The sequence below is a fragment of the Styela clava genome, chromosome 10, assembly GCF_964204865.1.
Source record: "Styela clava chromosome 10, kaStyClav1.hap1.2, whole genome shotgun sequence".
NCBI classification, from domain to species: Eukaryota; Metazoa; Chordata; class Ascidiacea; order Stolidobranchia; family Styelidae; genus Styela; species Styela clava.
Window position 1 is genome coordinate 11658860 of NC_135259.1, and position 121896 is coordinate 11780755.

The following is a 121896-nucleotide window of genomic DNA, read 5'->3' on the forward strand; positions in this document are numbered from 1 at the left end:
ACAAGCTCGAAAGAAAACTACAAAACAAATTATTATATTTTCAGGTTACATATACTGCAATACAATATTTGATTGTCCGGATGGATATCGGTTCTGCATTCACGGAAAATGCTTGACTCATTAATAGGTAATTTTCATTATGTACTTTAATTGTTTATCCACAACTTTGTTTGAATTTGTTTATTTTTCTAAATGCAAGTAAACCTGCCTCACAATGTCCTAATAAATGTATAAATGATAACTGCTTGCTGGGAGCAGTGTATTCTCCACAGTAAAAATGTCTTAAATAATGACTTGAAACAATTCTGCAAGTTTTTATGCTCAAATTTCAATGTCGTGTTAAATATTTTAACTATTTTTGCAGGACAGAATTGACAAAATCGAGCAATGGTGGCAAAAAGAGAATTCTGAATAATGTTTAAAATTTTGGATAAATAATTTGAGAATAAATTTTCATCGAAAACTCTTTGTGATAAAAAATTTATTATTTTAGTAGAGTCGACAGTAGAGGTTTAGTGACTGAGACATTGATAACCTATAAATAAAGTTTTAATATAAAGTAAAAAGAAACAGATATGGTTTAAATCCATCGGAGCATCCCCCCTGTATGAAAGACAAAGAAACTCTCCGATTTCGGGTTTGAGTAAGATAGAGATATGTAAAACTCGAGTTAAAAGGTTTAACAGTGCAAAAATATGGAGAGTTTATTTGAACTGTTAATCCGAGAAAACAATATAGAAAGTTATATATATAAAAATAATGAAAAAGCAAATGCTTAATGTAATTTACCAAGGTGGTAACGTTACGACCGTATAGGTCAGGTCGTATGATCGTACAGCTTCAGTAAATTATTAACATCTCAAGCACGCTCCATCAATAACTCTAATATTCGTGTGCTGTATATACATATTCTCCCTATTTTCAGGGTTGGTCACGTGGTATACATATACAACCCAAAATATACATATATATTCAAGTAATGTACATGTTCAACCAATAGATTATATATATATATACTGTGTAGCCTATATCATGATGATAACGCATATCTTCCAAAAAGGGTTTGTCAAGTATTGTTATCTGCCAGCCAATGGGAACAAATCTAATACAAGTACGTGGCCTTCTACGCAATTACAAAATGCGCGCCACCCGCTCGACGGTTTTACGAACACGTGGAACATCTCTGAGCTATTCACACCTACAAAGAGAACGTGTTTTGGCGTGTCGTACCCATGGTGCGTTGTCAAACCTGTTTATCAGAGAGAGTATAGTCATCATATCGCGTTACCATGTACGAGCTCACAAATTGGATAGTTATGCAAAACAAAGCCCTATTTATACGGATTATTTATGAAACCGTTTTGGACTCGTAATAAACGATTTTCATAATAAACAGACATCGTCTTTCAAATTCCAAGTCAAACGACCTCTCTAGAGTTCTACCGTTACCTAATACTCAAAGTGCGTAAGATGGTGATCAATATTTATTACTTATCGATCTTGATCGGTAAGTATGTTGATAGGTATTTGTCTGTTTGTTTGTCTGTTAGATACACGCGATATTTCACGAAAGCATGGTTCAGTCTGCAATCATGCAGGATCGATTTTCGCCACCTCGCTACATCATTGACTATTGCCACGCATGATCGCACAGAGGTCAAGCAACTAATATAATGGCGACAGTAATACAGTCAGCGCCAAAGTCGAGACGGGTTACCCTATTTGTGACATAATTTATTGGAAACGTGTATTCAAAAATTGAGAATTCATGCGACACAATAAATCTACAGAATAATTTCATTGTTCTGTCTGATTCCTGAACCACAATGAGGACTATTTCCAAGTGAGCAACAGATTCGATTTCGTACACACGTGAATTTCATTTAAATGATGTTTATTTCACAAAGTATCGCTATTGTTATTATTTTGTTAATGTTATTGTGTTAAAACTGAACCCTCGCCTATAGGCTCGCTGTCATGTATAGTCTTGCGTGAGTCAACTGTATTGTTATGTTATTGTTTGCTTGTGAATCTCACCTCATATAGTATGTTTGTTGATCAAATTTCAATACTACATCCCATTCTTCTTACTGATTGAATATCATAATTTATACCTCACGCGAAGAGATAGGCTACAAAGCTGTGCGGAATTTTTCCGAGAACGTCGAACACATTTGGGTTTCAATAGTATTCAAAATACCCCATGAAAATACAAATGAAGTCTAAGAAACAACGTAATATCATTTTAATCAATAATTTATCTGAACTATATAGCTCCCATAATGACTTTGGATAAATGCGTTCAATGAGTTAGTGGCGCTAACTCGAATATCATCTGTTTTAGTAGGTTTGTGTGGTAGTGTTATTTTACATAAATATGATGTCATGAGACAGGTAGCGAAACCCAATTATCTAATTTACATACACGTTTCTGAACTCTTTGCCCAATTGAGGAACAGTTGTTTTCAAACATTTCAACATAAAGAAGTTAATACATAAGTACGTATCATTTGTGAACATCGAGAGCTAGAAATGGTTGCTTTATTTCGAACGTAATGATTGCGGGTTATTTCAAAATATTTTAAAAACTCAACTGAGAAATATTGGGTTATTGGATCCTGAAGCATAAAGTTATAAATCAAGTCAGTATTTTACCAACAAATTGAATGTTGTTACGAGTCGGATTTTTATGAAGATATACCTGCTACACTAGAAGAAACAAATGGAAAAATACAAAATATTATATTAGCAAAAATAGTAACGAGATTAGTCATACAACTTTTTCGGGTTCACCCATTCTCTTCATTACATTCATGAGAATTACATTGGTTCGATGAACCGTGTTGCCGATTGCGCAAGTAAACTATACCTCAGTAAAAGAAATAGGGACAGCCCCCAGGAATCACTGCGAATATTCTAAAGGTGGATCTTAAGCCTAACAATTCAAAAAAATTCCCGACTTCATTTAGTCTAATTTGGCGGAAACCGTATATTTCTACAGACGTATATTGTAGACATGACTATATCAACTAAAAATGTTAAACAAAAGGCCTGATAAATGTGCCGTTGTGTTTTATACACGTATACAATCGTCACGCTAATAACCGAATTGCGTAAGTCATTTCTAGCAGTTTTGAGAAAAACGTAAAAAACTTCCTAATGATTTTGTTATGCAATTGAGAGTCAATAATTTGTCATGGTTCAATTTTTTGATCGTAGCCGGATTTAAGTTAATTTGTATGACGCAGTTAAGTGACGTCATAATGGCGCACTGTGACTTAGGCAGAAATGTGTCTATGACTTGGTGACATACGCAATTTTGCAACTTCACTATATGCACCAGTCCTGAAAACTAAACATTCCAAACACGAATGTAATTATCAGTATCTACAATGTCTAATCCCCAAAATAGCTAATCAATTTCAATTACATCATTTTTTATGTTTAAAAATATATATTTCATCAATATAACACGTTCTGCACACCCACTGAAATAGGATTAAGATTAAATATAAAGAATAAAACAGCAATGCACCCAATATAAAAGCCAACCAAGGTAAATTGGACTCGGACAGTGAATATCACAAGTGCACGTCTTCCTATACTGTAGTAAAAATTCAAATTAATACGCGTAAAGCTAGAATCCGAGATGCAAAAACTCGAAAATACTTGGCCGAGGTTATTTTGCCTTTGTGACGTCACAATAGTACTGCGGTAACAGTAATTCATTATGACGAAACAATTGCACAAATGTGCATGTCATACTAAATCTCCATTTTTATGGGTTTCGGAATTCCTAAAATAAAATCTGATTTAACAGACAGGTGCGCAGCATTACATAAATACCTATTTTATTAAAAACTCAAAATCGCCAAAAATGACATACGCAATTCGGTTATTAGCGTGACGCAATGTTGATTCGTTAAATTAAAGTGAATTAGGTTTGACGAGACACATATGAAAATACAGAAATTTCAGAATTCGACATTTACAAAAATTCCCATCTAAATACAATACGGTACGTCGATATGGAAAATTAACAACAAAATTTACTTCGTAATATAATGTTTTTTTTTTAATTTGTATTCAGATTATCTGTAACTAATAACTTTATACCGTATTTTTCATTATCTACATTCTACAACATGATCAGTTCAATTCAGCAATTTGTTCTCATGTTGGTTATGATGTTGATCATCGTTACAACCTTTATGACTGAAGTCGAAGGTAACAGCAGTTTTAAACATTAGTTAAACCTCTTTTGTTCAACAAGCTCGAAGGAAAACTACAAACAAATCTCATATTTTCAGGTTACATATACTGCAATACAATATTTGATTGCCCGGATGGATATCGGTTCTGCATTCACGAAAAATGCTTGACTCATTAATAGGTAATTTTCATTATGTACTTTAATTGTTTATCCACAATTATGAATTTGTTTATTTTTCTAAACGCAAGTAAACCTGCCTCACAATGTCCTAACAAATGTATAAATGATAACTGCTTGCTGGGAGCAGTGTATTCTCCACAGTAAAAATGTTTTAAATAATGACTTGAAACAATTCTGCAAGTTTTTATGCTCAAATTTCAATGTTGTGTTAAATATTTTAACTATTTTTGCAGGACAGAATTGACAAAATCGAGCAATGGTAGCAAAAAGAGAATTCTGAATAATGTTCAAAATTTTGGATAAATAATTTGAGAATAAATTTTCATCGAAAACTCTTTGTGATAAAGAATTTATTATTTTAGTAGAGTCGACAGTAGAGGTTTAGTGACTGAGACATTGATAACCTGTAAATAAAGTTTTAATATAAAGTAAAAAGAAAAAGATATAGTTTGAATCCATCGGAGCATCTCCCCTGTATGAAAGACAAAGAAACTCTCCGATTTCGGGTTTGAGTAAGATAGAGATATGTAAAACTCGAGTTGAAAGGTTTAACAGCGCAAAAATATGGAGAGTTTATTTGAATTGTCAATCCGAGAAAACATTATAGAAAGTTATATATATAAAAATAATGAAAAAGCAAATGCTTAATGTAAGTTACCAAGGTGGTAACGTTACGACCGTATAGGTCAGGTCGTATGATCGTACAGCTTCAGTAAATTATTAACATCTCAAGCACGCTCCATCAATAACTCTAATGTTCGTGTGCTGTATATACATATTCTTCATATTTTCACGGCTGGTCACGTAATACACATATACAACCTAAAATATACATATACATTCAAGTAATGTACATGTTCAACCAATAGATTTTATATATATACTGTGTAGCCTATATCATGATGATAACGCATATCTTCCAAAAGGGGTTTGTCAAATATTGTTATCTGCCAGCCAATGGGAACAAATCCAATACAAGTACGTGGCTTTCTACGCAACTACAAAATGCGCGCCACCCGCTCGACGGTTTTGCGAACACGTGGAACATCGCTGAGCTATTCACACCTACAAAGAGAACGTGTTTTGGCGTGTCGTACCCATGGTGCGTTGTCAAACGTATTTACCAGAGAGAGTATAGTCATCATATCTCGTTACCATGTACGAGCTCACAAATTGGTTAGTTATGCAAAACAAAGCCCTAATTTATACGGATTATTTATGAAACCGTTTTGGACTCGTAATATACGATTTTCAGAATAAACAGACATCGTCTTCCAAATTTCAAGTCAAACGACCTCTCTAGAGCTCTACCGTTACCTAATACTCAAAGTGCGTAAGATGGTGATCAATATTTATTTATTTGTTATTTGAGATATTCAAAAACATGATACAGCTGGTGTTAATCAGAATTGTATATTTGTATCGATCTCAATAAAAGCTGTGTTGATTTGAATATAAACATGAAACACGTAGCTCACGTGAATATGAGTGGGGATCCGATTTCATAAAAATATATTGTGGTTCATTTATGCTTCATCATTAGAAGAAATATTTTTAAAGAATCTTTGAATGATAACAATTGTACGTGTCAACAACTATACCATCAGAAAATCATAAGTTAGTGTTTTACGTGTGTATTTGATGATACACATATGTTACAAATTAAAAGCGTTTTGTTTCAACAACAACAACAGAAGAATTTACAAAACAATCATCAGGCCCACTCCGTGTGCATTAGCTGATCTGTATATATTTTTGTGTAAGATCCATTATTGTACTAACAAAATCAAATAATACTTTTCTCATACTCCATCATATTAATTGCAATTAAGTTCAGGTAATATTCGTGAATGCCCACGTCCAGGTCACGGTTATGTTAGCAAATTCCAATTTTAAATATTTAAAATTCCTTTGTCTTCGGCTCATGATTGTTTTAGGGTGCACGCACGTGGAAGCGAAAAAGTAGAGTGCAAATGTTTTTAGGCTTTGTTGTGTATATCTCGATTCCCATAAAAGTCAAGACTTAGATGGAATTTGCTTTGGCGCATAAGTTATGGTTTCCTAAAAGCAGACATCTCATTTGCATACTTATATTTCGAGTGAGACAAGGTAAATACAATGATAGGCCGTCAAGTGATGTGGTAAACCCTGATGTGGTGTAAACTTTGTATATATATATATGCTTTGGCTGTATATGTATATCACCTTACCAACCCTGTCGCAACCCTCTAGCATCTGTAAGTAGAGAATACTATACACACGCCGAAATCACCGTTGTCCTGAACCATGGCATAATTTTGTTGCAAATTATATGTTTTATTTAATTTTTACAAATACATACATTTAAAATTAAAAATTGCATCAAATCAACTCATTGTTTATATGCATTGTATGATCGTCAGCAGAGATCATTTCGAAAGTTCTTACATTGAAGACGGCACATACACCAGCACCGCAAGAACATGTACATGTATATTAATTAGTATGTCCTCGTTTGTTTCTTGATGTTATACAAATATAAGAAAACAGGAGTGATATAAACATTTTTTGTGATCGAACAAAAGTCCCATTCGTGACAGGGAAAAATATGATGCTCAAATATGATGCTTTTGGGTTCTGTTGCTCACATTTTGATTGCAACAACAGTTATAACGTCGAAACTGCACGGGTATTTGCATTGCCACTTATCGGTAAATTTAAATTCGCCTAATTTTGATGGCGAGGATCGCTCATGGTTTCCTGGAAAATCCAGACATCTAATTTACATACTATGTTTTTGTTTAAGTAGTTACGATTCACGCTTATGCACAAAAATTTATCAAATATTTTAAATTAGACAAGGCCAGCACTAATGTTTTGTATCGCTCTATGAAGCATGAATTGACGCGATCTATCTTTCAGCACACTTGATTGTATATGCTTAGGGTGACCGTATTTGCCATGGTTCAATTTTTTTATCGTAGCCGTAGTCATTACAAGAAACGACATTTTACTTCAATAAACTATTTTTTTGGTATCATTTAAAATGCATTCAAATAATAATTAAGAACACTATGAAAATAAAATACATTTCATTCCAAATATATATTTCGTTCACAAATATTACCTCAAAACACTATTGTTTTATATCCCAGAAGCTTAGTTTGCTCATTCAATTGATTCATAAACTCCTTCAATTGTTTTTGTTCTTTTCGTATTTTATCCGCCAACGCTTTGAACTTAATAACAAGTTGGTCCTCCGACGCAGTTTCAGGATTGAGTTCCGGTGTAATGACAGAATATGATGTTTTGGCGTCTTAATAAATTAAAATCTACAGTAAAAATCTTTAAACAAAATATTTTTCGATTCATGTCAAATAAAGCAATTCAGGATGAAAAATATATTAAAAACACTTATAAAAATTCATATCGGCTTACCTTCGGAATTAGCTACGGTACATAAGGCTGCACAAATTAGTACAATAAGTATCGAAATTTGAATTCTTCTCCTCATGTTGATATCGAACAAACCTTTTGGTTATCAAAAATTGATTTTCCTTTCACACAAATCCTATTATATTACATACCTCAGTGTTTTTGTGTTAGTTAATAATAATAACAGACGCATTTCCGTAACGTTGGTAATAATCACGTAATGTTGATATGTAAGATATGCGTGACTCGTGATTCCACGTTATTCAGTCAAAATATCCTAAAAACAACAATATATAAATAAATAATTGAGGATAAGACTCATGTAGAGGCGTGCGTTAAGCTCTACAATGCAAAATTTTATCAGCCGAGCTTTTGGTCACACGTTAGCTCAATTTTATTTTTCTATCTGAGAGTGCTAAATCAGGCTACTCATAAATATACATATATATTCTCTATGACCCTTGACCCGACGTCACTTTAACACTTTCGACGTTGTTGGCAAACGTCATATCTTGGGTTGAAAGCCATGCCCATCACCAAGGGTTATAAGTTGAATATGCAATGCCGAACCACCAGAAATAATCAGGTTTTTCAAACGTTATTTATCAGCGGCTATCTGTTTATGACCTTATTTGGGGAGAAATGCGCGAATGAGAGTCGTATAAGAGATAGTAGGAGGAATCTAATTCAAAGGTTTAACGCGTGTGGCGAAATTGACGTAGTGTACTTCTTACCTCTCAATCGGTTGTGATATGAATTTATTTCTAATTAAAGTATTGAAATAATGTATGTTTTTTACTTATGTGTTGTTCTTTATGGTGAAAAAATATGTCCTAATATTGTTAGTATTTGCAACATAGGGCTATGTCTTAATTTCTCGATAACGTTCGTTGTGTCACATAAAATTTCTCCCGTTAAACATGCAAAAATAGTCTTAAAACTGTACAGACGAAAAAATTCAATCGCACTGAAAGCCATTTGTGAAACTAAATCCCTTCCCAAGTGACTGATTTGGGTTGACACAAATTGCGACTCCGCCCTTAGCTTGAAAGACTTCTAATTCGAACAAAAACATTACGTAGTTACTGACTTGAAGTTTCCGCATTCGAATTATTCATCTGTGACGTCTGTGGTTTAATCTTAGGAAAACACCCCGAGGTGGGAGAGCCTACGACTGGCGTCAACCTTCTTTGTATCTTGTGAAGTTCTTTTGTGAAAGATTTCTCTATTGTGATGATTGTATATAAAAAGGGAAGTACAATAGAGTAGCCTTAGTCATTTCTTGGTTTACCTGCTTTGGATTCCTTTGTCGCACATATAAACGACTTCAGAAACAAAATGTATTCGCTCTATCAATTATGTTTGATGATGATCATGTTGATGGTTCTAATTGCAACCGTTATGAGTGGTGCAGAAGGTAATACATTAACGACATTTATGGAATTTATAAATAAATTGTTAAATCCTCTTACTAAAATGGAATTGCTCACATTACGATTGAATTCAAATTCTGAAAAATAAGAACAAACCAAGCAGCAAATACCTTGGTAGTAAAGTCTTCATATAATTTTATTTTTTTATGAAGCTTGTAATTGATGGTAATAAAAACGAGAATAATTAAAAAAAAATATTAACTACAATAATCAGAATAATTCATAGTTTAAAAAATGAATTTCAGAATCTGTAATTTCCAACCTCGGAGGAATTTAGAATTGAAAAATAAATGTGATATAAAGAAAATGTTTGAATGCATTTGAAAAGCGCTTTATAAATATTTAATATTCCAGGTTGCAGATTCAGCTCTGATTGCCCACCTGGGTATTCATGTATTCGTGGTCAGTGCTCAATGTACGCATAAAAGGTGAGACTCAAGTTTTAACAAGTAAACTAACTACTCTTGAGTTATGTGGATATAATATCACTACACAAATTTCCTTTCTTCATCACTCACAATCATACAATTTAAATAATCATAAATGTATCTTGATATACTTTTACACTCCGACCCCACCAACAGAATTAGTGCTTCACGTAGTAGCCTTATAAGTACCATTCATTGGCTTTCATGTATCGTGATGTTAAAGATGCTGACATTATTTACGTTTTAATAATTGTTATCATTTACCCGTTGCAATATATTTTTTATTGCAGGACTATGAGATGTTGATCTACCTTCCAGCTCATTTCAGAAATTAGTTTTCATCATTACAATATAAAAAATATTTCACATTTAATATTGATTCAAGTTATGTTAAACGTTTTAAGTGGACAAGTTCTGTTGACCATTTATTACAATTTTCTGAAGGGCGTCTCTGAAATTTTTATTATTTTTGATACTGCATTGGTCATTTAATTTGAATCATTACCTATTATTTTATTTTTATTGACTGACTTTCATTTTTATGTTTCAATAAAACCTGATATGAGCTGTTGAAGATATAATTCTATGGTTTTATCGTTTTGTTTTGTTGGGAATCGGTAACAGCGTTGAGGGGAGGCATCGATTGTTATTATGGAGTCATATGAGGTTTATTCAGATGCGAGCAGTAGAACGTGGCATCAGAATATAAATGTGACATCTTGATACAAATATGTATTGGCTTTTATATCCACTGATGGAGTGAAGATGACGTCTACTCTTGTCCTATTTGACCTCTGAGACACGCGGGACAAGGGAGACCATTGGGAAGTGTGATACACGTTGGAGAATTCAGACAGGTGGGACACGACACTTTTGAGGCATCGAATAGTTGTTATTTTGTTATACATTCAGCAATATTTTAATTGATTCCCGTCCCCTCCATACATGAATATCAACTAGTTGTTAGATAGTCATTATCAAAACAGTAATAAATCAAATGCAAGACAATAGTTATTTTAACATAAGGGTTGTATTCCTTCCTATTTATTGCATATGATTAGCATCGGAATATAACAGGGCCATTTGTAATTCATGTTTTTTTTTTACAATGTAGTATTACTCAATCCATGGCAAATGGCTCAGATAGTGATATCAAACTTAATTTTTGGGCGCTCCCAAACCTTACTGAATTACTTTTGAGCATTGAGCATTAAATATATACAGTGGTGGGATTCAAATTTTTTGCTGCGCATAGGGTAGAGAAATGACACTCGTCGTCAATACGTTGTGGTACATCTGCTTGCAATTTAGTAGTTCATGTAAACGTTCTAAAACACTCCGTACTTTCCATTGCCTTTTTAGCGAAAGGGCTGCTCGTAATAAACTCGATTTAAAAGAGGTATTGATGAGATTCTACATTGGGTGTATCCAGAGCATGTTTCATTTTTACGCGAATCAAAAATATTGCAATAACAAATATTTTATTGTGTACCATATGTATACCAAAAAGGATAGATAGTTTGAAGGCGACTGGCGCAATATCATTGTTATAAGCGATCAATAGTCTTTAACTTGCGTTATATTATCAGGATATTTGTCGTCGTTTTATTAGGAGTGTTTATAATGCACACGATGGATATTGTTACAGATCTAACCTTGAATTTTAACTAGTTCAGGTATGTAGTGGGATTTATAGAGGCAAAAGTACAAAGATAGCCGTTAATTAGTAAAAACAGAATTGATTATGGACTCGGTAAAAATGATGTGGACTCGAAATCGTATCCGAGTCCAAAAAATGCCTGGATTCGACTCGAATCCGAGTCCGGATCCGAATCCCGGCCCATCCCTACTCGTTGATAATCAAATTTATCCTAGAGTGCTATTTTGAATGTTAACGATCCTAATCAAACGAAAAGAGTTTAGGGCGTGGTGACTGATCCTTTCTCCTTAGGTTCTACTGACTACAACTGTTAACCGGCGACCATTTTGTTTTGTTTTTATCAAATACTTGATACTTAACACTTCCTCCAGCAATGCTGCCCTTGGCGTTCATCACTAGCATATAACCCATATACAATGACACAGTTATTGATCAGATTAAATGCGACCGTTATTGCATTATAAAGAACATAAAGTTTACATATAATATGATATTTTTTGATCATTTCTGTTGTTTCATTCTAAACTTTCTTGATTATATAAAATGACGTCACTACATTGATTTTCCGCTTGATTTAATTTGGCGGTCACGTGATTAAGGAAAGGTTAGAAAGGTTGGTACCGAAATACCGGGAAAACAGCCTGCAGCTTTTTGAATAAAACAGGGCTTTTACGTTTTGTTCTTTGATTGATTCTACAAGATTGGTCATTTATATTATTTGTGTTTTGTGTGGAAATGTTTGCAAGGCCTAAAAAAGGGTCTCGTGTAGTTTCGTACCTAACATACTTCTAGTGGGCGTAGCATCACAATTTTTTGACATATTAATTCTAACCCCCGTCTGACTATGCCATCCAAAATTTACGTCACTACGACATCACAATCACATCACAGAGCTTGCCAAATATACGTACGATCACCCGAAATGGCATCGGCGCCGACGATAAAGAACTTACTAACGTCAGCGATCTCTCTCATATTGGGATCGTCGCGACAAAAAAACGAGAGAAATGGCCGTTAGATTTCGGGTGCGCAGACGAGCGCGTCTTGGATGACAGTTCGTATAGTTTGAAGGACTCTATTACGTCTTGTGACGTCGCAGAGACGTAATTTTTAGAGGACATAGTCAGGTGAAAAATAATACATCAAAGCCCTGTTAGGGCTGTAGCCTACTGGGGTATGGTGCCATAAGTGCTTCTAGTGGGCGTAGCTGTAGCGTAACCCTTTTTGCAAATGCACCGAACCGGCGATAACGAACTCACTATCCTCAGTGATCTCATTTCGGGATCGTTACGGTGAGAAAACGAGAGAGAGTACAACTTTGTATACGACGTAGCTTGTTCGATTTCGGGTGATCGTCTGCGCCTTTTGGACAACGGTCCATGACGTAATTATGGATGGCGTAGTCCAGGGTCGTCCAACCTTTTTGACCGAAGGGCCACATTTAGTTTACTATTAAGTGCGCGGTCCACTCAACATGATAGTAATGTTTTAGTTTTGCTACACTGACTACAAGTTAATGAAAAACAAACAATACCCTCACGCCAAACTTTCACAATTATAAGAACAATAAAACTGTGGTTTCCCAACCACTGATGGGCCGCCATCAGTGGTTATTCCCGACAGTTTTGCCAAAGACGAACCAAGACGCTCAATCATTTTTATCACAGCTCCCAATAAATCAACGCCTGGAGTCGTGCCCTTAATTGGAACAATGGCTGAGAGCTCTCTGGTAATTTCAAAATCATCATTAACTGCCCGCATGATTAGCAGTAGACTTGATGTCAGTGCTTTCGTCAAGCGCCAGGGAATATCATGAAAACTCTCCCGCTTTTGCTCTTCAACACGGCGAGAACCGTCTGTCTTGACATGCCTATTTTTGCAAACGTCTCTTTTATTTACGGACATAAAATATTGGTAACCCGAACAAAACATATATCAACGAATTCTCAATCAGGGCATGGCTTCGATTGTTTTGCAATTATTTCTGCCACGAAGTAGATCGCTTTGTGATATTAATGTAGCGACTATGGAACCTTTATGTATCGATATCTCCTCCCAGTTGTTTTCGATTCAAAATGGCATTTATTGCTCGTTTGAAATGGCTGGCAAATCGTATTTGAGGAAAATAAACAAATCGTTTGTATTTTTGCATACTACATCACTCGAATATTAGTTATACTCATTTTTTTTTATTAAATTCCGAAAAATACAGCGCGGGCCACTCGAAATGCTTCCGCGGGCCACATTTGGCCCGCGGACCACGGGTTGGACGACTCGGGCGTAATTCGATGGAGGTTGAGTATGACAAAAAATTGTTGAGTCACGCCCACTAAAAGTACTTGTGGTACCAAACTATACTTGACCCGTCTACTGCTGGTCTAAAAATACTGAAATAGTAGCCTACCATGGTGCCGGTCAAAGGATATCAAGTGTTCGCATTGGAAGTTGGAACCGGTATGAAAAATTCTATCATTCAGATTAATATTGGTGTACAGGTATGGGTCGGCCGGGATGTACAGAAACCTCGGCACATGGAAACCTCGAGCTTACGGCTATCACTGTTTTTGTGTTCAGTACTCTTGACCTAATTAGAAAGGTTGATGTATATTGCCAGGCGTCAAATATGTGGTAGGACATGCATATCAGTTGATTGGCTATATACTGATCGGGTTGGCTGTGCACGCGCAGGTATGTATAGTCTGTATATGCATATCTTCAACTTTATATTTCTATCATATTTTCATTGCTTCTTGGCCAACTAGAGTCTCCCTATTCTACAGTCTGTTGGTTTTTTTGTCGAATTCAAAGTTATACAAAATCTCTTTTAATTTGTCAAAATAACGCAGAATGTACATATTAAATACAATTTTATTTACATCGCAATATTTAAAATATCCCGAAGCATGATGATACTTCGATAACTTTGCACAAAAATAGTTCAATATTGTTTTGTTATACTTTGAGTTATCTTAAGAATAGCAAAATTCAAAATGTGTACAGTGATTGATATATGATAATCTAATAACCACATTTAGAACATATCATGTCGGTTTGTTTTGTGATGAGACCTTAACTGATCTTGTGCTTTTGCATATTATTGTATTCCAGAAATTTCCTTTTTTCTTAGTCATGCGAGTATCTTTTGATAAGTCGTTTTCCGTCAGCGTGATTTTTCTTTCAAGAGGTTTCTTGATTTCGGTATTATTTTTCACTTTCTTTGTTCGTCTAAGTGTGTTACGAACATTACTAGTTGCAATTGCGTTTAGTATTTTATTTTGTTTTTCAATTCGTGAAAAGTCTAAATTATTGGTGACTTCAAGCGTTATGTCTTCGTTTGTTAACTCTCGAATGTTTCTTCTCACTGCTATGGACATTTTGGATTTTCCGATTTTCATAGTCTCACCCGCCAAAACATCACGAGCTTCGCGTGGAAGAAGAAACCATCGTAATTCATGAGCCTCGATTACGTTAGTATTTTGTGCTGATTCGTTTTTAATTTCATTGACCTGAAAAAATAAATTATTTTATATGTATTACCCTGTACCTTTACTTTTATTTTGAAGCGTGGTAACAATTGTGTGCATGAAGCGCTGCTGGAGATTATATCAAAGTATAATAAACAAATTAAAGAGCAAGCTGCCGAATTACAGCCGTGATCTAGGCTGTGGACAGAAATCCACTTGCATGAAAAATGCCTAAATGCCCCTGATGAACCAGAATCGTGCGTGTTCGTATCGCATCACAGTTCGAACTTCGAATGCTGCATATATCATTTTTATATACAGTGCAAATAGTTTTATAGATATATGAGTTTGAATCCGAGGTCTTTAAACGTAGAATACAAAACAGTAGTTGTATGTTTCACACTTACCAAATGCCTTGAAGTTAAATTTTTAATCATGCTCATTATGACTTGTAACAAAAATGCCAATGAATTATTATATTGTGCAATTCAAGAGTTCTGCTGCACACCAATTCAAATGTATTTTTGTAAACCGCTTGTCTGAGGAAGTCTAATTTTGGTCAGACGAAACGTTACAAAATTATATTTGTGACAGTGTGCAACATGACTCTTGATTTGTATAGTATGATCATTTTATTTCTGCTACATCATCCTTGCATTTTACGCATACAGATGGATCGACTAGCACAACGGCGTTGAGGAACGGCTGGGAGTTGGTCTCGCGGTACCTCTACTGACAGTAGAATTATTATGAAAAAATAATTTAGCGATGAAGATTATACCGCTGCTGTCCCTACTTGTAATGCATGCAAATGGAATGAATATCTCATACCCTGAATTCAAAATACCAATGTCTTAGATTGATTTAAACGTTTACCACGAGCGGCCTTAAATTACCTCTTCAGCTTTGAGCATTATTGTTTCTGCTTCAGCAAGACATTCTGCACGTGAGGAAGGCAAGTCATTAATATCAATATTGAAACCTCTCAATTTTTCTTCTGCAAGACGTGTCTCGTCCTCCTCCAAATCGACGTCAGCGATATATTTCAATTCATTTTCCTGAATAAATTAATTTTCGTTTTGAAGTAAATCGGGACAACGCACTATTTAATTCAGATTACCTGAAGCTGCATGGCAAAATAAATCAAATAGCAAGAATTCTATAACAACAATAATTTTGACGCGATGGCATCACACTCAAATTGCAATATTGAAAAAACTTTTTTCAAGTAAAATATCAAAAAGTTTTCTACAACTGATACCAATTTTTTATTTGCAGCGACTGAGGAAAGCCCTTATTACGATACATTTTCCCACGCGATAAAAAGTGCAGCTGTTGAGTTTTACATAGGCAAAGGACCTTAATTTTTTTATTTTTCAATATTTGAAGGTCACCTTTTTGTGTCCGATGTGATGCCATTCCCCCGTGTAAGCATCATATTTGTAACTTGGGAGCAGCAGCCATCCATGTTTTGCAATCATTGTCACTGCTTTGATGACATAATCTACGTCTTCGTCAGACATAAAATAAGCAAAATTCAATCTGGTAAAGCCAGGGCGTAATATTTCAAGTTCCGTTCTATCCGACGTTACACCTTTTTCCCCATGTTTTGAGTTTTTCCTGCAAATATATATTTGATGTTAATATTTCATCAATGGATGTGTGGATTTTCAGGGATGTTTATAGTTATGAGATTCCCAGGTAAAACGTCTTATTGAATGGGACAGGCATAAATTGCTCTGGATGGGGAAAATATGTCCCATTGGCAAGTCTAGTGATTTTACATCCAACATTCACACAAAACTGTCACAATTAAAAAAAAATGTTCATTTCAGAGACAGTTATGAAGTTAAACCAAAAAATGAGGTTACTTTTGTGAGCTATATTGTTCCGTTTTTATTGTTCAAATCAAAATTTGCTTTGTGTGCGGATCAAGAATTATTCATCTTTAATCACTTTTATAAATTTTGAATTTTCAAATTGAATTTCGAATTTGAAATACCTAATTATATATTTTAATTACTTTAGTTTATTTATTTATGTTAGAGTATATTTCATCTATTTTAGTTGTTCACTAATGACTTAAGCTTTTACGACTGGTTATTTTAGGTTGGCAAAAAAATTAAAAAAAAAGTTTAATAAAAATATTTTCAAGCAGAATTCATACTCACAAATCTGGGACAAGAATCTTCTCAAATTTGTCGCTGATAGTTTTATTTATTCCAAGAAGGTTGAGCGCATATACTCCTGCACAACCGCATCCTCCTCGAGACTGTAAGAAATACAATATATTATATATAACTCTGTTGTTAAAGAAACCAAGGATCAGCAGCACTATATTTGAAAGATATCTCTAAGTGCGTCATTGTTAACTTGAGACACTTCCATCAATCATTCTTCTACTTTTATTTAGGGATTCCAAATTTAGGAAGGATTTCTTGAAGAAGTAAAAAAACGTAATGCTGAAATTTTTTTGGTACTCTGTAAGATATACATATGTCGGCATAAAAATGCAGTACCTGTATTCCAAATAGGTCATTGAGTAGCGCAGTCACAAAGTTGTAATGTAAGTATAATCTAGAATCCACTTGTCGAATAAGGAAAGAAAAAACAGCAAGTTTGTGCTCCTGCGGCTCAGCAGTTGAATCAAGCATTCCCAATATTTCTATTTCAGGAATATCGTTCCATTCATTTATCGCTTTTTCATATAATTCGTTCTCTCGTGACATTATTGATTCGCTTCCCACGGTCTAAAAACAAGCAACGAGTTTGAGAAATTCCACAGTAAATAATCCGTAACAGAAGCCCATATATATTATGTTGTAACAATATGCATGTCTTCAAAAACGCACAAAAATATTCGAAATTTATGAACAGCCATCTATACCTCTTTCAATTTGAATGCGATTCCAGCTCTTATAGATCCCACTATAGCGGGCGTTCCACCTTCTTCTCGGACTTCAATATCATGTAAATAATGCTGGTGATCTTGAGTAACGAATGATACTGTTCCACCTCCACATCCTGACGGCGCTTTATTTTGATTATTGAAAAGTCGTTTAGATGCGATGAGCAGTCCTGCATGAATATATTTTGATGAATATTTTTCTGAATTAATCGCAGGAACAAAATTGTGATGCTGCGTCGTATAATAGCTTTGTTTACCAATGATGGGATTCAAGCAATTCAGGAACGTTCTTGAAATGACGTGAAAACTAGCGAACCTGTCCTTGTGCTAACAACTGGTGGTATTTTTGGAGAATTCTATGCTTTAGGTATTTATGTAAAAAAGCGTGCCATGTAAATGTATCTTGCTTAGGGGTATACAATAATGAATATGCTTGGAATGGCTTTCTAAAATGATAGAATCTGTTGTCAGTGAGCACGATACAACATAGGGCTTGTTCTTAAAATTTTGTATCCCAACGCTATAGATAAACCTTAACGTTACACAGTGTGTTTTAAATTCGATATAGGAACAAATTCATAGTTCAGTATAATACTTGTCTTTTGAAAGATAAAGATTCGAAAACAAAAGTTGCTTTCACAATAACCTTTAAAATATCTTCATATCCGAATACTCAAAGCAAAATGTATGCGACACACAAAATCAGCGATGCTGTATCGTCGCGATTGTGAAATATTTACCAAACTAGGCAGTACCGTGATAAAAATATCGTTAAACAATAGGCCTTGTTTTGTCCATTATTCGCACATGAATTTTATGTTTCAATTGCATAATTTACCTGGAGCATCCGGGCTGCCAACAAACTTATGCATCGATATAAACACTGCGTCTTTTGAAGCATTGTTTCCATCTAATGACCTTGGATGCATGTTTATATCCATGTATGGACCAGCTGTTGCGTAGTCCCACAGTGACAGGGCGTTGTATTTGTGTAGCAATGCAGAAACTTTTTGTGTGTCGGTTGTTATACCTAAAAGTGATTTGACGTTTCATGATTTTGAATGTGATTTCAATCATCAGCTTTCACCCTTTTTGTGGTTTTGTAGCGGTAAAAACTTTTTTGTCTTGCGTAGAACAGCGTTTTAGTAACCAATTTAGTAACCAATTCAATTTATGTTATGCTATGTTGGAAATTATTCCATTTTAATTCGTGGTTATTTGCCATGACTGTCGCCATTTAAGTAAACGACTATTGAAATACAGAAAATAAAAACAAGACATACAAAATAAATTATGCTTTGAATGGCGAGTAATCCGTGAAATGCAATTGGCTTAACTCTTTCAAGGCGTGACCTAAAATTACGCCCCTGATACATGCTTTCCGATTAGGCATCGGAAAAGGCAACATCATGCACGCTTGCACTGAATAAAATATCGTCCGGAAATTATACGGATTCGAATTACGTACTGGTATGGATGATAATAATATAAATATAATATATATAATTCACAGTATATATATCGATATAGTACCATAATTAGCGATTTTAATGGTCGTCAATCTATCCTATAATTTGTTATTGACATATATACTAATATTGTTATCGTTATTACTAACCACAGCATGATCGTTTGCAAAATTAAAACTAGCCTTCAGACAGAATTCAATGAAAGAATATTCATTCCTTGAAAACTAGAGCAAACATATTGATTCAAGCCTTAAGAAATAAACTTGGTATACCGGATAATTGTGACGTGACACACTTTTTTGCCGACGTCCAAAACAAAATCGTGATAATCCAGAGTGCAACAAAACAAATACTCGGTAAAGCTGTGACGTACTGATACAGCGACGCGTCAGTATAAATTTAACCACCATTTCCTTCATTAACCAAAATGTTATCAGATGCAAAGGGAATAATCAGATAATAAATACGACAATGACGTCATAAACCGTTCTCGTTAAGTCACAGAACGTGAGCAAATTTACCGACTAGGTAAACTTGAATACTTTTTCAATTGAACTAGGCTACTTGACAAATTGAGAATCAAGGCCAGTGATCAAGGCTTTCTCCGTGTATTTTTCAAAACATTATACAAGACTATCAAATTTTAAGGATTATCATTACCTGTAATATTTGAAGCTGCAGAAAATGTTCCTATCATCGGTCTACCTGTGTCTTTCCACAATTTAAGAGCAATTTCTAAATGCTTCAAGTTAACTTTTCCTTCTGCAGTTTCACTGATATTGACGACCTAGCAATATTAATTATGTTTTAGTAACGACCCAGCATGCGCAACCAGCAACTCGCGCTATTTTTAAAACTATTCCATTTCTGATTTCAGCTCCTGACTCCGAGAAGAACAGATTTTGACCACGAAAACGTTGACATATACAGTCTTTTTTTTTTAATTGTCAAGAATGGTCCGACAACCTGATTCTTATTTTGTTTTTTTATCGGCTCGAACTCCTTACCCCGGGAGGTTGTAGAATGCAACTCCACAATCGACTCTAATAAAGCATCCAAAACTCCAGCTCCTAATTCAAAGTGCTGGTAGCTACTAACAATATCTGATAGTAGTTATTATAAAAAAAAATATCATATCAGTTTGCTTACTGTAACATTGTCCCCCATTTCTCTCCATGGTAAGAGATTGGAATGGTGTTCGAAAGGTCCACAGAATATCACAGGAGGTTTGGTTAAATTCAAAACTGAAATCAACTTGTGTACAGCACCAGTTACTCCACTTCCAGTAAATATGACAACATCATCATCCGATGCGCCAACGGCTTGTCGGATAATTTCTCTGAAAATTTTTATTAGATGTGAATAGATCATAAGTTGTGAAGTAAAGTTTGATTGGAAAATTTAGATACTGTATATACATAAATTGATAGTAGTATGAAGTGCACTTTTATATTGGGCATTACTATTGAGATATTTGTAAGCGGGACCAGAATATTTTAACACGAATATGACTTCCGAATTCAGCACTTCGGAACGACGCATCCAGTTGAGCTGGATTAGCCTCCACAATTCATTAGTTTCAGATGATCCCGACATTATAATTATTGCTCGTAACTTTGCCCGGAGATAAATTTCCTTTACTTCAATCATATAGTGATTGTGCGTTAAGTAAATCTATTCTATTAAAAAACTCTCAAAAATCACCCATCTTGCAATTCTAATATGACTGTATATATATCTGTTAGTGTTAAATGGTCCACAAGCCAAAATAGTTGTTTTACTTACTTTGCTTCTCTTCTGAATGACGTAGTTTGTGATGACGTAACTGTGGTCGTTGTGTGGGTATTACCATACATTGGCAAAACTACGGTCTGTATGTAATTTTCAATTGATTTCAGAGCTTTTCCTGAAGCTACGTAGTCACAATACAGTATTTGCCGTGGACCAAAGGGTCCGTGAAACGTTACGTCACGACCGATGATGTCACTATTGATGAAATCCAGTAATTTATTCTTGTTCATTTTTTTTTGAGTCAAGTTCTTGTTGTGATCAGTTTTCATATTGATAATCGTTCCTTCAGTCAGTCAGTTACCACATGGGAAATAATGGCGTCTGAGTGAAAACTTTTTTTGCCTTTTGCTGATTTATTTATTTCCCTTTTTAATTGATGTTTTTAAAAAAATTCTAATGCTGAAAAATTAAATTTTAACACGCTTCAATGCTTTATTGTTTACAATAAGCCTTATTTATCTCAAACAGGTAAAATATGTGTCCACACATGCATTTCCGTATGTGATTAACAAACAAATCTACTATAAATTGAAATGTACATATCAATCAAAAATTTTGCAACTTGTCACTTAACCAAGCGTTATCAAAAGCTGCAAGTTTTTAAACCATTTTATACAATTTTACGCAATACAATATTATACATACTAACAAAGAAAAACTACGTGACAAGATAAATCTTAAGATGAGAGTCTTGTACATTGTCAAAATACTCTATTATGATATGTGAATTCCTCCTAGACATGAACATACATCTCGAAATCACTTACATCTCAAAAGGAAGCAATACACCGTTCGAAAGTCTAATAATTCAGCAATAAAGAATTCAAATCTAAATAATTTTCCTTCTGCATGCTAACTAAACGAATCAATCATTGGAAATGTTGTAACTGCAAATATTTCACCAACCCAAACGTATAAAATTTACGTGAGTACACGAAATACAAATCAGGTCCGAAACTCGCAAAACTTGAGTGAAAAGACGTTCAATTTGTGCGAAACATGTACTATTTTAAATTTAGTCGTTTTATATCATGACGTTATGGCAATAATATAAAGAAGAATTAAAGGTAAACGACGACTCCAAGAATTAACCTTCTATTATCATAGATATATATAGATATTAGCTGCGTGTCTCTTCTATATTTGATTAAGTTTTCTCCGTACGAAAATAAATTTTGTCAAATGTCTTTAATTTTAAAAGAACCTTTCATGGAAAATTGTTGTTATTTAAATACATCATGATTTATATGCTACCCGGAAGAATATTTGGTTATAGATAAACCATTTTATAAGGTCGTTTTGTCTTACATTCATGACATTCTTACGCCGGTGCGTGACCTCGATTAATCTACGTATATACTCTATAGTCTATATATAGAACGTTGAATACACATATTACACAACACGTCATCATCGAACTTTGATTTTAGACATACGATCTATGATTATCAAATATTGGGCCGTTATTGGAGCTACCTTCCCACCCGTTTTGGGATATATAGTCGGTAACAAACGGCTCAATCACAACCTCTCACTGAAGTACTGGAAAACCTGCTGTCTGTGTCCATATAGTCCTTTTACAATTTGCTCGTTCTCCGTGAAAATCACGCGGCATCAAAAGTTCAACTGTCACTCCAATTCAACTGTCACAATATCCACTTTGTTTTATAACCCATGCTATAATACCGAATTAGTTTCAAACAATCCTGGATTCCGGGGAATATATGTATTCATTTTCGTCACAAATACTTATTATAAACATTCCAGTTGAGTACTGATTAAGAGTAAGAATCTCAAGAATACAATTCCGCCAAGCTTCCGCCATAGGTAGAAATGAATCGATGGCATTATTTATCACCATTCAAGCGTGGCCACAAACCAGATGTGATTGCTTATTTCTCTCTATATATACGCATTTAAAACATGTATATTTAAATCAATAACTTTTGCTATTACGTTTTCTTTCTTTTATTGACAAATTTGCATTCAATTCATATATTAACTGGTAGACTTACAGCACCTAATCGAATATTCATTATATATATATATTTGTGAAGGCACGAAAACCAATTTCTGACAACAACAAATTGGCAAGGTATTTATATTTTTAACAGAAGTAAATATAGGAACATTTCATTGGCTGTTAAACATAGTAACGCCACTATCCACCCATATTATTTTTTTTTTCATTTATACATACAAAACTATAGTGACGATTAGTTTAAATATGAATAGTGAATTTGAAGCATGCCTAATGTTAGATTTCCATATCCGAAGTGCGTGACTTATTAGCGTTTATTTTTAGCGCAAGGTTTTTTGAAGATGTCATATACCTCGTTAACTTTAATTTTGACAATACATTGTAAATTTTAAAATATCATTATTCTATTTATTTGTGTTGTTAACGTAGGAATTGGCTTCGGTCTCTCGGCAATTCTTGGTACATGTATGTGATTGAGGTCGAAAGTTTTCAGAGTTCGCGATATCAACACATTGTGCTTGAGCATGGTTACAACGTTAACCCTTCACCACTGGCATGGTTTATGATATAAAATACTACAACATTCAGCCCACGAAATCTCACTGATGAATTCCCTATTCGGAAAGTTGTACCTATGGTAAATTCCCTCTGTAGAATGTTCCACCAAGACAAAATCCAACCATAAATGTTAGCAGGCTCGACTACGCCATACAAAAGTAAAATTGCGATGATTCTCGAATTAAGCAAAACGGAACTCGGGTAATTGGTAGTTTGCATTCAACTTTAATTTAATTAGACTGTCGTGAGTTTGCTACAAATGGCAAAAACAATATATTTCAAGAAAGTGGACCATGTCATTGTTGTTACTAACATATACTTATATATGAGTGGTCAACTGTTGTTTAGTATTATGACATCATAAGTTGACTATTGGTACACGTGTTCGCGGATCACACACGACTAAAACATTAGGTTTGTTACCCACTGAGGGGTGCTTTCATCATAGTGATTTATAGGATCTACTTTACACTTGTGATTATTTACTTTAGTATAAACTATAAGGAATATCCGTTTCGAAAATTGATTGTAAAAGAAATTATGGACCTTCCATCGACCTTTGACCCCGAAAAATTCTTCCTATACTTTACCGTTTAAAATTTTCGAGGCTATTTTAAGAGTGCTTTTGCGAATTGACGCCTGTAAAATGGGGTATCGCATACAATAATCTGCTTTTTAAAAATACCGGTAAAGAATTTTAGCCTAGTCTATCACAGCTATTTCTACACTAATTTTTTATTACTGCAATTAAATTAAAGCTCCTAGGATGACAGAGTGATCATTGAATTATCTGATTTATATTTAAGTTTTCGAAACACAACAGAAAACTAACGAATAGAGTTCAAAAACACGGAAACGAGGTAATGTTTACGACCACGCTTGAAAATCTGTCTGAGTGAGAAAAGTGTCTGAGCGGAGCGGTTACGGCACTTTTGGCATCTTGCTGATTGGCCAATATTCTCCGGCGATACTCAAAGGCCTAACCATGAATCGTATTTCAATGTGTTTTGTGTTAAAAAATGTTCAGAACATCAAGAGAAAGAGTTCTAAATCAAAATCATGCATCGGATATGTAAAAAAACTATCATTCACGTTTTTTTTTCATTTAACCTTTACAATATGCAATCTTTTTGACCATGATCCGAATATGACGGCTTAGTAAGAATTAAAACTGTTGCACAGCTATTGATTGATTGTTTTGGTCATGTCGAGCAGAGGCTCAGCATTGCATAATAACGTTCTTTATAAAGCCGTAATGGTAATGCAAAAAGCTTACTATCGTTTTCTAGCATTTTTAGTAATAATTCAAGTCATTCCCTTCAGTAGATGACGGTTGTAATAATTTGACCTTTTTTTGTAGTAATGTTTTTCATGTTGTATAAATAAAGACAGTAGTTAAATCAGAAGTCACCGAGCAAAAGCCATGGCGAGTGTTTACCAATTATATAGAAAGATTCGTTTCAAGTAGAAAAATTGGGTTTTAGGTCAAAAAGTTAGAGGGATAAATATATATTAAAATAGAATAAAAATAGACTGGCATTTAATGTCTTAGACGATTTTACAATGTTTTAGAATGCCGTACTTCTAATCTTGTGATTTGTGATAAATATACAGACCAGGTAGATACTACTGAGCATATTTTGGATGCATGCGTTTATACCTATCCGCCACACGATAATAGCAGATATGGATTCACTCGATTGTAAAATTGTTATAAAGGACGGTAGACCCATTAAAGAATGTCTGGGTGAAAGCATCGAAAACAGTTTTGAAATCAATTCGCTTCCATTCTTTGGGATACTATTGGTAGCCGTAATATTCAGTTTCTTCATATCCTGTAAGTTGTACTTTTCCTGTCAAAAATCAAAATACAATGGACTTGAAGAGTCGTTCGAGGATAAGACAAAGGTAATTATGAAAGAAGCCTATTCACGATGATATATAATTTGGCAAATATATGCGATATTTAGTATTTATTAGATCTGAATCTATCCAATTTAAATTTGATCGAAGTAGGTGTCGAATTTAGAGTACCGACAAAAGCGATGACCATGTTCATTTTCCATTGAAGTATGTGAATAGGAAGATCATACTCCCTTCAATTAAAATACCTGTGCTAAGATGTACAAATTTAAAACTGGCTGGAACAGGACTTATACTCAAGTATGATTCATAGTATACTTTACTCAAAATTAGTTCCACCAAAAAATATGGCTAAATTTTCATTTTATAAGCCTTCAATATTTGGTTCAAACCTTATTTGAGATTTGTGAAAACCTTTTAAAATCGATTCAGGATTCATTTTGTATCATTACATTGATTAACAAGCTATAACATACCACGATATAACGTAGCTTTGACTTAATTGATTTAAAACGTGCGATCTCGTGTCGTGCAAAGTGTAGCCACTTTGGTGTCGTGCAGCTCATCGAAGCAACAGTCTAACAGTCTAAAAGGCAGATCGATAATCGATGAAAAAATCTTTAATTAATGGTAACATATATACACACACATATATATTAAATTTTGTTAAATTCCGTTTATTGTATATACATATCCTGTAGAACTTTAAATTGTGTCTCCATAATATTTCATATTTTGCATTTACACAACGACATCGCATTGTGACATTTTACTAGGCAGACAAGACCAGGGAAGTTACGAAAAATCCGGATCAATGAATTGAAGAACCCGTGAAGCCGAAAAGCTGTTAACTCTAGGCCTACATACATATATATATATATTTATATATATATAAATATATATATATATATATGGTGTGTGTCAATTTAATATACCATTTTCTATAGTGTGATAAACTGATCGCAGACATTTCGAATCTTTTTTGTTTATACATTCAGTTAAAAATTATACTATTATACTTTTTAAAATCAATATTATTAGTGGATTACTTTGCTAAAGAGTGGGATTTAAATGTTTTCTAATAGTGGTAACTGGTAACTTTTATGCATTTGCTTACGGCTGCTTTCATTGCTTCTATTTTCATTTACTTATTCTTTTCATTACTTCGATTGTTAAATATAAAACCTCCAACACGCTGCTTTCTCGATTAATGAATTTTGAAAGTTTTGTGAAGTTGAAAACGATATCGTTCATGATAACCTGACACCTTTGTGTGGAGCTGCATGTAGAATGGCAGGTTTACTTACGGCTTACACTTAGATATGTCCTAACATCAGAGAGATGGCAAGATGACTTACACACTTGGGATCTGCACTACGCTGTATATGAGTCCTTGTTTGTGGTTTTATGAAAATATATTTCAAGCAATCAGAATATCTATTTGCGAATAATGTAGTGTTGATAACAACACGATAATGTGTTTCCGTGTCCAGCACTTTCTGCTTTCCGGAAAAATAAAATAGCATAAATAATGTTTATTGGGGTTCAATACTTTCGGTAGAAATCTTAGTTTAGCGTCAAATAAGAGTCAAATAAGCACACGATGATGTGGGATTAATTGTCAACCAGTATATTGTAATATATTGATCGAATTGGACTGTTTCAAATACAGATATAGATACTGAAATATACACTTAAATTTTAACACAAATAAATATACAGAATATTCTAGGTATAATTGAAACGTATATAAATGCTGAAAATTATTTGATAGGTAACATTAAATGCTCGGCGAGGGAAAACAGAGTAAGCCATTAGGTGTAAATGAGCCATTATAGGGAGCATGTAATTACAAAGCAATGTGAGTCTAAGAAATGTTAATTCAAAATAACTTGGTCTTGGTAATCAATCCTGGAACTCCTAAAGTGTTATTTCATTAAAAATTTCATATTTGCAGGTGTCTCAATAATGCCGTGCCCCACTTGTCTCACACTTGTTCCAATTGTATGAATCAAAATTTCTATGAGTATCATAACCTACTTCTCAGTCCAGAACTTGGCATGAACGCCATTGCATATGCTTACCTATTACCCATTTGTTCCAGAATTCATATCTACCATAACGTAGAACTATGGGTCGGTCAAGTGCGTGGCAAGTGGGCGCGACGTGACATACTTGATACACAATATCACTTCACGCTCAAAATCCAAAAGAAAAATAATATTAAATTCTGTTGAGAGTATAAATAAGCCAATAAACACTAATCAAGCTTGATCGTCGTTCTGACAGGATAAATTGAGGGACTCTTTCAGTTCAAGTTCTTCGTTGATAAAAATCTCTCTTCTGCTATAAAACTCTTTCGGTACAATAGCCGAACGAAATTTCTGTTAGTACAAATAAAAGGTTGGTTAAGCAGTAGGTTATAAACGAAGAAATTTCCAAATACTTCCAGATACTGGGTATCAAAAAGCATAGATTGAGGTGAAAATCTATTAAACGTACTGACAACGAAGGAGGTGGGTATGCAGAAAAGTTTCAGGCATTCAAAAATTTGACTTGCGGAAAATTTTTTGTGTCAACCCTTAAAATTTCAACAATAAACTCTTAAGTCTGATATCACAAAACTTTTGACCTCACAATTTTCTCTGATCTCAAAGCGTAAATTCAAATCCGGGACATTCGACAATACGACTCCATCTCGTGGTGCAATGCAAATAAAAAACGCCAGGTTCACACTTCATTACAACGTTTAGTGAAATGAATTAGGTTTGCACTTTCTCATCAAATGAAAGTTATTACGACCCCCGGGTGTCCAAATAATAAACGACAAGCTTACCTCCAGAAATGTATTTCCTTTTGCTTTCCACAGCACGAAAATTGCCAAGATTGGAACGCACAATATGGAATTGAGTGCAGTCATCCATCCCAATGCGTTCGCCCAAACGGGATACACGTAGTTTTGGTCGTATTTAAGAGGTTCGTATAATGCTAATGAATTGATCATCAATACCTGAAGAGAAATTACTTAGCCTAATTTAACTGAACATTGATTAACATAGATCCGTCTGTGCAACTGTATCGGATAAATCATAGGAAGTCCATGGAAAGTTCAACCATGTTTTTCCGTGCCTTTACTTTGAAACTTTACCATTCAAGATTTCTGTTGCTTATTTTAATGGAGTTTTCGCATTTTCACTATCTGACAAGCGATTTTAAAATCCCAATGTACTCAATAATATAATTAACAAGCTGTCACTAAAAAAATGTGAATTATTTACTCGATTTCTTATTTTAACCACCTCAAACCTAAATATGGATTTAATATTGGTAGAATTGGCCAGGATACTTGGTGTATATATTATTATATTTATATATAAAATTGGAAAACACAAGAACTCAAATAAATAAGAAAGTTAATAAGAGCTATAAGAAGACATCCATCGTGCGATATGCAATTGCATTTTTTCTTTCTTATCAGTTGGATATATCTTACCAAGCTTGCAAATGGTCCAATGTACTTCCATGTAATTTTCATCCACAATCGGGGTACATTAAATCCGATCATACGTTTTATATTATCAAGCATTTTGTCTCCTCCATATAGCCAACCAATAGAGATCATCTCAATGAATGCCATGAAATACAAGCACCATCCACTGACCGAGTATGAGTTGAAAATGTTCAATACGTATTTTCCACCCTGAATGCATAAAAATATTATTTCACGAATGAATATGACTATAGAATACCACAAAATAATAATTGTCAATTTAATTGAACAATATTTGTTCAAAGTTTGTTCTATAATATAATCACAAAATATCAGAAATATTTTAAATAGCTTGATAAACGCAATTTTCTATAACATTTGATATGAAATTAGACCATCACCCGTGTAGTCATGGGAAGTCCGACAAGGTACATTATTACGGCTACGATTGCGATCATCATCTCATTTGAATATTTCTTTCGGAACAATTGTGGAAAAATGTCTCTCACACATGACATGAATGTTTCTTGAAAGACGAACTATAAAGTAATAAAAACGTTTTAAAGTGAAACAGGAGACCAATGTCGGGCGTCATAAAAATGTATTCCATATTAATAAAAAAAAATGTTTGGTGAAAAATCGTTAGGAAACACAAATCAAACTAACAGCCTTACAGGAAGTTGAAAATTGAAATTCAATTTATTCATCACTGACGGAGAAAAAAGATTTTCCCACAGTAATTTATCAAAACAATTTAATTCGTTTCCCATTATCGATAGGTATTCAATCTTAGCGATAAGCGTGTGAATTCGACGCATCTAATCAGCAAACATTATTAAATAAAACAGAATTGTTCAGGGTTTGATGAAATAGTCCTTTGTAAAATTTCCTTGTATCAAACTTTTTCCCCGACAGTGCTTACTTGAATTGCCAAAGTCAAATTTTAAATAGCATGTAGCCAACTGAGAAATTCGAATCGACAATGTAATTAGAATTGACTCTTGAGACGCCAGTGTTTGCCCGCAAACTCTTCTTTATACTTGTTAATCACTAGCGAGATCTTCAAAGATCGTCCGTAACTTTATTCAGTACTTTACTTATAAGAGAGTAGGAATTCCTAAAAAAGCATTAGAAATTTAATCCTTTCTAGATGAGAAATACGATATATTGTATCAAAACAATACTATACATCCTAAAGCAGTAAATTACGAATAGACACTAACCAAACTATCGTATCCCAAGAATATCAATGTGAGAAAAAATAATACAATCCAAAACTGAGGCAGTGGAAGCAAGGAGAGCGCTGTGGGATATGCAACAAATACTAGTCCTGGTCCAGATTCAGCAACTTCAGCGACGGTCGTGTTCTGCTCAAAAATACCAAAAAATAGTCTAGCTTCGAAGGATATATTTCATATTATTCATCAAGTACCTTTAGGTGTGATGATAAGATGAAGATGCTTGCTGCATTAATATTGAATGACCCAATGGAGAAAATTTGATTCGTGGAAACAATCAAAGCATAATCCAGGTAAATATGCAACAAACCACATTCAATGAAGAGGCAAAGAATATTATATAGTCAATCTCACTTTGTCTGGAACTGATTCTCTTTTGAATCAAACTCGTTAACATTAGGTTTCCTGTCAAACCTATATTGCTCCATAACAATATAAGAACGGGAAATAGTATTACATATGACAAAATCAACACAACGGTCATATTTACTAATATATGTCACTACCCAAGTTACAATATCATGACACGATTCAAAAAAGTTTATTACTAATATCAAAAAGCAGTACTGACCTTCGTGTGAGCCAAAAATCCTAGTACTGAAAAAATGGCAAATCCTGATATAAAACTTGCCCCCGCATTTGCTACTGTCAATATTATGGAGTCTCTGTAAAAATGAATTTTCCTTGTGAATTAGTAAATGAATGTAACCAAATTATCTTAATATAATCAACAATGACATTTTAATTTTTAAAAGTTATAACAACATTTCACCATAATTCTAAAATTAGCATTCAGTCCATAAACGCCATTGTATTACGAATTCAAACCTGAAAAAGTTATGATTATATTTATTGTAAGCGCTGAGAGTTGTAAGTCCTCCAGTACACGTTCCGAGAGAATATAGAACTTGAGAAGCTGCATCCATCCAGAGCTGAAACAAATTTTGATAAGTAAATAAAATGAATAATATTTTTTAATATTCAATTCCTCACTCTTTAGTAGAAAAGATCAATCAGTTTTAAAAAAAAAAAACCAACCACCTACAGGCATGTAATAGTAATCTTTTAATAAGTGATGCAATACTACAACTAGACATAAGCAAAATTCATGCCGACAGTATTCCCAAGGAGCCCATATCTTGTATGATATACTTTTAAATGTATTTAAATGGAGATCGCAAAGCTGCAAAAATTGTCGTACACTGATGTCAATTCCACAAAAAAAATTTCTTCATTATTTGCATTGTCAAAAGTTCTCAAATGAGCGTTCTACCTCCATCTTTGTCAGGCTGGTGATGTCTGGCTTGAGATAAACTTTTATTCCGTCCAGCGCTCCTTCCAAAGTTACACCACGAATACACACTATGATAATCATAGCCAGCGGTAGGGTGGCTGTGACATAGACAATCTGAAAATGGAAATATGAAATATTTAAAAGTGTTGATAAATATATTATATTGGCGGGAAAACTGAAGCTTTGTACAAATATAGTCAGAATTCTAACGTAATTCCACGTATAACATTATTTATGTAAAGCGATCGCGACATAAAACTCGAATAAAAAAACAACTAGGTTGCCTCTATCGAAGTATATGTACATATGAGAAAGAATCACACTCTGTCCCGCTCTCAGTTTGTAATTAGAAATCCAAAATAGCAAGCTTGAGAATGTGGAATGCCAGCATATCAATTAAATGAAGATAAACCTTCCGATCAATGGCGCTTCTCTACTCCATCTTCGTTGCAAATTCTTCTTGATTGTCATATACTGAAAATCACTCATCTATGTTTTAGAGGAGAGTGAGTAGGTGGTGAAATACTTAGTTTAAACCCCACCAACTCTCAATGTACTGAAGCTATTTGAATGATGTTTTATACAACTAGGATGAAACGCAATTTTTTACTTTTTTCAATCATGGGTTCCGAATATTAAACGAAGCCTATATGTATGTTTACTGCATTGTAAATTTAATTTGAATATGCGATTGCAAAAATCTGAGTTAAGGATATTCATACAACCATTCATAATGTATTTTGTGGTGTGCTGATTACAAGCTCGAAACCGGAATCGATTTATAATACTCAACTCTAAATAGACTATGAAAAACTACCTTGCTCGTCCATCCTATCCCTTTCCAAATTGCAAAATATGTTATAATCCAAATGACAGTGAAGCAAATAAGTAATTCAGGTTTAATTCCTCCGAGTTCATTGATGTCAGACGTTGTTTCAAGAATATGGTTTCTGAGTAAATTCAAAACAAAATTTAAGTTGTACTTGTAAAATTTTTCAAGTAATAAAATTCCATAATCACTTGCTATAAGAATATTGCTAGTAAATCAACCATTTGATTATCCGAATAATATCAGAGTAACTGGCAATATTTATTCAAATAGTAATTTAAAAACTACTTACTTCCAAAATTCTTCAACTGACGAAACGTATGTGAAGTTACGGTACAAAATTTGAGAGCTTGTGTTGGATGAAAGATGATCAGTCGAATTCTTTTTAAGTGTAAAAATAAAGATTAATATAAAATAGTTTTGTCTCTGTTCTCACAATGTAACGTCAGGAATCTGTTCTAACTCTTCCGGAATGACGCGGACTTGAGTTTTAATCAGTAAAGACAAATTTGCTCAAAAATAATGTTCCTACATCATCCTTGTTGTGAATCAGATGGCACCGTTTCTACGTTTGTACGTAAGTTTGCTTTACGAATGAACAAAATTAATCCCCAACGAAAAGATGTGTGAAAGAGTCGCATGCTATCGCCAACTCGCTAAGACCTATGTTGAGATTTACTGATGCTACGTAAGTCCCATATATTTGATTAGGTTTCCATACCCTGCACTAATAATTTTCAGCTTCGCGGATTTCTGCCGAATAAGGGTTCCAATTAGTGACTCAGGTAACTATGATCCCAAACTGACTCGCTTGATTTGTCATGTTGAGATTGTGAAAATGTTTAGAACGGTTACGTGAACGACAAATATAAAAGTACAAAGTAGTTCAGTTAGATTTGACTCACCTTGGAAAAGTCGGCTGCAATTTGTGACAAGGGCAGACATTTGACAGAGTTCCATTGGTTATTACATGTTGTCCATGGCATAGAAGCAGAAAAACTAGCGACGAGCCATCTTAGTGACCATGCCAAAAGCATTGGATAATATACATTGCAGTAGAATATAAGAAACACCACAGCATATCCAATTCCTAGAAAAAAATTTTAAAATATATTCAGCTTTCATAACAGGAAATGTGAGGTCTGCATGATGGAATCCATTTCAAACTTCATCGCCACAACAAACCGAGACCAAGATTAATTCAACAAATAATAATAATAATTCCACGTATAAATACCATGTCCGCGTTAAAAATTGCTCCACAAAACGAAATTTTCATCGAACACGAAGTAGCTCAACAGATCGTTTTCATAAATTTTTATTGTGTTTGCTGTTGAGGAAAAACTGAAGAACCAAATTCCCAGTAGTTAAAATTGTGACTCCTGGCGTTTACAGCTCACATGAAGTGGTAATCGTTTGCAAATTTTTAAAAGTCAACCATGCAGAAATCTACTGTTAATTAGTGTGGTCCGTTGATAAACGCACTTATAGCGTTCTGTCTTTTTTTTTTTTTTTTGAACAATATGCTAATTTTATTGGGCGTTGCATTTGACAAACGCCGCAGTGGGTTTAAATACACATCAATATTTTAAAATAATATCGTTGCATTATTAAGATTGACAGTAAACTTAGCAAACCGAGGTTGAATTGCTTGATCTCCGTGTTGACCTATTGTCTGTCGTAACATATTTTCAAGTGGAGTAACGCATACTAGGGTTTTTTTTCCTCAAATCACATAGACTTTATGAGAGTTTTTTTGTTACTTTATTTTTATAGTCTTTTTGTTACATTGTCGGTATATAGATTATCAGCTTATGGATATTTTGTACAAAACCTTCGCGACTAGGGAAAAAAATGTGAGATGTAAGAGAAAAAATTTCACGTTTCATAGGAGTTGAGTTTGGGTCAGAAATTTGAAAATTAGAATTTCCAGCGCAATCTGCGTTCCTAGTTCTCATCCTAACTGATAATTACATTTTTTTTTATTTCAAGCTGCGGCGGTTTTTATTTTTTGTTAGGGGCTTAGTACAAAAGATCCCAGAATATTATATATATGTGCTGTGATAATCATATTCCATTGCCTATTCAAAGTGCAGATCAGCGGTTCCCAAAGTGGGCGAAAACGCCCCCTTGGGGGCGCTGACGGCGATTTGAGCAATTGGGGGGCGCTTTCCGTCAAACTGGGCGATTGGAGGGCGCTGACATCAATACGGGATGCTCGCAAGAAGTTTGATAATTTATGTCATTCACTGCTATGTTTCGGTTCAAACTAGTTTGCTTGTGATTTCGGTGTTGGAAATTTCTTGCTTAAGCAGCATATTTAACTGATTTATATTAAAAACAGTATTACACAGCGTGATCCCATAGAAAATCGGAACCATCAATTTCTCGATTACTTCTACGAAATGGAGTGGAATAGTTAATTTTGTCTACACTTGAACTTCTGTTTGCGTATGTTTGTACCCAAAAGTGTCGGAGAATCTAGGACAAAAATCTAGGTTTTGCACACAATTTCTGTTGATGTTCCAAATGCTCTTCTCGACATTGAAAAAAAATTGCATTATTTTTGCAACATTGTCAATCACTCTTCTTCGGTTTATTCTCTATTTTATTTCTGCAATTGCAGCCTTGAGTTCACCAATCGTTTAAGGATTGCCCTTCGAACACCCTACATATCAGAATCTGAGAGGTTCCATTCCGTTAATTAAGGTGCCCACTGGATGCCATTGCTGACTTTTCTTTCAGGGAAGCAAGCGTCTTATTTGATGTATGAGGGGTCATGCTGGAACCACTGCTGGTCACCTCTATCAATCCCTCAAATCATGTCCAGATTTTTCTCGGCACAACCACGTAATGTTCTGTATTCACCGTTTGAATTCTTTAATTTCCATGTCCTAACAGCGAAAGGTGCGCTTTGGCCGAAAACTAAGTGCGTGGTTGAAAATTTTGCGAAACTTCCAAGTATAATCATACGCAAACAAAAGTTCAAGCGCAAATAATATTAAGTAATTTTTTTGGAGATGGTTATAAATTTTTGGTTTCCGTTTTCTAGAAAAACCCTGAATTTCCAGACGCGAAAATGCACCACTACCACTGAGTTTATACTTTCAAACCCATGTTCATAGGGATTTGTTCAAAGAGAATTGTTTTAAAACAATTGTTTTAAATCAATTTTTTTTTTGCCCGTTTTGTTCAAAATGGCTGTACTATTTGATTTTTTTGTATTAAATAGGTTGAAGAAAAATGGATGTAAAAACTTGCCTAGCGCTTCTTATTTGCAATAAATCTTTCAAAATGCCACAAATATCGATAAAGGCTCATGCACACCTTCTCAAGCTGTAGTTCGGTGGTTGGCGCAGTAAGACGCAACCGATAAGCCATTACGTGAACGACCCTGCTGCGATGAAACCACGTTGCGAAAATTGAAATGCGATCGAGTAAATGAGTTTGTATAACCTTGAAAAACTCACTTTAACCTTAAAAAACAAAGTATGTTGAGCATAAATTTACCGTAACAATGACTTCATTTTATGAGAAAAACGTCAATACATGACCTCGAAATCCATATTATGGCGTCATAACAGATTAGTTGTGGCGTCTTTGCATCAGAGGACTCTTACAATTACCATAGGCTAGGTTAGGGTGTCTCATCTTTCATATCAGTAGATAACCGCCGATATAAGCATATTCTTCATTATCACAACCCACTCGTTTTTCACTTGATCGAATTGCTTTTGTAGTAGGCTCGTGAGCTAATTTTCATGATTTTTCTTACTCAAAACAAATGTACGCAGTAGTGGTAAACTAAAAATAAAAAATTTCACTTACATTTTTGAAATTATAATTCCGGCTGCGTGTGCAGCTGCCAGAATGCAACGTTTTGGCGTAGTTTCGCGGCGATGCAAGGGGTATCTCAATAAAAAATACAGAAAATTTTTGATTTAAACAAGCCCATGTTTTGTAATACGATGTTTTTTTTAGAATTGATAAAAAACAAAACCCTAATGTTCAGTCTTTTAGTGTTCCATCTTTTTGGCAACAGAATCAATTTGAAATATCCTCACGTGTGAGACCCGTCAAAAGTTTTTTAATTGCTCTTGCCAGCTCATTCATGGTAGAGCGTGTATTTAGTGTAGTGACCGCACTTTTACGTATCAAGAGAGATTCTGTCGACAGTGTCAGACGAGACTCAAGACTGTTTTTAACTGAAATGAAGCCAGATATTATCAAGCTGGTTGTATTTCACTAGGCTCAACCTTCACAGTATACTAATGATAAATGGAGAATACAGTTGCTTCGACTTTTTTGTTAGGCGGGCGTTTGTTAGTTAAAAAGTCGTCCAAGGTGGCGCTGGCAGAAAAAAGTTTGGGAAGCACTGGTGTAGATGGTGACTACTGCAGAATTCGCAGTGATGATCTGTATGATGGTCTTATATGAATCCCCTAAGCATGGAACAAGAAAAAACTCTGGATCAAATTTGTACAACTAAACCGTTCTGATTTCCCCCATGGAACCTAAATAAGGCCGCTAATTAGAAGCGATCCTTTCTGCCTAAAATTCATGTTGAATTCCATGCAAATTCCAGTTCTATTGCCCGAAACAACAACACCAGACGCAGTTTATCAAATCTATTATTTAGTTATTTCTATTATATACTGGTCTATGGCATACCATGCGATTGCAAGTTTTATATCATAATATAATTCATCATATCAATAAATATTTGATTGTTTGATTGATATTCATCGTTTGATGTCTCGTGTTATTTGCATTGCGTTGACTTTGAAAGGCAGTTTTGTCATTCCCGATTGATGAAAATTACTTCAGAACGACGCGACTTGATATTCGACTGCTTCTAAGGTGGGACTTGATTTGCAACTGAGGTTTGGATGTTTTGAATATTTAGATAACGGATTATGTGTAAGCCGCCTTTGCCTCCGGCCATGTTAATGTTAAAAGAGTTGTATGATTTAATTTTTATTTTACCGCCGGTGAACTTGCGGTTTAATTAAAGAGCTCGGGGTGAAACGCAGTTACTTTCCACTCAGTTCGTTCAGCATCGTTTGATGATGTTGTTTTGGGCATTGTAATATATGCAGAAGAATCATGCTAAATCAGCTATGATGGCGAGGTACGTGAACTCTAAAGTATAAATATTACCTGTGGTTATTCATAATATTATTTTATTGGTTTTCAGAATTTAGAGTGTGTGCATTCAGATGGAATGCGTAATCCATTTGCATTCCATGAATTCATTCTTCTGTCTGAACACTGCTATGAACACTGAACAATGCGTCACGCTAATAACCGAACAGCATAAGTCATTTTTGGCGATTTTGAATTTTTTTTATAAAATAGGTATTTATGTAATGCTGCGCACCTGTCTGTTAACTCAGATTTTATTTTAGGAATTCCGAAACCCACAAAAATGGAGATTTAGTATGACATGCGCATTTGTGCAATTGTTTCGTCATAATGAATTCTCATTGTTATCACATGACTATTGTGACGTCACAAAGGCTAAATAACCTCAGAGACGTATTTTCGAGTTTTTGCATCTCGGATTCTAGCTTAGCGCGTATTAATTTGAATTTATACTACAGTATAGGAAGGCGTGCACTTGTGATATTCACTGTCCGAGTCCAATTCACCTTGATTGGCTTTTATATTGGGTGCATTGCTGTTTTATTCTATATATTTAATCTTAGTCTTAATTCGCTTGGTGTGCAGAACGTGTTATATTTATGAAATATATATTTTTAAACATGAAAAATAATGTAATTGAAACTGATTGGCTATTTTGGGGATTAGACATTGTAGATACTGAGAAGTACATTCGTTTTTGGAAGGTATAGTTTTCAGGACTGGTGCATATAGTAAAGTTGCAAAATTGCGTATGTCGCCAAGTCATTGACACATTTGTGCCTAAGTTACAGTTCGCTATTATGACGTCATTTAACTGCTTCATACAAATTGACTTAAATCCGGCTACGATCAAAAAATTGAACCATGGCAAATTATTGACTCTCAATGGCATGACAATATCATTAGGAAGTTTTTTACGTTTTTCTCAAAACTGCTGAAAATGACTTACGCAATTCGGTTATTAGCGTGACGCACTGGTGTTTGATTTGCCAATTCAACCAAATTTTCCGCCTAATTTGTGTTACTCCTGCAATTTGGAGAATGGTTGGTATAAATTTAACGCTCCTGCGGCTTTCTTATCTTGGCATGCGATAGAAGGAATTTATTCTGTAAATTTCCATTGCATAAGCTTATATGGCTTTGTTTACGTTAAAACATTTTGTTGCGCTTAAAGAAGTTTTCGTGCAGCGCGTATATTTATTGATCATATTGAAATGCCAATCAATAAGCATACCATTACAAAAATATATTTCAAATTCGGAACGAACTGCAACTTTCTATATTGTACAGCAGGGGTTTTGTTTTCTATCCCCTTCGAATTTATCACAAATCAACATATATCATTCGCATCATAACACTTTCAATACGAAAAAAAACTAAGATCTTCACAATGACGTATAAGATCAAGATATATTATGCATATAGAACGTAAGATATCACCGCGGTCGTTATTTTGCACAACGTATTGCTCGGCACGTTACAGTTTACGTGCAAGAGGACAGATAGAATTTATTTAAAATATCACAAGATTGCATGATAACTAGTGAAGGTTAGCATTCTCGCGAGACCCTGTAGTTCTTCATTTGATCGCGCCCATAACTTTCTTCTTTTTGACATGAATATGAGAATAATACCCTTTGTGATCAAGTTATTTAAAAAAAAATAATATTATTTTCTGAAATACCTTGATCACAAAATTTCTGTAATTCGACTGGTGGTAATTATATTCATGAATATAAAGGTTCTTATACGATTTTATAGAACTTCAAGACAGTAACCGCCTTGAAAGGTTGTGATATCTCAGACGATCATATTGTTGAATTAAAACGATCGCTGATCTTGATATTTTAAGATGCCAAAACAGACTCAAAAATTGTGTGGCACATCTTGTTAAGTGTTATGAAAACGCTCGCCGCCACACCTCTGATTACCCAGCGTGGGTTTGCAATTTCAAATCCCGTAGGGATAATTATATGCTAGCGAGAAGATTTTAGCACTTCTCGAATACATATGGTGGTTCACGTAACCGCTCGTCGGATGTAGTTTCCTCTACAATCAAGTCCATGTATCTGAAACAAATAGCGAACCGAACGATAGCCGATAGCCGAAGCCGTGATTCGCCATAGGATTAGGCCATATTATCGGTTTTTTTCTTTCTCCCCCGGGCTGATTATGTTAATCTTATCCTAATTGTACAGTATTGGATCGCTTCTTAGACACGCCCACTTCTTTCAATCAAAACATAGTTTCCACGGAAATCATTATGTTGTTTCGGTATCTTTTTTGCAAATTAATTAAAAAGCTAGTTCTTATCTCTAATAAAATTACAGGAAAATGCTTTCATTCCAAACATAAATTGGCCTATCTAAAAAAGTTGCTATTTAGGCGGCATATTGAGGACTTGACTTAAGCGAGGTTCTGAAAAATGATTTGCAGTTTAAGTAGTAATATTGAGATATTCACTTACTTACCTTTTGTCAGTGGAATAATATGCCAAGATTTAAATGAGCTCTGACCAGTCAATTGTCCTAGAGCAGCCTCCAGAATTATCAGAGGGTAAATAATCACAATAATAAACACCCAGTATGCGATCAAAAATGCACCTAAATAAAATAATGAAAAAAGGTTAGACATCAAATATTGAACACAAATCGATATCAAAAGTTATATTCTTCATCAACCAAGTATAATTGTATTTGCTGTAGAATTACCAATATTCTTGCGCATAACACTAGATAAGGATTCATTGAAGATTGAATAAACAGGGTAGTTTATATGCATAGGGAGAATATAGGATTTCAAAATAGGCAAAGGAATAAAAATAACGAAAAAGTTTGGGAAGCAATGCAATAATCTGAAAAGAATCTGTATAAAATCGTTCGTAACTGTAGTCAATATTGGTCAAGAAGTATTTGTTTTCACGTTAGAATCCTAATCACTTTACTTCAAACTTCAAACCACTTACTTCAAATATCAATCACCCGGAAGTCAACAGGGCAAAAACTAAGACCTAAATCATATTTATCTTTAGGCCATGTTTCATATCAAACAATCGCGAAAAAGTGTCATCCACATAAACACCGAGATGTAGGCTAGACCAACCATTGCCTCGACTTAATAAATTCACTGAATACAAGATGACAACGTTACCCTGCCTATATAATTATAACAAAGTCAACTAAGTCAACTCTGCAGTGCAATTCTCACCTCCGCCATTCTTGTAGCATAGATACGGGAACCTCCATACATTTCCAAGGCCAATCATGAGTCCCAGTAAGCTGAATAAGTAGTCGAAATGTTTTTTCCAGGTGATAACTCTTTTTTCGGCGCTTCCATCTTTGCCATTCAACTGTTTGCCCATTTCGTAAGTAGTTTGTTAGCTGTGGCAGAACAGACAACCGCAGTCACAAATATTTAGAATGATTATTTCTACAATAAAATGAAAGCAACATAATGAAAATAACCTATAATCATATAGAAAATATTGTCTTCTGTCTCTTTATAGCTTTCGCAATACCTCGCGATCAAACTGGAAATTGAACTTGGCTGTTGGTTCTGACACGAGAAAATTTGCCTCAAGCGTGATAATCTTTTGTAAAAAATCTTTCATTAATATATTATCTGTATGAAAATGATAACTCGCATAACGCAGCCAAGCATATATTAACGTCTTTAGGTATGCAATATAATCTGAGCAATAGCGTACTTCAATTTTGTTGGTCTGCAGGTACTTGAATTCAAAATTCGTTTCCTGCATATTTTGAAAATTGTTGTATTCAAGGCACGTTGTTTTTCTTTAGCCTGAACAGTTATCGTCCCTTTCCAATATTACTCTTTCACAAAATAATGAGAGGTGTTATCTCCAAAATACATTCCAAAAATAGTTCGATTACAATTTGCTTGTTTATTTGAGTGCTTATTTATTGAAAATAATTTCTATTCACAAAGAATTTATTGTAAATGACCGATTTGTATTTACTCGTGAATAGTTTATCTGGATATATTTTTCGGATTACTAGTGCATTTCCAATCTCCACTTACAACACTCGTGAGAAAGGACATTTGAAATATATTCAATAAACTGAGGTAGTCACCAAACTGATAACAAACAAACCGTGTGCTAGGCAACTAGTAGTTATTCAATCGGAAATCACATTTTACTTAACTAGTATTCACCGTACTTAACCAATAATATGTTCCCCTCGATACCCATTCATACGTTGATTTTTTTTTTGAAAGCTCGAAGTCTAACTTCCGTCACATATGTATAAATTGAAAATGAAAAATTGAAACGCCATGATGGCGATTTTTCTCCACTCAGTCATTTTTTGACAACCAATTTTTAGTAAATGAATGGAAACATGACATCGGATTTCACATGGCTTTAATGAAATAAATTATTAATTGTACACGTTACAATTAAATATACCGGTATTTCAAGACAAAGTCTGCTGACGAAAGAGACATTGTTAGAGACTGTAAAAACTAGAACTGTATCGCGACTTTGTTATATACCATTAAATCTGTTCATGGTTCCCAATATTAACAGTGTTAGTGAGATTTTCAATATATGTTTGTGGCAAATGTGAAGGTTTAATTGACATGAAAAGGATATGAATATTCACCTTTACAGAAAGAAAGCCGAATAAACGAAAGTACTATAATGGCGAAAGGCTCTCGACCTGTGGCAACTAAAGTTAAAGCAAAACAATATATTTCAATACACGAATTAGGCCTGTCCCTTAGGCCTGAAAGTCGAAAGAATAGAACTGGTGCTAGCTTTGCTCGGCGGATGTTATTGTACATGTTAGATGAATTAAACGGTAGTCAACGCCAGCTACGGCTAACCCGCCGAGTAGATCGAACACAAAAAATGCAAATCAAAAAATATAAAGTACTTAAGTACATGCTTTTTTATTAGTTTGGTAAAAGAGTCGATGGCATATTTGAGATTACAAGATTTGGAGGGGTAAAAATACCCACCTGCTTACGGATCCCCCATGTACAGAAATAGTGGCATGCAAGGGAAGATTATAGATTGAACCACTTGCCATGCATAACGTAAACAACAATAATGTTAAGAAAACACGATAGTTTACTTGTCTAAACTACCTCAAGACTAACTAGAATTGCCAAACTGCAAATTAATCCAGTCCCAATGAAGCACACGCAAAAAGTAAACAAAGTTGAATAGTTTAGATCTGATTTGACCTTTCTCTGAGTGAACCACGAATGCCGAGAACTACACCTGCTGACTAACTAAAAAGTTGCGATTTCTTGACAAAGATTAGCGACACAGGCGCAGAAGTGAATTTTCGAAGTTCCCTCGTACATCGTCCAATTCGATGGACGAATTGTCATCGGCATCAAGTGCTGGTTTTCGGGTGATGATATTCGATTTGACCTCCCAGGAGTTTTATTGTTGATGTTAAATAGCCTGCAGAAAATCCATGGCTACTCTTGTGGCGTTCTTTTGGAAGGAAATTGAGTTTATCTTGTACTCAATGAATTTGTTTGATGGATTAGATAAAAAAAGTTACACCCAGTCGAAGCAATGTTTGTATTCTCTACGATGATTTGCCGGTCAGAGTGAGGTACTGGACTCGACGACAATTTAATGGGTTGGAGGCTGGAGCACGTGTGTTCGCTTGACGACAAAGTTGAGGGTCAGAGAAGATAAACCTAATTCTATGCTCCACGGCGTTATCAAGTCGGAGTGACAGCTATTGTTTCTTCGATTAAAGTACATATTTCTCGTTCTCAGTTTAAATACCGTGAAGCGATACAGGCACAGGGCTCGCAAAACACGTCCTCGCAAAAGATCCAAATAGAGTACCCTGCAATAAGTGCACAAGTTTCATAAATACCATTTTGATAAGTATCCTGGTAACGCCACATTAAAAGTATGTTTACCCACATTAAAATATATTTTTTTTATTCATACTTACAAAACTATAGTGAGGATTAGTTTGAAGAGTGAAGAGTGAATTTGAAGCATGCCTAATGTTAGATTCCCAATATGCGTGCGAATATTGCTCGATGTTTTTGCAGCTATAGGCTAGAATGTGTCACGGAGTTCTTTCAAATAAGCCAGCACAAGTTTAAGGAGTAACTCTTCCATGTCGACTGATCAACGGATCATTCAATTTTTACCAATTGGTTTTTGCTACATAGACATTTTCCTACACTGTTGCAAAAAATCGCTTTTCTTTGTAACTAGTTTTCATCGATTCATATTCGATTTCAAATCGATTTCATATTCTTGGTACTACAAAAAAAGTAAAAACCTCAAGAATACGATTCCACCAAGCTTCCGCCATAGGTAGAAATGAATCAATGTTTACCACTATTCATACGTGGCCACAAACCAGATGTGATTGCTTAATTTTTTATATACGAATTTAAAAAATGTACATTTAAAGTTTTAAACCAACAATGTTTACTATGAGGTATTCTTTCTTTTATTGACAAATTTGCATTCAACCCATATCTGAACTGATAGACTTTATCTGTACATTTCCATCACAGCACCAAACCGACTATACATTATATATATTTGTGAATTTCTGATAACAACAAATTGGTAAGGTATTCATATTTTTATCAGAAGTAAATATAGAAACATTTCATTGGCTGTTAAACATATAGTACCGCCACTATCCACCCATATTAAAATATTTTTTTTTATTTATATCTACAAAACTATAGTGACGATTAATTTAAATGTTAATAGTGATTTGAAGCATGCCTAATGTTAGAATCCCATATCCGAATTGCGTGACTTATTAGCGTTTATTTTTAGCGCAAGGTTTTTTGAAAATGTCATATACCTCGTTAACTTCAATTCTGACAATACATTGTAAATTTTAAAATACCATTTTGTTCAGCATATTGAGATTGCAGTCATCTGCTCACAACTTTAAAAAATAAGATAATTGCATATTTGTTCGAAGTGTATTCTATTTATTTGTGTTGTTAAAGTAGGAATTGGCTTCGATCTTTCGGCAATTTTTTGTACATGTATATGATTGAGGTCGAAAGTTTTCAGAGTTCGCAATATCAACACATTGTGCTTTAGCATGTTTTTCAACGTTAACCCTTCTCTGTTGGCATGGTTTATGATATAAAATACTACAGCATTCAGCCCACGTAATCTCACTGATGAATTCCCTATTCGGAAAGTTGTACCTATGGCAAATTTACCAAATTACCTTTGTGAAATGTTCCGCCAAGACAAAATCCAGCCATAATTGTTATCAAGTCTACGCCATACAAAAGTGAAATTGCGATGATTCTCAAATTAAGCAAAACGGAACTTGTGTAATTGATAGTTTGTATTCAACTTTAATTTAATTAGATTGTCGTGAGTTTGCTACCAATGGCAAACACAATATATTTTTAAGAAAGTGGACCATGTCATTGTTGTTTCTAACATATACTTCATGATATGAGTGGTCAACTGTTGTTTAGTGGTATTGACTATTGGCACACGTGTTCGAGGATCACGCACGGCTAAAACGTTATGTTTGTTACCCACTGAGTGGTGCTTTCACCATAGTGATTTATTGCAAATATACTTTACACTTGCGATTATTTACTTTACTATAAATTATAATGAGTATCCGTTTCGAAAATTGATTGTAGAAGAAAGTATACAACCGCAGTTTAACGAATTGCTAATGGTGTATAGTTCACACTAGAAAAATCAATGCTCTGATATTGAACGACGTATACAAGCATATAAAATCGATTGGCTGCGTATGTACATAGCATGGATGGCTGTATATGTATGTTAAATTTACTTTATATGGCATTGGTTGTATATGTGCATTAGTTGGTTGTATATGCACATTTTGAATTGTATAGTTTGTGGAATAACAATAAAAGTGGAATCCAATTTTTAATACGTCTAACTGTAAAACTTTTATTCCGGCAGTATTCATTTGACGTGATAATAGCGGGAAATCTCCAGCGTTATTCAAAGGTCTAATTATGAATCGTATTTCAAATGCTCATACACAACAATGCTCTGTTTAGCCACGATTTAAGCATTATAGTTACATAGCTTACAATAGCTAATATTTTTGAGTGTTAAAAATGTTTGGAACATCAAGAGAAAGGGTTTCGAATCAAAATCATGCATCGGATATGGAAGAAAAACTATCATTCACGTTTTTTTTATTTAACCTTTACAACATGCAATTTTTTCGACCATGATCCGAATATGACGGCTTAGTAAGAATTAAAACTGTTGCAAAGCTATTGATCAGCTGATTGATTGTTTTGATCATGTCAAGCAGAGGCTCAGCATTGCATAATAATGTTCTTTATAAAGACGTAAAAAAAATGCAAAAAGCTTACTATCGTTTCCTAGCATTTTTAGTAATAATTTAAGTTAAAGAAGAGAAGAAATCAACGAGCATATGCTATGGCGAGCGTTTACCAATTAGAGAAGAATTCGTTTCAAGAAGAAAAATTAGGTTTTAGGTCGAAAAAGGGAAGGAGAAATATATAATAAAAAAGAAAATAGAAGAAAAATAGACTGGCATTCAATTTCTTAGACCAGGGGTCGGCAACCTTTGTTGCCCGTGGGCCAAAGTTAAGGGTTGCAAGTCATTGGCGTGTCGCACATATATTTAGAAAGTTGAAAACCGAATGGATGATACTTTTTATATTAAAAATCAAGCAGTGATACATCTCTCGAATATAATATAGATTTATTTCCTCATTGCGTTGCATCTCAAAAAATTCCATTTAAATCTTCGGCGCCATTGAACCCTTTGCATTTAGCATCAACTTTTCTGCATTTTGTTGTCGTTTGTCTAACTATAATCGAATTATAGATTTATTAAACAAGTAAATGTGAATTATATACTTGTTAGGGTATAATGTCTACACATGTTTTACAATAAATTCTGTTGCTGTTTTGTTAATATAATTTAGTAAAACGTCGCGGGCCAGATTATATTACTCCGCGGGCCGTAGGTTGCCAAACCCTGTCTTAGACGATATCACAATGTTTTAGAAGGCCGTACTTCTAATCTTGTAATTTGTGATAAATATACAGACCAGGTAGATACTACATAGCATATTTTGGATGCATGAGGTTATTCCTATCCGCCACACGATAAGAGCATATATGGATTCACTCGATTGTAAAATTGTTATAAAGGACGGTCGATTCATCAAAGAATGTCTGGGCGAAAGCATCGAAGACAGTTTTGAATTCAATTCTCTTCCATTCTTTGGGATACTATTGGTAGCCGTAATATTCAGTTTCTTCATATCCTGTAAGTTGTACTTTTCCTGTCAAAAATCAAAATACATTGGAATTGAAGAGTCTTTCGAGGATATGACAAAGGTAATTATGAAAGAAGCCTATTCACCATGATATATAATTTGGCAAATATATGCGATATTTAGTTTTTATTAGATCTGAATCCATCCAATTTAAATTTGATCGAAGTAGGTGTCGAATTTAGAGTACCGACAAAAGCGGTGACCATGTCCATCTTCCATTGACGTATGCGAATAAAAAGATCATACTCCCTTCAAATAAAATACCTTTGTTAAGATTTACAAATTTAAAACTGGTTGGAACAGGACTTATACTCAAGCATAATTCATAGTATACTTTACTCAAAAGTAGTTCCACCCAAAAACATGGCTATATTTTTATTTTGCAGGCCAAATTTTCAATATTTAGTTCAAACCTAATTTGACTTTTGTGAAAACGTTTTAAAATCGATTCAGGATTCATTTTGTATCATTACATTGATTGACAAGCTATAACTTACAACGATATAACGTGGTTTTCAAATTCGATTTAAAACGTGCGATCTCGTGTCGTGCAGCTCATCGATGTAACAGTCAAAAGGCGGATCGATATTCGATATAAATTAAATCTTTACTGGTAACATATACACACATATTATACATATATATTAAGTTTGGTTTCACTTCCGGTTATTGTATATACATATCCGGGAGCACTTTAAATTGTATTTTCATAGGTTTTCATTCACACAACGACAACGCATTATGACTTTTTTTAGGCAGACGAGACCAGGGAAGTAACAAATATTCCGGATCAATGAATTGAATAACCCGAGAAGCTGTTAACTGTACATATATATATATATATGTGGTGTGTGTCAATTTTATATATATTATTTTTGATAGTGTGATAAACTGATTGCAGACATTTCGAATCTTTTTTGTTTACACATTACATACAGTTAAAAAATTATATTTTTTAAATTCAATATTATTAGTGGATTACTTTGCTAAAGAGTGGGATTTAAATGTTTTCTAATAGTGGTAAATTTTATGCATTTGTTTACGGCTGCTTTCATTACTTCTATTTTCATTTACTTATTCTTTTCATTACTTCTATTGTTAATTATAAAACCCCCAACACGCTGCTTTCTCGATTTAATGAATTTTGAAAGTTCTGTTAAGTTGAAAACGATGACGTTCGTGAAAACTTCACATCTTTGTGCAATTTCTTTAGGATGTTGTTGTTCCTATTTCATTTACTTATTCTTTTTATCAACTCGATTGTTAATTAGAAAACATTCAACATGCTGCTTTCTTGATTCAAGAATTTCAAAAGTTCTGTTAAGTTGAAAAAAAAGACGTTCATGATAACCTCACACCTTTGTGTGGAGCTGCGTGTAGAATGGCAGGTTTACGGCTTACACTTAAATATGTCATAACATCAGAGAGATGGCAAGATGACTTGCACACTTGGGATCTGCACTACGCTGTATATGAGTTCTTGTTTGTGGTTTTATGAGAATATATTTCAAGCAATCAGAATATCTATTTGCGATCAATGTAGTGTTGATACCAACACGATAACGTGTTTCCGTGTCCAGCACTTTCTGCTTTCCGGGAAAATAAAATAACATAAATAATGTTTATTGGGGTTCAATACTTCCGGAAGAAATCTTAGTTTCGCGGAGTCAAATAAATAAGCACACGATTATGTGGGGTTATTTGTCAAGTAGTATATTGTAATATATTAATCGAATTGGACTGTTCCGAATACAGATATAGATAATGAAATATACACTTACATTTTAACACAAATAAATATATAGAATATTCTAGTTATAATTGAAACGTATATAAATGCTGAAATTATATGATAGGTAACGTGAAATGCTCGGCGGGGGAAAACAGAGTAAGCCATTAAATGTAAATGAGCCATTAAGAATTCTCTTAAAGTGGTATTTCATTTATTTCATATTTGCAGGTGTCTCAATAATGCCGTGCCCCACTCGTCTCACACTTGTTCCAATTGTATGAATCAAAATTTCTATGAGTATCATAACCTATTTCTCAGTCCAGAACTTGGCATGAACGCCATTGCATATGCTTACTTTTTAACCATTTGTCCCAGAATTCATATCTATCATAACCTAGAACTATGGGTCGGCCAAGTGCGCGCGTCGTGACATACTTGATACACAATATCACTCCACGCTCAAAATCCAAAAGAAAAATAATATTAAATTCTGTTATGAATAAGCCAATAAACACTAATCAAGCTTGATCGTCGTTCTGACAAGATAAATTGAGGGACTCTTTCAGTTCAAGTTCTTCGTTGATAAAAATCTCTCTTCTGCTATAAAACTGTTTCGGTACAATAGCCGAACGAAGTTTCTATTAGTACAAATAAAAGGTTGGTTAAGCAGTAGGTTATAAACGAAGAAATTTCCACATACTTCAAGACACTGGGTATCTAAAAGCATAGATTAAGGTGAAAATCTATTAAACGTACTGACAACGAAGGAGGTGGGTATGCGTAAAAGTTTCAGACATTCAAGAATTTGACTTGCGAAAAAATATCGTGTCAACCCTTAAAATTTCAAAAATAAACTCTTAAGTCTGATATCACAAAACTTTTGACTCTAGACTTTCAATAAGTTTTCCTCTGATCTCAACGCTTAAATTCAAATCCGGGACATTCGACAATACGACTCCATCTCCTGTTGCAATGCAAATCAAAAACCCCAGATTCACATTTCGCTATAACGTTTAGTGAAATGAATTAGGTTTGCACTTCCTCACCGAATGAAAGTTATTACGACCCCCGGGTGTCCAAATAACAAACGACAAGCTTACCTCCAGAAATGTAGTTCCTTTTGCTTTCCACAGCACGAAATTGCCAAGATTGGAACGCACAATATGGAATTGAGTGCAGTCATCCATCCCAATGCGTTCGCCCAAACGGGATACACATAGTTTTGGTCGTATTTAAGAGGTTCGTATAATGCTAATGAATTGATCATCAATACCTGAAGAGAAATTACTTAGCCTAATTTAACTGAACATTGATTAACATAGATCCGCCTGTGCAACTGTGAGGAACATATATCGGATAAAGCATAGGAAGTCCATGGAAAGTTCAACCATGTTTTTCGGTGCCTTTACTTTGAAACTTTACCATTCAAGATTTCTGTTGCTTATTTTAATAGAGTTTTTGCATTTTTACTATCTGACAAGCGATTTTAAAATCCCAATGTACTCAATAATATAATTAACAAGCTGTCACTAAAAAAAGTTGAATTATTTACTCGATTTCTTATTTTAACCAACTCAAACCTAAATATGGATTTAATATTGGTAGAATTGGTATACTTGGTGTATATATTATTATATTTATATATAAAATAGGAAAACACAAGAACTCAAATAAATAGGAAAGTTAATAAGAGCTATAAGAAGACATTCATCGTGCGATATGCAATTGCATTTTTTCTTTCTTATCAGTTGGATATATCTTACCAAGCTTGCAAATGGTCCGATGTACTTCCATGTAATTTTCATCCACAATCGGGGCACATTAAATCCGATCATACGTTTTATATTATCAAGCATTTTGTCTCCTCCATATAGCCAACCAATAGATATCATCTCAATGAACGCCATGAAATACAAGCACCATCCACTGACCGAGTATGAGTTGAAAATGTTCAATACGTATTTTCCACCCTGAATACATGGAATATATAAATATATTCACAAATGAACATGACTACAGAATACAACGAAATATTAATTGTTAATTTAATTAAACAATATTTAATTAAGTTTGTTCTATAATCACAAAATATCAGAAATATTTTAAATAGCTTGATAAACGCAATTTTCTATAACATTCGATATGAAATTAGAATATCACCCGTGTAGTCATGGGAAGTCCGACAAGATTACGGCTACGATTGCGATCATTATCTCATTTGAATATTTCTTTCGGAACAATTGTGGAAAAATGTCTTTCACACATGACATGAATGTTTCTTGAAAGACGAACTATAAAGAAATAAAAACGCTTTAAAGTGAAACAGGAGACCAATGTCGGGCGTCATAAAAATGTATCCCTCTTAATAAAAAAAATGTTTGGTGAAAAATCGTGAGGAAACACAAATCAAACTAACAGCCTTACAGCGTTATCTTTCATTGAGGAAGTTGAAAATTGAAATTCAATTCATTCATCACTGACGGAGAAAAGAGATTTTCCCGCAGTAATTTATCAAAACAATCTAATTCGTGTCCCATTATCGATAGGTATTCAATCTTAGCGATAAGCGTGTGAATTCGACGCATCTAATCAGCAAACATTATCAAATAAAACAGAATTGTTCAGGGTTTGATGAAATAGTCCTTTGTAAAATTTCCTTGTATCAAACTTTTTCCCCGACAGTGCTTACTTGATTGCCAAAGTCAAATGTTAAATAGCATGTAGCCAACTGAGAAATTCGAATCGACAATGTAATTAGAATTGACTCTTAAGACGCCAGTGTTTGCCCGCAAACTCTTCGTTATACTTGTTAATCACTAGAGAGATCTTCAAAGATCGTCCGTAACTTTATTCAGTACTTTACTTATAAGAGAGTAAGAATTCCTAAAAAAGCATTAGAAATTTAATCCTTTCTAGATGAGAAATACGATATATTGTATCAAAACAATACTATACATCATAAAGCAGTAAATTACGAATAGACACTAACCAAACTATCGTATCCCAAGAATATCAATGTGAGAAAAAATAATACAATCCAAAACTGAGGCAGTGGAAGCAAGGAGAGCGCTGTGGGATATGCAACAAATACTAGTCCTGGTCCAGATTCAGCAACTTCAGCGACGGTCGTGTTCTGCTTAAAAAATACCAAAAAATAGTCTAGCATCGGAGGATATATTTCATATTATTCATTAAGTACCTTTAGGAGTGATGATAAGATGAAGATGCTAGCTGCATTAATATTGAATGACCCAATGGGAAAAATTTGATTCGTGGAAACAATCAAAGCATAATCCAGGTAAATATGCAACAAACCACATTCAATGAAGAGGCAAATAATATTATATAGTCAATCTCACTTTGTCTTTAAATTTGAAATTTTAGGAACTTATTCTCTTTTGAATCAAACTCGTTAACATTAGGTTTCCTGTCAAACCTATATTGCTCCATAACAATATAAGAACGGGAAATAGTATTACATATGACAAAATCAACTCAACGGTCATATTTACTAATATATGTCACTACCCAAGTTACAATATCATGACACGATTCAAAAAAGTTTATTACTAATATCAAAAAGCAGTACTGACCTTCGTGTGAGCCAAAAATCCTAGTACTGAAAAAATGGCAAATCCTGATATAAAACTTGCCCCCGCATTTGCTACTGTCAATATTATGGAGTCTCTGTAAAAATGAATTTTCCTTGTGAATTAGTAAATAAATGTAACCAAATTATCTTAATATAATCAACAATGACATTTTAATTTTTAAAGGTTATAACAACATTTCACCATAATTCTAAAATTAGCATTCAGTCCATAAACGCCATTGTATTACGAATTCAAACCTGAAAAAGTTATGATTATATTTATTGTAAGCGCTGAGAGCTGTAAGTCCTCCAGTACACGTTCCGAGAGAATATAGAACTTGAGAAGTTGCATCCATCCAGAGCTGAAACAAATTTTGATAAGTAAATAAAACGAATAATATTTTTTAATATTCAATTCCTCACTCTTTAGTAGAAAAGATCAATCAGTTTTTAAAAAAAAAAAAAACACCTACAGGCATTTAATAGTAACCTTTTAATAAGTGATGCAATACTACAACTAGACATAAGCAAAATTCATGCCGACAGTATTCCCAAGGAGCCCCTATCTTGTATGATATACTTTTAAATGTATTTAAATGGAGATCGCAAAGCTGCAAAAATTGTCGTACACTGATGTCAATTCCACAAAAAAAAAATTTTCATTATTTGCATTGTCAAAAGTTCTCAAATGAGCGTTCTACCTCCATCTTTGTCAGGCTGGTGATATCTGGCTTGAGATAAACTTTTATTCCGTCCAGCGCTCCTTCCAAAGTTACACCACGAATACACACTATGATAATCATAACCAGCGGTAGGGTGGCTGTGACATAGACAATCTGAAAATGGAAATATGAAATATTTAAAAGTGTTGATAAATATATTATATTGGCGGGAAAACTGAAGCTTTGTACAAATATAGTCAGAATTCTAACGTAATTCCACGTATAACATTATTTATGTAAAGCGATCGCGACATAAAACTCGAATAAAAAAACAACTAGGTTGCCTCTATCGAAGTATATGTACATATGAGAAAGAATCACACTCTGTCCCGCTCTCAGTTTGTAATTAGAAATCCAAAATAGCAAGCTTGAGAATGTGGAATGCCAGCATATCAATTAAATGAAGATAAACCTTCCGATCAATGGCGCTTCTCTACTCCATCTTCGTTGCAAATTCTTCTTGATTGTCATATACTGAAAATCACTCATCTATGTTTTAGAGGAGAGTGAGTAGGTGGTGAAATACTTAGTTTAAACCCCACCAACTCTCAATGTACTGAAGCTATTTGAATGATGTTTTATACAACTAGGATGAAACGCAATTTTTTACTTTTTTCAATCATGGGTTCCGAATATTAAACGAAGCCTATATGTATGTTTACTGCATTGTAAATTTAATTTGAATATGCGATTGCAAAAATCTGAGTTAAGGATATTCATACAACCATTCATAATGTATTTTGTGGTGTGCTGATTACAAGCTCGAAACCGGAATCGATTTATAATACTCAACTCTGAGTAGACTATGAAGAACTACCTTGCTCGTCCATCCTATCCCTTTCCAAATTGCAAAATATGTTATAATCCAAATGACAGTGAAGCAAATAAGTAATTCAGGTTTAATTCCTCCGAGTTCATTGATGTCAGACGTTGTTTCAAGAATATGGTTTCTGAGTAAATTCAAAACAAAATTTAAGTTGTACTTGTAAAATTTTTCAAGTAATAAAATTCCATAATCACTTGCTATAAAAATATTGCTAGTAAATCAACCATTTGATTATCCGAATAATATCAGAGTAACTGGTAATATTTATTCAAATAGTAATTTAAAAACTACTTACTTCCAAAATTCTTCAACTGACGAAACGTATGTGAAGTTACGGTACAAAATTTGAGAGCTTGTGTTGGATGAAAGATGATCAGTCGAATTCTTTTTAAGTGTAAGAATAAAGATTAATATAAAATAGTTTTGTCTCTGTTCTCACAATGTAACGTCAGGAATCTGTTCTAACTCTTCCGGAATGACGCGGACTTGAGTTTTAATCAGTAAAGACAAATTTGCTCAAAAATAATGTTCCTACATCATCCTTGTTGTGAATCAGATGGCACCGTTTCTACGTTTGTACGTAAGTTTGCTTTACGAATGAACAAAATTAATCCCCAACGAAAAGATGTGTGAAAGAGTCGCATGCTATCGCCAACTCGCTAAGACCTATGTTGAGATTTACTGATGCTACGTAAGTCCCATATATTTGATTAGGTTTCCGTACCCTGCACTAATAATTTTCAGCTTCGCGGATTTCTGCCGAATAAGGGTTCCAATTAGTGACTCAGGTAACTATGATCCCAAACTGACTCGCTTGATTTGTCATGTTGAGATTGTGAAAATGTTTAGAACGGTTACGTGAACGACAAATATAAAAGTACAAAGTAGTTCAGTTAGATTTGACTCACCTTGGAAAAGTCGGCTGCAATTTGTGACAAGGGCAGACATTTGACAGAGTTCCATTGGTTATTACATGTTGTCCATGGCATAAAAGCAGAAAAACTAGCGACGAGCCATCTTAGTGACCATGCCAAAAGCATTGGATAATATACATTGCAGTAGAATATAAGAAACACCACAGCATATCCAATTCCTAGAAAAAAATTTTAAAATATATTCAGCTTTCATAACAGGAAATGTGAGGTCTGCATGATGGAATCCATTTCAAACTTCATCGCCACAACAAACCGAGACCAAGATTAATTCAACAAATAATAATAATAATTCCACGTATAAATACCATGTCCGCGTTAAAAATTGCTCCACAAAACGAAATTTTCATCGAACACGAAGTAGCTCAACAGATCGTTTTCATAAATTTTTATTGTGTTTGCTGTTGAGGAAAAACTGAAGAACCAAATTCCCAGTAGTTAAAATTGTGACTCCTGGCGTTTACAGCTCACATGAAGTGGTAATCGTTTGCAAATTTTTAAAAGTCAACCATGCAGAAATCTACTGTTAATTAGTGTGGCCCGTTGATAAACGCACTTATAGCGTTCTGTGTCTTTTTTTTTTTTTTTTGAACAATATGCTAATTTTATTGGGCGTTGCATTTGACAAACGCCGCAGTGGGTTTAAATACACATCAATATTTTAAAATAATATCGTTGCATTATTAAAAATGACAGTAAACTTAGCAAACCGAGGTTGAATTGCTTGATCTCCGTGTTGACCTATTGTCTGTCGTAACATATTTTCAAGTGGAGTAACGCATACTAGGATTTTTTTTCCTCAAATCACATAGACTTTATGAGAGTTTTTTTGTTACTTTATTTTTATAGTCTTTTTGTTACATCGTCGTTATATAGACTATCAGCTTATAGATATTTTGTACAAAACCTTCGCGACTAGGGAAAAAAATGTGAGATGTAAGAGAAAAAAATTCACGTTTCATAGGATTTGGGTTTGGGTCAGGAATGATTTGAAAATTAGAATTTCCAGCGCAATCTGCGTTCCTAGCTCTCATCCTAACTGATAATTACATTTTTTTTATTTCAAGCTGCGGCGGTTTTTATTTTTTGTTAGGGGCTTTGTACAAAAGATCCCAGATTATTATATATATGTGCTGTGATAATCATATTCCATTGCCTATTCAAAGTGCAGATCAGCGGTTCCCAAAGTGGGCGAAAACGTCCCCTTGTGGGTGTTTACGGTAACTTGGGAGAGGCTGACGGCGATTTGAGAAATTGGGGGGCTCTTTCTGTCGAACTGGGCGATTGGAGGGCGCTGACATCAATACGGGATGCTCGCAAGAAGTGTGATAATTTATGTCATTCAGTCCTATGTTTCGGTTTAAACTAGTTTGCTTGTGATTTTGGTGTTGGAAATTTCTCGCTTAAGCAGCGTATTTAACTGATTTATATTAAAAACAGTATTATACAGCGTGATCCCAAAAAAACGGAACCATCAGTTTCTTGATTACTTCTGCGAAATGGAGTGAATTATTTAATTTTGTCTAGACTTGAACTTCTGTTTGCGTATGTTTGTACCCAAAAGTGTCGGAGAATCTAGGACAAAAATCTAGGTTTTGCACAAAATTTATGTTGATGTTCCAAATGCTCTTCTCGACATTAAGAAAAAATTGCATTCTTTTTGCAATATTGTCAATCACTCTTCTTTGGTTTATTCTCTATTTTATTTCTGCAATTGCAGCCTTGAGTTCACCAATCGTTTAAGGATTGCCCTTCGAACACCCTACATATCAGAATCTGAGAGGTTCCATTCCGTTAATTAAGGTGCCCACTGGATGCCATTGCTGACTTTTCTTTCAGGGAAGCAAGCGTCTTATTTGATGTATGAGGGGTCATGCTGGAACCATTGCTGGTCATCTCTATCAATCCCTCAAATCATGTCAAGATTTTTCTCGACACAACCACGTAATGTTCTGTATTCACCGTTTGAATTCTTTAATTTCCATGTCCTAACAGCGAAAGGTGCGCTTCGGCCGAAAACTAAGTGCGTGGTTGAAAATTTTGCGAAACTTCCAAGTATAATCATACGCAAACAAAAGTTCAAGCGCAAATAATATTAAGTAATTTTATTGGAGATGGTTATAAATTTTTGGTTTCAGTTTTCTAGATAATCCTGAATTTCCAGAAGCAAAAATGCACCACTACCTCTGAGTTTATACTTTCAAACCCATGTTCATAAGGATTTGTTCAAAGAGAATTGTTTTAAAACAATTGTTTTAAATCAATTTTTTTTTTGCCTGTTTTGTTCAAAATGGCTGTAGTATTTGATTTTTTTGTATTAAATAGGTTGAAGAAAAATGGATGTAAAAACTTGCCTAGCGCTTCTTATTTGCAATAAATCTTTCAAAATGCCACAAATATCGATAAAGGCTCATGCACACCTTCTCAAGCTGTAGTTCAGTGGTTGGCGCAGTAAGACGCAACCGATAAGCCATTACGTGAACGACCCTGCTGCAATGAATCCACGTTGCGAAAATTGAAATGCGATCGAATAAATTAGTTTGTATAACCTTGAAAAACTCACTTTAACCTTAAAAAACAAAGTATGTTGAGCATAAATTAACCGTAACAATGACTTCATTTTATGAGAAAAACGTCAATACATGACCTCGAAATCCATATTATGGCGTCATAACAGATTAGTTGTGGCGACTTTGCATCAGAGCACTTTTACAATTACCATAGGCTAGGTCAAAGCGTATATATAATATAAGCGAGGCAACGCTCAGACAATGGACGCCATCTTGTGCCTATTGTTCTCGGCAATTTAACACGGCGCCTTATGAAAAGTTCCAACACAATTATTGGAACATACCTATTATTTTCACTAATATTTGAGGTAGAAAAATTTTGAAGTTCGCGTTTTGAAGTAGAATCTTAGCCGTACATGCTTATATCGTTTCATGTTGGCCAAATTACATTTATAGTACATTAAATTGTCTTTGAAGACAAGTATACCGGTTCCGAGTTGCTTCCGAAGTAAATTGGCCATTCTGATCGTCATAATTAACCATTTGACAATGGCGTTCCTTATGACGTCACAGATGAAAAGTTGTATTTATTCGTCGAAATTACCGGCCGAACCAACTTTGCCTCAATGGCCGTTTCTATTTTCTGGTTAACATTTTTCGTCTGCCAAGCTCCATAATGCCCTACTGCTCAGCTCCAAGTTGCGCTAGAAGAACAAATGACATTGTAGGATTGTTGCGGAGACATTTTACAGCCTCAAATTGGCGTATCACTATAAAATCTTTGAAAAAATGACCAAAAATGGTTCTACGTTGTGTTTGTGGTCAAATTTAACGCATTAGATAGTTTTTATTCCTGATTGCGTTATATATTTAGATAGCATATATCTTAAAGTTCAAAATCCACCCTTCGGTTTCATTCTAGCCGTTATAACAGCGGACTTATTCGATTCGGTACAACAACACGACAAAATTTTTCCATAAGACCCCATTGTTTCGCGTTTCCCAAATATGGCACAAGATGGCGTCCATGAACTTGTTTAACATTAGGCAAGTTGGTTGCCGGCCGTTGGGCTAGGTTAGGGTGTCTCATCTTTCATATCAGTAGATTACCGCCGATATAAGCATATTCTTCATTATCGCAACCCACTCGTTTTTCACTTGATCGAATTGCTTTTGTAGTAGGCTCGTGAGCTAATTTTCATGATTTTTCTTACTCAAAACAAATGTACGCAATAGTGGTAAAACTCAAAATAAAAAATTTCACTTACATTTTTGAAATTATAATTCCGGCTGCGTGTGCAGCTGCCAGAATGCAACGTTTTGGCGTAGTTTCGCGGCGATGCAAGGGGTATCTCAATAAAAAATACAGAAAATTTTTGATTCAAAACAAGCCCATGTTTTGTAACACGATGTTTTTTTTTTAGAATTGATAAAAAACAAAACCCTGATGTTCAGTCTTTTAGTGTTCCATCTTTTTGGCAACAGAATCAAATTGAAATATCCTCACGTGTGAGACCCGTCAAAAGTTTTTTAATTGCTCTTGCCAGCTCATTCATGGTAGAGCGTGTATTTAGTGTAGTGACCGCACTTTTACGTATCAAGAGAGATTCTGTCGACAGTGTCAGACGAGACTCAAGACTGTTTTTAACTGAAATGAAGCCAGATATTATCAAGCTGGTTGTATTTCACTAGGCTCAACCTTCACAGTATACTAATGATAAATGGAGAATACAGTTGCTTCGACTTTTTTGTTAGGCGGGCGTTTGTTAGTTAAAAAGTCGTCCAAGGTGGCGCTGGCAGAAAAAAGTTTGGGAAGCACTGGTGTAGATGGTGACTACTGCAGAATTCGCAGTGATGATCTGTATGATGGTCTTATATAAATCCCCTAAGCATGGAACAAGAAAAAACTCTGTATCAAATTTGTACAACTAAACCGTTCTGATTTCCCCTATGGAACCTAAATAAGGCCGCTAATTAGAAGCGATCCTTTCTGCCCAAAATTCATGTTGAATTCCATGCAAATTCCAGTTCTATTGCCCGAAACAACAACACCAGACGCAGTTTATCAAATCTATTATTTAGCTATTTCTATTATATACTGGTCTATGGCATACCATGCGATTGCAAGTTTTATATCATAATATAATTCATCATATCAATAAATATTTGATTGTTTGATTGATATTCATCGTTTGATGTCTCGTGTTATTTGCATTGCGTTGACTTTGAAAGGCAGTTTTGTCATTCCCGATTGATGAAAATTACTTCAGAACGACGCGACTTGATATTCGACTGCCTCTAAGGTGGGACTTGATTTGCAACTGAGGTTTGGATGTTTTGAATATTTAGATAACGGATTATGTGTAAGCCGCCTTTGCCTCCGGCCATGTTAATGTTAAAAGAGTTGTATGATTTAATTTTTATTTTACCGCCGGTGAACTTGCGGTTTAATTAAAGAGCTCGGGGTGAAACGCAGTTACTTTCCACTCAGTTCGTTCAGCATCGTTTGATGATGTTGTTTTGGGCATTGTAATATATGCAGAAGAATCATGCTAAATCAGCTATGATGGCGAGGTACGTGAACTCAAAAGTATAAATATTAACTGTGGTTATTCATAATATTATTTTATTGGTTTTCAAAATTTAGAGTGTGTGCATTCAGATGGAATGCGTAATTCATTTGCATTCCATGAATTCATTCTTCTGTCTGAACACTGCTATGAACACTGAACAATGCGTCACGCTAATAACCGAACAGCATAAGTCATTTTTGGCGATTTTGAGTTTTTTTATAAAATAGGTATTTATGTAATGCTGCGCACCTGTCTGTTAACTCAGATTTTATTTTAGGAATTCCGAAACCCACAAAAATGGAGATTTAGTATGACATGCGCATTTGTGCAATTGTTTCGTCATAATGAATTCTCATTGTTATCACATGACTATTGTGACGTCACAAAGGCTAAATAACCTCAGCGAAGTATTTTCGAGTTTTTGCATCTCGGATTCTAGCTTAGCGCGTATTAATTTGAATTTATACTACAGTATAGGGAGGCGTGCGCTTGTGATATTCACTGTCCGAGTCCAATTCACCTTGATTGGCTTTTATATTGGGTGCATTGCTGTTTTATTCTATATATTTAATCTTAGTCTTAATTCCCTTGGTGTGCAGAACGTGTTATATTTATGAAATATATATTTTTAAACATGAAAAATAATGTAATTGAAACTTATTGGCTATTTTGGGGATTAGACATTGTAGATACTGAGAATTACATTCGTTTTTGGAAGGTATAGTTTTCAGGACTGGTGCGTATAGTAAAGTTGCAAAATTGCGTATGTCGCCAAGTCATAGACACATTTTTGCCTAAGTTACAGTGCGCTATTATGACGTCATTTAACTGCGTCATACAAATTGACTTGAATCCGGCTACGATCAAAAAATTGAACCATGGCAAATTATTGACTCTCAATGGCATGACAATATCATTAGGAAGTTTTTCACGTTTTTCTCAAAACTGCTGAAAAAGACTTACGCAATTCGGTTATTAGCGTGACGCACTGGTGTTTGATTTGCCAATTCAACCAAATTTTCGGCCTAATTTTTCGTTACTCCTGCAATTTGGAGAATGGTTGGTACAAATTTAACGCTCCTGCGGCTTTCTTATCTTGGCATGCGATAGAAGGAATTTATTCTGTAAATTTCCATTGCATAAGCTGATATGGCTTTGTTTACGTTTAAACATTTTGTTGCGCTTAAAGAAGTTTTCGTGCAGCGCGTATATTTATTGATAATTTTGAAATGCCAATCAATAAGCATATCATTACAAAAATATATTTCGAATTCGGAACGAACTGCAACTTTCTATATTGTACAGCAGGGGTTTTGTTTTCTATCCCTTTCGAATTTACCACAAACCAACATATATCATTCGCATCATAACACTTTCAATACGAAAAAAACTAAATTCTTCGCAATGACGTATAAGATCAAGATATATTATGCATATAGAACGTAAGATATCACCGCGGTCGTTATTTTGCACAACGTATTGCTCGGCACGTTACAGTTTACGTGCAAGAGGACAGATAGAATTTATTTAAAATATCTCAAGATTACATGATAACTAGTGAAGGTTAGTATTCTCGCGAGACCCTGTAGTTCTTCATTTGATCGCGCCCATAACTTTCTTCTTTTTGACATGAATATGAGAATAATACCCTTTGTGATCAAGTTATTTAAAAAAAAATAATATTATTTCCTTGATCACAAAATTTTTGTAATTCGATTGGTGGTAATTATGTTCATGAATATGAAGGTTCTTATACGATTTTAGAGAACTTCAAGACAGTAACCTCCTTGAAAGGTTGTGATATCTCAGACGATCACATTGTTGAATTAAAACGATCGCTGATCTTGATATTTTAAGATGCCAAAACAGACTCAAAAATTGTGTGGCACATCTTGATAAGTGTTATGAAAACGCTCGCCGCCGCACCTCTGATTACCCTGCGTGGGTTTGCAATTTCAAATCCCGTAGGGATAATTATGTGCTAGCGAGAAGATTTTAGCACTTCTCGACCCAATTTGGTGGTTCACGTAACCGCACGTCGGATGTGGTTTCCTCTACAATCAAGTCCATGTATCTGAAACAAATAGCGAACCGAACGATAAGCCGTGATTCGCCATAGGATTAGGCAATATTATCGGTTTTTTTCTCTCTCCCCCGGGATGATCATGTTAATCTTATCCTAATTGTACAGTATTGGATCGCTTCTTAGACACGCCCACTTCTTTCAATCAAAACATAGTTTTCACGGAAATCATTACGTTGTTTCGGTATCTTTTTTGCAAATTAATTAAAAAGCTAGTTCTTATCTCTAATAAAATTACAGGAAAATGGTTTCATTCCAAACATAAATTGGCCTATCTAAAAAAGTTGCTATTTAGGCGGCATATTGAGGCCTTGACTTAAGCGAGGTTCTGAAAAATGATTTGCAGTTTATGTATTAATATTGACATATTCACATACTTACCTTTTGTCAGTGGAATAATATGCCAAGATTTAAATGAGCTCTGACCAGTAAATTGTCCTAGAGCAGCCTCCAGAATTATCAGAGGGTAAATAATCACAATAATAAACACCCAGTATGCGATCAAAAATGCACCTAAATAAAATAATGAAAAAAGGTTAGACATCAAATATTGAACACATATCGGTATCAAAAGTTATATTCTTCATCAACCAAGTATAATTGTATTTGCTGTAGAATTACTAATATTCTTGCGCATAACACTAGATAAGGATTCATTGAAGATTGAATAAACAGGGTAGTTTATATGCATAGGGAGAATATAGGATTTCAAAATAGGCAAAGGAATAAAAATAACGAAAAAGTTTGGGAAGCAATGCAATAATCTGAAAAGAATCTGTATAAAATCGTTCGTAACTGTAGTCAATATTGGTCAAGAAGTATTTGTTTTCACGTTAGAATCCTAATCACTTTACTTCAAACTTCAAACCACTTACTTCAAATATCAATCACCCGGAAGTCAACAGGGCAAAAACTAAGACCTAAATCATATTTATCTTCAGGCCATGTTTCATATCAAACAATCGCGAAAAAGTGTCATCCACATAAACACCGAGATGTAGGCTAGACCAACCATTGCCTCGACTTAATAAATTCACTGAATACAAGATGACAACGTTACCCTGCCTATATAATTATAACTAAGTCAACTAAGTCAACTCTGCAGTGCAATTCTCACCTCCGCCATTCTTGTAGCATAGATACGGGAACCTCCATACATTTCCAAGGCCAATCATGAGTCCCAGTAAGCTGAATAAGTAGTCGAAATGTTTTTTCCAGGTGATAACTCTTTTTTCGGCGCTTCCATCTTTGCCATTCAACTGTTTGCCCATTTCGTAAGTAGTTTGTTAGCTCTGGTAGAACAGACAACCGCAGTCACAAATATTTGGAATGATTATTTCTACAATAAAATGAAAGCAACATAATGAAAATAACCTATAATCATATAGAAAATATTGTCTTCTGTCTCTTTATAGCTTTTGCAATACCTCGCGATCAAACTGGAAATTGAACTTGGCTGTTGGTTCTGACACGAGAAAATTTGCCTCAAGCGTGATAATCTTTTGTAAAAAATCTTTTATTAATATATTATCTGTATGAAAATGATAACTCGCATACCGCAGCCAAGCATATATTAACGTCTTTAGGTATGCAATATAATCTGAGCAATAGCGTACTTCAATTTTGTTGGTCTGCAGATACTTGAATTCAAAATTCGTTTCCTGCATATTTTGAAAATTGTTGTATTCAAGGCACGTTGTTTTTCTTTAGCCTGAACAGTTATCGTCCCTTTTCAATATTACTCTTTCACAAAATAATGAGAGTTGTTATCTCCAAAATACATTCCAAAAATAGTTCGATTACAATTTGCTTGTTTATTTGAGTGCTCATTTATTGAAAATAATTTCTATTCACAAAGAATTTATTGTAAATGACCGATTTGTATTTACTCGTGAATAGTTTATCTGGATATATTTTTCGGATTACTAGTGCATTTCCAATCTCCACTTACAACACTCGAGAGAAAGGACATTTGAAATATATTCAATAAACTGAGGTAGTCACCAAACTGATAACAAACAAACCGTGTGCTAGGCAACTAGTAGTTATTCAATCGGAAATCACATTTTACTTAACTAGTATTCACCGTACTTAACCAATAATATGTTCTACCCATTCATACGTTGATTTTTTTTTGAAAGCTCGAAGTCTAACTTCCGTCACATATGTATAAATTGAAAATGAAAAATTGAAACGCCATGATGGCGATTTTTCTCCACTCAGTCATTTTTTGACAACCAATTTTTAGTAAATGAATGGAAACATGACATCGGATTTCACATGGCTTTAATGAAATAAATTATTAATTGTACACGTTACAATTAAATATACCGGTATTTCAAGACAAAGTCTGCTGACGAAAGAGACATTGTTAGAGACTGTAAAAACTAGAACTGTATCGCGACTTTGTTATATACCATTAAATCTGTTCATGGTTCCCAATATTAACAGTGTTAGTGAGATTTTCAATATATGCTTGTGGCAAATGTGAAGGTTTAATTGACATGAAAAGGATATAAATATTCACCTTTACAGAAAGAAAGCCGAATAAACGAAAGTACTATAATGGCGAAAGGCTCTCGACCTGTGGCAACTAAAGTTAAAGCAAAACAATATATTTCAATACACGAATTAGGCCTGTCCCTTAGGCCTGAAAGTCGAAAGAATAGAACTGGTGCTAGCTTTGCTCGGCGGATGTTATTGTACATGTTAGATGAATTAAACGGTAGTCAACGCCAGCTACGGCTAACCCGCCGAGTAGATCGAACACAAAAAATGCAAATCAAAAAATATAAAGTACTTAAGTACATACTTTTTTATTAGTTTGGTAAAAGAGTCGATGGCATATTTGAGATTACAAGATTTGGAGGGGTAAAAATACCCACCTGCTTACGGATCCCCCTTGTACAGAAATAGTGGCATGCAATGGAGGATTATAGATTGAACCACTTGCCATGCATAACGTAAACAACAATAATGCTAAAGAAACACGATAGTTTACTTGTCTAAACTACCTCAAGACTAACTAGAATTGACAAACTGCAAATTAATCCAGTCCCAATGAAGCACACGCAAAAAGTAAACAAAGTTGAATAGTTTAGATCTGATTTGACCTTTCTCTGAGTGAATCACGAATGCCGAGAACTACACCTGCTGACTAACTAAAAAGTTGCGATTTCTTGACAAAGATTAGCGACACAGGCGCAGAAGTGAATTTTCGAAGTTCCCTCGTACATCGTCCAATTCGATGGACGAATTGTCATCGGCATCAAGTGCTGGTTTTCGGATGATGGTATTCGATTTGACCTCCCAGGAGTTTTATTGTTGATGTTAAATAGCCTGCAGAAAATCCATGGCTACTCTTGTGGCGTTCTTTTGGAAGGAAATTGAGTTTATCTTGTACTCAATGAATTTGTTTGATGGATTAGATAGAAAAAGTTACACCCAGTCGAAGCAATGTTTGTATTCTCTACGATGATTTGCCGGTCAGAGTGAGGTACTGGACTCGACGACGATTTAATGGGTTGGAGGCTGGAGCACGTGTGTTCGCTTGACGACAAAGTTGAGGGTCAGAGAAGATAAACCTAAATCTATGCTCCACGGCGTTATCAAGTCGGAGTGACAGCTATTGTTTCTTCGATTAAAGTTACATATTTCTCGTTCTCAGTTTAAATACCGTGAAGCGATACAGGCACATGGCTCGCAAAACATGTCCTCGCAAAAGATCCAAATAGAGTACCCTGCAATAAGTGCACAAGTTTCATAAATACCATTTTGATAAGTATCCTGGTAACGCCACATTAAAAGTATATTTACCCACATTAAAATATATTTTTTTTATTCATACTTACAAAACTATAGTGAGGATTAGTTTGAAGAGTGAATTTGAAGCATGCCTAATGTTAGATTCCCAATATGCGTGCGAATATTGCTCGATGTTTTTGCAGCTATAGGCTAGAATGTGTCACGCAGTTCTTTCAAATAAGCCAGCACAAGTTTAAGGAGTAACTCTTCCATGTCGACTGATCAACGTATTATTCAATTTTTACTAATTGGTTTTTGCTACATAGACATTTTCCTACACTGTTGCAAAAAATCGCTTTTCTTTGTAACTAGTTTTCATCGATTCATATAGGATTTCAAATCGATTTCATATTCTTGGTACTACAAAAAAGTAAAAACCTCAAGAATACGATTCCACCAAGCTTCCGCCATAGGTAGAAATGAATCAATGGCTTTATTTACCACTATTCATACGTGGCCACGAACCAGATGTGATTGCTTATTTTTTTATATACGAATTTAAAAATTGTACATTTAAAGTTTTAAACCAACAATGTTTACTATGAGGTATTCTTTCTTTTATTGACAAATTTGCATTCAACCCATATCTGAACTGATAGACTTTATCTGTACATTTCCATCACAGCACCAAATCAACTATACATTATATATATTTGTGAATTTCTGATAACAACAAATTGGTAAGGTATTCATATTTTTATCAGAAGTAAATATAGAAACATTTCATTGGCTGTTAAACATATAGTACCGCCACTATCCACCCATATTAAAATATTTTTATTTATTTATAGATATAGACAAAACTATAGTGACGATTAATTTAAATGTTAATAGTGATTTGAAGCATGCCTAATGTTAGAATCCCATATCCGAATTGCGTGACTTATTAGCGTTTATTTTTAGCGCAAGGTTTTTTGAAAATGTCATATACCTCGTTAACTTCAATTCTGACAATACATTGTAAATTTTAAAATACCATTTTGTTCAGCATATTGAGATTGCAGTCATCTGCTCACAACTTTAAAAAATAAGATAATTGCATATTTGTTCGAAGTGTATTCTATTTATTTGTGTTGTTAAAGTAGGAATTGGCTTCGATCTTTCGGCAATTTTTGGTACATGTATATGATTGAGGTCGAAAGTTTTCAGAGTTCGCAATATCAACACATTGTGCTTTAGCATGTTTTTCAACGTTAACCCTTCTCTGTTGGCGTGGTTTATGATATAAAATACTACAACATTCAGCCCACGAAATCTCACTGATGAATTCCGTATTCGGAAAGTTGTACCTATGGTAAATTTACCAAATTACCTTTGTGAAATGTTCCGCCAAGACAAAATCCAGCCATAATTGTTATCAAGCTCGTCTACGCCATACAAAAGTGAAATTGCGATGATTCTCAAATTAAGCAAAACGGAACTTGTGTAATTGATAGTTTGCATTCAACTTTAATTTAATTAGATTGTCGTGAGTTTGCTACCAATGGCAAACACAACATATTTTTAAGAAAGTGGACCATGTCATTGTTGTTACTAACATATACTTCATGATATGAGTGGTCAACTGTTGTTTAGTGTTATTGACTATTGGCACACGTGTTCGAGGATCACGCACGGCTAAAACGTTATGTTTGTTACCCACTGAGTGGTGCTTTCACCATAGTGATTTATTGCAAATATACTTTACACTTGCGATTATTTACTTTACTATAAATTATAATGAGTATCCGTTTCGAAAATTGATTGTAGAAGAAAGTATACAACCGCAGTTTAACGAATTGCTAATGGTGTATAATTCACACTAGAAAAATCAATGCTCTGATATTGAACGACGTATACAAGCATATAAAATCGATTGGCTGCGTATGTACATCGCATGGATGGCTGTATATGTATGTTAAATTTACTTTATATGGCATTGGTTGTATATGTGTATTAGTTGGTTGTATATTCATATTTTGAATTGTATAGTTTGTGGAATAACAATAAAAGTGGAATCCAATTTCTAATACGTCTAACTGTAAAACTTTTATTCCGGCAGTATTTATTTGACGTGATAATAGCGGGAAATCTCCAGCGTTATTCAAAGGTCTAATTATGAATCGTATTTCAAATGCTCATACACAACAATGCTCTGTTTAGCCACGATTTAAGCATTATAGTTACATAGCTTACAATAGCTAATATTTTTGAGTGTTAAAAATGTTTGGAACATCAAGAGAAAGGGTTTCGAATCAAAATCATGCATCGGATATGGAAGAAAAACTATCATTCACGTTTTTTTTATTTAACCTTTGCAACATGCAATTTTTTCGACCATGATCCGAATATGACGGCTTAGTAAGAATTAAAAGTGTTGCAAAGCTATTGATCAGCTGATTGATTGTTTTGATCATGTCAAGCAGAGGCTCAGCATTGCATAATAATGTTCTTTATAAAGACGTAATAAAAATGCAAAAAGCTTACTATCGTTTCCTAGCATTTTTAGTAATAATTTAAGTTAAAGAAGAGAAGAAATCAACGAGCATATGCTATGGCGAGCGTTTACCAATTAGAGAAGAATTCGTTTCAAGAAGAAAAATTAGGTTTTAGGTCGAAAAAGGGAAGGAGAAATATATAATAAAAAAGAAAATAGAAGAAAAATAGACTGGCATTCAATTTCTTAGACCAGGGGTCGGCAACCTTTGTTGCTCGTGGGCCAAAATTAAGGGTTGCAAGTCATTGGCGTGTCGCACATATATTTAGAAAGTTGAAAACCGAATTGATGATACTTTTTATAATAAAAATCAAGCAGTGATACATCTCTCGAATATAATATAGATTTATTTGCTCATTGCGTTGCATCTCAAAAAATTCCATTTAAATCTTCGGCGCCATTGAACCCTTTGCATTTAGCATCAACTTTTCTGCATTTTGTTGTCGTTTGTCTAAATATAATCAAATTATAGATTTATTCAACGAGTAAATGTGAATTATATACTTGTTAGGGTATAATGTCTACACATGTTTCACAATAAATTATGTTGCTGTTTTGTTAATATAATTCAGTAAAACGTCGCGGGTCAGATTATATTACTCCGCGGGCCGTAGGTTGCCAAACCCTGTCTTAGACGATATCACAATGTTTTAGAATGCCGTACTTCTAATCTTGTAATTTGTGATAAATATACAGACCAGGTAGATAGTACTGAGCATATTTTGGATGCATGAGGTTATTCCTATCCGCCACACGATAAGAGCATATATGGATTCACTCGATTGTAAAATTGTTATAAAGGACGGTCGACCCATTAAAGAATGTCTGGGTGAAAGCATCGAAGACAGTTTTGAATTCAATTCTCTTCCATTCTTTGGGATACTATTGGTAGCCGTAATATTCAGTTTCTTCATATCCTGTAAGTTGTACTTTTCCTGTCAAAAATCAAAATACATTGGAATTGAAGAGTCTTTCGAGGATATAACAAAGGTAATTATGAAAGAAGCCTATTCACCATGATGCATAATTTGGCAAATATATGCGATATTTAGTTTTTATTAGATTTGAATCTATCCAATATAAATTTGATCGAAGTAGGTGTCGAATTTAGAATACCGACAAAAGCGGTGACCATGTCCATCTTCCATTGACGTATGCGAATAAAAAGATCATACTCCCTTCAAATAAAATACCTTTGCTAAGATTTACAAATTTAAAACTGGTTGGAACAGGACTTATACTCAAGCATAATTCATAGTATACTTTACTCAAAAGTAGTTCCACCCAAAAACATGGCTATATTTTTATTTTGCAGGCCAAATTTTCAATATTTAGTTCAAACCTAATTTGACTTTTGTGAAAACGTTTTAAAATCGATTCAGGATTCATTTTGTATCATTACATTGATTGACAAGCTATAACTTACAACGATATAACGTAGTTTTCAAATTCGATTTAAAACGTGCGATCTCGTATCGTGCAGCTCATCGATGTAACAGTCAAAAGGCGGATCGATATTCGATATAAATTAAATCTTTACTGGTAACATATACACACATATTATACATATATATTAAGTTTGGTTTCATTTCCGGTTATTGTATATACATATCCGGGAGCACTTTAAATTGTGTTTTCATATTTTTCATTCACACAACGACAACGCATTATGACTTTTTTTAGGCAGACGAGACCAGGGAAGTTACAAATATTCCGGATCAATGAATTGAATAACCCGAGAAGCTGTTAACTGTACATATATATATATATATATGGTGTGTGTCAATTTTATATATATTATTTTCGATAGTGTGATAAACTGATTGCAGACATTTCGAATATTTTTTGTTTATACATACAGTTAAAAAATTATATTTTTTAAATTCAATATTATTAGTGGATTACTTTGCTAAAGAGTGGGATTTAAATGTTTTCTAATAGTGGTAAATTTTATGCATTTGTTTACGGCTGCTTTCATTACTTCTATTTTCATTTACTTATTCTTTTCATTACTTCTATTGTTAATTATAAAACCCCCAACACGCTGCTTTCTCGATTAATGAATTTTGAAAGTTCTGTTAAGTTGAAAACGATGACGTTCGTGAAAACTTCACATCTTTGTGCAATTTCTTTAGGATGTTGTTGTTTCTATTTCATTTACTTATTCTTTTTAGCAACTCGATTGTTAATTAGAAAACATTCAACATGCTGCTTTCTTGATTCAAGAATTTCAAAAGTTCTGTTAAGTTGAAAAAGAAGACGTTCATGATAACCTCACACCTTTGTGTGGAGTTGCGTGTAGAATGGCAGGTTTACGGCTTACACTTAAATATGTCATAACATCAGAGAGATGGCAAGATGACTTGCACACTTGGGATCTGCACTACGCTGTATATGAGTTCTTGTTTGTGGTTTTATGAGAATATATTTCAAGCAATCAGAATATCTATTTGCGATCAATGTAGTGTTGATATCAACACGATAACGTGTTTCCGTGTCCAGCACTTTCTGCTTTCCGGGATAATAAAATAACATAAATAATGTTTATTGGGGTTCAATACTTCCGGAAGAAATCTTAGTTTAGCGGAGTCAAATAAATAAGCACACGATTATGTGGGGTTAATTGTCAACTAGTATATTGTAATATAATAATCGAATTGGACTGTTCCGAATACAGATATAGATAATGAAATATAAACTTACATTTTAACACAAATAAATATATAGAATATTTTAGTTATAATTGAAACGTATATAAATGCTGAAATTATATGATAGGTAACGTGAAATGCTCGGCGGGGGAAAACAGAGAAAGCCATTAGGTGTAAATGAGCCATGATAGGGAGCATGTAATTACAAAGCAATGTGAGTCTAAGAAATGTTAATTCAAAATAACTTGGTCTCGGTAATCAATCCTGGAACTCTTAAAGTAGTATTTCATTTATTTCATATTTGCAGGTGTCTCAATAATGCCGTGCCCCTCTTGTCTCACAATTGTTCCAATTGTATAAATCTAAATTTATATGAGTATCATAACCTACTTCTCAGTCCAGAACTTGGCATGAACGCCATTGCATATGCTTACTTTTTAACCATTTGTCCCAGAATTCATATCTACCATAACGTAGAACTATGGGTCGTTCAAGTGCGTGGCAAGTGGGCGCTACGTGACATACTTGATACACAATATCAATCCACGCTTAAAATCCAAAAGAAAAATAATATTGAATTCTGTTAAGTGGATGAATAAGCCAATAAACACTAATCAAGCTTGATCGTCGTTCTGACAAGATAAACTGAGGGATCCTTTCAGTTCAAGTTCTTCGTTGATAGAAATCTCTCTTCTGCTATAAAACTGTTTCGGTACAATAGCCGAACGAAGTTTCTATTAGTACAAATAAAAGGTTGGTTAAGCAGTAGGTTATAAACAAAGAAATTTCCAAATACTTCAAGATACTGGGTATCTAAAAGCATAGATTAAGGTGAAAATCTATTAAACGTACTGACAACGAAGGAAGTGGGTATGCAAAAAAGTTTCAGGCTTCAGGCATTCAAGAATTTGACTTGCGAAGAAAATATCGTGTCAACCCTTAAAATTTCAAAAATAAACTCTTAAGTCTGATATCACAAAACTTTTGACTCTAGACTTTCAATAAGTTTTCCTCTGATCGGCTTAAATTCAAATCCGGGACATTCGACAATACGACTCCATCTCCTGTTGCAATGCAAATCAAAAACCCCAGATTCACACTTCATTATAACATTTAGTGAAATGAATTAGGTTTGCACTTCCTCACCGAATGAAAATTATAACGACCCCCGGGTGTCCAAATAACAAACGACAAGCTTACCTCCAGAAATGTATTTCCTTTTGCTTTCCACAGCACGAAAATTGCCAAGATTGGAACGCACAATATGGAATTGAGTGCAGTCATCCATCCCAATGCGTTCGCCCAAACGGGATACACGTAGTTCTGGTCGTATTTAAGAGGTTCGTATAATGCTAATGAATTGATCATCAATACCTGAAGAGAAATTACTTAGCCTAATTTAACTGAACATTGATTAACATCGAGCCACCTGGGCCATTGTGAGAAACATATCGGATAAAGCATATGAAGTCCATGGAAAGTTCAACCATGTTTTTTCGTACTTTTACTTTGAAACTTTACCATTCAAGATTTCTGTTGCTTATTTTAATGGAGTTTTCGCATTTTTACTATCTGACAAGTAATTTTAAATTCCCAATGTACTCAATAATTTAATTAACAAGCTGTCACTAAAAAAATTTAAATTATTCACTCGATTTCTTATTTTAACAAACTCAAATCTAAATATATATGGATTCAATATTGGTAGAATTGGCCAGGATACTCGGTGTATATATTAATATTTATATATAAAAGAGGAAAACACAAGAACTCAAATAAATAAGAAAGTTAATAAGAGCTATAAGAAGACATTCATCGTGCGATATGCAATTGCATTTTTTCTTCCTTATCAGTTGGATGTAATCTTACCAAGCTTGCACATGGTCCGATGTACTTCCATGTAATTTTCATCCACAATCGGGGTACATTGAATCCGATCATACGTTTTATATTATCAAGCATTTTGTCTCCTCCATATAGCCAACCAATAGAGATCATCTCAATGAACGCCATGAAATACAAGCACCATCCACTGGCCGAGTATGAATTGAAAATGTTCAATACGTATTTTCCACCCTGAATGCATAAAAATATTATTTCACAAATGAATATGACTATAGAATACAACGAAATAATAATTGTCAATTTAATTGAACAATATTTGTTCAAAGTTTGTTCTATAATCACAAAATATCAGAAATATTTTAAATAGCTTAAAATTTTCTATAACATTTGATATGAAATTGGATCATCACCCGTGTAGTCATGGGAAGTCCGACAAGGTACATTATTACGGCTACGATTGCGATCATCATCTCATTTGAATATTTCTTTCGGAACAATTGTGGAAAAATGTCTTTCACACATGACATGAATGTTTCTTGAAAGACGAACTATAAAGTAATAAAAACACTTTAAAGTAAAACATGAGACAAGTAAATGTGTTCCCATTAATCAGAATAATAAAAAAAAATTTGGGTGAAAAATCGTGAGTAACACAAATCAAACTAATAGCCCTATAGCGTATTCTTTTATTTAGGAAATTGAAATTAAATTTATCCATAACTGACGGGGAGAAAATAGATTTTCCCACAGTAATTTCACAGAACAATCTATAGGTCTAATTCGTTTCCCATTATTGACAGGTATTCAATCCTAGCGATGAGCGTTTGAATCTGACGCATTTAATCAACAAACATCATTAAATGAATCAAAATAGTTCAGTGTTTGATAGAATTATCCTTTGTAGAATTTCCTCATACTTATTTATCACCAGAGAGATCTTCAGAGATCGTCCGTAACTTTATTCAGTAATAACTCTCTATTACTTATAAGAGTGTGAGGGTACTTTAGCATTATAGCATTATAAATTCAATCAATGCTAGATGAAAAATGCAACATGTTGTATCAAAACCTTGTAATTATCCTTTGTAGAATTTCTTTATACTTATTTATCACCAGAGAGATCTTCAGAGATCGTCCGTAACTTTATTCAGTAATAACTCTCTATTACTTATAAGAGTGTGAGGGTACTTTAGCATTATAAATTCAATCAATGCTAGATGAAAAATGCAACATGTTGTAGCAAAACAATACTACTATACATCGTAAAGCAGTAAATTACAAATAGACACTAACCAAACTATCGTATCCCAAAAATATCAATGTGAGAAAAAATAATACAATCCAAAACTGAGGCAATGGAAGCAAGGAGAGCGCTGTGGGATATGCAACAAATACTAGTCCTGGTCCAGATTCGGCAACTTCAGCAACGGTCGTGTTCTGCTCAAAATATCAAAACAATAGTCCAGCATTAAAGTGTTTATTTCATATTATTCATAAATATGGATTCAAGTTCTTTTTGATGTAATGTTAAGATGAAGATGCTTGTGCATTAACGTTGAATGACCTAATAGTGAAAATTTGATTTGTAAAAATGATTTCAAAGTATAATCTAGGTAAATATGCAACAAACCTCATTCAATGGAGTGACAAATAATTTTTTAGTCAATCTAACTTTGTCTTCAAATTTGAAATGTTAGAAATCGATTCTCTCTTGAATCTAACTCGCTAACTTCACGTTTCCTAACAAACCTATATTGCTCTACAGCAGCGTTTCCCAAACTGTGTTCCGCGGAACACTAGTGTTCCGCGATGTCTTCCGAGTGTTCCGTGGAAAATAAATCAACAATACGTCTAAATGGGTCGCCATGGCGATCTAGGATCGTGAAGTTGTCGCCCAACTGACCGTTCAATATCGTGTCACCGTTGGCCTAAAGCGAACTAACTAAGGTAGGGTAGGGGCATATTCGTTAACCGTCGGCCTAGCTTTTTGACTGTTAAGTTCATTATCAAGTTTGCAGCAATAGGCAAACAGGTAGGTCTTAAGAATAAAGGCAAATGGTCAACTCTTCTTCCGTCATCTCTTTCTGATTTTACTTTGAAATGCTGAAAAAATTACTCATGTTCGCTAAAATCGATTCAGCAGATAAATAAACTGCAGCTCGCGAAGTTGCAGAAAGTACTTCTATCTTCATTAGACGTAACATTATAGAGGCAAACCTACGTAATGGAAAGTAAACGATATAGAAAGGTAAAATGAATTTGTTGATTCATATATACAGCATTCAAATTGAGAAACAATAAAACATTTTTAATAAATGAAATATATATGTAAAATATTCAAATATATTTTAGGTATGTTCAACATAATTCTGTTAGTTTTTGCGGCGCATTTGGCAACTCGCCACGACGAACCCATTGGGAACCGCTACATTACACCGTTTTTCTTTTTTTCAATTTCACCCTTTTTTTCAATTTTACCCTTTCATTTTTCAGTGTTCCGCGAGGCGAGATAAAAAGTGTAAGTGTTCCGTGGCCGAAATAGTTCGGGAAACGAGACATAATAATACATGATAAGAACAACCTAACGATCACATTTACTAATTTATTTCACCATTATCATGACACGATTTACTTAAATCTAATACATAACCTCCCAAATGCAACTTTAACACTGCGCGTCACCTGGCATTCTAAGAACCCAACTTCTTTGCAAAAGGTCCAAAATCATGGAGCGTTTATATAGAAATAGCAATTAGCCAACTCGTGTTATAATTCCATCTGAAAACGCAGAAAAAGTTCATTACTAATATCAAAAAGTTGTACTGACCTTCGTGTGAGCCAAAAATCCCAGTACTGAGAAAATGGCAAATCCTGATATAAAACTTGCTCCCGCATTTGCTGCTGTCAATATTATGGAGTCTCTGTAAAAATGAGTTCATGAGTTAACTTTATGAGATAATAAATGAATGTAACAAAATTATTTTTAATATACTCAACAATGTAATTTAAATTTTAGATCTTATAACAACATTACACCATAATTCTATTAGAGTTCAGTCCATAAACGTCATTGTATTACGTTATACTTTAACCTGAAAAAGTTATGATTATATTTATTGTAAGCGCTGAGAGCTGTAAGTCCTCCAGTACACGTTCCGAGAGAATATAGAACTTGGGAAGCTGCATCCGACCAGAGCTGAAACAAGTTTTGATAAATGTGAATGAATGAATAAAGAATTTTGATATTCAAGTCTTCAGTAGAAAAAAAAACAATCAGTTTTAAAAAGACAACTAACCACCTCGACGCATGAAGTTGTAATATTTTTATATGTGATGCAACACTACAACTGGACATATCGAAAATTCATGCCGACAGTATTCCCAAGGAGCCTATCTTGTATACTTTTCAATGTATTTAAATAGAGATCAGGGGTGATTCGACTGACCGAAGCTACACTATTGTAGTTCACTGATGTCGAGTTACAAAAAAAATAATAATTTTGATTATTTGCATTCTCAAAAGTTCTCAAATGAGCATTCTACCTCCATCTTTGTCAAGCTGGTGATATCTGGCTTGAGATAAACTTTTATTCCGTCCAGCGCTCCTTCCAAAGTTACACCACGAATACATACTATGATAATCATAACCAGGGGTAGGGTGGCTGTGACATAAACAATCTAAGAAATAAAATTAATTTTATTTAAAAAATGATGATAAATATTTTATATTAGAGGGAAAATGAACCAAGATAAATAGAAACAGGGTTTGTATAAATATAGTCATTGTTCTTAAGTAATATAATTAAGTAAAATATTGTTTTTGTGAAAACAATAACGACATAAAAATTGAAGAAAAACAAAGAAGTTGCTTTTATCGAAGTATATGCTTATATGAGAAAGAATCACATTTTGTCCAGATTTCAGGTTTCAATTAGAAAATAAGAAATTCAAAATAGCAAGATTGAGAATGGAAAGTTTCAGCATATTAATTAAATAAACAAAAACCCTCCGGCTAATGGCGCTTCTCTACTTCATCTTTGTTGCAAATTCTTCTTGATTGTCATATACTGAAAAGCACTCGCCTATGTTTTAGAAGGGGGTGAGTAGGTGGTGAAACACCTATTTTGAACCCACCCAATCTCAATGTACTAAATCTATTTGCATAATGTTTTAAATTAAACGACCAGGATAAAACGGATTTTTCATATTTTTCAATCATGAGTCACCAATATTAAATGAAGCTAACATGTTCATAACATTATAAATTTAATTTGAATATATGATTGCATGAACTGAGTTACGGATATTCCTACAACGATTTATAAAACATTTTATGTCCTGATTACAAGCTCGAAACCGGAACCGATTTATATTACTCAACTCAGAATAGATTATAAAAATCTACCTTGCTTGTCCATTCTATCCCTTTCCAAATGGCAAAATATGTCCCAATCCAAATGGCAGTGAAGCACATAAGTAATTCAGGTTTAATTCCTCCGAGTTCATTGATGTCAGACGTTGTTTCAAGAATATGGTTTCTAGGTAAATTCAGAACAAAATTTAAGTTGAACTTGTGAAATTTTTCAAGTGTGACGACCCTTGTTTTATCTGTTAAATGATGTCATGTGATGTTGTTGCTATATTTAGTATTTATAACACTGATGGCGCTGTGACACTGTCGATCTGTCCTTTGGTATCCTGTTGGCGTGTGCTGTGGTTCGTACCGGTACAGTGTGGTTGGTTTTCGGTTGGATTCTGGTCATGAGTGTCTGTGGTAGTGCCTCTAGTCTCCGGTGGGTTATCAGGGATGTTTGTTTTTGGTTTTGGGACTGCGGGATGGGGATTTGTTGGATGTTTTATGCTAGACAGTAGACTGATATTATTGTTTCAGTACAGTGCCATTGCAGGTATTTTGGCGTTGTATTTTTGATTGTTGTCAGTGACTTAGCTTATAGCAACTAACCCCCAAATGTACCCCATTTCATGTCAAAAATATGAAAACAAAGTTAATTTTTCTCAAAATTCGAACAAAGACTTTCGTAGGAATCAAATTACACCAGTTTTAAGAACATAACAGGTTCCATCCAGTCATTATCAAATTAAAATTTATATTCTCAAGACCTTTGGCACTGATTGAAATAATTATATCTAAGTTCCCATCCGTACGATGTACCTAATTACCCTTATTGAGATAATAGAAGTTTCTGTTTATAACGTGAATCACGAGCTCACGTTTACAGCATTTAATTGGATTTATGATCAACGTATAAATACGACTCCGATATCTTTCGATAGGAGATAGAGGACGATGTAAAGGAAGACGATGTAAACCATTCTAAGCTAGTCTGGATAAATGTTATAAGATTTATATTCTGTGTGTTGTGGAAATTTACGAATAAAAACATATAGAGATTTTTAACGTATCCTCATTCACGTGGGCGTTGAAGCTGAAGGGTGAACGAGTGACTTATAAGTCAGAGACAATCTACGAAATAGCAATATACGGTAACATCACATTCATCTAACAACCATTTATGCTATAAATGGTGACAAAGCCGACTTGAATTAATCTTCTGAAACGGATCAGATCAACGGACAACAACCAGGACAAGCAACAATTGGACGGAATCAACCAAAAAAGCTGACCAAGCAGAAGCTTTCAACAATTGCCGAGAACCCGTCTCTACAATACGTGCGAAAATCAAATTCGACCAACTTACTGCCTGGAACAACAAATGAAGTATCAAATTGCTGACAAGCCGAAATATTCAAAAACATCATGAAAAGACAATAAACTCAATTGAAAACAGTTGCACTATGGTAACGGACTCTGGAAACGTTAAAATCATGAATATGGACTGTATTGAACATCGATCGAAATGAACTCTTTTAGAACATGATATATGTTCGAGGTGAAAAATCTAATCAAAAACGAACTGTTGAAAACAATGAACTATATGGACTGTTTTACTGTAAATTACGCGCTCTATTCCGAACAATAGAGAAATTGTCGCGCTTACCTAATGGATATACAGATCAGGAGCATGTAATTCTACAATTTGTTTCGTGATTTGCAGGTTTTTCTCCTCATTGAGACAGACATTTTTCATTCTTCCACTATTACTAAGGTAAAGTACTTCTTTGTCTTCTTAAATATACATGGCGTTTCATTTGGCTTTCAATTTTTATAAGTTAATTAATGGTAAAACTTTGAATATTCTAATTTCAAATACCTTTGAAGAGATTTATATTATTGAATATTTGTGGTTAGCATTCCTTTTCGATTAAATAGATTTCGTTTGAATTAAAATGCTTTCTAAAAGTAGATTCGAGCGAGTCATACTTTTAATTATTTACACAGCCGTCATATAGAACGGTGAAATAATAAGCTCGTTAAACAAAAATTGTATCAAAAGCGTTATTTTTTCAAAAAAGCCTTGAGATGGTATAAACTTAAAAATGCGTTTTTTCTTCCCGACATGGGACAAGCATATATTGACCAACTAGGTCGCAACGCGTTTTTTCTTCCCAACATGGGACAAGCATATATTGACCAACTAGGTCGACTAAATCGTAACAATGCGATAAAGCGAGTATAAGTATTTTAACTTAGTGAAATACATCAAATTGAAAATATGTTTTAACCGTCCAAACCAAAATTTTTAAAATAAAAATACGCCATCCTTCTGTAATTCTACTTTACAATCTTTACTCTTTCTATAAACTCTTCTTTATTTCAATGTCGTGTCTCATTGTAGATCATATACATGTGAATATTTTTTTTACCTATATATATCATTAATTTTAGCATTGTGTATTGTATTTTTCTATATATTTTCAATTTATTAGAGTTGCCAAATCTTTAAACTTCCAGTTAGTAAGATGGGGAGATAATATAGCAACTAACCCCCAAATGTACCCCATTTCATGTCAAAAATATGAAAACAAAGTTAATTTTTCTCAAAATTCGAACAAAGACTTTCGTAGGAATCAAATTACACCAGTTTTAAGAACATAACAGGTTCCATCCAGTCATTATCAAATTAAAATTTATATTCTCAAGACCTTTGGCACTGATTGAAATAATTATATCTAAGTTCCCATCCGTACGATGTACCTAATTACCCTTATTGAGATAATAGAAGTTTCTGTTTATAACGTGAATCACGAGCTCACGTTTACAGCATTTAATTGGATTTATGATCAACGTATAAATACGACTCCGATATCTTTCGATAGGAGATAGAGGACGATGTAAAGGAAGACGATGTAAACCATTCTAAGCTAGTCTGGATAAATGTTATAAGATTTATATTCTGTGTGTTGTGGAAATTTACGAATAAAAACATATAGAGATTTTTAACGTATCCTCATTCACGTGGGCGTTGAAGCTGAAGGGTGAACGAGTGACTTATAAGTCAGAGACAATCTACGAAATAGCAATATACGGTAACATCACATTCATCTAACAACCATATATGCTATAAGCTATCATCAGTACTGTTCAAAGTGTTTTTATTGTGTATATATATTCTGTTTTCTTGCATTGTGCTGCCTGGTCGCTTTGTTGTATGCTTGTCGTTTTGTCCGGAGTATTTGGTTGTGTTGAGATTGTTAATTAATAAATAAAATAGTATAAATTGAAGTGAATATTAAGGAAACTTGACGTCAGACCATATTGGAAGATATTCTGAACTTGGATAATTATTTCATAGACTGCCGGTACGCTACACATGTAATAAAATTCACTTGCTATAGGAATATTGTTAGTAAATCAACCATTTGAAAATCTAAATAATATCAGAGTAACTGCTAATATCCATTCAAATAGTAATTTGAAATCGACTTACTTCCAAAATTCTTCAACTGACGAAACGTATGTGAAGTTATGGTACAAAATTCCAGAGCTTATGTTGGATGAAAGATGATCAGTCGAATTCTTTTTAAATGTAAGATTAAAGATTGATGCAAAATAGTTTCATCTCTGTTCTCACAATGTAAAATCAGGAATCTTGTTGAACTCTTACGGAATGACGTGGACTTGAGTTTAAAATCAGTAAGAATAAATTTGCTCAAAAATGAGGTAACATCATCCTTGTTGCGGACCAGATGACACCGTTTATAGGTTTGTACGTAGGTTTGCTTTACGAATGACCAAAATCAATTACCAACGAAAAGGTGTATGAAAGAGTCGCATGCTATCGCCAACTCGCTAAGACCTATGCTTAGATTTACTGATGCTACGTAGGTCCCATGTAATTAATTAGGTTTCCGTACCTTGTACTAATAACTTTCAGCCTCGTGGATTTCTGCCGGATACAAGTTACAATTAGTAGTGACTCAGATAACTATGATACCAAACTGACTCACTTGAGTTGGCATGTTGTGATTGTTTACAACGGTTACGTGAAAAACAATTATAAAAGTAAAAAGTAGTTCAGTTAGATTTGACTCACCTTGGAAAAGTCGGCTGCAATTTGTGACAATGGCAGACATTCGACAGAGTTCCATTGATTAATACATGTTGTCCACGGCATAGAAGCAGAAAAACTAGCGACAAGCCATCTTAGTGACCATGCCAAAAGCATTGGATAATATACATTGCAGTAGAACATAAGAAACACCACAGCATATCCAATTCCTAGAAATAATCGTTGAAATAAATTCAGATTTCATAACTGGAAATGTGAGCTCTACGTAATGAAATCCATTCTAAACTTCATCGCCTCAACAAACCGAGATCATTAATTCAACAAAAATGACTCCCGGATATTTGTAGAATGCCCAAAAATCAGATTAAGCTCCCACATACCATGTCCGCGTTTAAAATCGCTCCAGAAAACGGATTTCCATCGAACACGAAGTAGCTCAACAAATTGTTTTCTAAAATTCTTATTGTGTTTGCTGTTGAGGAAAAACTAAAGGACCAAATAATTCCAAATTTTCAGTAGTTAAAATTGAGACCCCCTGCGTTTACCGCCTAAATAAAGAGGTCATCGTTTGCAAATTTTTAAGAGTCAACCATGCAGAAATCGACCGATAATTAGTATGGCTCGTTGATAAACGCATTTATAGCGTTCTGTGTTTTTATTTTGAACAGTATGCTAATTTTATTGGGCGTTGCATTTGGCAAACGCCGCAGTAGGTTTATATACACACCAATATTTAAAAATATTATCGTTGCATTATCAAAATTGACAGTAAACATAGCAAACCGAGGTTAAAACATACTTGATCTCCGTGTTGATCTATTGTTGTAACATATTTTCAAGCGGAGTAACGCATACTAGGCTATTTTTTTTCTCAAATCATATAAACTTTATGAGAATTTTGTTACATTCTTTTTACAGTCTTTTTGTTACATTGTTGGTATATAGACGATGGTGACCGTACATTTGAACCCACGTAAATTTGAACCCATGTGTATATCCGCGGATTCAATCTATATGCGGGTACTAAAACCCATGGGTTAGGGTTAGTATGGGTTCAAATATCCGTAAAACAAACAAATTCCATAGGTGCAATAGTTTGCAGGTGCAATTGTCATGGGTTCAAATGTAATGGAACCATAGACGATATTTAAATCAGAAGATGGATATTTTGTACAAAGGCTCCGCCACTAAGGCAAAACTCCACGTTTTATAGGGTTTGGTCGGGAATGATTTGAAAATAAGAATTTTCAGCGCAATCTGCATTCCTAGCTCTCATCCTAACTAATAATTACAATTTTTTTTTATTTCAAGCGGTGGCAGTTTTTATCTTTTGTTGAGGGCTTTGTACAAAAGATCCCAGAATATTATATATATATGCTGTAGTAATCATATTCCATTGCCTATTCAATGTATAGATGGTGATTACTGCAGAATTCGCAGTGATGGTCTGTATGATGGTCTTATATAAATCCGCTAAGAATGAAACAAGAAAAACTCTGGATCAAATTTGTACAACTAAACTGTTCTGATTTCCCCCATGGAACTCAAATAAAGGCCTCTAATTTGAAGCGATCATTTCTGCCTAAAAATCATGTTGAATTCCACGCAAGTCCCAGTTCTATAGCCCGAAACAACAACACCAGACGCAGTTTATCAAATCAAGTTTTTATTTATTTTTATTATTTACTAGTCTATGCCCTATGGCAAGGCTGCCCAACCCGCGGGCCGCATGCTGCCCGCCAGACTATTTTTGCGGCCCGCCCTATGAAGTTTGTAAGCAGACTTTTATGTTTTTACTATGTTATATATAAAATATATAGGCTAAATTATGTTTCGTGATTTTGGTGCAAATATTCCATCTATCTACATTCAAATGCCGGTTCTTGTTATTACGTATGTGTCAAGTCTTGCATCCTGGTGGACATCAACGTTGATTTTCTTTTTATTTCTTACAAAACTGAGCGTTCTGTTCGACGAACTCGAAAGATATTGTACGATCATTGAGGACGAATGCTGAGTGCAATTATAGGAATGATGTTGTAGCCTAAATTTGCAAATTAGTATCATTTTGATTGTTTTCTTACGTATCTGCTTTGATGGTATTTATCGACAACGTAAAATTAAAAGTCAACAATATCTTCGGTACTGGTCCAGGGACTCGTTGTCCTTTTATGTTTGTTTGTTTTCATTTAATTTTAGGGTTAAAAAAGATTTCGCAAATGTCGTCAATACGTATCCGTCAATAATTCTGATGAAATTGACTGAATGGCATTGCTGCATATTGGTCACAAATCAGTATATATGGACTATTCGTGCAGAAATCTTTGTAATGTTACTTCGTTAAATACTTGTATAGGTGTTTCAAATTTTACGAAACGGCCCACCTAAACTTGATATTCCCACGACATTGTCGCACATGATGCTTATTTAAACATTCAGTCAGTATCATAGCTATACTGAAAAATGAATGAATAAAAACACTATAACGCAAATATAACAATCAATTTCGACGTGATGTGTATGTTCTCGTGTGGTCGTCAAAAACGCAAGTGTCATGTCCACGCCCCGCGTTACCAGATATTCGAACAGTAAACTGCTATTCTAATATTCGACTTGATATTCGAATAATTTGCCAGCCCTACTCAGTAACCAGAGAGCAATTAATAAATTGATTGATTTTATGTGAACTTGCTTTTTACATATTATGTAAATTACCTACACCGAAATCAGGACTTGCTGGTATCAATGATTGGTACAAATGCTTGCGGTCCGCAACGAATTTTGTCACGTGAAAGTGGCCCGCGAGAAGAAAAAGGTTGGGCAGGCCTGCCTTATGGCATACCATGCGATTGCAAGTTTTATGTCATTATATAATTCATTCATATCAATAAACATTTTCTCACAAATCTCCATTGTTTTAAGTCTCTTGTTATATATATTGCGTTGACTTTGAAAGGGCAGTTTTGTCATTCCCGATTGATAAAAATTACTTCAAAACAACGCGACTGGATTTTGATTTGCAACTAAGGTTTGGATGTTTTGAATATTCAGATAACGGATTCAGTGTAAGTCGCCTTGGCCACCAGCACTGCATTTTTAGTGAATATTAATGCTCATATTGAACATTGTTCTCTCGTTTATATTATCTAAATGAAGAAAAAAAAAGGAACATTGCCGACAAAAACCGCAAGCAATGCAAGTTTATGGTTTGGTGATCATAATCTCATTAGGTGGGATGTTAAAAGAGTTTGTTTGCTTTAATTTTTATTTAACCGCCTGTGAACTTACGGTTTAAAGAGCACGGGGTAAAACACAGGTATTTTCCACTCAGTTCGTTCAGCATCGTTTGATGATGTTGTTTTTGGCATTGTATTATATGCAGAAGAATCAAGCTAAATCAGCTATGATGGCGAGGTACGTGAACCCGAAGATATATATATATATATATTAACTGTGATTATTCATAACATTATTTAAATAATTTTTCAAAATTTAGAGTGTGTACTTTAGATTTTAGATGGAATGCGTAATCCATTAGCATTTCATGAATTCACTCTTCTGTCTGAACACTGCTCTTAACCACGGTGTTTGATATTACCAGTTCAACCAAATTTTCGGTCTAATATGTGTCACTTGCAATTTGAAGAATGGTCTCCTGCGGCTTTCTTATCTTGGCATGCGATAGAAGGAATTTAATCTGTAAATTTCCATTGCATAAGCGGATATGGCTTTGTTTACGTTCAAACATTCTGTTGCGCTCAAAGAAGTTTTCGTGCAGCGCGTATATTTATTGATCACATTGAAATTCGAGTAAAAAAGGTGACCGTACATTTGAACCCACGTACATACGTGTATATAGTGAAACTTTGTCTTAATAAGCAAAGTTCTAAAAGCGATTTTCAGTTTATGTTTTAATATTGACATATTTACATACATACCTTTTGTCAGTGGAATAATATGCCAAGATTTAAATGAGCTCTGACCAGTGAATTGTCCTAAAGCAGCCTCCAGAATTATCAGAGGAAAAATAATCACAATAATAAACACCCAGTATGCGATCAAAAATGCACCTAAATAAAATAATGAAAAAACGGTTAGACATTAAATATTGAACGCATATCTGTAATAAAAGTTATATTAAGTATAAATTTACGCGATTTCTCTTGCCCTTTGCTGAACGTAATACTAAAAGTTGTCATTACATTAACCTATGCGCAAAAGGAAGCGGATTTCCTTATCAGATCACATTGATATATATATGTCCTGAGTCAAAAGATTATAAAATTAACTCTTTAACCCAATGTTTGCAAACCGGAGAAGAACTTCTCCCCAGTGAGGAAGTTTGTCGTTCTTGAGAAGGAATTTGACCTTGTATTTACTTTAGTATTACTTATATTCTTGCGCATGACACTAGATAAGTATTCATTAAGGATTGAAAAAACAGAGTAGTTTTTATGCATAGGGAGAAATAAAGGATTCCAAAATAGGCAAAGGAAAGTAATTAACGAAAAAGGGTTGGAACCAATGCAATAACCCGATAGGAATCATTATATGTTCGTTAGAATAATAACTGTAGTCAATATTGGTCAAAAAATATTTGTTTTCACGTCAGAATCATATCCACTCTACTTCAAATAGCAATCCGGAAGTTAACAGGGCAGAAACTAAGACCTAAATCATATTTATCTGTGTTGGCAATGTTCATATCGAACGATCGCGGAAAGGTGTCATCCACATACACTGAGATGGAGGCTAGACCAACCAGTGCCTCAACTTCCCAAATTCACTAAATACAAGATAGCAACATTGCCCGGCCAATATAATTATAAGAAAGTCAACTCTGCAGTGCAATTCTCACCTCCGCCATTTTTGTAGCACAGATACGGGAACCTCCATACATTTCCAAGGCCAATCATGAGTCCCAGTAAGCTGAATAAGTAGTCGAAATGTTTTTTCCAGATGATAACTCTTTTTTCGGCGCTTCCATCTTTGTCATTTAACTGTTTGCCCATTTCGTAAGTAGTTCGTTAGCTGTGGTAGACAACCGCAGTCACAAATATTTAGAATGATTATTTCTACGATAAAATGAAAGCAACATAATGAACATAACAATATATTGTCTTCTGTCTCTTTATGGTTTTTGTACAACCTCGCGAACAAACTGAAAAATGAACTTGGTTGTTGATTTTGATACGAGAAATTCTTTTGCTAATATCTCAGGCGTAAAAGTATTTTGTAGGTAAACCTTTCATTAATATATTGTCTGTATGAAAATCATAACGCACATAACGCAGCCAAGCATTTATTAACGTCTTTAGGTATGAAATATAATCTGAGCAATGGCGCACTTATAAATTTTGTTGGTCTACAGGTTCGTGAATTCAAAATATGTTTCTTGCATATTTTGAAAAGTGTTGTATTCACTGCTCGTATAAAATAATGTAATCTATTTTTCTTTAGCCAGTACATTTATAGTTTCAAGAATGCTTTTTCACAATTTAATGAGACTTGTTGGCTTCAAAATACAGTCTAAAATAGTTCGAGTACAATTTGCTTGTTAAGTCGAGTACTTTTTTACTAAAGCCTATTTTTTTAATATAATTTCTTCTTACAAAGAATTTATTGTAAATGACCTATTTGTATTTACTCGTGAATAGCTTATCCATATATATTTTGAGGATTACTAGTGCATCTCCAGTCTTCACAGACAACATTCATGGAAAAGGACGTAAAAACATGTTCGATAAATATAATAGCCACCAAACTAACAACAAAAGCTAGGGATTAGTAGTTATTTAATCGGAAATCACATTTTTTCAACTAGTGCTCACCGGGAAGGTGTACTTAAACAACAATATGTTGTCATATATACTCCTTCAAAGTATATAGGACTGTTTATGTGTATCACTCACTCAAAAGTTAACAGAGATGAAAACATCGCAAACTCGTAAGTGACGCGATTCTGTTGCAAACTAAGTCACAAAATTTGCCGATTAATAATTCTCTCAGACTAAACTGCTGGTTACTTAGCTGCAACATACTTTATTCATATCGTATCTCGTTGAGCAATATCTCAGATTGACATCTCCTGCAATCCTCGCCACAAGTAAGCGGAAACAGGTCGGAAAAAGCAATCGATCTCACTATAGCTTCAGTTAAAAACTTGAGAAAACTCATGTACAGAATGCGCAAGTCGAGCGTTGAACGACGTAGAACGCTTTGAAAGCTCGAAGCCTAACTTGCTTGACATATGTTATATAAATTAAAAATATAAAATCGAAACGCCATGATGGCGATTTATACTCCACTCAGTCATTTTTTGATTTTTAATAAATGAATGGGAAAATTACATCGGATTTTACATACCTCCAATGAAATATAGAGTAATAATTGTACATGGTACAATTAACGGTGCTCCTAAAGTATGTGCACCAAGATGTCGCATATCCTGAACCCTAACCTGGTACACGTACTATGTTCAGGCTGTGCGCCATCTCGGTGCATATACTTCTGGAGGTCCCAGTTACCAGTATTTCAAGGTATTGTATGACGAAAGAGACATTATTGGAGACTGTAAATACTAGAACTGTATCGGCGACTTTGTAAAATACCATTTAATCGGTTCATGGTTCCCAATATTAAAAGTGTTAGTAAGAATTTCAATATATGCTTGTGACAAATGTGGAGGTTTAATTGACATGAAAAGGATATAAGTAATCACCAAGAAAGAAAGCTCAACAAGGCGAAGTACTATAATGGTGAAAGGTTCTCGACCTGTTGCAGCTCAAGTTAAAGCAAGACAATAACTAGCCAGTAAAATATTTCAATACACGGATTACGCCTGTCTCTCGAAGTAATGAAAGTCGAAAAAATAGAGTTGGTGCTAACTGATCGCCGAATAGCGCATTGCGTGGCGGATGTTACCGTACAATTTAGATGAATAACCAGCGAAGTCAACGCTAGTCACCGCTAACCCACCGAGCAGATCAAACCCCAAAAATGCAAATCAAAAAATTTAAAATTGTTGAGAAAGACTGGCAAACTCGGTGACGGGATTTCTTCGGTAACACCTCGAGCACGAAAAACAATCTGGGTTTGTAGGACATAACTACCGAGGGAAATATCAGGAAACGCGTGGAACTCCATCATATTGCCAGTGGCAAGATGGAGCAACAGAACTTTTTATTGCGTGAGTGCTTTCGACGGGCGGCATCGTCCATGCTCAGATTGTCGAATGGGCATACCACATCGAGTACTACTACCAGATCTGTGTCCAGATTCCCTCGAGCATCAAATCGAGCCTCATCATTCCAGATGCTCCAGCGATGTCTTGGCAAACTGCGTTGACAACGCCCGACCACTGTCGGGCAATCAAAAAGAAGACGAGGTTTGTACCAGTATATGTTGAGAGAAAAAAATACAATAGGAATTCTCACCCTAAATTTGCCATCAAGAGCAGCAGCTTCCTCTGAGACATTTGTGTACGAGGGATTTTTTTTTATCTTTGCACCGGTTTAAATAAGAATCCAAAGTTTGCGGGCAGGCCGAATTGTAATTCTCGTACTGAATTGTTCCAGAACGCCGGTACATAGTTTGGTATTCATTCTTTTCCATTAGGTTGGTAAAAAAAAGTCGTTGGGACAAATTTGAGTTTACAAGATTTGAAGGGTCAAAAATACCCATCTGCTTACGGGTCCCACATGTACAGAAATAGTGACATACAAGGGCCTAAGAAGTTGTTAGAGCAACACGATAGTTTACTTGCTTAAACTACCTCAAGACTAACTAGGATTGCCAAACTGCAAACTAATCCAGTCCCAATGAAGCACAGGCAAAAAGTAAACAAAGTTGAATAGTTAGGTCTGAATTGACCTTTCTCTGAGTGAACCTGGAATGCCGAAAACTACGCCTGCTGACTAAAAAGGCTTCGGAAGAAAATTGAGTTTATCTTATGCTCAACGGCGTAACGACTTGGTTTGATGGATTAAATGAAAAATTCCACCCCAGTCGAAGCAATGTTTGTGTTATCTACGCTGATTTGCTAGTTAGAGTGAGGTGTTGGACGACGACTTAAAAGTTGAAGAACGCGGGTTCGCTTGGCGACGAAGTTGAGGGGCAGAGAAGGTAAACATAATGCAGTGCTCACCGGTGTTATCAAGTCGGAGTTTTATTTCTTCGATTACAGTTGCATCTTTCTTGTTCTCAGCTAAAATGCCGCTGACCGATACAGGCACAGAGCTCGCAAAACACGTCTTCGCGAAAGATCTAGATAGGGTTTCCTGCAATTTTTATAAATATTGTTCTTGCCCCACTTGTGAAAAAAATGTCGGGGTTTCTGGCAAATGTACCAGTCTTTCTTTCAATAAAAGTTCATAATACCAAAAAGTGGAGTCTCTGCTTGCCAACTGATATTTGAAAATTGCTCCCGCTTGCAATTATCACCTGAACATGCGTGCAAATGTTACTCGAGTTTTTGCCATCAGCTAATGACTAGAATGTGTCACGGAGTTAAAACATATTTTCAATTAAGGAGTAACTTTTTCATATCGGCGGACGATTCATTTTGTACCAGTTATTTTTTGAAAAATTCATTTGACAATAGATTTCACATTCTGTAACTCGAACATGAAGAAACAGCAAGAAAATTATAACTTTTTAAAAATATTTTTTATGAAAGGTTTTCGTTTCAAGTTTCAATTCACTGGAACACTGTTTTAACATCCGTGTCAATATATTTCGGCATTGGCCTCATGTTTACAGGTTGTTGTCGATAACCGTGTTTTTTTTACTCTACCCATGGTAAAAATTTAGTGATCAAATATACAATGTTTCAATTTTTCATTAATATAAGTTTATTATCACAAACAACAAAAGTGTGGCGAGAATCAAAAAAGGCGTTTTTACAGAAGTCAAGTTTCTTTATTCAGTCTTCCCAAAGTACAAACATTCCTTTGGCATGTCTCGCACAGTTCTGAAAATTGAAAATAACGTTCTATGTTAACAAATGTTAAACACAAAAAATTGTTTAAACTGTTTCCCGTAAAAAAAACAATTTTTTTTCACAATTCCAAATTTGTAGTCATTGTCACTAAATATTATTAGTAATGAAAAACAATGAAATGGCAGAAATTAGGATTAAAAAGTGCAGGTAAATTTGTTGTGTCAAGATTTAAAGGAAAATGGTTTACCCTTTTCCGATCTTATTCATTTCCTATCAACACTAATCTTTCATAAAAAAAAATGTATGACAATCGCATTTATGGTATCAGTCAATTATACATGGCATGTTTGTGAATTGATATTTAATAAAATCGTTTACTGGAAGCTGAAAATAAGTCACATTTTTTACTTTTAGCTCTTTTTTTCCATAAGCATGAGCATCTGATTTTGTACTGCTTTTTACGAAGCGCACAGAATCTTCCGCATCGTTCACTGCTATCGAACAAATATGAACCAACTTCAACGTCAATGCCATCATCGCCGTCGTACTCGGAGTAATCTGTAAATTGAAAAATAAAATGTTGCCTGCACAGTGCTGAAAGACCTAATGTTTGGCGTGGCAAATTAAAACTTTGAATTCAGACTCCGTGGCCTATACTTCAAAGCAAAGGAGCATAATCATCCTACAGGATGAGAATAATTTTTTTATGCTCCACTTACCTATAGACTGAAAAAATAAAAAATGAAATATTCTAACCTTCAGAAAATACAACTGCAATCATTGTCAATAGGAGGAAAAATGACAAGAACTTCTCCATCTGCCCGATATGTTGCATTCGCGTTTCGTTGAATTGTATTTAAACATTACTTGGATAGCTTATATACACATACGCTGTTGTTAAAATTGTGGTAAAATAACCCCAATTCAACTGACATTCAGGTATAATATAAATATGCAGTTGGTTCACCGGCGTTGCAAAGATTATTTTGTTGTAAATCTTCAGATAACGTAGACGCGACAATCGAAGGAAGTTCTCAAGGACGCCAATTCGCTGATTTATTGTAACAGGGCACTTGAATGGAACTATTTCAATGAATGGATTATTATGTGAGCTGAAAAAATGCATACTTGAATCCATTTCAAACTGCCATTGTCTATGTATTCAACCTTATAATTCTTTTTTATCCATTCGAGAAAAGTATTTTCAACTTCGCTATTCACAGATTCAATGTATATATATACAAAATGATTGTATCGCTATTTTAATATTTTTAAACAAAGAAAGTAAGTTGGTTTTGTTAGTGAATTGAATGGCGAATTGAAAGACACGGCGGTATTTTATTCGTTCTATAAAAAAAAAATGACCCAAAGCGAATGGTTATGAATGAAGCTTTTCGCAACTTAATGCAAGTGCTTTCACTGCAAAATTGTCTTCCTCGACTCGACATTTTTTTTAAATTGAATACGCCTCATTTAAAATTATTACAGTTTTAAAACTACTATTGTCACACGAACAAATAAAATGCAAAAGATGCAATTTCACAAAATGTTATTAATCGATTGATAAATGAGTTTGCTTATTCGTAAGGAACAACAACAACATAACTTCAAAACGATCCTTTTGTACATTTCTTGTCAAATAAGAAACAGACCATGAAAGCGATTTTTCGGCACAAAGTAATTTGAAACACTCGAATAAAGACGATATTTGGTAGGAATAATACTATAGGAAACAAGAGAGCGATGCTCAAATATATGGACACGGAGGCCAACACGAAGTAGTACACACGAGTATGTAATCTGTCACGGCAGACTACCGATACCGCAGTTTTCACGGCTTTGTCTGAACACCAGATAGCAACTAAAGCGAACGCAGAACCAACGCAGGGTGCGCCAATTTTAATTTTGATGAGGTCATCGCACACAAAAGACGAACACTGTTTAATGTTTTTACCTCATATCTGTATGAAATGAGGGAAATTGAACGGTTCATTGCATATAAAAATGGGAGAATAAAGAAACATGATCAAAAATGGAAAATTTTATGATACATTTACTGATTATTTTATATGATGAATGGTGTATTGTCCATGATTAGTGATTGTTGTAGATGTACCGATCAATTGTGTTTTATATATTAATAAATTTATACAAAAAAAAAACGAACTTCATAGAAAGCAGAAATTTTCGAAATAAAAAAAATTAACAGCCTTCAAGCGAAAAATACAATTTTTAACCACTGAGCAAATCAAAACGATTGGTCCAGTGGGTAATAAGTATAGCGATTTTTCCACGATACAATCCCCCAAAATACTCAAAGTTGCTCTCAATTGATGTATGAATTATCATGAACCTTCATTCTACAAAACAATGTTCACGCAAAATTACAATCTTGCAAGAGTTGAACTTAAACTGGACACGCACGAAGATATTTGACGACAATATTTTTGGAAAGGAAGAAAACAAATCGATTGCTTTGCTATATTGTTGCAGTTGGGGTGATATTTGTTGTTGGGGAAAAGGTATTTGTCGTTGGTAAAAGCACGCTCGTCTCCGAAACCAATCAAATTTTCATTACTAAAATATGGTGGAAGCTGCTAGAAGTTTATTACTTTTACCGGACAAGAAATGGACCTATAGATCGTTTTAGTATTATGTTGTTGTTGTTGGAATTATTTTCCTTGATCGCTTTTTTCCCTTATTACTCGAGCAATAGTTTTGAAATTTGTAGGGGTTGAAGATTGTATTTGTCACTAGAAGGCTAATGCTTTTACTTGTTTCCAAAATTTCTTCCGGCATTATGGGAATTTTATATGTGCGATGGCGTCATAAAAATTACAAATTGCGCATTTCATAGAGGTTCAACGTTCGCAAACTATACTATCTGTTGGTCTAGCGAAGTCGGGAAAAGTACGGTAACGGTATTCTGTTGTAAAAGATTAGAAACCCGTACCTTTATGTCCATATATTTGACCATTGCGCTTTTGTTTTCTTAATTTTTTCATGAGTATAATATGGTGCTCGATATTTTTCAAATTTTTGCAATTTCTAATTATATTTAACCTCCGCGTGGATTTATGTCACACCAGTCCAATATCTTCCCAAGCTGTGGTTGGACGAGTGCCGATGAGAAATGTAAAGGACTTGATTTTCAGTTTTAATTTAAGGTTTCTTAATGAACATATATTAGATTTCAGTGTGAGTCTCGTAGACCAATGTTTCATATTTCTGAGCATTGCTCTATTGTTTTAATTGTTTGCATCATCTTTGAGTCAAATATTACGTGTATAAGAATGTTCGGAGTCAAAGCTCTGGTCGCGACTAATATAATTCAAAATCGGTAAATTTCTTTATTCCTGGCTAACTCTAAGCACAACTAGCCTACTCACGTGACCATGGTGCAGGATTGTACTATTTCTTTATGGTCTAAACTGGACACGCACGAAGATATTTGACGACAATATGATGTTCTGTTATCGATCTTCTTTACATGCGTAAATAAACTAAGGAAATATCGGCTTTGCCACACACGGAATTTTCTGAGATAGTTATTATTATTATTGATTTAGCACAGTGATTTTCAACCTTTTACTTACTGTGTACCACTTCAATGTGTTTTTTTCTAACTGCGTACTAACGAAAAAGCCACTTTTGTAGATGAGAACAATGACACAAAAAACGCGCTATGGTAGTATTTTATATTGTGGCACTACATCTACATTTTTAACAACGACAAATTATAACCTGTGGCAAAGTTCCGTATTAAATATATGCAGTAACAACATATTAATTGCGTACAAAATCGTAGCAGAATTTGCGTGGCCTACCTTCAGAAATGAAAGGCTTTAATCATCGTCGCCACTGAATTATCGCGAAGCTTTGGCGAATAAACTTTGATATGCGTTAGCCGCTGTCACGAAAAGCCTAACCTGTATATAGTGTTCTGGTTCATTTAGTAAATTTCGGTTTAATTGTTTAATTGTCATCATGGATGACAATTCCTGCTCGCACTCTCATGTGAAGGGGAAAACCATAATAGTCGAACAACATTAAGAGCCAATGTCTGGTAACCAGAAAACAATTTTAGCCAGAATTTGATTGGTTACATGTCGAACAGCCAACACATACAGCAGGTCGCAATAGTAACATTCATAGGATGTATCAAGATGTATCAACGAAAATCGGGAAAAACATGCCCGTTTCTTTTTTTTAGGTTGGAATTAGCGGATGAGGGCGATCCCTAGAGACGAGGACTGGAATACATACATTATAGAAGAGAAAAAGAAAGCCTTGCCGCCATATTTTAGCTAACTTAAAAGTTTGTTGTTGCAATTATGCAAAGCTTCTCGCGTACCACTTGGAAAGCTCCGGCGTACCACTGGTAATGCGCGTACCACAGGTTGAGAACCACTGATTTAGCATGAATACTTATTTCGATATCGTACCGCTGCAATATAAAAAACTAAATCCATTTTTTTTACTTTCAACTACGATTTCCTTATCTGGACATTGTTAAATGACTGCTGTATAAGTTAAGTCAGGTATAAAATAATGCTCTTGGAGTAGGAGTTATGTTCCAGCTAACACCCAAATCAAACAGGTCACTATGCTTGTTATGTTATCCAATTACTGAATTAAATAACTTTCTACTCCGACTTTCAATTCTAGGTAAATAAATATATATCGACTTTCATTCGGTAATCATAAAAATTTGAACTATGGAAACTTTTCTTTTTTATTTGTAATACTCCAAACTCCAAAATAGTAGCATTCAATACTCAAATTTCATTGCAACTGGTCACGTTATTGTATCGAATCCAATGAACAAGCATATCCAGCCCTATACTATGAAACTGTTTAAATATATTTAATTACACGCTATGATTGATAAATCTTATTCCAGTTCCAAATTTACTTTTGATTTGACGAGGGTATTCGGTTGGAAGTTAAAATCCCTTGCTATTACGAAATACTAGGGTTGGGCCGGGATTGGGATCCGGACTCGGATTCGAGTCGAATCCAGGCAATTTTTTGGACTCGAATTCGATATCGAGTCCACATCGTTTTCACCGAGTCTATAATCAATTCTGTTTTTACTAATCCACGCCTATGTCTGTACTTTTACCTCTATAAATCTCACTACAGACCTTAACTAGTTGAAATTCAAAGTTAGATATGTAACAATATCACTCGTGTGTATTATAAACACTCCTAATAAAAACGACAACAGATATCCAGATAACATAACGCAAGTTAAAAACTATTGATAGCTTATAACAGGGGTGGGCAACATACGACCCGCGGGTCGGGTCCGGCCCGCGACGAGATTTTGACCGGCTCGCTGACTGTATCCAACCACATTTTGTAATGTGGTCCGACGCATAATTCCTGGATATAGCCGATCGCTCTACTCTCACCGCACTGTCAGTGCGAGCTGGTGGAATAAACAATTACCTTAGTTAACAAACAGTTACGTTAGCACACTTGTTAAACAAATAACATAAGATCAAAGCAGAGAGCATTGTAAACATTCCCCACTACTCGTTTCAGTTATATTTATATTTAGATTCTAAATATAAATAGATTTTAAAAATTAGATTTTATATTAAGTTTTATTAATCATGGAATATCCCAAGAAATGTGAGGTTGACTGAGAGTGTTGGGCATTTAATAAAGATTGGATACCGAAGTATTTTTTGTAATAATCCGGCCCGCCGAGGACTTCATTTTTTCACATCTGGCCCGCCGACTAGAGAAGTTGCCCACCCCTGGCTTATAACAATGATGCGCCAGTCGCCTTCAAACTATCTATCCTTTTTGGTATACATGTGGTACACAATAAAATATGTGTTAGCGCAATATTTTTGAGTTTTCCATTCGCGTAAATAAATATGAAACATGATCATGATCAACGCAAGGGGGAAGGAATCTCATCAATGCCTTTTTTAAATCGAGTTTATTACATGCAATCCTTTCTCTAAAAATAATAAAGCATGGAGCGTTTTAGAACATTTACATGAACTACTAAATTGCAAGCATTGTATTGACGACGAGTGGCATCTCTCTACCATTTGCGCACTCGACATAGTAAATTTAAGGCTAGAAATATCTGGAATTATGGGAAAGCATTGTAGTCAAAAACTTCTTGTTCTTCATATTGATAGGTAAGAATTTCTAAATAACCGCCCAGAATTGACGCAAGGTGGTGGGCTAGAAATCCAGTCCACAGCCAAGGCGCACATTGACCCACGTTTACGTTTGTATTATGGCCGCCAAAAAAGAAGCAAAATATATTTTTAAATTGATTCAACAGCTATCTGCGGAACCATTAGACAAAAATATGAGCTACGACGTATGTTTGTGAATGCACGATGCTGTATTATAGTCAAAAACGTGTTTTTCTACTTTTACATTGTGACGTCACGGACTCGGGGGATTCGATTCGAGTTCTTGACCTATTACTCGGATTCGTCGAATCTCTGTAAGGCCGGACTCGTCCATCCCCACGAAATACACATGCACTGTGCAGATGACAATAGCGTGATGTAATGTTTTACACTTTATTATTCAAATGCAAACAAAAAACATAAAAATTCACTTTGCTGTCGACATATGTATATAATATCGGCTTTTCAAACGTCCTTTGAAGAGATTTTGAAGGTGTGGCACGATGCCTCACGACATGCTTCACAAATAGCTGAAATAACAAGAAGATATTAATACTTCAAAACAGTTCTGACACATCAAATTAGTAGATGCTCATATGTATAACCTTTCAATTCATTAACTATAAAGAAGAACATTTATAATATTCCCGCAATTTAATAATTCAAGTTTGTTTTTGGTATTTATTGAATAGTCAGTTTTTATCAATCATTTAATCGCCTTTTATGCTGATTTGGAGTCGAAATAAACTTATCTTATAAGTTCTGCTGGATCTACACAAACATGACCCAATCAACAGTGTTCAGGTAGAGTCACATAATAATATCAATGAAAGATTCATAAACTAATAAGTTTTACGCTTTAACAATGTTCGAACTGGGGAGATAGGCTTTGGTATATAATGATAGATTTTTATACTCAACCAAATTTCGCGAACAAAAAATACTTTGTCTGACTGTTGAATGTTTTGATTTAGTGACCGAATCACCACCTATTTATTACATACAACCTTTTTCAATGAGTGTGATTTTAAAGAAGATAAACTATATCTTCTTGTGATTGACATCAGATAATTCAGAATTAAGGCGGTTTTGGAAAATGTAGTCAGGAAAACAAAAACTAAAGCAAATAATTTTCCACATCAAAATAAATTAGAACGCAAAAGGGGAATTGGAAGCTAAAGTTTATATTTATCAATTCTAATTGAGTGTAAATACCTTTTCTTTCCAGACGCCTCATCCTATAACAAGGTTTTATTTTATATTTTCCATTTTGCCATCTGCAGAATTTTTTGCATGGATTTCTTTTTCTATCAAACATCAGTTGATCATATTCATCAGCAAAATCGTCGATATCTGTAATATTGTATTAAATCGATTTCATTGAATCAGTTAAAATAATAGTTGCCCACCAAAGCGTGATTCCTTCACTTCGAGGAATTTTGCTGCTTCGAGGAAGAAAATTGAACCTCGTATTTGGTGATGTTTTACTGATATAGTTTAGTAATATTATAATGCATATTTATGCACACATTATAAAGAATTCAAACTGTATAGGAGCCAAAGTGCGAACTGAGCCGAACCCTAGCTAGTAATAAATTGAAAATTGAGTGACAAAATGGAATAAAATTTTATGCATAGTGAGGAATAAACAGATCCAAATAGGCGTAGGGAGGAATTTATCGAAAAATATCGCAGTCTACCGAGATTTAATGAACTACCTGTTAATGCGGGGTGGTTCAACAAGCATGTACGATATAGTGAACTAAGAGTTTGGTCTTACTTTTTATTTCTAATTTCCATTACCAAATTTAAGCAACAGTAAAGAGGAATAACCTTGTGAATTGACGACCACAATGAAAATGACTAACAGTGCAAGAGCAGCTAGTATTGCTTTCCGTCCCATTGCTTCCTTCGTTACAAGAAACTGTTGTCGAATAGCGAATATAGTCGCGGTTTTATGCCTTCGTACTACAAATAAATTACAGCGGTATTACTTGCGTTTCACTGTAAAATGCCTGAATTGCACAAAAAATCGCTTGCTTGCATTATTTCAATGGTATTTCGTTTGTGTCTGAGGGGGTATTTATTTGTTGGTATTTTTTGTGCGAATTTGTATTTATTGTACATGTAATAAATTTTTTCAAATATACCAGCTTTTGGTGCAATTTGAGCACCTTAAATTAGACCACAAAAGTTAGTGCGCTTCAACTCTGCTCACAAATAATTCCAATCCTCATGATGGGATAAAAATTATTGAAATGGACTTTGGGCTGAGTCGATGAAACCCTATCACACCAGTCGAGGATGGGTAGTATTCAAAGCAAACTATAGTTTATAGTTCTAGCTAGAACAGGGTGGTCCAAACCCAGGCCCGCGGGCTACATGTGGCCCGCCGCTTCATTATCTGTGTCCCGCGTCGCATTCGGAGAGGAATCAAAAAATCGCATTTTGTGTTGTTTCGTCATAAAATCAACCAAAAAATCTTTTGACATATTGTTGCATCACCAATGTCACTGAATTGACTAATGTTATGGCTTGCTGAGGCAACTAGCGAAGTTAAACGAGCAAAGATCTTGGCACTATTGTGGCCCGCGAACAATGCAAAAGTAATTTTGTGGCCCGCGGAGCTGCCAATCTTGGACCACCCTGATCTAGAATATAGATCTAGCGTGATGATTCTTGTAATCGCTATAGCTGGTTTGATTCTTATTTGCCATCATAATTGAGAGGGCAGTGTATCTCGGTGAGTGCAAACGGTGACAGAAATATTGAGTTGGAATAGAAAATTCAACACCATATAGAATAAACTGCAAAAAGCTTCCCAATTCTAAGTTACACTGACAAGGATATTTGAACTATGTATGAATGTAAAATTTAGCATAATTATACGGTTTTCGTTTATTTTTTCGATGATGAAGCGGTAAACAGAATAGCATAGTGTGTATCTTTTATAGTTTATTCATGAGCAGATTCTATTGTATTGCAGAAATTTCTATTGGATGATTCATCGCGGGATCTACCGAGGCGAGCTTTCAATGTAACAATTACTATATTCGAAGTGATTCTATAAAATTTTACTGATGTTCAGAAATGTTTTATAGGGAAGCATGTTGTATGAAACTATAGTCTGAATTATATTTGTATTAATACAGTGGTTTTTTTTTCAAATGTTTGAATGGAATTGAATAAAAGCCCTGGACGTTGCAGAAAAGAAGCACGTTATAGTGATTTTAATAGTAACAAAACAGATCAAATTTCGACGACGCATACTTCAATCCTGCAACATGATTCATTATCCTACATTATTCTCAATACGGCATGATCTGAACATCTATCATTCAATTGAGAAAGGGAAAATTCCAAATTTATTGATATTGCCAATGGACAAAATTATGAAGCGAATTTTGCTGACAGCAACCTGGTATTTTATTTAGTTCAAACAGCACTTTAAGACCAACGATAAGATTTGCAGAGAAACTGAAACAAAATAAATTGTGTGTGTGAAAAGTAAATTGATAAAAATAAACTAACGAACATTTTTAATAGAATATATATTTATAAAATGGTAAATATCACCATTTTAAATAATTTAACTTAACAATTTCTTTGCTGATGCAAATTCAAAACCAGCTTGAAATCATTTCATAATATGCCAGTGATAAAAATGTTGCATTCTGGTATGCATTCATATTTTTGATGATCTAATTTGTATATTCAAAAACCAAGCAGGTGATCGTCGAACAAGGCCTGTTTTGCTTGATTTTATCTGTTTTTGTTCTATAGTCTGTGTACGGTTGGTATCCTTCGCGCTTCATGCATCGCCATGTGTATAATATTTGAAGAAAATGACGAATGGTTGCATTTGCTAGGTGACGCAAGTTGATTTCAGTTGGATATGTTATTATTATTTAAATAACAAGAGAGTGGTGCTCAGATATATGGGCACGAAAGCCAAAACGAAGTAGTACGGGTATGCAACCTGTCACATTGGACTACCGGAAACCGGAACCGTCACAAGATGCGCAATTTCTAATTTAGATGCTTTCTACAAAAATTATTTTTTATCCAACATTGCGATAAATATTGTTTCATATGAAATCGAACTCGTTAGTTTAAATTCATGCAAATTTTGCAAAAATAGAATTGAACATTTGTGTTGTCTACTATAACTTTAATCCCACACAATAATCGTTGGTTGTAATTGTGTCTGTTTTTGTTGCTTATAAAATATGAAGTCAAGTGAATTTACGCGTGCAATGTGGGTCCAATGTGGGCCTAATCACCCAACAGTTTTGGACCCACATTGCACGCGTAATTTCACTTGAATTCATATTTTATAAGCAACAAAAACAGACACAATTACAACCAGCGATTATTGTGTGGGATTAAAGTTAACATTAAACATTATAAACATATTGCATTAGCCTGATGATGTCATATCTATTTTCTTGTGATTGCTCCTTGTTAGACATTGAGTGAACCTGTAGATCTTTTTAAAATTATGTCGTTGTAAGAACTCTTTCTCTAGTTCTTGTTGTTACGAGATATGAAAAATCCCTTCTCTCTTCAACTAACGGACCAATTGCTTTGAAATTTTCAGTGATTAAAGATTGTTTAAGTCGCTAGAAAGCTATTTTTTTTATTTATTCCTATAAATCCGATCAGATCTTTTTTTATACAAAATTCGCTGTAATATTTATTATTCATGGAAACAAGGTTTTAATCGTGAGGCCATCTTACGTTTTCCTTTTTCCAACTTGTTCTACGTTGAAACCGGGAGTTTCTCGATACAGGTAACGCACTGTATGATTATGTGCGGTAAGTTACATTAAAAAGTACCGATACCGGTACTGTGAATGATTTTATAGTATAGTTGGGAGTCGAATCTTTTTTTTCACGTTAGCGGAAGACGCAAAAATCATCATCGGTACAGGACGGGTAAAGCTAGAACATCCCTGGTGGCGGTACTAGAAAGTTACGATGGTCCACAGTGCCAGCTTCGTCCAGGATATTTTTATTGGAGAAATTGTAATATTTCGTTTTGGCTTTCGTGTCCATATGTTTGAACATTATTTGCTTGACGTTATGTCTAGTTGTTATTATTCCCCTGTTGTCTGATGTGGTGTGTCTGGCGTTAATCCAGACAGTGCAAAAAATGTTTTGCCACAATTGCTTCGGCAGTCTGGGATTTGTTGGCAGAAAAGTTTATATCAATCGTGCAGATATGCAGGAAAAAACTGACCTCTATGAAAAATACGAATTCGAAAACTAAAACTCTTCCTCGAGGGTAAACTCGAAAACGTTTATTGCTCAAGACATTTTCCAGACTTTAACATGCCCTGATTCAATATTCCTTGATTCATTCATGTACACTTAGACTACTTCAAATTATCCGTAAAACTGAGCTACATTTCAAGGTATCATGCACACAGATATTCAGCTTAAAACCCCAAGGTTTGTCATACCAATCTAAAATATTCTGTAGGCTCAAGTAGGAATCATCTAGAAACGCTGTTGTACAAAAGTGAATCGGAGCATACGACATTTATGGCTACAAGAAGATTTCAAGTAAGTTTATTGGGATCTAAAGTAAAATAGTCATCGACGGATCCACTAGAACATATAAATTAAGGAACTATCGGCTTTGCCACATACGGAATCTTTTAAGATAGTTATTATTATTATTAATTTAGCGAGAATACTTATTGCGATATTGTACCGCTGCAATATAAACAAGAGGGCTATGCTCAAATATATGGGCACGTAGCGCCACATAGTGGCAAATTTATATGACGTAATAGCACACACAAAAAAAAAACGAATCCCATACAGATCACCGCAATATTTAAAATAAATTAAAAATGAAATCGCCTTATAGCGAAAAATTAAATCTTTGATCACTGAAACCCTTAAAGCGATTGGTCCAGTAATCAAAGTGAAAGGCGATTTTTTTCTGTGACAAAGAACATCAACAACATATTAACAAAACTTTATGTCCATTAACGTGTTCAAACCCTGATTTTTTACCTTTAACAACGGCATCCATATCTACCCATTGTTGAATGCTCGCGGCTGTGGCTAATTAGTCCAATATTTTGTTCCAAAAATTGTTAATCAAATGAGGAGAAATATATAGCCATTTGGTTGAATCATCTTATCAGATTTTCACTTCTCAGAATAAATAAGTTTTATTTCATCTTAAAGTATTTGACTATAAATTTTGTAATCATTTCCTTCGTAAGCAAATCTTGTAAGCTCAAACCAAATAGGAAAATGAACCATTTTTTTCAGTAAGCATCTTTCAGTAGAAATAAAACGAGACAATTTTTGACTCGTCAAAACCAAGATGAGATTCTGGCCTCAATGACCTACGTTTTTAACTTAATCAAATAGAGCTTTGTAAGTTTAGTCAGGTATGAAATAATGTCGCTGGAGTAGGAGTTATGTTCCAATCAAAAAGGTCATTCTGCTTGTTATATCTATATTATCGAATCGAACAACTTTCAACTCCGACTTCAGCTTCAATTCTAGGGAAATAAATATTGACTTTCATTTAATAATCATAAAAAATTGAACAATGGAAACTTTTCTTATTTATTTATTTGAAATAATCCAAACTCCGAAATTAGTAGCGTTTAATACTCCAATTTTATTGCAACTGATGACGTTATTGTATCTGATTTAATGAACAATCACACTCAGCCCTATATCATGAAACTGCCTAAATATATGTTAATATTGTTATGATATATCCTAATCCAGGCCCAAATTTACTTCTCTAATTTTGTAGCAGGTCGATATATCGTTTTGTTTTGTGCTTTTACGTCTTTACAGGCCAGCAAGGCCGACATCCGACAAGCGTTTTAGGTTTAGAAGCAGATTTTGTCGGTTTGAATACCGACATTCGGGTTAATCGCAATTCTAATCGCGATTAGGTATGCCGACATGCGGACCAGATATTATCTATCATTCAATGCACTTTTACGTTGTTGCAATGTCATAAAATCAAAGTGTGAAGCGTTTCCTTTTTGTTTAATGTAGGAGAGGAGAAAGGCGATTGAATGACACTATCTATTCTCGAGGAATCGCAAATTTGATTTTACGAGGGTATTCGGTTAAAATCCCTTGCTATCACGAAATGCACACCGCTGTACAGATGACAAAAGCTTGATGCAATATTTCACACTTTATTATTCCAATGCCAACAACATAAAAATTCATTTTTTTGTCGACAGTTATATGAGGCGTCCGAAGCTGTGACACCATCGAGAACGACATACTTCACATAAAGCTGAAATAATAAGAACATATTCATATTTCAAAACCGGTCTGACACATCAAATAAGTAGATTAGTTCCCTCGTACACCGTCCAAGGCGTTGGACAAATTGCCATGCGCAACAATTGATGGATTTCGAGTGATAATGTTCGATTTGACCCACCAGCAGTTTTATTGTTGATGTTAAATAGCCTGCAGCGGATCCATGGTTAGAATTGTTGCTTTTCTTTGGAAGGCTTCGGAAGAAAATTGAGTTTATCTTATGCTCAACAACTTGGTCTGACGGATTAAATAAAAAATTCCACCCCAGTCGAAGCAATGTTTGTATTATCTACGCTGATTTGCTAGTCAGAGTGAGGTGTTGGACTCGACGACGACTTAAAGGTTGTAGAACGCGTGTTCGCTTGGCGACGAAGTTGAGGGGCAGAGAAGGTGAAAATAATGCAGTGCTCAACGGCGTTATCAAGTCGGAGTTCAATTTCTTCGATTACAGTTACATCTTTCTTGTTCTCAGCTAAAATGCTGCTGACCGATACAGGCACAGAGCTCGCAAAACACGTCCTCGCGAAAGATTTAGATAGGGTATCCTGCAATTTTTATAAATACCGTTCTTGCCCCACTTGTGAGAAAAATGCCGGGGTTTCTGGCGAATGTACCAGTGTTTCTTCCAATAAAAGTTCATAATACCAAAAAGTGGGGTTTCTGCTTGCCAACTGATATTTGAAAAATCTACCGTTGCAATTATCACCTGAATATGCGTGCAAATGTTTCTCGATTTTATGCCATCATCTAATGACTAGAATGTGTCACGGAGTCAACGCAAATTTAATTAAGAAGTAACTTTTTCATATCGGCGGACGATTCATTTTGTACCAGTTGTTTTTTGAAAATATCGCTTTTTCGTAACTACTTGACAATAGATTTCACATTCTGTAAATCGAACATGAAGAAACAGCAAGAAGATTATAACTTTTTAGGAATATTTTTCATGAAAGGTTTTCATTTCAAGTTTCAATTCACTGGAACACTGTTTTAACATTCGTGTCAATATATTTCGGCATTGGTCTCATGTTTACGGGTTGTTGTTTGTTGTTGTCGATAACCTGGTATTTATTTTCCACCCATGGTAAAAATATAGTGATCAAATATACAATGTTGCAATTTATTCATTGATATCAGTTTATTATCACAAACAACAAAAGTGTGGCAAGAATCAAAGAAGTCGTTGTTACAGAATTCGTATTCAGAAAGTCATATCCAGTCTTTCCAAAGAACAACAATTCCTTGGGCATGTCTCGCACAGTTCTAAAAAATTGAAAATAACACATTGTGTCTATGTTAACAATTGTTAAACACGAAAAATATTGATGGATTTTTATACTCAACCAAATTTCGCGAACAAAAAATACTTTGTTTGACTGTTGAATGTTTTGATTTAGTGACCGAATAACCAAACATAATAATTACATACAACCTTTTTCAATCAGTGTGATTTTAAAGAAGATTTTAGTAAACTATATCTTCTTGTGATTGACATCAGATACTACATCAGATCAAGGCGGTTTTGAAGAATGTAGTCAGGACAATTTACTTCTCAGTGAACGAAAATATGTGAAAAAACAAAAACTAAAGCAAATAATTTTCCACACCAAGAAAAGTTAGAAGGCAAAAGGGGAATTGGAAGCTAAAGTTTATATTTATCAATTCCAATTATGTGTTAATACCTATCCTTGCCTGATGCCTCAATCTATAACAAGATTTTATTTTATATCTTCCATTTTGCCGTCTACAGACTATTTTGCATGAATATCTACTCTTATCAAACATCAGTTGATCATATTCATCAACAAAATCGTCGATATATGTATATATATATATATATTGTATAAAATCGATTTCATTGAATGCACACATTATAAAGAATTCAAACTGTGTAAGAGCTAAGGTGCGAGCTGAGCCGAACACTAGCTAGTAATTAATTGAACATTGAGTGACAAAATGGAATAAAGTTTATGCATAGTGAGGAATAAACAGATCCAAATAGGCGTAGGAAGGAATTTATCGAAAAATATCGCAGTCTACCAATATTTAATGAGCTACCTGTTAATGCGGGGTGGTTCAACAAGCATGTACGATATAGTGAACTAAGAGTTTGGTCTCATTTTTTATTTCTAATTTCCATTACCAAATTTAAGCAACAGTAAAGAGGAATAACCTTGTGAATTGACGACCACAATGAAAATGACTAACAGTGCAAGAGCAGATAGTATTGCTTTCCGTCCCATTGCTTCCTTCGTTACAAAAAAATGTTGTCGAATAGCGAATATAGTCGCGGTTTTATGCCTTTGTTTTACAAATAAATTACAGCGGTATTACTTCCGTTTCACTGTAAAATGCCTGAATTGCACAAAAAATCGTTTGCTTGCATTATTTCAATAGTATTTTGTTTGTGTCAGAGGTGGTATTTATTTGTTGGTATTTTTTGTGCGAATTCGTATTTATTGTACTAGTAATAAATTTATTCAAATATACCAGCTTTTAGTTCAATTTCAGCACCTCAAATTAGACCACAAAAGTTAGTGCGCTTCAACTCTGCTCACAAATAATTCCGATCCTCATGATGGAATAAAAATTATCGAAATGGTCCTCGGGCTGAGTCGATAAAACCCTATCACACCAGTCCAAGACGGGTAGTATTTAAAGCAGGGTTGGCCAAACTTTTTGGCCGACGGGCCACATTTAGTTTACTATTAATTGCGCGGGCCACATGGTAATTAGGTTCTAGTTTTGCTACACTAACTAAAGATTAATGAAAAAACAAACAAAACCCTTGCACCAAACTTTTTCAATAATAGGAACAATAAAAAAACAAAGATACAGTAAAGTCAACAAAGGTTTTTCTACACGTAGATATTTTAGTGTAAAGTTTGGCACTGTTTTTTTGCTAACAAGTTTGTCAATATTTGCTGAGATGGACGATGTAACAATGTGAAGCAAATTTTCCATATGACTGTCAGAAATTAGTGATCTCACAGGGGATTTGACATGGTTCATCTTTGAAAAATCTGTGCTGCCAAATAATGAGGTCATTAAAACTGCCATTCTGCCCAAGGGTGTAAGCGACTATTTATGTATCGATATCTTCCACTCATGGCTCGTGTGAAAGGGCTAGCAGAGCACATTTCAGGAAAATGAACAAATTATTCGTATCAAATCTTCATATTAACTACATCACTCGAAAAATAGAAGTTTTACTCCTTTTTTTATTTAATTCCGAAAATACAGCGCGGGCCACTCGGAACTCTTCGGCGGGCCACATGTGGCCCGCGGGCCACGGGTTAGACGACCCTGATTTAAAGCAAATTATAGCTTATAGTTCTAGCTAGAATATATTCTAGCATGATGATTCTTGTAATCGCTATAAGTGGTTCGATTCTTATTTGCCATCATAATTGTGAAGGCCGTGTATCTCGGTGAGTGCAAACGGTGACAGAACTATTGAGTCGGAATAGAAAATGTAATGCCAAATAGAATAAATTGCCAAAACATTCCCAATTACACTGCCAAGGATATTGGAACTATGAATAAATGTAAAATATAGCATATACCGTTTTCGTTTATTTTATCGATGATAAAGCGGCAAACAGAATAGCATAGTGTGCATCTTTTATAGTTTATTCATGAGCAGATTCTATTGTATTGCAGAAATTCCTATTGGATGATTCATCGTGGGATCTACCGAGGCGAGCTTTCAATGTAACAATTACTATATTCAAACTGATTCTAAAAAATTTTACTGATGTTCAGAAATGTTTTATAGGGAAGCATGTTGTATGAAACTATAGTCTAAATTATATTTGTATAAATACAGTGGGGTTTTTTCAAATGTTTGAATGGAATTGAATAAAAGCCCTGGACGTTGAAAAAAAGGAGCACGGTATAGTGATTTTAATAGTAACAAAACAGGTCAAATTTCGACGACGCATACTTCAATCCTGCAACTTGATTCATTATTCTACATTATTCTCAATACGGCATGATCTGAACATCTATCATTCAATTGAGAAAGGGAAAATTCCAAATTTATTGATATTGCCAATGGACAAAATTATGGAGCGAATTTTGCTGACAGCAACCTGGTATTTTATTTAGTTCAAACAGCACTTCAAGACCAACGATAAGATTTGCAGAGAAACTGAAACAAAATAAATTGTGTGTGTGAAAAGTAAATTGATAAAAATAAACTAACGAACATTTTTAATAGAATATATATTTATAAAATGGTAAATATCACCATTTTAAATAATTTAACTTAACAATTTCTTTGCTGATGCAAATTCAAAACCAGCTTGAAATCATTTCATAATATGCCAGTGATAATAATGTTGCATTCTGGTATGCATTCATATTTTTGATGATCTAATTTGTATATTCAAAAACCAAGCAGTTGGACGTCGAACAAGGCCTGTTTTGCTTGATTTTATCTGTTTTTGTTCTATAGTCTGTGTACGGTTGGTATCCTTCGCGCTTCATGCATCGCCATGTGTATAATATTTGAAGAAAATGACGAATGGTTGCATTCGCTAGGTGACGCAAGTTGATTTCAGTTGGATATGTTATTATTATTTAAATAACAAGAGAGTGGTGCTCAGATATATGGGCATGGATGCCAAAACGAAGTAGTACGGGTATGCAACCTGTCACATTGGACTACCGGAAACCGGAACCGTCACAAGATGCGCAATTTCTAATTTAGACTTTGGATGCTTTCTACAAAAATTATTTTTTATCCAACATTGTGATAAATATTGTTTCATATGAAATCGAACTCGTTAGTTTAAATTCATGCAAATTTTGCCAAAATAGATTTGAACATTGGTGTTGTCTACTATAACTTTAATCCCACACAATAATCGTTGGTTGTAATTGTGTCTGTTTTTGTTGCTTATAAAATATGAAGTCAAGTGAATTTACGCGTGCAATGTGGGTCCAATGTGGGCCTAATCACCCAACAGTTTTGGACCCACATTGCACGCGTAATTTCACTTGACTTCATATTTTATAAGCAACGAAAACAGACTCATTACAACCAACGATTATTGTGTGGGATTAAAGTTAACATTAAACATTATAAACATATTGCATTAGTCTGATGATGTCATATCTCTTTTCTTGTGATTGCTCCGTGTTAGACATTAAGTGAACCTGTAGATCTTTTTAAAATTATGTCGTTGTAAGAACTCTTCCTCTAGTTCTTGTTGTTAAAAATCCCTTCTCTCTTCAACTAACGAACCAATTGCTTCAAAATTTTCAGTGATTAAAGATTGTTTCAGTCGCTAGAAGGCTATTTATTTTATTTATTTCTAAATTCCTATAAATCCGATCAGATCTTTTTTTATACAAAATTCGCTGTATTATTTTTTATTCATGGAAACACGGTTTTATTCGGGAAGCCATCTTACCTTTTTATTTTTCCAACTTGTGCTACGTCGAAACCGGGAGTTTTTCGATACCGTTAACGCACTGTAGACTACGTACGGCAAGTTACAGTAAAAAGTACCGGTACCGGTACTGTGAATGATTTGATAGTACAGTTGTAAGTCGAATCATTTGGTTTTTTGTTTTACGTTGTCACAAGACGCACGAATCATCGTCCTTACAGAACAGGTAAAGCTAGAACAGCCCGGGTGGCGGAACTGGAAAGGTACGATGGTCCACAGAGCCAGCTTCGTCCAGAATATTATTATTGGAAAAATTGTAATATTTCGTTTTTGCTTGCGCGTCCATAACATTATTCTCTTGGTTTTATGTCTAGTTGTTATTATTCCCCTTCTGTCTGATGTGGTGTGTCTGGCGTTAATTGAGACAGTGCAAAAAATGTTTTGCCACAATGGCTTCGGCAGTCTGGGATTTGTTGGCAGAAGTTTATATCAATCGTGCAGATATGCAGGGGAAAAACTGACGAAGTGATAATTGCAAATTCGAAAACAAAAACTCTTCTTCGAGGGTAAACTGCCTCAAAAACGTTTATTGCTCAATACATTTCCCAAACTTTAACATGCGCTGATTCAATATTCCTAGATTCATTCATGTACACTTAGCCTACTTCAAATTATCCGTAAAACTGAGCTACATTTCAAGGTATCATGCACACAGATATTCAGCTTAAAACCCCAAGGTTTGTCATACCAATCTAAAATATTCTGTAGGCGCAAGTAGGAATCATCTAGAAACGCTGTTGCACAAAAGTAAATCGGAGCATACGACATTTATGGCTACAAGAAGATTTCAAGTAAGTTTATTGGGATCTAAAGTAAAATAGTCATCGACGGGTCCACTAATTCATATAAACTAAGGAACTATCGGCTTTGCCGCATACGAAATCTTTTAAGATAGGTATTATTATTATTGATTTAGCGAGAATACTTATTGCGATATCGTACCGCTGCAATATAAACAAGAGGGCTATGCTCAAATATACGGGCCTCTAGCGCCACATAGTGGCAAATTTATATGACGTCATAGCACACACACAAAAAAACGAATCCCATACAGATCATCGGAATATTTCAAATAAATGAAAAATAAATTTTGTAATCATTTCCTTCGTAAGCAAATCTTGTTAGTTCAAACCAAATAGGAAAATGAACCATTTTTTTCAGTAAGCATCTTTCAGTAGAAAAAAAACGAGACAATTTTTGACTCTCAAAAACCAAGATGAGATTCTGGCCTCATTGACCTACGTGCTTTGTAAGTATAGTCAGGTATAAAATAATGTCGTTGGAGTAGGAGTTATGTTTCAATCAAAAAGGTCAATCTGCTTGTTATATCTATATTATTGAATCTAACAACTTTCAACTCCGACTTCAGCTTCAATTCTAGGTAAATAAATATTGACTTGCATTTAATAATCATAAAAATTTGAACAATGGAAATTTTTCTTATTTATTTATTTGATATAATTCAAACTCCGAAATTATTAGCGTTTAATACTCCAATTTTACTGCAACTGGTGACGTTATTGTATATAATTTAATGAACAATCACATTCAGCCCTATACCAGAAACTGCCTAAATATATGGTAATATTGTTAATGATAAATCCTAATCCAGGCCCAAATTTACTTCTCTAACTTTGTATCAAGTCGATATATCGTTTTGTTTTGTGATTTTACGTCTTTACATGCCAGCAAGGCCGACATCCGACAAGCGTTTTAGGGTTAGAAGCAGATTTTGTCGGTTTGAATACCGATATTCTGGTTTATCGCAATTCTAATCGCGATTATGTATGCCGACATGCGGACCAGATATTATCTATTATTCACTGCACTTTCACGTTTTTGCAGTGAAGTGTGAAGCATTTCCTTTTTATTTAATGTCGGTGAGGAGAAAGGCGATTGAATGACACTATCTATTCTCGAGGAATCGAAAATTTGATTTTACGAGGGTATTCGGTTAAAATCCCTTGCTATCACAATATGCACACCGCTGTACAGATGACAAAATCTTGATGCATTATTTTACACTTTATTATTCCAATGCAAACAACATAAAAATTCATTTTTTGTCGACAGTTATATGTATGTAATATCGGTTTTCAAACGTTCTTTTAGAGGCGTCCGAAGCTGTGACACGATAGAGCACGACATACTTCACATGAAGCTGAAATAATAAGAACATATTTATATTTCAAAACCATTCTGACAGATCAAATTAGTAGATGCTCATGTGTATGACCTTTTAATTCATTAACTATAAAGAAGAACATTCATATTATACCACCAATTTGATAATTCAAGTTTTTTTTGTTATTTATAAAATAAGTTCTGCAGGATCTACACAAACATGACCCAATCAACAGTGTTCAGGTAGAGTCACATAATAATACCAATGAAAAAGATTTATATATAAACAAATCCACTTTAATAATATCAAAACTGGGGAGATAGGATTTGGTATATAATGATGATTTTTATATTCAACCAAATTTTGCAAACAAAAATACTTTGTTTGACTGTTGAATGGATTTGATTTAGTGACCAAATAACCAAAAATATGAATTACATAAAACGTTTTTCAAGCGATGTGGTTTGAAATAAGATTTAAGTAAACTATTTTTTTCCTCTGATTGACATCATATTTTTCAGAATTAAAGCTATGTTTGAAAATTGTATAGTCCAGCAAATAACCTTCTCATTGAACGAAACTATGTAAAGAAAACTAAAGCAAGTAATTTTCGCAATCTCATTTGATTGTAAATACCGTATTTTGTCCATCGTTTTAATCTAGAACAAGATTTTATTTTATATCTTCCATTCGAAAGCCTGCAAAACCTTGTACAATATGGATTTCTTCTTCTATAAAACATCAGTTGATCAAAATCGTCGATATCTGTAATATTGTATTAAATCGATTCAATTGAATTAGTTAAAATAACGTTTACCTACCGGAGTGTGATTCCTTCATTTCGAGGAATTTTGCTTATTTGGGGAAGTAACTTTATCTAGTATTTGATGATGTTTCAATAATATTGTTTCGTTTTTCAGTATTATTGTACTGCATATCTATGCACTATAAAGAGTTCAAACTGTGCAAGAGCCAAAGTGCGAGCTGAGCCGAACACTAGCTAGTAATTTATTAAAAAAGATCAGAGTTTACCGAGAGTTACTGTACTCCATGTGTGGGATTGGTTGAAAAAGCATACGCGATATAGTGAGCTAAGAGTATGGTCTCGTTTTTCATTTCTAATTTCCATTATCAAATTTAAGCAACAGTAAATAAGAATAACCTTGTGAATTGACGACCACAATGAGAATGACTAACAGTGCAAGAGCAGCTAGTATTGCTTTCCGTCCCATTCTCTTCTCCACTCCTAGAAACTGTTGTCGAATAGCGAACAAAGTCGGATCTTTATGCCTTTGTACTACAAATAAATTACAGTGGTATTACTTGCGTTTCACTGTGAAATCTGTAAAATGCTCGAATTGTCCAACAAATCGCTTGCTTGCATTATTCAAATAGTATTGGTGTAGTTGGTGTATAGCTCGCAGGAGAGTCACGACTGTTTCAAACAATTAACGAATCGAAATAATACACACACTAGTGAAAATCTGGCTATTTTTATCTTTTTAACATTTTAAAATTCTATTGAAGAAAATGAATAGGCAATTGTATGATATGATAATTGAATTTATTAAATTTTTCAACATGCATGGGGAACTTGGCAACGTTTCGAGTAAGAAAAAACTCTTTTTTGGTTCGAACCCGGAATCTTTAATTGGAGACAATTTCCCGGGCAGGATACTGTGCCAGAAGTCAAATCGCACTGAAATGGCACATCTCGACAATTATAACTCCTAAACGAGATCCTGCGTAGGTCGTTGACTACTTTACAACTATTCCAATACAACATTCAATTGTAACCCAATATTTAGGAATTAATTTTGTATATTCTTCAACAATTGCTCCCGGCCAAATGCAGTCTAATTTTAAGAGGGAAATACTATGATTGAACATACTGAAAAGTTTAATGTCAAAGAGGATATTTGCGGTGAGAACGTGCATTATAGATTGTCTTTACATGACTGGAGTACTCAAAACAGAACTGCAAGATTCATTTTGGTTTGTGTTAGAGGTGGCATTTATTCGTTGGTATTTTTTAAGGGAATTTGTATTCATTGTGCAGTATTAAGTTGATTCAAATATTTCAGATTCTAGTTCAACTTCGGCACCTCAATTAGACCACAAAAAGTCAGTGCGCTTCAACTCTGATCACAAATAATTCCAATGCTTATGATAGGATATAAATTATCGAAATGGCCTTCAGGCATAGTCGATAAAACCGTATCACACCATTCCATGGTGCGTATTATTTAAGGCAAGCTATTTTATCGTTCCCTAATATAGTTCTAGCTAGATGCTTCTTAGAATCGCTACAGCTAGTTTGATTCTTATTTGTCATCAGCGTACACGCGATCTTGCTTTATAGAAATATTAGGTTGGATTAGAAAATTTAGTGCCATATAGAATAAATTGTAAAAACCATTCAAATTCTAAGTTATACTGACAAGGATATTGGAACTATGAATAAATGTCAAAATTAGCATATACGGTTTTCATTTATTTTTTTCGATGATGAAGCGGTAACAGAATAGCGTAGTGTGCATTTTCATTGTTAATTCATGAGCAGATTCTTTTGTGTTGCAGAAATTTTTATTGAATGATTCATCAGGATCTACCGAGTTCTCGATGCAACAATTACTATATTCAAATCGATTTTACAAAATTTCCCTGATGTCCTGAAATGGTATAGTGATGTTCATAGTAACAAAACAGATCAAATTTCGACGACGCATACTTCAATCCATTACTCTCACTTCAATTCATTATTCTCAATACGGCATGACCTGAACAGCTATCATTCAATTGAAAAAGAGAAAAATTCCAAATTTATTCATATTGCCAATGGGAAAATCATGAAGCGCATTTCGCTGACAGCAACCTGGTAATTTATTTAGTTCAAATACATCAAGGCCAACGACGAGATTTCCAGAGAAACAAAAACAAAATAAATTGCGTGTGTGAAAAGCGCATTGATAAAAATACCCCAAACAAATATTTTTGATAGAGTATGTAATCATAAAATGGTAAATATTATCATTTTCAATAATTCAACTTAACAATTTTTTTGCTGATTCAAATTCAAAACCAGCTTGAAATCATTTCATAATATACTACAAGTGACAAAAATTGCATTTTGGTAACACATAATATATTCATATTTTCGAATATCTAATTTATATATTCAAAAACAAGCAGGTGGTCGTTGAACGAGTTCTATTTCGCTTGATTTTCTTTGTTTTTGTGTTATAGTATGTGTAAGCTTGGTATCTTCCAGACTTTCTGCACGTTGATTTCAGATAGATATAATATTGTTATTTAAATAACAAGAAAGTGATGATCAAATATATGGACACAGAAGCCGAAGAAAAGTTGTACGGGTATGCAATCTGCCACCAGTATCGCAGCCTTATCGACTTCGCCTGACCACTAACGCGAATGCGGAACCGCCACAAGATGTGCAATTTTTAAGGTGCTCCCGAAGTATTAGTACAAAGATGGCGCACAGCCCGAACATACTATGTGTGCCAGGTTGGGGTTGTTCAGGTTGTGTGTCATCTTGGTACTAATACTTCCGGAGCGCCATTTTTAATTTAGATGTTTTCTACCAAAATTAATGAAATCGAACATTTGGCCCACAAAACAGTTTGAGGTCTACATTGCACACGTAATTTCACTTGATTTCATATTTTTAAGCAACAAAAAAGGAATTAACCAGATAACCACAACCAACGCTACCGAGTATTGTGCGGGATCAAAGTCTTACTTAATTAACAGATTTTAATAGACTTCAGACTCGACGATTTCAGGCGATGCTAATTATTTTGAACAATATTCTGTTAACATTATTAACATATTGCATGTTTGTTCATGCTTCGGTCGATGCTGTTTGTCGAGAATTGTCGTATACACTTCTAACTATTGGATGGGCGTGTTCATCGTGTATTTGCTTTGTTAATCACACACTTGCAATGATGATTTCATATCTCTTTTCATGTGATAGCTTCTCGGTAGACATGAAATAAACCTATAGATCAGGGGTCGGCAACCTTTTGTCGCTCGCGGGCCGAAATTAAGAGTTGCAAGTCATTGGCGGGCGACACATATTTTTGGATAGTTGAAAACCGAACGGATGATACTTTTTATGATAAAAATCAATCTCTAGAATAGAATATAGATTTATTTCCTCATTGCATCTCAAAAATTCCATTTGAATATTTTCAACGCCATTGAACCATTTGCACTTAGCGAAGCTTAGCTTGGTTTTGTTAACTATAGTTCAGCGAAGCGTCGCGGGCCGGGTTACATTGAGGTTGCCGACCCTTGCTATAGTTCTTTAAATATTATTTTGTTGTTGGAATTCATGTTATTATAAGTTATAATAAAATTGCTTATCTTTATGAGATCAGGTATTTCATCCAAAATTTCGCTGTATTATCTGGGAACATTCCCGATTTCGAAGCACTCCATAGAAAAAATCTGTGGTTGTTCATGACGAGATGCAGGAAGTCCAATAACATCCTATTACAATCATTATTTGATTCCCAGATACTGTTTGTGACGGGCTATCTTGGATTCTATACTTCACTTCTGGCCTCTTAAATTACTGTATTAACTCATTTTTGAGATCTACTGTGAATCTGATTGTCGTATCAGGTATTTTATGTATTTATTGTGTTATTTTATTGTTTATTTGTTTGTGTTGTTTTTGGACCGCAGCGGTCTGGAGTAATAAACTAATTGAGTTGAATTGAATTAATTCACGGGAACACGGTTTTTAATCCGTCAGGCGTGACGGCCATCTTCTGTTTTGATTTTCCCAACTCCTGCTATGCGGAAAAATCAAACCCAGTATCATGTGTAGTACAGGGTGGCCGGTGAGCGCGAGGGTTGATGTTTGATTACGTTGAACACAAATATTCGTTGTTTGATTTTGAAAAATTGTCAATGAAGAAGTTCACTGAATATAAAAAAGGGGAAAATGGCTGACATTCCGAGCCAACCTGAAACAGGACAAGTGCCGGTACCGTTAAATGTTCATGGAAATAGCGAACAGGAACCAGAACAGTATGAATCAAAAAAAAAATAGACCAATCCTATACATTTACAGTAAAGTTTGAAGAAAACCAGAGGCTGAAAAAGAAGGATGTTATTCAGCTAATTGATGATTACTTAAGAAGAAAATTTACTATTGCTCAAATATATGAGATGAATAAAAAGGGTGGTTACAATGAAAGAAAAGACCTTCATAGATCTACTGCCTACAGGAATTCCCAATGACTATCAAGAACAAGATTTCGTTGCAATATCAGAAGAATCAGATCTAACAGAAGTATCTATATATACGGTAAGTAAAGTACCATTTGAAGTCCCCACTGAGGAGATGAAAAAAGTCCTATCAGCATATGACCAATGCAAGTCAGTCAATCATAGTTATGATCAAGATCAAATTGCAACCGGTGTTAGGAAAAGCAAAATGAAATCAGAACATCACATTCCAAAAAAGAATAGATTACCCGTTCATTCAACTGGGAAAGAAGAGTATACGGTACTCACTATGACAGTCGCCCCAGAATTGAAGAAAAATATAGTTACATTTGTAAGGCAAAAACCCATAATGCTACAATATGTCCGAAAATATGAGATTGTACCCATTGTGGTGGGAGAGGGGCTCGTCACCTAACTAAACACTGCAATATGCCAAAGATGATCCAAGAATTAATACCAGTCGAAAATCAAGGTGGAATGGAACCTCTTAAGAAATATACAAAACAAGAAAGAGATGTTATAGAGTTCTTAGATAAAGTGGCACATAACAATAACAACCAGAAAACCACTTTAATAGATGTAGAACAGAAAAATCTAGTAAAAATGCACAAAGTAAAGTGAAAGATTCAATTCATCATGATGAAACCCAGATCAAAAAAACATTCAATAACAACAATTAGGGATGCCACTTTTGGATTTCCGAATCGGATCGATTCGAATCGCATCTTTTCCGAATCGATTCGAATCAGAGAGCGATTTGCCGAAAAAAAAACATAGAACATTTGTTAATCGTTGTTTTCAGCGGCGTTAAATCTGCTGAATGCGTTTATGCGGCACTCTAAATAACACCAAATTACGGGACGGAAATAAATGAAAATGAATTTTTGGTGATTGAATTTTTTACTTATCTACTGTCATTTGTTTCAAGTTCAGCACAACACACTCTTTTACGCATTACTCAAGATGATGTGGGGCGTAATTTCCCCCAAACTGCGAGTTCAGTATTCCACTGAATAGCCCAAGTTTCTATTATGCGCGAATTTAAATAGATCGTATACCTGAAAATTCGTGACAATTTTGATGAAAATTTTCAACAGCACACCTGCGCTGCGACTAAGTTATTTTAAGCTCTGACATGATTGGATAAAGAATCAGCTACCGACGTCTAAATAATATATAATTTTGATTAAAATTTAATTTAAACTTTGTTCTGGGTGAAATATTTCGCGTTTATTTGCAGAGAACTATTACTGAATGAGTTCATCGGCCGGCAATGTTAATTGACAATCATGTTTCTTACTCTAAAATATATATTTATTTTGTTTGTGTTTATCAGGCTTCTACTCGAGTGGCTGTAAACAAATCAGAGGGGCTTAAAGACTTCATACCAGACATACCAGACCAGGCATACTGTGTGGATGTCGTCCCCAACGACCATGTTTGATCGAGATACAGCGACGGCCAATTATCGCTCGTCAGCGCGGCGTCCCTTATGCACATTTGGACTTTCTAAATTACGAAATTAAACGTAGTCCACGAGTATACTAAAGCCCGAGTTAGACAATAACGCTGTTAGCTACATATAATATTGTCTTTAATATTTATGGAAATTTTTGTTCGCAATCGTAGTCGGTTGAACAATTGTTTCTCCCGAAATAAATTTGATTTAATCGTGGTTAATTTTATCGTCTTCAAGAATTTCCCATTTATAGTAATTCAGATGCGATTAGAATCTTTTTGTCGTATTACTCTATGCTGCTAGCATAAATATAAAATAATGTACTAAAATTTTGAAGATAAAAAATCGGTTATAGGGCCGGTCCTAATTCAATATAACAAGAAGTGAAATACCACAGTCACACATACTGGTGTGGGACTAGGGAAAGCAGTGCTGTTACTGTGTTTATGACATAACAGTACAACTGTTCCCTGCTTATTTTCTCATAGGAATTCCATCATCAAATTGCCTCAGTCCCGATACAAGTACTGCATGTGTAAAGCTACACAGTAATAACCCAGTATTGTAAGACTCACAGATAAGTTGCAAGTTTTTCAACGATGCATTTGTTGGTGATATCTATGACCTACATATTTTTGTCATGATGGAAAAATGTGTAGCTTTTTTACTGAAAAACCCTTGTCATCCTTGCTAAATAGCATATTCCATTTTTAAGTTTTTCTCTTCTAGATTTGAGTTTTTTGTGTGACTTTGAGCAAACATACGAATTCAATAAAAAAAAAACTTGATGGAATCGGATTCGGAAAGATTCGATTCGAAAATGTTTGATTCGAGATTCGATTCGAAAAAAAAAATGTATCTAGAAGTGGCAACCCCAACCACAATACAGATAATAGTATCAATACACAGAAAGCAAAAAGCAGCTCAGCCGAAAAAAAAAATATCTTCTGATAAAAAGAAAATGTTAATGCGTCAAAACAACAGGGCATGAATTACAAAGTTATCAAAAAATCGACACAACAAAAGACTGAATCAGGAAATAAAAAAGTTAGAGAAATGGCTTAGGTCTTTAATTAACATTCCAAATATGAAATGCGTATCACTGGGAGGACCGAAATTTAAAAATGGTTTTGCATGGTTAAATAAATTAGAAAAACAGATCAAAAGTATTATCTTATATTTTGGGACAAATGAACCCATGGAACAACGATATGGTGTGGAAAAACAAATTGATAGTTTGATAAAGATTGCGAAGCATAAATCACATCATGTGTATATAATGGGGATTGTACCGAATAAATGCATATTCAGTAAAAAAGCAAGTAGAGATTACGTTAACATTCTCGAAAATAAAGATCGTGAATTGGATGTTCATTTTAGTGAACCCCCATCATGCTTTTTGGCCCAAGATAACAAAGAGTATTTTATAGATGACGGTACGCATATCAACCTCAAGGGTGCTCAAGTAATTTTGAACAACTTGGAAAAAGAATTGGGATGGGGAACACATATTACAAGAAGGAGGAAGTTATCCAGCCCAGAAGCGATAAAATCTAAAATCCAAGTACCGGAAAGTACATATGTAGCAGGAGAAGATTATCAGATTGGTAAACAGTAATGATTTGAAAATTGATAGTTTATATACTCATTATCTGAAATGTATTTACATTGTAATAATATAATTATGAAAAATATGTGTATGTCTGTTGTGTTATAATGAAAATTTTGATATATCAGATAAAATTGTTGTTGTATTATTTCATGTCTAACTTTTTTTTTCCTCTCCCATTTTTTATTTCCTGAAATATGTGATATATTAATATATATTCTACTATGGATGACTCTACATCAGTGATTCCCAAACGGTGGTACGCGAAGGTTTTCCATGTGGTACGCAAGTACATTCTTTTACTAAAATTCTTTTTTCTTCATTTTTTATTCGACCGAAAGGAGTTCTTAGTTAAGATGGGGTATATTTTAAGTTTTTGTTGAAGCTGTCGTCATCGTGGTAAGCGCAGGGGTGGCCAACCTTTCACATACCATGCGCCACGTTTTAAACATAATGTTTCAGATGCGCCGTAAATCTCTTGTATTCCCACGCCTAATGTCCGCTTCTTGTTGAAATTATATAAATTTATAATACACACACGTATAGTTAACTCAAAGAAAATTCTCGTATCTACGCAAAAATTCGAGCAATTTACGATAAACAGATTACGATTGATTACGAAACAGGGAACCATTGTGACGCCATGCTTCAAGTAAAAACTACAGCCTTCGTTAAAGTAGGAGTAATACGCATTCTGCCTTATGAGCATTAGGCAATAAAGCTGTTTTTAACAACGAAGAGAAAAAAGTACGATTAAGAAGCTGTTTGGCCCAGCGTCGCGTGATTTTACTCCAGGCTTCTTCGAGATTAGAACTTGCGTCACAGCAAGCGATTTTACGCTTTGCTTTTGTTGACAACGGTCATTTGAAGTTTGGATGAAAAAGATGGTATTTAGGGGTCATTTTCAGCATGTTGTGGGTTGATTTATAATAAATTTTTTAGGCTTGGGCAATTCAACTGGTTGTTCAATGGTTATTGGGAGATATTTGGGAAGTCTGGGCAATGGAAAATCCATGTTTCAAGCTGATAAATGACGATTTTCTATTTTTCCACAAGTTCTAAATTTTTTACTTCAGTAGGGAAAAAATAGTAAATTTTACTAATTTTTGCTAAAAGTCTAGAATGAATGTCATAAAGTCCGTCCCAAAGCTAACGTCGATAATCGCCTGTTGTTTCTAATTCCAACAAGCCGTAAATGGGCGACGTGGAGTAAGGAGAATAGATTTTGGGTACAATCAAAAGTCACCATGTAAATCGCAAAAAAACGGCTTGGCGTGGAGAAGCCAAGTGCAATCAACAATTTTGGCATGGAAGGGTTAAAGATGCAATGCGCCACCTCTAATCATGCAATGCGCCACATTTGGCGCATGCGCCATAGGTTGGCCACCCCTGTAGGTAAGGTATTCCGTGGTATAAAACGTCTTTTTTTCTCACCACTGTGACGTCATATAACGTCTAGGATAGATGCGCGCGCAGATTCTCCCTTATCGCTAACCGAAGTTGTTATCGTGCTTGAACTGAATTATCGAAATAGTAAATTTCGTTCGTAAATTACCAGCTCTAAATAGTCGGCTGTTTAAGCTGATTTGTGCACAGCAAAGACAAAACACAAGGATTGTTCGTGGAGCGAGATTCTCATCCCTGGTGATATATAATCAAGTCAAAAAATTGGAACCACACTTATTGCACCCGCACATGAATTTCGATGTGCTGTGAGCAAATGCACCGATCAGCTACAGGTAGTGGAATATAAACAAATACACGCTAAAGGGCTGAATAATTTTTTTTTTTTCTTATTTCATTAAGTTGTTCTTGTGACTAGTGGTGAAAAACAATTCCGTGCATATGCCTCCTATCAACCTTGGCTGAAGCTGCTTAGTTTAATAAAATTTGTTATTACACCTCGCATAAATAAAATGTGTGATAATGACATCATAAAAGGTGGAAATTTTTTGACTGTCTTCGACGCGCTTAACTTTTGTAGGTGGTACGCGAGCACGGGTAGTTATAAGATGCCTAGGTCCCATATGTCCGCTATGTCCCTACTAAAAAAGGCTGTGTCCGCTATGTCCCTACCAAAATGGCTACGTCCCATCTAAAATCGCGAATCCGATATTTACCCACTAAAATGACTATGTCCCTACTAAAATGGCTATGTCCCTACTAAAATGACTATGTCCGCTATGCCCCCACTAAAATCACTATGTCCCTAGTAAAATGGCTATGTCCCATCTAGAACTGCGACCCTACTAAAATGGCTATGTCCCATCTAAAATTGCGACTCCGATATTTTTCAACTAAAATGACTATGTCCGCTATGTCCATACTAAAATGGCTATGTCCCTACTAAAATGGCTATGTCCCATCTAAAAATGCGACTCCGATATTTTCCTCATAAAATAACTATGTCCCTACTAAAATGACTATGTCCCATCTAAAGCGGCTATGTCCCTTCTAAAATTGCGACTCCGATAATTACTTCGCCATATGGATAAGCCGTCTTATCGGCTTTCCTCTCCCCCGGGATAAATATGTAAATCCTATCCTATCCTTACTAGAATGACTATGTCCGCTATGTCCCTACTAAAATTGCGACTCCGATATTTTCCCTAGAAAAATGACTACCGGTTTGTACATACTAGAATGGCTATGTCCCCACTAAAATGACTATGTCCCTACTGTAATGGCTAGGTTCCTACTAAAATGGCTTTTCTAAAA

General features: G+C 34.5%; 4 protein-coding genes and 8 long non-coding RNA genes across 16 annotated transcripts in view; 5 read left to right on the forward strand and 7 right to left on the reverse strand.

Moving 5' to 3' along the window:
- Positions 1-468, forward strand: part of LOC120338511 (uncharacterized) — a 1290-nt gene extending 822 nt beyond the window's left edge. For all 3 annotated transcript variants that reach the window (XR_013478231.1, XR_013478230.1, XR_005569108.2), the window contains exons 3-4: positions 45-127; positions 365-468. This is a non-coding gene — a long non-coding RNA (uncharacterized LOC120338511). The remainder of the gene's footprint in view (positions 1-44; positions 128-364) is intronic.
- A 3618-nt stretch (positions 469-4086) lies between these two features.
- LOC120338430 (uncharacterized) lies at positions 4087-4725 on the forward strand. Its single transcript, XR_005569089.2, has 3 exons — positions 4087-4227; positions 4311-4393; positions 4627-4725. It is a non-coding gene; the product is annotated as an uncharacterized LOC120338430 (long non-coding RNA).
- A 4335-nt stretch (positions 4726-9060) lies between these two features.
- LOC120338279 (uncharacterized) lies at positions 9061-10249 on the forward strand. The gene is made up of 3 exons (XR_013478012.1): positions 9061-9224; positions 9595-9668; positions 9959-10249. It is a non-coding gene; the product is annotated as an uncharacterized LOC120338279 (long non-coding RNA).
- Positions 10250-14369: 4120 nt separating this feature from the next.
- Positions 14370-21318, reverse strand: LOC120337785 (uncharacterized). Its single transcript, XM_039405672.2, has 10 exons — positions 20955-21318; positions 20319-20508; positions 19830-19956; positions 18539-18730; positions 17680-17870; positions 17312-17542; positions 16964-17064; positions 16187-16412; positions 15689-15850; positions 14370-14834 (listed from the first exon to the last, which is right to left on the reverse strand). Exons 1-10 carry the CDS (start codon positions 21227-21229, stop codon positions 14370-14372), a joined length of 2160 nt encoding a protein of 719 aa, XP_039261606.2. The 5' UTR covers positions 21230-21318.
- Positions 21319-24767: 3449 nt separating this feature from the next.
- Positions 24768-26558, forward strand: LOC120337956 (uncharacterized). The gene is made up of 2 exons (XR_013478169.1): positions 24768-25407; positions 26139-26558. It is a non-coding gene; the product is annotated as an uncharacterized LOC120337956 (long non-coding RNA).
- Positions 26559-26971: 413 nt separating this feature from the next.
- LOC120337951 (sodium- and chloride-dependent betaine transporter-like) lies at positions 26972-40783 on the reverse strand. Of its 2 annotated transcripts, XM_078117039.1 has the most exons (13): positions 40566-40783; positions 39830-39961; positions 33119-33303; positions 32506-32594; positions 32202-32334; positions 31364-31498; positions 30919-31022; positions 30662-30755; positions 30076-30219; positions 29254-29391; positions 28856-29062; positions 28199-28372; positions 26972-27746 (listed from the first exon to the last, which is right to left on the reverse strand). In XM_078117039.1, exons 1-13 carry the CDS (start codon positions 40717-40719, stop codon positions 27627-27629), a joined length of 1809 nt encoding a protein of 602 aa, XP_077973165.1. In that variant the 5' UTR covers positions 40720-40783; the 3' UTR covers positions 26972-27626. The 2 variants fall into 2 exon arrangements, with proteins under 2 accessions (XP_077973165.1, XP_077973166.1); XM_078117040.1 differs by lacking the exon at positions 29254-29391.
- Positions 40784-49091: 8308 nt separating this feature from the next.
- LOC144428014 (sodium- and chloride-dependent betaine transporter-like) lies at positions 49092-62940 on the reverse strand. The gene is made up of 12 exons (XM_078116650.1): positions 62746-62940; positions 62010-62141; positions 54439-54623; positions 53826-53914; positions 53522-53654; positions 52684-52818; positions 52241-52344; positions 51984-52077; positions 51380-51523; positions 50154-50360; positions 49491-49663; positions 49092-49107 (listed from the first exon to the last, which is right to left on the reverse strand). Exons 1-12 carry the CDS (start codon positions 62897-62899, stop codon positions 49092-49094), a joined length of 1566 nt encoding a protein of 521 aa, XP_077972776.1. The 5' UTR covers positions 62900-62940.
- A 5635-nt stretch (positions 62941-68575) lies between these two features.
- On the forward strand, positions 68576-70703 carry LOC120337954 (uncharacterized). Its single transcript, XR_005569038.2, has 2 exons — positions 68576-68898; positions 69592-70703. It is a non-coding gene; the product is annotated as an uncharacterized LOC120337954 (long non-coding RNA).
- LOC120337953 (sodium- and chloride-dependent GABA transporter 3-like) lies at positions 70516-85973 on the reverse strand. 2 transcript variants are annotated; one of them, XM_039405864.2, is made up of 13 exons: positions 85695-85973; positions 84775-84906; positions 80861-81045; positions 80255-80343; positions 76810-76942; positions 75948-76082; positions 75497-75600; positions 75232-75325; positions 73698-73841; positions 72815-72952; positions 72429-72635; positions 71760-71933; positions 70520-71293 (listed from the first exon to the last, which is right to left on the reverse strand). In XM_039405864.2, the coding sequence occupies exons 1-13, from the start codon at positions 85846-85848 to the stop codon at positions 71174-71176; spliced, it is 1809 nt and encodes a 602-aa protein (XP_039261798.2). In that variant the 5' UTR covers positions 85849-85973; the 3' UTR covers positions 70520-71173. The 2 variants fall into 2 exon arrangements, with proteins under 2 accessions (XP_039261799.2, XP_039261798.2); XM_039405865.2 differs by lacking the exon at positions 72815-72952 and having other exon boundaries at positions 70516-71293.
- A 3691-nt stretch (positions 85974-89664) lies between these two features.
- LOC144428374 (uncharacterized) lies at positions 89665-90691 on the reverse strand. The gene is made up of 3 exons (XR_013478319.1): positions 90534-90691; positions 90186-90335; positions 89665-89807 (listed from the first exon to the last, which is right to left on the reverse strand). It is a non-coding gene; the product is annotated as an uncharacterized LOC144428374 (long non-coding RNA).
- Positions 90692-96323: 5632 nt separating this feature from the next.
- LOC144428273 (uncharacterized) lies at positions 96324-97935 on the reverse strand. Its single transcript, XR_013478232.1, has 3 exons — positions 97778-97935; positions 97160-97297; positions 96324-96474 (listed from the first exon to the last, which is right to left on the reverse strand). It is a non-coding gene; the product is annotated as an uncharacterized LOC144428273 (long non-coding RNA).
- Positions 97936-110733: 12798 nt separating this feature from the next.
- On the reverse strand, positions 110734-112154 carry LOC144428302 (uncharacterized). The gene is made up of 3 exons (XR_013478258.1): positions 112011-112154; positions 111485-111613; positions 110734-110884 (listed from the first exon to the last, which is right to left on the reverse strand). It is a non-coding gene; the product is annotated as an uncharacterized LOC144428302 (long non-coding RNA).
- Between the last annotated feature and the right edge of the window lie 9742 nt (positions 112155-121896).

Coding starts and splice junctions, on each gene's coding strand:
- LOC120337953 (XM_039405864.2), bottom strand. CDS start 85,848: ATGGGCAAACAGTTAAATGACAAAGATGGAAGCGCCGAAAAAAGAGTT. Junction 76,943..80,254: donor TCAGTTGAAGAATTTTGGAA/GTAAGTCGATTT, acceptor GAATTTACCTAG/AAACCATATTCTTGAAACAA. Junction 72,953..73,697: donor TTTTGGGATACGATAGTTTG/GTTAGTGTCTAT, acceptor ATTACTTTATAG/TTCGTCTTTCAAGAAACATT.
- LOC120337951 (XM_078117039.1), bottom strand. CDS start 40,719: ATGGGCAAACAGTTGAATGGCAAAGATGGAAGCGCCGAAAAAAGAGTT. Junction 39,962..40,565: donor ATGCTACAAGAATGGCGGAG/GTGAGAATTGCA, acceptor TATTTTATTTAG/GTGCATTTTTGATCGCATAC. Junction 28,373..28,855: donor TTGGACCATTTGCAAGCTTG/GTAAGATATATC, acceptor ATTTCTCTTCAG/GTATTGATGATCAATTCATT.
- LOC120337785 (XM_039405672.2), bottom strand. CDS start 21,229: ATGAAAACTGATCACAACAAGAACTTGACTCAAAAAAAAATGAACAAG. Junction 19,957..20,318: donor AAATGGGGGACAATGTTACA/GTAAGCAAACTG, acceptor TAATATTGCTAG/GTCGTCAATATCAGTGAAAC. Junction 17,871..18,538: donor TGGCAGCCCGGATGCTCCAG/GTAAATTATGCA, acceptor ATATTCATGCAG/GACTGCTCATCGCATCTAAA.
- LOC144428014 (XM_078116650.1), bottom strand. CDS start 62,899: ATGGGCAAACAGTTGAATGGCAAAGATGGAAGCGCCGAAAAAAGAGTT. Junction 52,819..53,521: donor GGATAGGATGGACGAGCAAG/GTAGTTCTTCAT, acceptor TTCCATTTTCAG/ATTGTCTATGTCACAGCCAC. Junction 51,524..51,983: donor GATTTTTGGCTCACACGAAG/GTCAGTACTGCT, acceptor TTTTTTAAGCAG/AACACGACCGTCGCTGAAGT.